The sequence below is a fragment of the Zootoca vivipara genome, chromosome 7 (genome assembly GCF_965207765.1).
Source record: "Zootoca vivipara chromosome 7, rZooViv2.hap1.1, whole genome shotgun sequence".
In the NCBI taxonomy this organism is placed as follows: Eukaryota; Metazoa; Chordata; class Lepidosauria; order Squamata; family Lacertidae; genus Zootoca; species Zootoca vivipara.
The window spans coordinates 72,899,827-73,015,897 of NC_142590.1; the positions used below are offsets into that span (position 1 = coordinate 72,899,827).

The 116,071-nt window shown below is 44.9% G+C and overlaps 1 protein-coding gene and 1 non-coding gene across 4 annotated transcripts; one reads left to right on the top strand and one right to left on the bottom strand.

Annotated features, from left to right (window-relative positions):
- Window positions 1-21,094: 21,094 nt before the first annotated feature.
- Window positions 21,095-111,522, top strand: PLCG1 (phospholipase C gamma 1). 3 transcript variants are annotated; one of them, XM_035122998.3, is made up of 32 exons: window positions 21,095-22,080; window positions 58,437-58,589; window positions 59,614-59,707; window positions 61,232-61,279; window positions 73,567-73,651; window positions 74,185-74,268; window positions 75,086-75,108; window positions 75,862-75,934; window positions 79,827-79,928; window positions 81,480-81,598; window positions 82,639-82,724; window positions 83,842-83,962; window positions 86,129-86,297; window positions 87,029-87,151; window positions 88,507-88,608; window positions 90,179-90,366; window positions 91,470-91,670; window positions 93,342-93,461; window positions 93,654-93,834; window positions 94,875-94,952; window positions 95,546-95,649; window positions 96,700-96,796; window positions 98,306-98,372; window positions 100,132-100,289; window positions 100,908-101,004; window positions 101,586-101,810; window positions 103,048-103,196; window positions 104,913-105,027; window positions 107,473-107,634; window positions 108,220-108,308; window positions 108,442-108,629; window positions 109,961-111,522. In XM_035122998.3, the coding sequence occupies exons 1-32, from the start codon at window positions 21,879-21,881 to the stop codon at window positions 110,001-110,003; spliced, it is 3,846 nt and encodes a 1,281-aa protein (XP_034978889.2). In that variant the 5' UTR covers window positions 21,095-21,878; the 3' UTR covers window positions 110,004-111,522. The 3 variants fall into 3 exon arrangements, with proteins under 3 accessions (XP_034978889.2, XP_034978886.2, XP_034978887.2); XM_035122995.3 differs by having other exon boundaries at window positions 21,131-22,080; window positions 98,300-98,372; XM_035122996.3 differs by having other exon boundaries at window positions 21,738-22,080; window positions 75,865-75,934; window positions 98,300-98,372.
- On the bottom strand, window positions 29,189-29,295 carry LOC148685132 (U6 spliceosomal RNA). The gene has a single exon (XR_015951234.1). It is a non-coding gene; the product is annotated as a U6 spliceosomal RNA (small nuclear RNA).
- Window positions 111,523-116,071: the final 4,549 nt, after the last annotated feature.

Sequence of the window (116,071 nt, forward strand, 5' to 3'; positions counted from 1 at the left end):
GTCTCTGAAGTTGTAACAATGTTGCCTATTATAAACACGCTTTCTATTTTTACATGTTCTCCCCCACTGACTCCAACCGCATCCCATCTTAATCAGATGTGTTAGATTATTCTGTGCCTGAAGTTATTGACAGGAAGCTCAGAACAAGCCTGTAATCCCAGGGGAGAGTGTTTCCCACCAGGGGTTCCCTCCTCCTTTTGTCTGCATTTAAGGCAAGTAGGAAATCCATCTGTTTCAAGGCCTCTCGATACAGTGGCGCATTGGCCCTTGGTGGAAACAATGCTGCCAAATGAGAGATAGCAACAGTCTTGGAGAATCTATTCCATAAATAGTTAAGACCCAGCAGCTTCTCTAGCTTCGGATCCAATTAAGCCGTGAAGTTGTTCCCCCATCATTTTGCAGTGTAGAAATGCATCTCTTGTCATCCAGTCATTTAAATAAGGTCAAGAGTGATCAACAGTCTTTTAGATATGTTTGTTGTATTTTGGCATTGCTTGCGATGCTTTCTGAGCCCACTCGGGTGGTGAACAAAAGGTTCCACTCTTCCCCATCCCTACCTGGACTAGCTGGCTACTGAACGTGGGACTTTCTGTAGGCAAATCATGTGCTCTACCATTGAACTACAGTTCTTGCCCAACTTAACCTTAGAATTGGAGTATGGGAGAGAGCATGGAGAAAGCGTATGCAGGCCTGGCAGCCTTGAAAAATACAAGTATAGATGCTAGCAATTTAGCTGCTGTTCAGGCAGTCTTTCAGAAGCTCACCCTGCCCTTGAGCAATAAATTGGAGCCAAGATCAGATCAGCAGTTACCCGCAGCTATCCAGATGCCCTGATGGTGGTAGGTACAGAAGAGTAGAACTTCCAGTGCCCTTGCTGCACCCTTGCGTTCCTGTGATATGTACAGCAACAGGGCCTTCACTGCCATTCATTTGAATACCAGGAATATCCCTGAAAACACTGTAGCTCAGCCTTCATCAATGTCGTGTCCTCCAGGTTTCTTTTGGACCACAGCTCCCAACCAGTGTCTGGTCAGCCTGCTGAGAATCCATGTTTGCAAAGGCTGCTGCTTCAGCTGTACACAATAAGATTGGGTGGGGGGATACAGGTGGCTCCCCCATCAACAGTGTTTTTATACATGCTTCGCTTCCCTGTGTTTCTTCACCTTTGAAAAGCTCTCCCTATATGCCTGAGAACATTGGCTGGATATAAAATGGCTGTTCAAGACCTAGAGAAGATAAATGCCTGAACTTGTACAGTGAATATTCCAAATTAGCAAAACAAATGTGCTATGTACCAGTGCTGGGTTCACACTGCCAAGAAGATCACTTGCTCACAAAGTTCCATCTGATGTAACCAACAATGGGAGCCCCAGACATTCATGACGGTGTGAATCATGTATCTGCACCTTCATAATTTTTGTGTGCAGATACAGTTGATTATTCATAAAACAATTTGATGGAGTCTAATAGCTAATATGGCCTCAGGGTGTGGTCTTTAGGTGGCGTGATGCTACCACCTTGTTTGAGCTGAGCAGGTCAGGTTGGTCAATGCCTGGCTGGGAGGCAGACTTCCTGGACTGCATGTATTGGGTTTCACAATAGAAGAAAGGTGTTCTATAAATGTAAGAAAATGCTTAAATATTTGACCTCCGATATGCTGACCAGAATACGCCAGAAGCACTTCATTGGACAATGCCAGAGCTATGTGGGAGGACAAAACGTTCTATTTATAATGCTCTGTAAATAATACAAAAGAAGAAAAGGCATTGTAGGTCATTGCTATCTGACTCCCTGTGTGTCTCCAGGAAAGGGTGTGAGGATGTGAAAAGAGTGCAGGAGCGGCTTTGAGTCTTTCAGAGGAGGACCTAAAGATATGCTTGTGATTAGAATCCATCTAGTCAATAGCTGTGTCCTACAGTTTCTGTCACTGGAGATAGTGAGTGGAAATGGAAGTTATTTCATAAAAACCTTTAGAGCAGTAGAGCAATGTGCCAAAAGCCATGTAGATGTGGCAACCATTTTTATTCTCCCCATCATCCAATACCGATGGAAGTGTCACCTCTAGCACAATGTTCATGTTCCAAGCCGATTGATGTAGCTAATACATTTTACTTTTGCCCTTCGAGGAGTGCATTGTGTATGCATAGTCCTCACTCCCCATTTTATCCTCACAATAACCCTGTGAGGGAGGTTAAGTTGAGATGATGACTGGCCCAAGGTCCTCTAGTGAGTTCCATGGCCAGTCCTAGTTTGGCACTCTAGCCCAGAGATGAGGAACTTCTTTCCCTCCAGCCGTTGGACTCCCAACTCCCATCAGCCCCAGCCTGAAAGGCCAATGGTCACAGGTGATGGGAATCAAAATCTGGGATGCTACCCTCTTTTAACTACTGCATCAAGTTGGTTCTCTAGACCAGGGGTGGCCAACTCCCAAGAGACTCTGATCTACTCACAGAGTTAAAAACTGGGAGTGATCTACCCCCTTTTGGGGGGTTCAGGTCAAAGCTGTTGAGTTTTTTTAAGGAAGGGAAGCCCTGTTTTTTTTGGGGGGGGGTTAGGTCAAACTTGTTGAGCTTCTTTTAGGAGGGAGGGAGGCCCATTTTTGTTTAGGGCTTTAGGCCATAGTTCAGCTTTTTTTAGGGAGGAGGAAAGTTTTGGGTGAGCTTTTTTTAGGGGTGCCAGTGATCTAGCAATGATCTACCACAGACACCCAGTGATCTACTGGTACATCACAATCTACCTGTTGGACGTGCCTGCTCTAGACTATCTTAACATCTTACTTCCTGGTTGCACATGACTCGTTTTGAAAACCCTAAGGAGCAAGCTTACACAAACCCCTGACCACTTGATAAGTGGGAGAAATACCAGCTCTAGCCTTCCTCTGAACAACTTGGGTCGAGTGACAGCAGATAATTGGGGAAGCAAGGAGTGCATCCTGCGACTGCAGCGTTGAGTGATGAACTGCAGGCGCTTCAGCTGTGATTGACTGCAGGATATGCTCATTTGTGAACCAACCCAGAGAGGGCAAGCAGGGAGATTGTGAAAATAAATATCTTTTGATTCTTGTATTTTATAAAAGGGAACAAAAGCAAAGCTAACACTTACAACTGGTGTAGTGTCAAAGGTGGTATGCCTCTGAATACCACTTGCTCGGGAACAAGAGTGGGAGAGGGCAGCCATGCTCCCATCCTTCTTTGGGGCTCCCTACGGGGCACGTCAAAGTGCAAGTAGATAAATAGGTACTGCTACAGTGGGAAGGTAAACAGTGTTTCTGTGTGCTGCTCTGGTTCACCAGAAGTGGCTTTGTCATGCTGGCCACATGACCTGGAAGCTGTACGCCGGCTCCCTTGGCCAATAATGCGAGATGAGCGCCGCAACCCCAGAGTCGGTCATGACTGGACCTAATGGTCAGGGGTCCCATTACTGGACTGGACTGACCCAGCAGAGCTTTTGTGTTCTTCACACTGTGGCAGCACTGCAATAGGGAAGGAGGAGGAGGAGGAGGAGTTTGGATTTGATATCCCGCTTTATCACTACCCGAAGGAGTCTCAAAGTGGCTAACATTCTCCTTTCCCTTCCTCTCCCACAACAAACACTCTGTGAGGTGAGTGGGGCTGAGAGACTTCCAAGAAGTGTGACTAGCCCAAGGTCACCTACATGATTCATCAATGCCAGAGAGGATCCATTATGTGGAAACTATTTGGGCTGGTCTGTGCATAGCAATGGTTACTTGCACATGGACCCATGAAGCCTGTGTTTCAGACTTCTTGCAGGACTTTTCAAAGGGCCACGGTCTTTGCTAAGCAATCTTCTAGGGACCGCATGCCAGTGCTGGGCAGAGCTAGAAGCAAAGTGGGTGGAACAACAAATGTGAAATTTTACCTTCGTAGAGTCAGCTAGTTTCTGCACAGATCCTAGTTGGTGGTGGTTGGTTAAATTTTTAAAAAAAGTGAATTAATCATTTTAGGTGTATTTTTCCCAGATAGCTTTAGGTGTAACCGGAAACCTACATAGTACTCGATCTAGTCAAATCTGCTATCTCGTACAAGCAAATGAGGCCTGTGACTAAATGGAAATTTTTGTGGCTTCAATGTCAGGCTATTTCCCCAGTCCCTTTGATGCTTTTGAATTATGGTGCTGGAGGAGACTATTGAGAGTCCCATGGACTGCAAGAAGATCAAACCTATCCATTCTGAAGGAAATCAGCCCTGAGTGCTCACTGGAAGGACAGATCCTGAAGCTGAGGCTCCAATACTTTGGCCACCTCATGAGAAGAGAAGACTCCCTGGAAAAGACCCTGATGTTGGGCAAGATTGAGGGCACTAGGAGAAAGGGACAACAGAGGACGAGATGGTTGGACAGTGTTCTCGAAGCTATGAACATGAGTTTCACCAAACTGTGGGAGGCAGTGCAAGACAGGAGTGCCTGGCGTGCTATAGTCCATGGGGTCACGAAGAGTTGGACACGACTAAATGACTAAACAACAACAACAACATATGTGTGAACATTTCCTCCACGAATTACTTAAAGTGTTGAGACTTAAGAAAACTTGGGAATATTAAGTGTCAATATGTTTTTGTGATTAGAGTGGTGAACAAGGAGGAACCAGGTTCAAATTCTCACTCAGCTAGGAAGTTCATTGTGGGTGATCTTGGGCTGGTCATTACCTCTCAGCCTAACCTACTTCAAGGGATGTTGTGGGGATAAGAACCATCCCCACCTTTAGTTCTTTGGATGAAAGATCACTAAAGGTGATCAGTACATGTCACACATTGCCTATTTCAGGGGCACGCATAACCCCAAAATAATGCCTGCCTGCCACAACAAATATGAGTGTCACTCTGGTGAGCCGGGATTGGTTATAACTCCCTGTTGTAGCATAGCAGCAAACCTAGGTTTACTGATGTGTGATTAGTCCTTCAAATAACACCATTGGTTTGCTTTGAGAAATGCCCCCTCATGTTGTTAGGCTGAGTGTTCAGTTGCTACCTAAAACCATAAAACGACTTTAGTTAAATGTCATTGCTCACATGTGATGATTCACAGAACAGAGGAAACAAAGAATCATCACACCAGCAAAAGCTCTTGGACTGATTGGTTCGTCTTTTGTTCATTCATTCCTTCATTTATAAACCAAAAAAGGCTCCCATAGCAGTTTACAAAAACCAGTTGCGAGATTTTCCTCTGACTTCAAGATTCCAGTCTGGAAAGTGGGAGATGGGGAGGAAGGAAAAGGAAGCTCGGGCACCAATTCTTAAAAGTTATAGTGACGAGCTGGGATGGGAACAGTTCAGGTAATGTAAAGGAAGGGTTGCTGCTAGGTGAGAGCTGAGCAAGGGCGCGAGGCACTGGTCTCTTGGGAGAGGGGGTGGAATTGCCCTGCTTCTCCCCACCCACCCACTGTAGATTGTGTTTATTTCAAAACTGCAGAGACTGAAAGATGATCAGCCTTTAGTGAAAACCAGATATGGATATACATTTCCACAAGGGTGAAAAGCAGCTGGCGCCTCGGTTGCAATGTAAAAGTTGGCAAATGTTGGACCAAAGGGTCCAAAATGCATAATTTCCTCCATTGCTTAACACACACACACTCTCTCTCTCTCTCTTCACAGTACAGTATACGCAACGCAGGGGTGGGGGAGGCACCTTTTTATGCCCAGGGCCACACTTTCTACAGGGCAACTTACTGGGGGCTGCATGCCACTGGGCAAAAGAGGGCGAAGTGATGGGTAGGATTCTTACCTTTAAACCACAGGCTACATAGAGCCTTCTTGAAATTCTGTAGGGCACAGCACCTTGTAAGTCTATGCAAGGAAAGGCCATCTTTCAGGTAGGTGATCTTTCAGGCAATCTATGCAGGCAATCTATCCTTGGAGTCCATTTCAGTACTGGTGCCATATCACCAGATCAGTGTAGCCCACAACAGCATGTTGTGTAACAACAACAATAACTTTATTGTCATTGTACAACCTGTGTACAATGAAATTAAATGAGCCTCCCCTCCCCCCACCCAAACACTCTGTTTATCCCTGGTCAGGAGGAGGAGATCTGGCTTCAGTACCAAATCCTCTGTATTCATCTGTGGCAGGGTTGACTGGCAACTTCCTATGCTCCCAGATTGATGTGATATATTCTGCTAATGGAGTTGGCTTTTCCTGTTGCAAGCGACAGAGCCTTTTATGCACAATTCATGGGGCCCTGCTGTCGAGTACGATTTCTCCGGAGATATCCTCCGACTTGAGTGTTTTTTAAAAGCGCTGTTTCCTGTGCTGCTAGATCGTATCTTGCCAGCTATCCTCCCTCAAATGTGCCTGCCTGCTGCAGGTGAGCAACTTCGTCGGATGTGTTGATGGAGCGAGTGCTTCCTCAGACAGCTCTAGCAAATTTGGCACTGTGGTGCAGGATTCAGTCATAGGAACAGGACACCAAGGGGCACGAGGCTTCTAATTGATCAGCACATAGGAAACTGACTTGCACTGAGTCAGAGCACTGGCCTATCAAGCTCAGTATTGTCTACAATACATCAATGGTGGGGGTGGGGGTGGCACTGTGGTCTAAACCACTGAGACTTTTGGGCTTGCCGATCATAAGGTTGGCTGTTCTAATCCATGTGATGGGGTGAGCTCCAATTGCTTTGTCCCAACTTCTGCCAACCTAGCAGTTCAAAAGCATATCAGTATGAGTAGATAAATAGGTACCACTGTGGTGGGAAGGTAAACGGTGTTTCAATGCGCTATGACCCAGAAAACTCTCTGCAGACAGGGTCCCTCAGCCTGAAAGTGGAGATGAGCACCATGCCCCATAGCTGAATTCGATTGGATTTAACCATCCAGGGGTCCTTTACCTTTACCTACATCAGTGGTTCCCAAATCTTTTGGGGCCACCTCCCCCTGGTTCCATAAACCCATTCTAAGTTTGCAGATGACACCAAATTGGGAGGGGTGGCTAATACCCCAGAGGAAGGATCACACTTCAAAATGACCTTAACAGATTAGACAACTGGGCCAAAGCAAACAAGATGAATTTTAACAAGGAGAAATGTAAAGTACTACACTTGGGCAAAAAAAGTGAAAGGCACAAATACAGGATGGGTGACACCTGGCTTGAGAGCAGTACATGTGAAAAGGATCTAGGAGTTTTGGTAGACCACAAACTTGACATGAGTCAACAGTGTGATGCAGCAGCTAAAAAAGCCAATGCAATTCTGGGCTGCACCAATAGGAGTATAGCATCTAGATCAAGGGAAGTAATAGTACCACTGTATCCTGCTCTGGTCAGACCTCACCTAGAGTACTGTGTCCAGTTCTGGGCACCACAGTTCAAGAAGGATACTGACAAGCTGGAACGTGTCCAGAAGAGGGCAACCAAAATGGTCAAAGGCCTGGAAACGATGCCTTATGAGGAACGGCTTAGGGAGCTGGGTATGTTTAGCCTGGAGAAGAGAAGGTTAAGGGGTAATATGATAGCCATGTTCAAATATATAAAAGGATGTCATATAGAGGAGGGAGAAAGATTGTTTTCTGCTGCTTCGGAGAAGCGGACACGGAGCAATGGATTCAAACTACAAGAAAGAAGATTCCACCTAAACATTAGGAAGAACTTCCTGACAGTAAGAGCTGTTTGACAGTGGAATTTGCTGCCAAGGAGTGTGGTGGAGTCTCCTTCTTTGGAGGTCTTTAAGCAGAGGCTTGACAGGCATATGCCAAGAATGCTTTGATGGTGTTTCCTGCTTGGCAGGGGGTTGGACTGGATGGCCCTCGTGGTCTCTTCCAACTCTATGATTCTATGATCCCTGATATAAAGCATTATTCAGAATGGTGGTTTGCATGACCCACTAAGCAGGGGTGAGCAAGGTTTTGCTCTGTGATCCGGATTGCGTCTGTGCAGACGTGATTTCCAGCACCATGGAAGTGATTCCCCGCTTCGTGCTGGCTTAGCGCAGCGCATGGGGACTCTCTGAGCAGGCGGCTCGGTTCGGTGGGCAGCTTGGGTCATTTAAACAACCCCCATGGGCCACTTGTAGCCCATGGGCTGCAGGTTGCCAACTGCTGCACTAAGGAATTATAGCAACACAATAAAATTCAGAACAGTGACAATTAATTGCACATTTATTCAAAATCCAATTAAAATACACCCACCACTGATGGTAAGGCAGAAGCTTCTACAGGCTTCGAGAGATTTATTTATTGCTTTACTTATTTCAAGGGCTGCTTCTTAAACTTTTCATTCCGTTTAGTCTCTTCTTTGTCCTTGGTAAATATGCCTGGTGAACTTTTATTAATTAATAAAATAACAAAGCTGCTGCAAAGTCAGGGTGGCTGAACCCAGTGATGGAACCATGTGCCCCCCCCCCCCGGCATTTTGTTTTGATTATTTCTATTTATCCAGATTCCTTTGCCTGGGTTCTGAGGCTGGGGAGGCAAAGGGAAATAGGGGATTTGGAAAGAATGAGAGCCACGAACTCCCCCTGAAATACTTTCCATATCAGCCCTTCATTCCCATAAACTTCCCTTTGTTCTGTTTCCAATGCAGCTTTGCAATTGGCCTGGTGCTTTCAAAAGCGATGGTAAACCTGGTGTTAATAGGAAAAGAAATGTATCCTCTGTCTGAGATGCAAGTTGGTTTTTATATGGCACAGGGAGGATGCACTTTCTGAGTTATTTTTACACGGGGTCACTAAGACTTCTTTTCAGGCTGGAGAAGGATGAACTTCTGGCTCAGATTCATTTCCTCTCTCTGCCACAGCTTTCGCTTCTGAACCTGGGTAAGTCCATGCGAAGGGCAAGATGTAGTCTGACACGCCTGTAACTCTCAACGTGCAAATGCAACTCTTGGTACTTTGTGGCACTCTTTTATTGCTTGGAAATCATTCATAAAAGGGATCAACAATATAACACGTGAAGCTCAGCCCTGTGCATCTTCATTTGGAAGCAGGTCCAGCCTTATTAGTTGAAATAAAAGATTGCAAACAAAACTGCCACAACAGCCAGCTCTTGTTATTCACGACTAAGGGACTGCAGTAAATCAGCATAGCACAGAAGGAAACGAAAAGCAGTGCCCTGGATTCTGCAGAAAAGTGAGAGACATCGGAGGTTGAAAGGGGGAGTGTGGGGTGCCCCTCGAATGGAAACTGCTTCCCCCTCCTACTGCCCATCAGCTGATGCGTGATTGTGAACGTGCCCTGTTTCCAGCAAAGGAGCAATTGTAAGCCCTCCGTGAAATGTCAGAATCAGCTTTCTGGAAGAATTCTTCCTGCAGTTTTGGCCTGGTGCTAAAGCAGACAATTCTTGCACTTCCAATTCTTTGCACTGCAAAAGAAAACACACCCAGGAGTACTCCTGGACCAACTGCTCAAGTGACTAAGCCACTCCAAAGCTCAGCCACAAATTAAAATTCCCCGTTACTTCTTTCTGCTTGAATGGCATGATTATCTTCTCCTGGAACATTATGGCCCTGGTGCTGCCAGGTGAAAATCCTTTATCACTGTTCCACTCTGGCTATGAATCAGACCCTTGTTCCATTGCAAGGGATTATTTCTGATGGCATCACTTCCATTCAGGAGCATGGAAGGACACAGGTCAGCGTGGGACCATGGGAGTTCTTTAATGTGCTAGAAGAGGTATTTGATGGTGCTTTTATGAAAGGATTTTCCCGAGCCAACATCAAGGATATTTCGACGTCCACAAACATGTCTTGAGCAGGAACACCGAGTGTGAATCATCCTTACCGTTTAACTGCTGCCTTTTTTTTGTCCCAGTTCCAGCTCTTGCTAGTGATCTTTTTGTGTGAGATTATTTCATTAAGAAGTGGAGTTTTTCAAGAATGGAACCAGAGGAGCTGGCATTGTCTGAAAGCCAATCCATGAGGCCATGAAGGCTAGATTAAGCAGGAAGCAAACTATCGTAGCCTAAGGGCAATGAAAACATAAGGCAATGGGCATGAAGGCGGGATAATTGCAATCGTAAGAACAAGGCAGAACAGCACAGACTAACACTTATTTTGAGACTGCCTCCCTTTACCTGGCTGTTTCTTTGGACGGCTCATTACAGCCTTCCCCAACCTGGTGCTCTCCAGATGTTTTGGATTACAATTCCCATCACCCCTACCATTTGATTTTGCTGGCTGGAACTTAATGGGAGTTGTAGTACGAGACCTGTGGAGGGCACCAGGTTGGGGAAGGCTGGCTTGCTATCCTTGACCACATTTCCTCTGCCATTGGCTCAGGTGGGGTTGTAGCACAGGCCTCCACAACTTGTGACCCACCAAACTACTAACACCCCCCCTCGAAGCCACATTCTGCCAGACATTTGTCAACTCCTTTTTTTTGGCAGTTCCTTACCACACATTTTAAACACCAGCGAGCACAACGTACAAAAAGATATGATTATAGGGGGAATTGTTTTGCAAATGTGAGTATATTTGACCAAACTGCATACCAAAAGTGGTATATTATCATTAAAATGCTGGTGAATTTTCAGGATGATTCCCCCCCCCCATTTAAATAGATAAACCACAAACTGATGGGGAAATGGGGAGAACTGAACATAAGGTTAGAGAAATGAGAAACTGAGAGAAACAAAAATTGACAGATTCACCCATGCCTTACCAGAAGCACCTGATTTTGTTACAGCTGCCATCCATTTGCTAGGCAGATGTCCAGCTAATAGCTCTGAGTAGCTGGCTGATGGGAGTTAATGATTAAGAGACAGTTGGGAATGAGATGCCCATCTGAGTTTGAGGAGAGACACGCACATATACACACACAGCGCTAAGGAGAAGGGTATGTGTATGTGACCAAAAAGAGAGAGGCAGTTTTGAACAGGCAGAAAGAGTACTTGCTGTGCACCGGATAAAGCAATATGAAATATTCACTGAAAATACCAATAAAATCAAACATTAAAAACAACAGGACATACAATTCATCAACATATAAATAAATAAAACCAACAGCTTTAAAACAAATATACACAATTAAAGTGTGTTTCCTAGGGTTGCCATATTTAAAAAACTAAAGTTCCTTATACCCGCAAAGTTGTTGAGCAGTTTTTAGGAAGGCCCCACCCAAATTGTTGGGCTATTGGGGGGAAACCTCCCCCCCCCAATAATGATTTAGAGCAGGCATCCCCAGACTTCGGCCCTCCAGATGTTTTGGACTACAATTCCCATCTTCCCCGACCACTGGTCCTGTTAGCTAGGGATCATGGGAGTTGTAGGCCAAAACATCTGGAGGGCCGCAGTTTGGGGATGCCCGATTTAGAGCTTTTTGAGCTGTTTCTGCTGCTTTTTCCATTGCATTGCATTGCATTGCCATACATCCAGGTTTTCTCTGACATTTTGCCATTTCGGCAAAATTCCCCCCCCTCCCCCATGCCATTTTTACACCCCAAAACCAGGACATGTCAGGACTTTTCCTGATGTATGGCAAGCTTAATGTTTCCACAGAAACTGTTTACCGAGCGCTCCTTCATCCTGATTGCTTTGCAGGGAGGTTAGATGATGTTGCATCAGAGCACGTGTTACCCCACACTTTTTTGTGTGCAGTTTCTCATCATTTTCCTTATCTCAAAAAGCCCGATCTTTGGGGGAAGTGGTCTTGTTGCACAAGACCACCCAACCAACTAGAATTGTGCAATGCTGAATTTACCGGTATGTGACTGAATCCCATCCCAAACAGCCGGGAAGCATACAAAAACTGCACATTTAACATTTCATGCCTGGTGAAATATACTCGGAGTCAAGAGTGAATTTCATGCTCTTTATTCAGCTCATAGTCATCAAGGAGGAGAAGAGAAGACGAATGGCTCTTTTCCCAAAACCATCTGCTTATATACATTATTTACACAATGGGCCTTGCGTGATTGGCTACTTCAGGGCTACACCTGTGGGCCAATTATATTGTGGATTGACTTTTGCCTGCAGCCTGATTGGCTGCTCCTACAGGCCAATCAGGTAGCAGATTCACTTCTGCCAGCCGCCTGATTGGCTGCTCCAGCAGGCCAATCAGGTTGCGGATTCACTTCCACCTGGAGTTGGATTGGGTAGCTCCCGCTGAATCTGAATCCTATTGTTCTAGGATTCAGCTCAGTACATAACACCCCTCCCCTCTAAGTTCCAGTCCTGCCCGGGAAGTTGCATTCGTAGTCCCCAAGGTCTGCTGGCCGCCTCCGTGTGCGTTGTGGCCTGGGGTGTTCCTTGGTCAGGGGTTCTGGTTCTGGCTCGTGTTCCGAGGCTGCTGGCTGTGCCGGGGCTGTCTGGTCTGGCGCCACTGAACCACTAGGTTGTGACTCTGGTTCCGGTGTCCTTCCAGCCTCAGGGCGCCCCTCTGTGCCTACTGCTTCTGCTTCCTCTGCCCACCCCTCTCGCTCTACAGGCCTCACTGCCCTGCTGTCCCCTTGGGACCCCTCTGTCCCGCTCTCCTCCCGGGTTCCTCCTGGGAATCGTCGCCGTATCTGGTCGCAGTGGCGGCGCCAACATTGCCCCCCTTCCGTTAGTACCTCGTACGACACGGGACCGGTCACCTTGGTGACTGTGGCGGGTACCCATGCTGGGCCTGCCCCAAAATTCTTTGCATACACTGGGTCCTGGGCCACAAATGTCCGGGGGTTCCTGCCTTTCCCCACCACTACCTCATCCTGAGCTCTGTCGGGGTGAAGTCGGTCCAGTCTAGTTGCAAGGCGCCGGCCCATTAGTAATTCAGCTGGGCTCCGGCCCGTCGTTGTGCTTGGGGTGCTGTGCTGTGCTAGAAGAAATGCGGCAAGGCGGTATTCCCAGTCCCCTTGTGTCATGCGGCGGAGGCTGTCCTTGGTGGTCCGCACCATGCGCTCCGCTTGGCCATTGGTGGCAGGGTGGAATGGTGCTGAGCGGATGTGGCGGATGGCGTTCTGCGCTGTGAAGGTCTGGAACTCCTCTGACGTGAATGCGGTTCCATTGTCCGAGACGAGGGTGTCAGGGAGCCCGTGGGTCGCAAACAGCTTACGTAGTACCCGGATGGCTGCCGCCGTAGAAGTGGATGGTACCAGTGCGACCTCCAGCCATTTGGTGTAGGAATCCACCACTATGAAGAATGTTTTTCCCTGGAAGGGGCCAGCGAAGTCCACGTGCAAGCGTGACCATGGATGTCGGGCGGACTCCCAGGGCTGGACTGGGGCCCTTGGGGGATCCGGGCGGGATTCTTGGCAGGTCTGGCAGTGTTGGACCCAGGCCTCTATCTCTCTGTCAATCCCCGGCCACCACACATAACTCCTGGCAAGGGCCTTCATCCTCACTACCCCTGGGTGTGTCTCGTGTAGGGCTGTGAGGACCCTTTTGCGGAGGGGCTGGGGAACAACAACCCTGCTTCCCCATAACAGGCACCCCTTGTGGGCCGACAGTTCATGTTTGCGGTTTGTGTAGCCAGCGAATTCTGGCCCGGGGCTGCTGCTGGGCCATCCTCGCCACACCCAGTCCAGGACCCGGGAGATGACCCTATCTTTTGTGGAATGGTGCGCAACTTCTTGTGCCTGAATGGGTCGGTCGGGAAGCAGCTCCAGGGTCATAACCTCTTGCGCAGGCGCTGGGTCGGGGCCTGTTTCTGGTAGTGGTAGCCTGCTGAGGGCGTCTGCGTGGCCCATCGCCTTCCCAGGGCGGTGGATTAGTGCATACTGGTAGCCGGCAAGGAAAATTGACCACCTGAGGACACGTGGAGACAACACTTGGGGGGTCTGCTTCTCAGGGGCAAACAGGCCAAGCAACGGCTTGTGGTCAGTCACTATGGTAAAGGGCCGCCCGTACAAGAAATCATGGAATTTTTTTACGCCCTTCACGATTGCCAGACCTTCCTTGTCAATCTGTGAGTAGTTTCGTTCGGCTGCAGCAAGCGTCTGGGAGAAGTATGCCACCGGCACCTCTCTTCCATCCGGGAGTTGGTGTCCCAGGACAGCGCCGATGCCATAGGGAGAGGCGTCGCATGCCAGCACCACTGGCAGCCTCTCGTCGAAGTGTGCCAAGACCGAGTTTGAGACGAGCAAGTCCTTGACTGCCTGGAATGCGGCCCTTTGTCGCTGGCCCCACACCCAAGGGGCCCTTTTATCTAGGAGTCTGTGTAGGGGCTCCGCTACCGCTGCCTTATGGGGAAGGAAGGCATGGTAAAAGTTCAATAGTCCCAAGAATGACTGAAGTTCGGGCTTGCTCTTGGGCGCTGGGGCCTCACAAATGGCCCGTACCTTGTCACCGGTTGGATGGACCCCTTCTGCATCCACCTTAAATCCCAGAAAGTCCACCTGCGGCACTCCCAGTAAACACTTTTCCCGCTTCACCTTGAGGCCCGCCGTCTGGAAACGGTGCAGGACGGAGCGGAGGCGGTCCTCAAATTCCTCTGGTGTGGGCCCGGCGATCAGTACATCATCGAAGAAGGGGGTGACACCAGGAATCCCTTTAAGGAGAGAGTCCATTAGATTCTGGAATATGCCTGGTGCCACGCTAACGCCAAATTGCAGCCGCTTTACTCTGAATGCCCCTCTGTGCGTCACAATCGTCTGAGCCTCTGCTGTGGCTTCGTCCACAGGCAACTGTTGATACGCTTGGGCCAAGTCCAGTTTGCCAAAGATTTTTGACCCAGCCAGGGTGGCGAGGACATGGCTGACCACTGGCACTGGGTATGCATGGGCCGTGAGAGCCTTGTTTATGGTGCATTTGTAGTCTGCACAGATGCGGACCGAACCGTTAGGCTTGACGGGTGTGACAATTGGAGTTTCCCAGGGGGCGTTGGGCACCGGCTCCAGCACTCCTTGCTCCACGAGCCGGTCCAATTCCTCGTCTATGCGGGGTTTCAGGGCAAACGGGACCCGGCGGGCCTTGTGCCTGATGGGTCGTACAGCGGGGTCTAGCTGTAGGGCAATGGGGGGTCCTGTATATCGTCCCAATGCCCCATCGAAAACCCCTGGAAACTCTTTGCATATGGCGTCCACGTCCACTTGTAAGCTAGTGCGGTTCACCCCGGTAACGGCTAGCCCCAGAGGTCCAAACAATGCCAGTCCCAGTAAGCTAACGTAGGGGCCCTTAACTACCAGCAAGTCCAATTGTTGCTTTCGCCCTCGATATTGCACCCTGAAGGTCCCCACCCCCATAGTAGGGACCTTACGTTTCTGGAAGTCCCGGAGGGTGAATGGGGCCGGCCTTAGTTTGGGACCCCCATTAGGGCACAGTTCCCTTAATGTTCGGGCCGAGATTATGGATAGAGTTGAACCCGTGTCCAGCTCCATGCGGCATGGGGCTCCCTCTATCTGTACCTCTATATAAATTTTCTCTGTGCTGGGATGGGGCAACTGGAATACCTGGTAGTCCGTGATCTCCGTCGAGTTGCCTTGGTGCATGGTGCCGTGTGACCTGGGGCTCCTGGGTCGGTCATCTGATGCTTGTCGATGGGTGAGTCGAGCCCGACACACCCGGGCGATGTGTCCCAATTTTCTGCACTGCCTGCACTCTGCGTTGCGGAAATGACAGGTCCTCCTCTCGTGGTTCTCCCCGCAGCTTGCACAGTTCCCTCCTTCTCGTCGAGGCTGCTGTGGTGTGTGTGCTGCTTGAGTGCGCCGCTGTACTCGGTGTACTTCCTCCCTGTCAGATTCGGATTCGTCGGTGAGGTCTTCGTGGTAGACCCTCGGTTGGGATGGCGGGGCCGGTCGTGCCTCTTGCGTTGACCTCTCGGCGGCTTCGGTTGCCAGGGCTTCCTCCAGAGCAATCTGGAACGTGAGGTCTTTTTTGGTGTAGAGGCGTCGTTGCAACATCTCGTCCCTCAGGCCACCGACGAGGCGGTCACGAAGCATGTTCTCCAATTCTGAGAAGTTGCATAACCGGGCGGCTTGGCGGAGGGAGGTCACAAACCCAGTTATGGTTTCCCCCGGGGCTTGCCGCTTTGCGTAGAAGGCATTTCGGCAAGCTACCACCGAGGGCTGTGGTGAGAAGTGCTCCTTCAGCCATTCCATTATTGTTTTGTAAGAGACGGTAGCGACATCTCTAGGTGCAAGGAGAGCCCGGGCGATTTCAAACGTCTCCTCTCCACAGACGCTGAAGAATGTCGCCCTCTTCATGGCATCGTTGGTGACTTCTTTCGCTTGCAGGAGGAAGTTGAAACGGGCGGCGTACCCTTCCCAGTCTCCTGATGCTGGTTTGAATGGCGAGAAGCTGCTGTCGGTTGCCATTCTGGGTTCCTTGGGTCCTGGAGCTGAAGCCTGGATGCACGGTGCGGTGCAGCGGTGCAGCAGGTGGCGGTGCAGCGGTGCAGTGCGTGGTGGCGGTCAGCTCAGCAGGATCCCACCTTCGTCGCCAGTGAAATATACTCGGAGTCAAGAGTGAATTTCATGCTCTTTATTCAGCTCATAGTCATCAAGGAGGAGAAGAGAAGACGAATGGCTCTTTTCCCAAAACCATCTGCTTATATACATTATTTACACAATGGGCCTTGCGTGATTGGCTACTTCAGGGCTACACCTGTGGGCCAATTATATTGTGGATTGACTTTTGCCTGCAGCCTGATTGGCTGCTCCTACAGGCCAATCAGGTAGCAGATTCACTTCTGCCAGCCGCCTGATTGGCTGCTCCAGCAGGCCAATCAGGTTGCGGATTCACTTCCACCTGGAGTTGGATTGGGTAGCTCCCGCTGAATCTGAATCCTATTGTTCTAGGATTCAGCTCAGTACATAACACCTGGGTATGAGAACATGGAGTTGAGCCATAGGCTGAGATCACACCTGAGGTTGTTGAGACAGGGCAGCTTCCCCTCGGCTGACCCCTTTTTAACCCCCATGCAGATGATCAAGGGAGCCACATGGGTTGAGCTTGGTGTTACCTCTGCAGCCCCAGGGTTGGGGAAAGCTTAAATGTGGCATCTGATCTCACCCCCACCCAAGCCACATGCTAATAAACATTCATATCATAAAAATACATTTTAAAAACTAGTCAAAAGACCTTCCACCCACAGTTCCACTTTACACAGATGCACCAGGATTCAGTCCTGAAGTACTTTTAGACCCAGGAGGGAAAATATGTGGCTGGTTGCAATGGGAAGCAAAATATTGGGGCCAATAGAGCTGGACCTTGTTCTGATCAAATGGGCCATTCTTATGAGATAATAATACATCTGGGGAAGGTCTTGTTTTGTTTTGTTGTTTTTGCTTTGCTAGAGAAAGCATCATTTGCTTCTGCTTTCCGTATACAGTTTCAATCAAAATTATTCGAACCCCCATTGCAAATTGGGTTTATTATCAAAAATTACAGACTTTCAGCTGTTTGCAATGAGCAAATCAGACAAAAGCAATTGAAATAGCTCAGCATAATGGATGCTTCACGTGGCTCCCCCAAATTTAGCTGAAATGGCAACTTATACTGGCTTCTCCAGTCTCACTATTATTCAACCCCCTAAACAGAATCCCTCACAACAGCACAAATACAACTTATCTCAAGCACACCTGATGCAACTCATCAAGGGCTTTATTAGTTGCACCAGGCATGCTTGAGTTGGCACACCTTTTGATTTGCTCATTGCAAACAGCTGAAAAGTCTGTCAATTTTGATAATAAACCCTAATTGCAATGGGTGTGTGTGTGTATGTGTGAATAATTTCAATTGCAACTGTAGCTCTTAAAGGCAGAGAAGACCAGCTAGAAAGAGAAAAACTTTAGCTAGTAACCACAACCAGTCCCCAGCAGGATGTTCAGGTGGTGCAACAAGTCAGCGCATCTGGCTGTTAACCAGAAGGCTGGTGGTTTAAGTCAACCTAGGAAAAGCTTTGGGCAGGATTCCTGCATTGCTGGGGGTTGGACTAGATGATCCTCAGGGTCCTTTCCAACTCTGTAATTCTATGACACTGTTTTTTTTTAAAAAAAAGGACCAGAGAAGTGGGTAAAAGAGGACATGAATCTGCATAAATTGTGCACATATTCATTTATATGCACATTTCAAAATCATTACTGTACTATGATTTGAACAGAAATGCCTCTCACCACAGTGAGGGTGACGACTTGTGTCCCAGCTCTGTATAGTATACACACTATACTTTTGAAGCATTTTGCTTGCTCCTGCCCACCAAAGAATCTTGGGAATTGTAGTTTGTCAAGGGCGTTGGGAATTGCAACTCTGTTAGGTGTACACTGCAGTTTCCAGGAGGGGTGTGTGTGTGCTTTAAATGTACAGTGTGTGCGCAGCTGTGTGGTGGACGGGCAACGTCAAGGCATCTGCTCTCCATTCTTAGGGTTAAACCAGGGTTGGACTGGACAGCCCTTCAAACAGAAGACTTGTCTTCTGCCAGCCATTCAGCTAGAGAAGTGGCCTATGCAAAGTAGGACACACAGCCCCCCAAATCTCAACCCGTTATTAGAGGGAAAGGTTTCTAGGATAGAGGACATGGCTTCTAAGCATGTTTGGATCCTCATTTCTTTCATTACAGAAACCAAACATTGCTCTTTACATTCTTCTTTCCCTCTCTGCTTCAAAGCCCTCTCTTACGCAACTTTTATAATAATTATAACTGTAACTCTTCCTCTCCCTGAACAGTATCCTTTCCACTAGCAGCTCAATCCTAGGTGTTTCTACTCAGAATGGAAATACAGTAGGGCTTTCTCTCAACTGAGTGCACCTATAGAGTTATAAACCTGACTGAGAGTCAACAACTCTGCTTCCGACAGTGGCCAGCTGGACGCCTCTGGAAAGGTCACAAGGAAGGCCTAACGGCGATAACTGTCATCTGGGGTTGTCCCCCAACAAGTGACCTTCAGGAGTATACAGCCCCTGAAGCTGGAAGTTCTATTTATTAACCATTGAAGGAACAATGTGGAGGGTTCTCTCCCTCCGTGTTTTCTCTTTACAACGACTCTGTGGTTGGTTTTTGTAGTATTTGTGTGTTTTTTCTTTGGAGACCAGAGACTGCCAAGGCAGGGCACAGAAGGGCTCCTCTTGTGGGGCCGTTTCCCTAGGTCCCCCATCCCACAACAGCAGTTAGCAGGCACATCCCAGGAGGCTCCTCCGCCAGGGCTTTACTTGGTCTTAAACCGTACTACTTGTGTTGTAATCCACCTCGGGACCTTAGGGTGAAGGGGAGGTATCTATTATTGATACTACTTCACCATAACATCTTAGGGCAGGCTGCTCTATAAAAATACAATACAGTCATACCTGGGATCCCGAATGCCTTGGTACTCGGACGTTTTGGTTCCCGAACACCGCAAACCTGGAAGTGAGTGTTCCGGTTTGCAAACGTTCTTTGGAACCTGAATGTCCGATGGGGCTTCTGATTGGCTGCAGGAGCTTCCTGCAGCCAATCAGAAGTTGCGCTTTGGTTTCTGAACGTTTTGGAAGTTGAACAGACTTCCGGAACGGATTCCATTCAACTCCAAGGTACGACTGTATTAAAATCTGTTAAGATGATTTGCAATCAGAAGAATTGATATTAACCACATGTCGCTTTTGACATCTTTCTGCCCAAGCTTTCTCTGACTCACAAGAATGGAGCCTGTGGCACATGTTTGAATTTCTGTTTCATTTGCTTTTCTGCTTTTGTATGGCTGTGTTACTGGTTTTAGGTTTTTGTCTCAATGCCCTGTTTGTTTTCTGAACCAGTTTTCTGAACCCCAATTGGTGGCCTGTGGACCCCAGGGGGTCAATGTAACCCAGATTTTTTGGGGGGAATCTGTGGCGCCATTCACATAACAAAACCTACCATAGAAATATCTAAATTTTCCAAAGTAGGGGGTTTGCAGTAGCCTACTTGGTTTATTGGGAACCAATACTTCTAGACCATACTCCACTCAACAGCTTTTATTTTGAAAATTAAGTAAAGAGTATTGAAAGCAGCAACAGCTGAGACAGGATGCCTGACCTAACCCCCACCCTCTGAATATACATAAGGGTCTGGTGGATTCTGTTTCAGTGTATCTGAGGAAGTGTGCATGCACACAAAAGCTCATACCAAAATAAAAACTTAGTTGGTCTTTAAGGTGCTACTGAAGAATTTTTTTTATTATTTTGTTTCGACTCAGACCAACACGGCTACCTACCTGTAACTAACCTAACACCGTCTGGGAAACGTCAGTGCTAAGCGGGCATTTGAACCCTGGTCTCCCCAGTGCAACATTGGAGCCACCACAACACAGTACCAGCCATTGATCCGAATTCCACAGCGGAGTGGCGCGCATGCGTTTGTGCCTCTGTTGCATTTTCTTCTGCCTGTCCCAACCGCATCGTCCCACCACGCAAACGGCGACAATCCCGACGCCCGACACCAACGCGTCCTTTTCCTGCTTCTTCTCTTAGGCGCCGTCACGTGTTCGGGAAGAAGGCAAAAAAATAACAACTCAGACAACCCGCCACCTGGACGCGGGTCGAGCCGAGACCCGTGACTTGCAGGCCGCAAAAAGGGCCCTGCATTGCGGAGCCCGGCGCCTCCTGATGGGGCGAGAATATTCCCCTTCCTTCCAGCGCGACCACTCCTCTCCCGGGCTCCCTTTTGATTTGGGGTGGGGGAGCGGGAAAACAAGACCCAACAGAAACGCGCCACTGCCTTGCCCTGCCTCACTTGTGCTGGGATGAAAAACCCACCCGCCGCCCCCAAACGTCTCCTGATCTCTCTGCCTCCCACCCCATTCATGCAAAGGCAAGGAGGGGAAACTGGATGAAGGAAATCTTCGCTTGTTGCTGGGCCCTGCGGACTAGTCCTGCCTGCGCACTTTGGGGAGAGGATCTGGAGACGAGGGCGTCCGAATCCAACCCTGAGCCTCCTCCTCCCTTGTTATAATGTGGAAAGAAAGGAAGACTGGGGGAGAGGGGGTAGGACGGGGGGTATGCGACAAAGAAAATCCTGCTTCGTTTTTCTACAGCACCCCCCCCCCCCTCACCCCGACCTTGCATACGTTGCTGCCTGCAAAGCATGACACAAAAAGAGTCATTTAAGAATGTGCAATGGATTCCGATTACTGGAGATTTTCCTCCTCCCGCTACTTCCAGCCATTACTTGCTGAGCTCTAGGGAGATCTTTATCAGCCTGTCTCTGATCGATTCCGAGAGAGAGAGATCTGCCTGCAGAGTCGAGGCAGCGCCAAAGGGGGCTGACGGAGGAGGAGGAGGAGGAGGAGGAGAGGGAACGGGGGCGGGGATAAGAGGGGCAGTCGCAGGGGGGAGGGAGCAAGGCTGCGGGGGTTGCCAGAGCCCTCCTCTCCGCCCCCGATCGCAGCCAGCCCTTTCTAGCCCCCGGCCAGCCTTGCTTGTGCTTGGGGAAGACCGACTTGGAGTTATATTTTTATGCATATTTGGTTTTTTTTTCTTACCTCCCGCGCCGCCGCCGCACCATCCGGCCCGATTCCCTTTCTGCTCGCTTTCGTTTTAAAAGACTCGAGAAGACGCGGAGAGGTGGGTGGGTGGGTAAAACCCCAAAAAGGAACGAAGAAAGGAAAGAAAGCAAGCAGAGGAAAAATGGTGCATGATCGCGAAGGGGAGAGGGGCGATTTTCTCTCGTTTTCGGGGATCGAAGAGCTGCTGGTTCCCAAGAGGGCGCCCACCGACCGGGGCTAAGGAGTTCGCCTCTTCCCTCCCGTTCGCATTATAAACACTGGTCGGTGGTGGCATCCTGGCTCCTTCCCTGGAGGGACGGCTTCCCAAGATTTGAAATTCGTTGCTTCTCGACTGGAAAAGGCTCGGAGGATGTTGGTGTGGAGTTGAAAAAATAAATAAATCCACAACCCGGTCCCCCCCTTCCCCCCTTTTCCTTCCAGCTTTGGTGTGTAGAAGAAGCGTTTGAACTCTTTCTTTTGTTTGGGAAGTTTTCTACCCCCTTTCCCCACCTTCATTCGCCCAGCGTTTGCTGAACCCGAGGGGGGGGGCGAGAGAAAGAGAGAAGAAAAAGGACTTGGGAAGCCACCATGGCGTCTGTTTTTACCAATGGACCCTGCAACCCAAGCGAAGCCGAAGTGGTTCACCTCTCCAGGAGCTTGGAAGTGGGCACCGTGATGACTTTGTTTTACTCCAAGAAGTCCCAAAGGCCAGAAAGGAAAACGTTCCAGGTGAAGCTGGAGACCAGGCAGATCATTTGGACCAGGGGATCGGACAAAATCGAAGGCGCAAGTAAGTTGCCTGGCTTATAAAAACACACACACACACACATTTTAGGGAGCAGCGCTTGAGTGGAATGTGATGAGCGTTTTCATACATTTTTTTTTACGCTTTATAGTTCTTCGGGGGTTGAGGCTGCAGTCCTGGAAGCGGGGGGGGGGGGGAAACTCTAGGGAAGAAACTCCATTTGCCACAACTGGACTTACTTGCAAGTCAATTAATGAACTCTCCCTCTAATGTAGGGGGTGCAGCTGATGGTCTTAATAAATTAACAGATGCATGCATATTAATTCACCCCTGCCCTCATGTAATGCTTTCTTGGTTTTGCAAATCCACAAATGTTTAGCATACAAATGGGCTTAAAAAATGGGTAAGGGGAAAATCCCAGACTGGTCACCTGGGGAAGTCCTTACTCACTATGGCGATGACTGGCTAGTGGTGATTTACAAGCCTACTTTTTGTAAGAGTCATTTGTTCTAGGGCAGCAATGGTGAGCCTGCAACCTTGTTGTCGGACTCCAACTCCCATCAGCCCCAGCCAGCATAGACAATAGTCGGGGATGATGGGAGTTGCAGTCCAACAACGTCTGGGGCCCCAACAGCTGGAGGGTCACAGCTTCCCCATCCTAGTCCTAGGAGCATAACATAGGCTTGGGTTATTTTATGAGTTGTTTTGTGCAAGAACTGTCCCAGAGCAACTTGCTCCATGGTGGCTTATACAAAGAAAAATCCAACATCATTTACAGTGGTAATATATATTACAAGTGACCAACAATTATAGTGCCTTAAAAAGAAAAGAAAAAAATCCTTCCCATTCACCAAAAGGATAACCACCTCCAAACCCAAGCGATTGCCCATGAAAATAGCAGCAAGAACCTCGAAATTGTCCTAGTAGGACAAACATTGACTGTTGATGTAAATGTCACTGAGTTTTCCTGAGGTGACCATTCCACAAAGGGGAGTCTGCCACTGAAAAGGCCCTGTCTCTTTTCTCCCAGAGAATGGCCTCAGATAACTATTTTGGGGCTCATTATTGCAGGAACAGCCGCCAGTGAGCTTTTGGGGTTCTAATGATGATGATGATACAGTAATAATAATGTATGCCCTGCCCATCTGGCTGGGTTTCCCCAGCCACTCTGGGCAGCTTCCAACAAAATATTAAAATACAATAGTCCTTCAGATATTAAAAGCTTCCCTAAACAGGGCTGCCTTCAGATGTCTTCTAAAAGTCCCAAGCCATGAAAAAGTTTATGTCATAACCAGCACTTTAAATTGGATTTGGGAGCAATTCAGCAACCAGTGCAGCCACACCATAATGGGTGTGATGTATTCAGAATGCCTAGTGCATATTCATAATAGGGCTGCTGAATTCTGCTGTGTTCTTCCTCTGGTGCAAAGGTTACTGGCCGATCTTGGGCCAGTAAGTATATCTCAGCCCAGTTTATCCTATGGGATTATTCTGAGGATATGAAAATACTTCTCTTCCTACAACACATAATTTATGGCATTCCCTACTCCACAATGCGGAGATGTTTGTGGGCTTAACTTTGTAGGAGACTAGGAGTCTCATGCCCAGTGGAATTATAAAACGGGGGGGGGGGGAGAGAGAGAGAATCAGTTTAGAAATCAGTGGTAAATCCAGGGGAGATTTGAATGGTTCTGTCTGCCATCTTGATTTGTAAAAGCATCCAATTGTATCCCAAACATGGACAATATCCTGCTTCTCGATCTCAGGAACCATCGTGCAAAATTTCTTAAGAGGTGTCCAAATGCACAGAGAACAGTCTTTCTAAAATATACTGCAGAGTAGATAAACTCATGGTTTATCAGTGGTGGTTATCTATAATGGGTAAATAGAACCTTTGGGTTCAGGGGCAGTGAACGCTGAATACCACATTTTTGGGGGGGGGGGTTTCTGCTCAGGATCACATAACCTAAGATCCATATTTCATACCGCCAAGCCTTATTCAAGATTCTGACATACAAAGCCCTGAATGGTTAGGACGAGTTATCTGAAGTGCCTCCCTGTCTGTATTGTCCTGGCTGTGATTTTAAGAGCTACTGCTTGTCATAGCATTGCCATGTGAAATCTATGGGACAGAGCCTTCTCGGTGATGGCACCCTGGTGATGGAACAGCCTTCTTGATGTATAGCTGCCACCAACTTTAGTTATTTTTCATCACTATTCGAAAACTTTTCTGTCAAGTCTTTGGGGACGTAATCCTCTAAAAAGGTTCTGGTGTGTACTGAGGAAAGGAGGTGAATGTCTGAACTGTGCAATGTTGCTTCTGTTTTAATGCGTTGGTTGATTTTATGAAGTTCTGTATTTTTTATGGTTGCCACCCACCCAGAGATCACTTGGTGATAAAGGGCAGGATATAAATTTTACAAATAAATTAAATACATAAATGGTGATGGGTGGTTATTATCTTCATACCTTGCTAGTTGACTTTTGAGAAAGATCTGGTTTCTGAGAAACACTGAGGAACAGGAAGATGGGTGAGACCTTTATTCCGATCCAGCAGGGTACTTGTATGTTAGAAAAAATGTAGGGGTGTGTATGTCTGTGTAAGGGGGGGGGAATCAATTATGCTTTCCTGATGATTAATAAATAGATAGATAAGGCCCATGTCATACATTTGTAAGGTGCCATTATTAAACTGGGCCAGCCATTGCTGTTGAAAAAGGTATTGCAGGTGTTCACGTTTTACCGAAAGCAAGCTTACTCGGCCTGATGGTGGATTCTGTATCACCCTCAAAGGGTAGTGCTGTGGTACCTCGGGTTACAGACGCTTCAGGTTACAGACGCTCCAGGTTACAGACTCCGCTAACCCAGAAATAGTACCTCGGGTTAAGAACTTTGCTTCAGGATGAGAACAGAAATCGTGTGGTGACGGCGCGGCAGCAGCAGGAGACCCCATTAGCTAAAGTGGTACCTCAGGTTAAGAACAGACCTCCAGAACGAATTAAGTTTTTAACCAGAGGTACCACTGTACAAATGTTTGGCATGCATATAATTCCAATATCCCCTTAGCTCAAACTATGGTGCACAGATTTGTATAGACACTTGCCAATGCAAGAAAAACTTTTTTTTTAAATGCATTGTGTTGTAAACATTCCCCTCCTTCCTGATGACATAGGTAGTCATGATCACCTAACCATCCCACAATTTTCCCACTTGCCCTGTTGATACATCAGAGCTGCAAGAGGAAAAGATATTTCCTGTTTTTCTCAAGTGATTGAGAAACCATGGCAACTGGTTTCTGTCTTGCACATTCTCAAGTTTGAATATTCCCTTGAAATGTTTTTATAATTATTTTTTGGGGGGAGATTCTAAAATTTAAATTGTAACACCTTTTTTTAAAAGCAAAGGGGAAAGTAAAGCTTTTAAAAGCTTTCAGTGCAAGTTCGAAGTGTGTAATTCCTGCAGCAGGAAACAGTTAATTGTCTGGTTCTCTGAGGTGAGTAATATTTGTATCCAGGTGACAAGACAAGGAAGATTATGTGAAATGGAAGGTATTTTTTTCTGCAGTGACTGCACGATTAATGAGTAAGGTAGATTGGCTAGATAAAGATTGGCTAGATAAAGTTCACTGCACCAGTAACTTTTTTTGGATTTATTTTCAAGGCTAAGTTCCTCTGTCAGATACACTGTCTGTATATTTTCCAACTTAATTCATAGATCTTCCTCAATAAACTTTCATTCATTGTTAGGTCGTAAAGACTGCAGTATCCCATGTAATACAAATGTATTACCTGCCTTTTTTTTTTAACCAGTACCTTCTGCTGCCATGTGCTCTGGAATGTAGAGAGGGAGTTGACAACTCTTCAGTCTAATTTATTCCCCTTTTGCCTCTGCAGGGAGGTCCTTCATCCATGAAATGTGGAGGTCTGGGGTGCTTGAATCTCATGCCATATAAAATCTAGGTAGTGAGCAATTGAGATAGCAACACACTCTTTTCCCTCTTTCCTTGAGCTAGATTTCACTCAGCAAAAGGTCTTGTGGCACCTTCAAGACAGATTGATACATTGTGGCATAACATTTATTTGTATGTGTGTGTGTGTGTGTGTGTGTGTGTAAATAGAAACAGAAAGAACACTGAAATGTAAGAATACAGTTTATGAGATTTCATGCTTTTGGACCTCACTGTTTACACCCCCCTTTTGTACATGTTTGTGAGTGAGAGAGATTAAATATATATATACACATAATCTTCACCAATTAAAGACAACAGTTCATGCATCTGAGTCAGTGGGCTCTGCCACAATAAATTTGCTTATTTTTAAAGTGCTTTTTCCTCTTGCTCTTTTTTTTTGTTTCTGAAGTAGACTATCACAGCTACCCCTCCTGGAAATGACAAAATAAGAAATGCTAATCTCTAGAGATTAACTATTAGTCACCAATTTATCAGCCTTGCAAGCAAATGTTTTTCCCCCTCTGCAGGATGGTGGATTGATTAGCTGTAATCCTTTTGTAAACCCTGCGAGTTGGGCCTTTAATCATACTAATTTAATATCTCTATCCAAGCTTCATGTGCATTAATTTGGGGTGGGGGGTGGGGGTAGGGAGCAGGCAACAGGGCAGATTTCCAGAGAAAGAGATTGAAACGGGGATGCATCCTTCGCATCTCTTCATTATTGTCATTGAGGTTTATTTGTAGGCATCAGTGTGGGGTGTAATTTTCCTTCTTTGCAGCATTGAGCTGTGATTGATTTGGCCCTATTTCTCTTTCTCATAGTTGTTTTGCTTTCAATTCCATGAGTGGAGGAGTAGAGATGACCATGAAATAGTTAGTTTAGCATTATTTCCGAATCTAGGATCATGGTTTGTTTTGCTCAAACCACTGTGATCACTAGCTGTTTTGAAGCCACGGCTTGCTGTTGGTTTAGTGACCATAATTTTTTGGGTGGAACAAACCCTGTGTTCAGACAAAACTAGTGGCTTCTGATTCCCACCTCCCACTTGTTAAAGCGAGGAAGGGAGTATGTGGTCTGTATGCACCAGGATGCAGACTGTGCAAAGTATGGTTTAATGGATAATAATAATAATAATAATAAATCTTTATTTATACCCCGCCCTCCCGAGCCAAGACCAGGCTCAGGGCAGCTAACACTGAATATAAATACAGTAAAAACATTATAAACAAAACAAAAACAGTTGATTAAAATATAAGTTAGAATACAGTTTAAAATGCAGCCTCGTTTTAGTGGTAGCCTATAGATCAAACCCATAAGGGGGGAAAACATCATATATTCACCGGGGTCTACATGGGCCAGAAAAAAGAGCTGAGGGAAAATTTATATTCAGATCCCGTATAAGGGGTTCCATCAAATGAATGAATGAATGGGGTGGGTGGTTAGACTTAGTCTAGCCCAAAGGCCAGGCGGAACAGCTCCATCTTGCAGGCCCTGCGGAAAGATGTCAAATCCCGCAGGGCCCTGATCTCCTGTGGTAGGGCATTCTACCAGGCTGGGGCCAGAGCTGAAAAGGCCGTGGCCCTGACCAATGTTTTCTGACTTAGTGTTATGTGTGAATGTGGCCAAAAATGCTTGAATAAAGGCCATGAAGCATTGTATGTCAGTGCTGTAGAGCAGTACAAATGCTATCCACCTATCCAATGGCTATGCTTAGCACTTTGATCACAGGGAACTTTTCAAGATGTGTGTCAGATTAATGATTTCCCTTGCAAAGAATTGCTTGCTTGCCGAGGTGAGGAATATCCATGAGGATGGCCCATAGGTCTGCAACTAGAATCTGGAGTAAGGGGAGGTCTTCTAAAGGAGGAAACTGTGAACTGTGGTTTCAAGGCTAGTTTACACGTGCATGTATTAACTGATTCCAGTGGAAATAGTAGTCCAAGGGCCAGTGCAGCTGTATCTGTTTTGTTTTTTTTTAAAAAAATATATTTTATTAATTTTCCAATTAAAACCAATTAATCACATTCATTATTTCAAATTATACACATATATATATCAATCAAACCGAATGTTATGCCAAATCGTCTCAAGAATTTTTTATTTGGGTTCCCATGCTTCAAGAAATTGGGGATTCCTCGCAACCGTCCACTGCCGTCTTTTTTCTAAAGTTCAAATCGTCCTCCAAGTTCATAATAATCCAGATCTTCCCCTTACAGTCACATAGATGTTTTCCACTTTCAACCGATTGTTTCCCAGCTGCTGAGATAAATATCAAACGAGGTTTCACAAATGTTCTTTCTCCTGTGTGGGTTAATCAGTCCAGCCTCCCCATAAATCTTCTTAGTCTGGAGCTCCCTGTTGCGTCGAAGCAGCGCCATCTTAAAAAGCTCAAATCACTTTCGTTTTCTCTCATAGCCATGAAGATTAACGATCTTTATAAAATTTACAGCTTTTCCAGGCAGAAGACCCAAACATCAAACCATAAACTCTTGGTAAATTAATGGATCTCCTTGCCCTATAGCTGAACTTAGCTTCAGGTCGCTGCTCCAATTCAAAGTGCGTCACAGCTCATAAATCCTCCGAACGCGTCCAGGACTCCTTCCGTCCGACTAGGGGGGGGGGCTTTTCTCATCGGCAACTCCACATCTTTAAAAAATATGCTCAGTAACAACAGTTTATAAAGTTCAACTCACACAGTCTTTTACTTCTCTTTCACTCCAAACAAGCCAGGACATCGCGTCTGGGAAGGTACGAAGTAACTCATATGGAGAAAAATAAAACTCCATTCCCTTATCGCTCCGTCCCCATCAATCTTTCTTCCAGATGATATACAGCCTTTAACTCCTCTCCCTCAGCAGCATAGATTTCTCAGCAGTAAACAGCGCTTCTTCCCCTCCTTCTGAAGTATGTCCATAGATTTAAGCCTAATTATCTTCTTTAACCATGGAAATCCCCGCCATGCAGATTAGCGTCCGGGAGTCCTGGCCCTCGTAAGTGCTTTTCAGCCCAAGCTCCCCCCACTCCATAAACAGTCGGAGTGGGTCTGGGGGCATCGCGGGCCAGCGGCCCCTCTCCGTAACCCCCGGAGAGGGTAGGGGGTTGCCATTTACTCCCCTAGCAACCGCCAAATTCCTTACGAAGGTCAGAGGGATGGAAAACAGGTCCGCCATTCCTGCCGGCGGAAACCGGAACCTTTTTTTTTTTTTTAAATGGAACGCTTCACGAATTTGCGTGTCATCCTTGCGCAGGGGCCATGCTAATCTTCTCTGTATCGTTCCAATTTTAGTATATGTGCTGCCGAAGCGAGCACACAGCTGTATCTGTTTTGGTGCCCCACAAGGTATTGTCCTCCTTCCCCTTATAGTTGAGGGAAGAGGCCTGCAGAGTATTCATGATGCTTCATTAAATCATTAAAAGCAGTGCTGTGGCCTGTTTGGCTGCAGGACAGCCCCACATTAATGATGAACATCCATACACAGGTCTACATGTGCTGTGCTTACTCTTAAGAGAACCTTTTGTAAGGCTACTCCATGCAAGATGCCCAGCCAAGCACTTAGCCGAGACAAGGATGCACAGGAGCAGAAAGCAAGCAAGAGGGTCTTCTCTTCAATAAATCAATTGCCACTTTACTGTGCAACTGGCTGCAGAATCCATATCTCTCGTAACAGTGCATCTCACTTGCTTGATTGCCGGATCATTTTGAGCCATTCTCTGCTCTGCTGGGCCCTTCATCACTATAGCAACAGACTGGAAGTAGCACCACTTATTTTAAAATAGGAGTACTGTATTATTTTTCCACACTCTTCGTGTGCATTGCTGGGCCAGTTTGTCACTGCATTTGCGCTTTGTTGCTGGGTGTGTTGATTGCATTGGAAGATTGTGGAGACCTTTGGTCCTGTCCTTTACAGAATATGCTAGGCTTCCATTTTCAGTAGTTCATCTTAACAGGGGTGGCTAGCCTGTGTTCATCCAGACGCTGCTGAACTACAATTCCCATGATCCTCCACAATTGGGTATGCTGGCTGGAGTTCAGCTGCATCAGGAGGGCTACAGGCTTCCTATCGCTGAGCTAAAGTTATCTTCCATTTGTATCTTCTGTGATGTAAAAGAGCATGGCTGAATTGAGATGATGGATTGGGTATGAGTGGCAAGTGTGTACGCTCCCTCCTCCCCTCCTGCTGTATGTCAAGGGAGGAGATTAAGCAATTCTGCTTCTAATTTGCAACAAGATACTTTTTTGTCTGTATATGGTAAACCATGGTTTGCATCAGCCATAGTTTGTCCTCAAAGCAAGATACAACTGTGGAGAAGGGAAGGAGGCAGCATGTTATCCTGAAGCTCACTGTTGTTTGTTCTTGGGCCTCCAAACTATGACCATTCCCTTTCTTTACTCCCAGAGCAAAAAACGTCTTGCTGTCAAGAATCCTATTTGCTGCTTGCGAGAATTGAGTGGGTGATGGAAGACGTCTCAGAGTGCTTGTATTGTGGGAAACCGGGTGAATTATGCAAGCCTCCAGCTGAGTCTGTACAAAAGAAAGCCAGCACAAAAGTTAAAATGAAGCAGTTATGAATCCTGCACTGACCAAATAATATTAGCCATAAAACGCTGCTGTAGGCAGCTGTGGGTCCTGACTGCCAGATGAGTGGTCTCAAGTTGCTGTTCTCCAAACACTGTGGAAACCTCTTAAGCAAGCAGAAACTTTCTTCTTTGTGAGACTGGCTGAAACCTCTTAGCAGATGTTCTGTAATCAGTTACAGGTCAAATAAAATATGCATTAGGAAACTTCCTTTTAAGTGTCCTTGCATATTTTAAAAACAGAGGTGTTTTTGGTTTGTTTTGTTTTTCAACATCTGAGTCTAAGGCAGAGTTTAAAATGCTGCTTAGTATTGAGTGTCATCTGAGTCCTCCTCCCTTTTCTGGATGCTGCTAATATAGTTCTTGTAAGAATATCTACTTTTTAATGCAGGGTAGAGAACTTTTTCAGGAAGTCTTCCAGGGGTTTGCAAGCTCAAGGTGGGTGGGACCAGAGGCAAAGTGACTCTTAGCTTTATCCTACAGATGTTTCTATGCCCACTCTCCATTCTCCATCTGAGCAAGCAAGAAGAATAGTTCAAGAATATACTAAAGTACTTTAATCAATTTTCTTGGGTTTTCTGTTGACCATATTTCCTTCGGTTAATGCATCTGAAGAAAGACTATAGCTGAAGAGAGCAGAAATAGCAAACTAACTCTAAAAACAATAAGGTGCTTTCCTCCCAAATGACCCAGTCGCAATACCTTTGTTAGATTCTTGTTTGTCTTTCTTTAGCCACATCGAGTAATTTCCCCACCCATTGTCCCATTTCTGAACTCCTTCAACCTGGAGGTTGCTTTCAGTGGTCTGAAGGACCATAGTTTGTGTATTTCACTGAAGAAGAAGATAGCAAAGCTTGTTCCCAATAGGGTTGCATTTGCAATGTGTCAGGATTTGGTACCTTCTAACAACCCAACCCACACTACTGAATAATGGTTGCAATTTGATTGAAAAAGTCCAATTCCTGGCCTTTCAAGATGTTGTGGTATGTGTGTTAAGATTTCTTGGACATGTTCATAACATGCCTGTTCTTGTGGCTTAAATTATTATTGAATCTTACTCTAGTCTTTAAGCCACATTGAGCTTTGGGAAAGCAGCGTAAAATGCACTGAACAGTTCCCTTTACCTGTAAGTTTTGGAAAGTCAATTGTTTTCCACACATTTTGGCACCTCTTAAGATACCTTACGCAAAGTTTGCATGGTGGTTTCTGACATCAAAGAGCAGGTTTTCATCTGCACTTGTATTCAGTTGGTTGCCATTTTGAATCAAGATATTGAACTGAATCTTTCAAAACTTTTAACTACAGATTTCGAACCTGCACTAATCTTTTTGAATTCTGGAACAATGCCAGGTAAATGACTTCTAGTCTTTTTTTAATATGCAAAGTGGGTTGCAGCATAGTTCTCCCTTAGAAGAAGACTCTTGTTCTCTGTGGGATGCTGAGGTTGTGAAATAGTGACTAACAGAATAACCCTTTCAAATCTGACTCTGTGCCAATGGACAATATTGCTTCTTTATTAACCATACAGCCCAATCTTTTGCTGACTCAGAAGTCAGCCCTGCTGATCCGCACAAGGCTTCCTCTCAAATTAAAATCCTGTGAAGAAGATTGCAAGATTTGTGACTTTGTGTCCCATAATTTCTTCCCAGTTCTCCCTGTTCCTAATATGTAGGAAGAAGTATGGAAATGTGTATATGTTCCTCATAAGGCCAACTAAGAGTCATGTGTTCTCTCTGGCAAATGGCCATGTGTGTTGGTTACATAAATGTAGGCGTAAATAGTATCTCTGTCTAATATGGAAAGTGGTGCAGATACTGGAGAGGAAGAGAGGAGGTGGGTTCTATCTCAGTTGGAAGATACAGGCTGAAGGCAGCTGCTGGGATGGATTCCCCCCCCCCTGTTTTCATACTGGGAGAGGTGCCAGATGGCGATGGAAAGCCAAAAAACCACTTTACCATTGCCTCTCTGTGTGTGCGCGCACGCATACACATTTGTATGTGATTTGTTTGGAGAGCACGTGCCTAACAGAAAGAGAGCTCAGGATTTTTGGAATCTCAAAAACTGCAGTGCTTCTGTATATATTTTTTTTTGAAGTGTACTTTTTGTCTTCCCCCACCCTACCCCCCTGCCCAGCCAACCACGGATACGATGCTTAACAGAGCAGCTTTCCTTTTGATAAATTGCTCTTCACCTGTTGATCCAGAGCAAGCCACTTTGCTGTCCCTCTGTGGGATTCCTGCGTGCACTTTCTGCTGCCAACGGACTTCTGGGGATTGGTAATTACGGTGCTCAAATCCCACAACCACCTCTTTCAATTGTGGCATGCGCACACACTCTTTTAAACACACACACACACACACACTATGATGATGGAGGAAATTATCTTACAGACATAATGACTGGAAGTGTTAGAATTAATGTTGCTTCATCTGCAACTGAAAATTGCTCTCTCTGTCCTCTCGTGGAGGGGCGAGGCAGTGGCGGCGAGAGACAAGAGAGATTAACAACAGTGAAAACTATGCAGCAGCGCATAGGATCTGATGACATGTTGGTAGGGGAAGCAGACAGCTCATTGGACCTGGACCATTCTTGTCCCTTTGGACCATTGGCATTGACATACCAATGGTTCGACCCATTCTGTGCTCTGCTGTGGCAATCCTTTGCAGTGGCACAATGCTCTGGGGCAGGGGTTCCCAACAAAATTTTCTCGAGGACCCCTCATCGAGCTGCTATTGTGACAAGGACCCCCATTAATTCCTAATCCTAAAATTAAAAAGTGAGAGCCAAATAAAGAGTCTTTTTATAAGAGTCCAGGGAGGAGGGAGGGGAATGGAGAAGATAGGGTACCTGCGCAGTAGCGCACAAATGAAGCCGACACGCGCAAAGCATCTTGGGGAGGTGAGCATTAGTAGAATGCGCGCGCTGCCTCTTTGCAAAACAGTAGTGTTTGTAAAGCGCCACCTAACGGCATACAGCAGAACTACTGCCTCATCTAATTCTAGTTTTGCGCTAGACTCTGCTCATGCAGGTAGCGGCCAAAACAAAAAATCTGTTATCATACGAAATATATTTAATATATTTTTTATTCTAATAGCATCTTGCAGACCCCTCTGGCATAGCTCACGGACCCCTGGGGGTCCGCGGACCACCTGTTGGGAACCACTGCTCTGGGGTTTCCCTTTTCTAAAGGGAGTGGAAAATGAAGAGATTTTTCATTGCAACAGGGGCAGATCTTCCCACTTATCAGTGTATAGGACATTGTTGTTTCTGAATATCTGCATCCCGCTTTTTGAATCAAAGCCTCTGTGAAGCTGCAAATAGCATTAAAGCCAAAGACGTAAGAATAAAACATAGACAATACACAGGCAACAAATTAAGCAGCTGGGACAGTGAACAAAACCAGCAGTTACAGTGGTACCTCGGTTTATGAACACAATTGGTTCCGGAAGTCTGTTCATAAACTGAAGCGTTCATAAACTGAAGCAAACTTTCCCATTGAAAGTAATGGAAAGTGGATTAATCCGTTCCAGACGGTCCGCGGGGTACTTAAACTGAAGCGTTCATAAACTGAAGCAAACTTTCCCATTGAAAATAATGGAAAGTGGATTAATCCGTTCCAGATGGGTCCGCGGAATACTTAAACTGAAGCGTTCATAAACTGAAGCATGGGTGTAATTGGTTCCGGAAGTCTGTTCATAAACTGAAGTGTTCATAAACTGAAGCGAACTTTCCCCTTGAAAGTAATGGAAAATGAATTAATCCGTTCCAGATGGGTCCGCGGTGTTCATAAACCGAAAATTCATAAACCGAGGTGTTCATAAACCGAGGTTCCACTGTACAAAGAACTCAGTAACACAGCCAGGGAAGCCTTCTACGAACCAGAGCACCTCAATGGCTTCTGAAAAACAACACTCCCTTCTCCTGGCATTGGAAGGCTAGCAGGAAAAAAGGAGAATGAAATTGTCTTTCCCCATAGTATTTTCAAGAAACCAAAGAAGGTAGTTGAGGAAGGTCTTCAGCAGGTTGCTTCTTATGGCAGGGGTTGGTCTTTTAGCAGAGATAGTGCCATAGAATCAAGAGGCTGTGTACTAGCAACATAAGCTTTTGAGAAGCCATAAAACGAGGGTAGCCAGTGTAGTGCCTTACAGATGTTAGACTGCAACTCCCATCAGCCTCAGCTAGCATAGCCAGTGGCCAGGGATCATAGGAGATGCAGTCCAACAACATCTAGAACAGGCATCCCCAAATTTCGGCCCTCCAGATGTTTTGAACTACAATTCCCATCTTCCCCAAACACTGGTCCTGTTAGCTAGGGATCATGGGAGTGGTAGGCCAAAACATCTGGAGGGCCGCAGTTTGGGGATGCCTGATCTAGAAGGCACCCCATTGGCTACCCTCTGCCATAATACACCCATATAACTGTATTTTACTGAAAAAGAAATTTCCACAAAATAAAATCCAATTCAGTATATATTTACCCCTGCCCTACCTTTTCTAAGCTTCACTAGTGCATGGATTTTATGATATTCAACGTATTCCAGGCTCAGTTCAGCCAGTCTTTTATATGTAGGTCTTGCCCACCTCAATTCAAGCTGTAATGATTAAATTGCTAAGTAATTCCTGAGGTCTCATGGGATTGTGGCATTGGTATATTACAGAATACTTTTTACTGGCACCCAATGGTAAGCCACCAGAGGTGATTCTTCAAAGGATGCCAGAATCTCTATTTCTGCATTAAGCTTGGATCTTTGCACATCCATCCATGTGAAAGTCATCTGCCCCAGGGAGGCACATCGGTAACATACCATATACCTGCTGTTGTCCCTTTTGGCTTGGTGTCACATACGGTAGTTGCTAAGGAAGAAGGAGATAAAGCGGTTGGTTTGCAACTCAAGTCTACTGTGAATCCACACGGTGGAATAAACTGGTGATGAAAAGCAGGGTGGATTTGATTTAAATCAAATTGATTTAAATCACAATTAAAATCACTAGTCAGTAAGACTTGATTTAAATCTCTCTCTCTCTCTCTCTCTCTCTCTCTCTCTCTCTCTCTCTCTCTCTCTCTCTCTCTTTATTTACAGAAAATACTCATTCTTGCTGGTATAATCTTAATATTTACAACCAGAGGAAGGTTTCGTTTTAGGAATAATAAAATTTCAGAGTAGTTTTTTTACAGTTATATCAAAAATTCCTGCTTTCTTTCAGCCTCAGCCCTGCTCCATGGAACCTGGGAATGATAACCATTGGCCTACCTTACAAGTTGGTTTGTAGCTCCAGTGTTCCTCAGGCAAAAGTATGTCATCTGTTTTAACAAATTGTGCCAGAGGGGTCGTGATGACACACTTGCCTGATAAAACCATGAAACTGAATTTAGATCAGCCTGTAGTTTTCCAAGGGCTGGGGAAGGGGGCAGAGAGATCTGAGGCCAGGAAGGTGATCCTAAGGCAAAAGAAGACATGGAATGGGGAGGGAAGTGCAGGACCACCCAGGAAGCCTCAAACAATGCTTTGAATTATTTTCTGCTGACATTGAGATATTGTGGCCATTTTCACCTCTGTCCTGTTTGGACGCAGACCACACTAACAGCCCGCCCGAGTACTGTGAACATGCGTTTAATTATGACTTGACAGATTGGTGCTTTTGTGCTAAGTACTTGCGGCTCCGGGATGTTGTTTTTTGTTTGTTTGTTTCGGGAACAGTAAAGATCTAAAAGTTTTGTAATAAAAAATGGACTTGGCCGTGCTGGAGAGATACCAGTTAAACTCTAGGATTTTCTCTGTTTTCTTCTTGCCAGAGCATCCCTTCAGATCTAAAGCTTTCATTGTGAGTGTACTGTACTTAGTTTGAACCTTTCATCTGCCATTTGGTAGACAGTCCAGCAGAGAGCTGGAACCTATTACAGGAAGAAGCAGAAAGGCGTAGCTGGAGTATTTTAAACTTGGATTTTTAGAGCTCTGTTTATTTGTTTCTGCATTTTAAATGAAAGAGCACGAAGTTCAAGTTCAGTGTAAACAGCACTATTATCATGAAACCTTTTAACCTGATTCTGAAAAAAAAAAACAAAATCAAAGTGGAGAGAGAGAGAAAAAAGAGCAGTAAAGCTTCTTCTATTCCCTTTATCTTTATTTCTGTGCTGTTTGGACAAGTTGCTTACAATTTTTCTGGTTGTAAGTGTTCAGTCGTCTGCATGGACTGATACAGGGTTTCCATAAGAGTTTACCATGTGCTGTGCACCAGATTGTAGATTTTATCACCATTTCTTCTCTTTAGAATTAGATACCGTCTCCTTTCCTATGTATTTCCTGCATATTGATTTCATATAGTACTTAAGTGGAAACTATGAGAACATAATGAGTCTTCCTGAATCAGACCGATGGTCTGTCTAGTCTTATCATCCTGTGTCCCAGATTGATCAACCAATGATATGATATGATACCACATTGTTAAAATAGTTTGTAATATATTTATGTGACTTTATCTTCGTCTTTTAAAACTTTGTTATACTGTATATCACTTCGGGACACCGGGAGGGGGGAGAAGCAGTACAGTGGTACCTCGACTTACGAATGACTCGACAACTGAAATTTTCAACTTACGAATGAGGCAAATGGCTGCACACTTATGATTTTTTCAACATCCGAATGGAAACCGCGGTGGTTTTAGATAGGGCTTTTTCGACTTACGAATTTTTAGATGAGGTTGCTTCGACTTACGAATTTTTCCGTTTCCAATGCATTCCTATGGGAAATCGCGTTTCCAATGGCGCTTTTCGACCTACGAAGGTGCCTTCGGAACAGATTAAATTCGTAAGTCGAGACACCACTGTATATAAATTTAATAAACCTAAACCTAACTACAGTGGACCCTCTGGATACAAATTTAATTCGTTCCTGGGTTCCGTGCACACCCCAAAAAATCCGTAACTAGAGGTACCACTTCTGCACATGTGCACGGCATGCAGAGCGCTTCTGCATATGCGCAAGTGGCAAAACCTGGAAACATACTTCTGGGTTTGCCACTTTTGCAACCCGAAGTTTACATTACTCGAGAGTAATGTAACCCGAGGGTCTACTGTAGATTCTTCTGGGAAACCTATAGGCAGCGTGTTAAGGCAAAATTTGACTCTCACTGTTGCCTCCTAGCAAGTGGTATTCAATGGTACTTTGGCCTCTGAACACAGAAGTTCCATTTGGCCACATCATGACTAGTAGTTATTGGTAGATCAATCCTTCATGAATTTATCTTAAACCCCCATTTTAAAATACATAAAGCCAGCAGCTGTCATCACATCTTGTGGCTGTAGACTCTCTAAATTAATTGTGTATTGTATGAAAGCTTCCATTTGTCTATGCTGAGTCTCCTGTTAATCAAACAAATAGAGGGAGATTGCTGAAAACTGAAGGGAAATCTCTTTCTGGTAGGGGCAGGAACAGTAGTAAGGCTCGTCTAGGGTTGATCTTGTAAGGATAAACCACCATTTATTGTTAGTTCTTTTAAACTGACCGCAGTATCACAGCAGCTAAAAGGAGTCAAGTGAAATAAACACGCAAAGAGAGAATGATGTATATATATAGGCAAAAATTAAGCACGGATTTTAAAAATCCACTGTTTTTAAAGGGGTGAGATTCAAGTCTGAACTTTCCCGTTTAAATCAGGGGGACTCAATAGTTCTTAATGCTGACTGGACCTTTGCTTTTGTATGTGCAGATACTCCGAATAATGCATTAATGCAATCTTTGTCAAACGTATCAAATTTTCCCAATAGCTTTTTAAAAACTTTTATAGAAGGACCAAACGAATTGTTGGGCAGTGCGTTGCATTGCAGCTTGGGAGGGAAAACGTACTGTACTTGGTAGTAAAGGTACTGTATTTCTCTCCTCCTAAAGGAGCTCCTTGTAAACTGAAAGCTGGTCCAGGAAAAAGCAATGATCTTGGCTTCATAGCATGCAGCTCTCTGCTGTTTATGCGCACAATGAATGTGATTATTTGTTAAATGCTTAACTTTATTTCCTTTTTAGAAAACACCAGCAGCTGCTTCTTATATCACAAATTTACTCATTCAAAGTAGATATAACAATCGGACATATTTTAAAATTTAGGCACTAGGATCTAAGGCAGAAGATGTAGGGGGGAAAGCTCTGTGTTTATGGGATGGGGGGGCGGTCCTTTGGGCCTTTTCTAGCAATCTGAATGTAGATGTCTGGCATTTCCATCTTTGCATTACTAATTTAGATGCAGTTATCTATCCACCTTACCAGTATATTGTGCCACATAATTTCCTTGCTGGTGTGAGAGTGCACAGTTTATTCCTGTAATATATTGATATATCCAGACTTTAGTTTGGGCCAAAAGGCTGTTTGTGGTTCAAACAGCAGCCCCACTTTTTAAAGAACGACTTTTGATCCTGCATTTTCTCATCTCCCATTGCTGCCCACCCCCCAACTGCAGCTCTTAAACGTCTTGGGTGCCGAGGGGGAAGAACTGTGTCAGTTTCTCATTATCAATTGATCTTTGTCCTCTGAGACACCTTTCTCATATCTGGTTAGTGTTACATCCTGCGCAGAGAATTATACAGGTTACGCTGTTAAGAAGATTTGCTGGTGTGAGAGAGTTTGTGGGGGCAGGTCCATCTCCTCTCCACCCTTTCCTCCTCTGAATTTTTCTTCTAGCATTTGGGGTTGAGGAAGAGGAGAATGGCTCAAGGTGTGATCATTGCATAAATAGGAAAGTCAGATTTGGGTTGCAATTTTTTTTAAAAAAAAAATTTAGCCTGAGTCCTGTTCTGACTGATTGTGGTTATTTTTTATTGTTATTTTGTTTCATTTTGTTATTTTGTTGTGGTAGTAGGTGGCAAGTGGCAAAAATGTCTTGGCACAATAGGCCACAACAGAGACAACTGGAGAGGAACTTATTTTTTCCCCTCCCCTGAATTTATCCAGCTCTGTCTTGGACCTGGTGAAGTTGTTTGCTACCATAAGCATTCCATTGGTGGTATGTTGCTGCATGCATCTCTTGGAAGTATAGTATTGTGTGTAGTCTGCTCCTCTGATGTTAAATGCACAATTAAACAACTGGTTGCATGGGGTGCACCAATCCACGTACAGTTGTAGGTTAATTTCTCAATAATGCATCCTTTTGCAAAAATCTAAATACAGAACAAAACCGATCACACTAAGTGAGATGGCTCACTTTGACTGCAGATAGATTTCTTGGTCAGACAGAAAATAAACAAGATGCATCTTTTCAAATCAATTAGATTTTCTCAGCTGGTCTACATGGTTCCAGTTTGAAGCTGATATTTAAAATAAGAAGAAGACTAGATTACGGCATAATTAGCAGACAGCAATTCAAGTTTATTGATGTGGCTCTGAAATTGATGGGAGAAGCAGGGAGCATTATGAGCCCATATATCTTGCTTAGCTGCTCTTTGGATAAAATAATCTGGCTCCCAAAGCAGCAGTTCAGATAGGATGACATGCTAGGGTGATCACATGAGACTTCCTTTCAGCAAATTATTCTGCCGGCATGGCAAGCTTTCAACGGAAAAGATTTTTCAGAGACAACGAAGGGTATGTTCAGCTTATTAGCCACCTTCCCCCCCCCTTCAATGCCCCACAATGTATTTTCTGTGATTCCTGGTGGTGCAAAATACAGTTACAGTGGTACCTCGGTTTATGAACACAATTGGTTCCGGAAGTCTGTTCATAAACTTAAGCGTTCATAAACTGAAGTGAACTTTCCCATTGAAAATAATGAAAGTGAATTAATCCGTTCCAGATGGGTCTGCGGCGTTCGTAAACCGAAAATTTGTAAACCGAGGTGTTCATAAACCGAGGTTCCACTGTATATTTTTAAGGGCCTGCCAGATTACTGTGCACTCAAATCCTAAATTATGTCACTAGAAAAACAATAAACTGATGTGTGACCATCATAAACAGATAAAACAAAATTTTTGGTGTTTTTTAAAATGTTATTGGATTGTGGAAATGAAATTCCATTCTTTGTTGGCATCAGAATCAATGCAAGTACAGTCATACCTCGTGTTGCGTTAGGTTCATGTTGTGTCTTTTCAGCTTGCGAATGCGGCAAACCCAGAAGTGTATTCTTCCGGGATACACTTCCGGGTTTCGCCGCAAGCGCAGAGGCGTTCTGTGCGCTTCGCACATGTGCAGAAGCGCTCTATCGCACTCCCGCTTGTGCAGAAGCGCTGCTCTAGTTGCAGACTTTTCGGGGTGCGAACGGCACCCCAGAATGGGTCATTTCCGCAACCAGAGGTACCACTGTACAAGGAGAAAGCACCATCAATGTTATAACCAGCAGGTGTGGTTTGGGGGGTCAGACTCACTTTGTCGCCACTTCTGGACACAATAGATATTTACCACCTTACACCAGATGCCCCTGACTGCTGTACATGCTTCTCACTTCCAACCAGAATATACTACAAGGTCTGTTATATATAGCCAAGCCCTGTGATGCAGTTTCATTTGTTGTCATCTACAGCTCCCAGCTAAAAATATTCCACTGTATCATGAATGATTTGGGCAATTCCTTTTTCAGGAATTCCTTGTTGCTTATGACAGGCCCCTTATAAAATAGTTATTCTCCAGAAGCAGCAGGCTACATGAGAGAGATCCAAAAACAGGGACCAAAGCTTGCAACAAACCCACACGACCAGCTCTGTCCCTGTATCTGCTCAAGCAACACTCTTTCAAGGACCTAAAATCGGCAGGGTTTATCTACCTGCTCGTCTTACAACATGATATAGGCGACAGCTCCCCATCAGTTCCTGCATTCTTGACATAATCGGCCAGAACAGGCCATTCTCTATGCAGAAATAACGAACGTCGCTTCAAAAAAAGGCAGCGTTCAGAAACCTGTGGGGAAGGGGTCAGATCACCCAAGAGACTCTGCTGTTGACTTGAAAGTGGTCATTTTTCAGCAAGGAAACTTCCAAGGGGAATTCCAGTTTATCAAGAAGCGTAATTCTGTCACTTTGGGCCTGTATAAAGACCATGGCTTCCTATCACCAAAACACATGTTAATTAACATAGCAAATCAAGAGATTGCTGTCTGTTCATGACCACACCTAGTGGGGATGCTGGAAACTCAAGGAGACCCTTGTTCACGGAGACTTCTGACAACCAAACAGAAACTCATATGGCAATTACTGTTTGGACTTTCTGCTGTGACTGATGGCACTTGAAGTCCAGGGGGTGAAGGGGAAGAATCGGGGATCAAGGCAGGGCTTGGGATATTATCAGAGGAGTTATTGGGGTAGGTTGAAGGAGGGAAGAAATCAATAAGAGGGGGCATTTCAGGCTGCACTGGAGCTATGGTTGGTCCCCCCAGATCCTTAGTCATAATAGGGATCCAAAGCAGGTTCCCTGGGGAATGAGGAATGGTTATTTACGACTATTTCCAATGGAATTGGTTCAGTTCTGCTTTTTGCTTTTTTTTCCATTTGGCACCAGTGTTTACAACATTTCCCCCCTTTTGCTCTACATATACAGTGGTACTTCGGTTTACGAACTTAATCCGTTCCGGAAGTCCGTTCTTAAACTGAAACTGTTCTTAAACTGAGGCACGCTTTCCCTAATGAGGCCTCCCGCCGCCAGTGCCCTTCCACATTCTGTCCTGGTTATTGCTCCACTTTTGGGTTTGAGTGTGTGTGTGTGTGTGTGTGTGTATAAGTACATCATTGCAGAAGATGAAGAATTGCAACTGAAGGGTTTTGGTACCCAGATGGTCTAATCCAGGCGGTCTTTTAATTCATGCTGAGGAAGAAATTGGCTGCTTTCTGCTGACTGGAATCACAAAACCATTTACAGAGCATCCTTTATCAGCTTGTGGCTCACTCCACTGGCCTGGAGAGTATTGGGCTGATGGCTGGGTGGGGTTTGTGGTTCTGTGGCAATTTTCATGACTGAGGCCAGATTAGTCACTAGCAGATGATAAAGAACTTCAATACATCCCTACAGGAATGGGGAGTGTTACTGGTATTGTTGTTGTTGTTGTTGTTATTATTATTATTATTATTATTAAAGTCAGTTAAAGCTAGGACAATTCTATTCCTACTGAATCTTCAAATAGTATTCTATCAACTCTCACCCAAGGTTTCCTGTGTAAAAAGTATTTGAAACAAGGAAGCAAAAGAGAACTGTTTGTAAGCATCACAACTGAAGGGCAAGGGAGTGGGGGCCTTTGCAGAGTCTGTCATGACTGGGCTTAGATGCTACCCCAAATTGCTAAGCAAAAACAGCAGGGAAAAAATCTTGCCATTTTAAGACTAGCAAATTAATTGGTGCATTAGCTTTTGTGGGTCTGAGCTCAGTTCCTCAGTTGCATGAGATGGTAAACCTCAGTAGGCAAAATACTAGGGGATTTTAAAAATTTTTTACAGAATGAGATAGAAAATGCAAGCCACAGAGCACAAATGAAGATGAGATGTTATACCGTAAAAGGAGTAAAAGATAAAAGGAGTCAGTGTGACTACTCTCAACTGAATTGGCAAAGAAAACTGAATAGTGTACATAAACCTCTAAAAAGAAAGACATGTTCTGTTGTGGGCTAGCCACCCCCAGTTTCTATTGGGTCCATAGTTGATTGTGTCAAACTTAAATGAAATCCAGCAATTCATCTTAATTGCTGGAGTTTCCCTTTGAAATATTTCTGTTGAAAATATGGACGTTTTCAGGACTTTACCGAATGGCCAGGGAAATGCTTCCCCATTGATTATAAGATTATAGTTTTTAATATTGGGAGACTTTGTCAAGATCATCATCTTGACTGAAACAAAAACGAAACACCAGCCATAGTTAAGTTAGGAGTAATTGAAGAAAACATCCTTAAAAAAGCCAACTCTAATCATTTGTAGAAACAAGGCTTGTTCAGTGCCACATTACTGAATGTAGCTGTGATATTTTTTGGGGTAGTGCTGAGGAAATTATCCCTAGAGTTGGATGTTGGCTATGCACAACAGCCCCTGCTGCAATGAGCAACTGGGTGACTACTTGTTCTCTTAAAAGCAGGATTTGTCTAAATCTCATTGCCGCACTAATTGGCAATAACAAAAGGAATGTTTAAGGCAGAAATTGGGGGGGGGGGTGGATGGATGAGAGAAGTGGAAAGTTAAGACTTTGGCTAGGTAATTACCTACTGAAATTCCTATTACACCGTGATGCCCCTGAAGCCATGAATGTGGACTCCAAAGTGTAAATTGAGAGTAGGGGTAGGGAGAAATTTGACACACACTACATTTAAAGGCGAGCTTACTAAATTCTCATTTTTGAAACAATATGCAAGCTGAAACACATCTATCCCAGTGATCTGCATTTTGTAGTGCAGTTCTCCTGCCAAGTCATATGCTAAAAAATAATAATCATATGCTATAGTAAAGCATGCATATATTAGTGAAAATAACATACAAAAATGCATTCTATTAGGGTAAATGTGGATATTAGGCAGACCATAAAAATATACATAGTAAGAAATACACACACAGTGTTGCCAATTTTCATGAGGTTTGTTTATTTTATATTTTACAGGCAACTCCCGATTTGCGTGGGGGTTACGTCAAGGTAGGGATGCGGGTGGCGCTGTGGGTTAAACCACAGGGCCTAGGGCTTGCTGATCAGAAGGTCGGAAGTTTGAATCCCCGCGACGGGGTGAGCTCCCGTTGTTCAGTCCCAGCAGTTCGAAAGCATGTCAAAGTGCAAGTAGATAAATAGGTACCGCTAGAGCGGGAAGGTAAACGGCATTTCTGTGTGCTGCTCTGGTTTGCCAGAAGCAGCTTTGTTATGCTGGCCACATGACATGGAAGCTGTACGCCGGCTCCCTCGGCCAATAAAGCGAGATGAGCGCTGCAACCCCAGAGTCAGTCATGACTGGACCTAATGGTCAGGGGTCTCTTTACCTTTTACGTTAAGGTTACCAGATTTTTAAAAAAGAATCTGGATACAGTACATTTTTTTCTTTTTTGCTGCCGTCTCACTTCTAATGGTTACATTCCAAGGCACTGTGCATTTAAGTGAAATCACATATATTTGAAACACAATTTAAAAAGCCTGCAAATACCCTGTTCTGCCCTGTCCCGTTTTTGTTTTTTTCATTTTTGGGTTGCTTCTGGGTTCAGCGTGCATGCGTGGTCACACACATACCAGGTGCACCTAAAAGTCACTGCCTACAGTTGAGAGAGCTGATGTAGAAATATGGATAATTTAAGATGGAAAACAGAGACAAGCCAAAAATGAATATTCACCCATCCCTACTTGAGAGAATAATACGGATGTATAACATTGCAACGTGCTCCGTGGCCTTCACTGTACGCCCATCTCTTGGTTCTACGTATCTAGACCTATGCACTGTTCTCATATTATGGCATCCATCTGTTGCCTGTCGAGGCCGATGTATGTCCCGTTTTGTCTCTGGACCACAGGAACAAATTACCACCCCCGGGCTACTGCGTTCTCCTTCGTGCCAGCCATCTTGTTCCAGCTGTTCAAGTCTCATTCCACCCAACTATGATTGCATTGACAAGGGAGAATGAATGTTTATGTAACCAAACCCCAGTGCGTGGGATTGGTAACCTCTGGCCCTGGCTAAAGTAATCATTGTTTGCTGGAACAAGAGGAGCGCTGTACTCCAGACAAGTGGGTGTGCTGTAAAGCCTGGAGACTGAAGAGGAGTTCCACTCTGCAAGGGCTTCCTGTTTACCTTCAGGAGGGTGGCTGGTGTTGGCCGAGGCGTTCGGTGTTTATTTGTGACTTGCATGACGCTACGCAGGTTGGGAATAGTTGGGAAGGCTTGTGTTTGTTTTGTCGCAATCTTAGATTTGTGGATCCAGTGTGCTAGACATGGACAGAAGGGAAAGGTTGTAGCATAAGGCCCAGGATGGGGAGTAGTAAACAGAACCCACCACAGAAACTCATGTAACAATTTGGGAGGGGAAATGAGGAGAAGCTTTAAGCGAAATTCGGGTAGAGTTCTTAAAAAAGAATAGTACAGTGGTACCTTGCAAGATGAATGCCTCGCGCAACGAAAAACCTGCTAGACGAAAGCATCTTGCAATGTTTTTGGTGACTCACAAGACGAAGTTTTCAATGGCCGTGCTTCGCAAGACGAAGTTTTTCGGCGGTTTTTGTTTTGCAGCGACAACCCGTGCTTCACAAGACGAAATTATTGCTAGACGAAGCGATTCACGGCACGAATTAATTTCGTCTTGCGAGGCACCACTGTACTTAATTATTCAGAAATCACTTCCTTCAGTATTTCGTAAACACATGCTCTCTTCATGTATGGGGCTAACCTTCTCAGTTCTCCCCCACTTCCTCAGCAAATCCTGAATTTCTACCTCGTGTGCTTTCTAGAGTGGTTGGGAGGTGAGTTGAAATGGTGCCAAGCCTTTGCCAGCCGTGGAGTCCTGGTGGCATTTTATTTTCCCATTCCAACAAACTATAGGGCAAGAGCAATAAACATTGCCCTTACTCTTAATTGGCTTCATAGCATAGCATTGTTATGAAGGGCAAGGGTAATACTTTCCTGCTGGGAAGAAAGCCACCAGGACTCCCAGGAGCAGCACCAGGAACAAGGAGGAGGTGGTAGTGATGGTGGGAACAAAAAGGTGAACTGGGGGTATAGTTTTGGTAAATATTTCACTTCACCCCAGATGTCCTCAGTTTCTCACTCAGATTGATTTGAGCGAGGAATTTTGTCTCGTTCCCTAAGGCACCCCAGAAAGGGGGTCAATAGTAACTGCTCTGTTCTGATAAAGTCCAGGTAGTTACTGACAATATGAGCTTTATTTTCTTTCCCATCCTTTAAAAGTACCATTTTCCTGCTTTGGGGGTTGGTGTGTGGTGAATGTGTGGGCTGCTTTACCTTCTATTAGAGAAAATATTCCTCCCAACTGAGCACAGATTTCCGCCCCCCCCCCCCCGTGACGCCTCTCTTCCCCACCGCTGCCCGGCACAATTCATCCTCCTACAGGTTACTCTCTGCACAGCCCAGGAACTGAACAAAGAATTTCCTGACAGCTTTGTAAAAGCAAAAGCAAAACGCAAGGCAAGCACCGAATCCTTCAAGCAAGCAGATTAAAACAATCTGCATAAATCCTACAAACAATAATTTGTGTGTCTTGGCTGCAGGGTCGGGCAGTTGTTATTTAATTGGATTACAACCCTTATGGGTACCTGTGCCACTGTCATATGCACTAGGAATACATGTCCCGATACCCTAGGCTAGTAAAACTGATAATTTTATATGTTGCTGTTCTCTAGCACTTATGTTGTCATTCTATGGATACATCACGAAGCTGAGGTGTTTCTTCCCTCTTGGGGCTGCTTGAACCGTAGAAGGCATAAATGTGGGTATTCTGCTGAGAAAGGCAGTTGCATCTCATTTTGGGTGTTATTTGAGGTTTTGCTTTTAATGCAGGAAATTTGACTGTTTAGAATAATAGAATCATAGAATTGTAGAGTTGGAAGGGACCCCAAGAGTCATCCATGAATGTCAGCTAAAGCATCCATGACAGGTGGCCCTCATGACCGTTTACAACCTGGAGATGTTTGTTTCTGAGTGAGGAATAAACTACCGGTAGGTGTGATTCCGCACCTGGTTCTTTCCACTGCCTTTCTCGCCTTCCTAATAGAATCATAGAGGAGAATCATAGAGTTGGAAGGGAACACAAGGGAAACTGTTGCCCAACATGGGGCTTGAACCCATGACCCTCAAATTAAGTGCCTCATGCTCTTCCGATTGAGCTATCCCAGGGGGCTACCGTACCTACAGAAGGGAGCAGCCTTCCATTCCACCTGTGCAATGAGGAGTAATGGTGGAAGAAAGAACAAGATCAGGCTTCCTCAAACTCGGCCCTCCAGATGTTTTGAGACTACAATTCCCATCATCCCTGACCACTGGTCCTGCTAGCTAGGGATCATGGGAGTTGTAGGCCAAAAACATCTGGAGGGCCAAGATTGAGGAAGCCTGAACAAGACGATATGGTTGGGAGAAGCTGGGGTTGGCTGCTATCTTAGGAACCTAGGCACCTGTCTTATATTGAGTCAGACCACTGGCCCATCATGTAGCCTAGTATTTTATCCACCAACTGTAGCACTTCTCCACAGTTTGAGGTGGAATTTTCTCGCAACCCTACCTGGTGCAAAGGTAGAGCACCTGCTCTACCACTGAGCTAGGACCCTTTCCCTAAAGGGGTCTTTTGCTTGACCTTTGTTATTTTGAAAGTGACAGATTATTCTCTTGGTTGCAAGCTGGCAACCTGAGGAACCTGGTTGTTCTTGGCTGAGAAAATTAATGGTCCTGAGAGCTTTTTTTTCTTTGAGGATGAGCAAGCGTGGAGTTGAGTGGTAAAACCACATGGTGTACCAGTGGGGGAGTAGCTGATCTGATTCTGTAGTGGCTTCCGCAGAGCCATTCTTCGCTTGTTTGACACGCAGAAGTGCCTTTCCTGCTAGTAAATGAAAGGGGTGGGAAGGAAGCTCGAACCACAAGGGTGGCAGCGAAGGGGAGCACTCTGCACTTACTGAGGCAAGGTGCAAGGGAAGTGGCTTCTATTTCTGCTGAACATTTGTGCTCAATCTTCTGCCATTCAAATACCCAAAGGCGAATCTAAGAACTGGGTGGGACAGGTGACAAGAGAAGGGGATACCCTGTGTCATTGTGTCAATAATGTTGTGCTGTTTGTTAGGGGTAGAGGACCTATTTCTGCTGAGGGCCTCATGTAGTCACATGCATTAATTTAAATGGGTCTATTCTAAGCGCGGGTGGCGCTGTGGTCTAAATCACGGAGCCTAGGGCTTGCCGATCAAAAGATTGCCGGTTCGAATCCCCGCGACGGGGAGAGCTCCCATTGCTCGGCCTCTGCTCCTGCCCACCTAGCAGTTCGAAAGCATGTTAAAGTGCAAGTAGATAAATAGGTACCGCTCTGGCAGGGAGGTAAACGGCGTTTGCGTGTGCTGCTCTGGTTCGCTAGAAGCGGCTTAATCATGCTGGCCACATGACCCGGAAGCTGTCTGCGGACAAACGCCAGCTCCCTTGGCCTATGGAGCAAGATGAGCACTGCAACTCCAGAGTCGTCTGCGACTGGACCTAATGGCCAGGGGTACCTTTACCTTTATTCTAAGTAAAACTTAGTTGGTTTTTTTCTTATGCCACCTTTTTCTTTGAGACAGTCTGCCTGCCCTCAGTCTCATTTTTATCTATCTTTCTAACTTCTCTATCTGAGCTAGTTTATCACCGAAACACATAATTGTCTACACAGATGTGGAAGACTGGGAAGAAAATAGCAACTCTGATGACTGTGTGTGTGTGTGTGTGTGTTTGTGTATACGTCCTTTTTCAATGTCCTGATGTTCCAAAACTGAAAAGGACATACAATTGCATCCTTTGTCCCTGTATAAGCTTTAAAATTTAATGCAAAGACGCACAGTAATGCTTAAAATAATATAGTTGTCCATGCCTCTCAGGCAATTCCCCGTCTCGCAGACTTTGGGAATTGGAAGTTGCAGTTCTCAGACTCTGATTCTAATTAAATGGGAATTTCAAAAATGCATTAGTAATCATGGAGTAGTGAGGGTTCCTAGAATGGCTTGTTTTATGTATTGACGCTTAGTGTTGAGTTTTATGTGTTCCGTGAGACTGTGTGCAAGTAACCTGCTGAAAAAGTATTATATATTGCAGGGGAATGAGGAGTGGGTGGTGTGGAACAAAGAGGAGGGAGGGGGCTGAATGCAGACCCCACCACCTGCTTTTGAACAGCCAGTTGGCAGGATTTCAGCTTTGTTTAAATGTTGGATCAGAAAGGGGAGTCATATGCTGGAAGTTTTCTGGCACTACTTCTATCACCCAGCCATCTCCAATTCCTTAGAGATCAGTGCAGCCACTTCATCAATCCCTTATGGTGTGCCTGGCATTCCACCAAAGCTCTCGGAGGGAACTGGGCAGCTTTGGTTTGCTTGAATTGGGACACGAGAGCTTGAGTTCAGCCGAGTGTCTGGATATCATTGGCCTCTGTAACCTTACTGCAGCCTGCCCAGCTCCCTTTCAGAGTTTTCAGAAGTAAAACACATTGGTTTTACCCAAAGGGCTTGAGGAAATAGTTGTTCAGTGTGCCCGTTTTCCCAGCAGCTTCCTAAATCCCTTTTTCATCTAAAGGTGTAGCTGGGGACATGAGGGGCAGGTAGACTGACTCCTGCAATTTGCCATGGCAGTTTTCGACTCACTCCAGGGATCAGTGGGTGTGCGGATTTATGGGGAGGGGGCTTCATTTTGCTTTTCTCAGTATTTGAATGAAAAAAGTCATGGTAAGGTTATGTCTATCAGACACCCAACCATCATGTTAAAGGCTCCATGCACCTGCTGAAAGCCATAAGGACATGTGGGCTCAGAGCTGGCAGTAACCCTTGTGTGGCTAGCATAGGAGTGTCAGCCCAATGGGAAATTTCAGATTTTATCCAGCTGAAATGTATATTAATATGTACACCTTGTTTTATTCAATTTTTTTTAAAGTTCCACTTCCCTCCACATTCTGATATTTATAGTTCTAAATCTCGTTGGCTATAATTTTGTGTGCATTGGGTAGCAAAACATTCCTTTTGGTGCTGGGCCCTAACAGGTTGGACTCAATGTACTGTTGAAAAGGAAGGTACAGAATAAACTAGGACTTGTGTTAAATTCATCACAATGGCAAGCTATTTAAAGATATGTCAACACCCTGGATAAATTATTATATCAAAATTGACATATTTATTTTCTTACATTTATATCCTGCCTTCCTTCCATTATGGAATCCAAGGAAGTGATTATTATTATTATCCTTTATGAATCACTTCTCGTGACTTGTCCTGAAGCCACAATATAAATATGGCTCCCAGGAAGTCTACTATCCAGACCTGGACCTGCTTAGCTTCAGAAAGATGGTAGCCTCATCTCCCTGCTTCCCTTCTCCATCTCTCCTTGAGGCTTGACTGTAGAGTTAGCTCATGGGTAAACATACCTGCCTGCTGTCTTGGGCAGAGGCATCTTTGCCAAAGCTGTTTCTACTTCTAAAGGCACATTTAAAAGTGAAACAAACATGAGCAAACAATGCCTGACTGGTTGAAATATGCTTATATGATAGGTTGTGGATGAAAAAAACACACACAGTTTTGTATTTTTACAGTAGGGGTTCCATTATACCTGGGTGTCTGCAAAAGGGTTTTTACTCTGCGCTGCTTGGAAATGTCTTGTGCTTGGAAAACTGTGAGTCACATATGTCATTAATTGATTCCACTGAGGGTTTTCAGTCATTTTCCAGGAAGGATATTGACCTGACTCTCTGTGTGTTTGTTTTGTTAAACAAGATCCCGTGAACCTCCATTAGAAGTGAGACGGCAGCATAAATGGTCTCTCCTCTACTCGATCTTTTTTTTAAACCCATGTGAGCTTCAGTAATCTTGTTGTCACCAGATGCTGTTGTCCTGATCAGTCTTTGAATTCTGCTGTTCCCTTCCATTATTCCCCCCCCACCCCAATTATTTTTCTTTTTCCTCCCCTCAAGTCATTTGTGGGCCTGAGAAGCAAAAGTGCATGCTTATTATACCTAATACCAGATTTTAGAATACATAGCCTTGGAAACACAGCTGGATAAATGCAAAACAGTAAATGTTTCCTACATGGTTACACCCCTCCGTGTGCATGCGTCTAGGGGAATGTATCCCTTTGAGCCTGTAAGAAACAGGTGGATTTCTCTTTTGTGGGACTTTATGAAGCAGAACCAGGACCAGCTTATGGCCTCATTCCAGGTGGTGGAGAGGCTGGGGATCTCTGGAAGTTTGGAAAGACTGAGGGGGAAATGGAATTGCTCTGTGAGAAGGGAAAGATGGTGAGCTTGTTCTACAGCAAAGCAGGACACTGTGTTTCATAAGCTTCCTGTCCCTGTCTCCTTCCTGCCTCTGCCTCTTCTTCTGCATTACCGTTAAACCTTCCCTATGCCTTTCCCCCCTGTCTGGTCTGAGTAAACATAGCACAGTCAGCTTGGGGTGGGTGCACATTACATTTTACCACACATGTGGCAAGCGAGTGAGGTAAAATGTGAGCATGTGACATAGGCTGTGCACACACAGCAGTTTAAAGTGGATTCAGTACACATCCTATATGTGCATATTCTTTCTTTGTTCTCATGATGTCCTCACCCAAGTGGCAGCCTGCTCTCCTCCCCCTCCCTAATTTAATTTGGATTTTCTGCAAACAATGCCGTATGGGTGTGTGTGGAGATCCAGAATGAAATTACATGTTACCCAATGGTAGGCATCCCGAAGCGCATTTTGTATGGGGGCTGTTGTTGATGTTTTACACATACAGTGGTGCCTCGACTTACAAATTTAATCCGTTCCGAAGGCACCTTCGTAAGTTGAAAAATTCATAAGTCAAAAAACGCCATTGGAAACGCAATTTCCCATAGGAATGCATTGGAAACGGATAAATTTGTAAGTCGAAGCAACCCTATCTAAAAATTCGTAAGTCGAAGCAACCCTATCTAAAAATTCGTAAGTTGAAAAATCCTTATCTAAAACCGCCACGTTTTTTTTTCCGGATGTCGAGACATTCGTAAGCGTGCGGCCATTACCCCCATTTGTAAGTTGAAAAATTCGGTTGTCGAGTCGTTCGTAAGTCGAGGTACCACTGTATGTGGTGACATTTTGCAGGATGCCATCTATCACCACACCCCCTGCCTCCATTGGTGAGGTGTTGCTCAGGCTGCTGGTGAGACTTCATGAAACAGAAACAGGACTAGGATGTAACACATAGGAATTTAAAAGGGGCGGTGGGAAATAACTCACTATTTTGTGCAAGTCTGCTCTATCTGAAAACTTGTATCTCAAAAATAAAAACTGGCTGCATGCCCAACTAAACAAAAATCTGCACACACGTCCAAAACATGAAACCTCAAGTTTCTGAAACTCTAGATGGGTGGTCTACTGGTGGTCGCAGGCATGACACACACTTTTTTTCAACCCACTGTTTTGTGCAGGTGTATATAAGATAGCCACACGCACAGGTAAAGAAATACCTGCATGCAAGCCCATGACGGACCTCAGATTTCTGGAGATGAGGGAGGATGGGGAATGCAGATTATGTGGAGGGAACAAGAACGCACAATGTGGATACAGCCCATGGGTGAGGATGGGAAACTAATGGAAAGTGCGCATGTAGGGAGAAACATTTCCAAAAGCGCACATGGAAAAATTGGATCTCCACCAAAGTATTCGCCAATGGAGGCAGGGTTGCATATGCAGTATAGTTCAAACAAATTGAGGTCTAGCACAGAGAATCAGTCTAGGTCCCAAACATGATGCAGAAGAAAGGAAACAAGGCAAGGCCAGACAACACAGCAAGGCAGGGAGACTAGAATCAGGGACTAAGTGCCAAAGAACGAGGAGCCAGAGACCTGTGTTGTTGCCAGCAACAGAAAGGTGTTTAATGGCCTAGCCCTAGCACAACAACTGAGAAGCTCAAGGGGAAGGTCTTAAATACTCTGGCCTCCTAAACTGCAGCCTAACCACAGCTTCTGGCAGTGAAGGAACATCAGGGCTTACTCATGAATAGATTTCTTACTCATGAGTAGGGGTGGGTGATAGAGCAATACTTCATATTTTTTCACCCTGGCCTTGCAAACCCAGCAGGCAGGAAGCAACACTTTATTGTTGTTGTTTAGTTGTGTCTGACTCTTCGTGACCCCATGGACCAGAGCACGCCAGGCACTCCTTTCTTGCACTGCCTCCCGCAGTTTGGTCAAACTCATGTTCGTAGCTTCAAGAACACTGTCCAACCATCTCGTCCTCTGTCGTCCCTTTCTCCTTGTGCCCTCAATCTTTCCCAGCATCAGGGTCTTTTCCAGGGAGTCTTCTCTTCTCTTCTCTTCTCTTCTCTTCTCTTCTCTTCTCTTCTCTTCTCTTCTCTTCTCTTCTCGAGGTGGCCAAAGTATTGGAGCCTCAGCTTCAGGATCTGTCCTTCCAGTGAGCACTCTGCAGTAAAGCCTTTACTGCATAGTAAGTACCGGTAGCTGTTTCCTGCCTGCCATCTGCAAGGCATAAGATCCTGCCTGCCCGGTAGGTTGCAGAGTAAAAGGGCAGTAAAAGTGTCAGGAAGAGTCAGACAGACTTAAAGGACTAAACAACAACAACAAAAAGCTGCTTTCTGCCCACACAATCCCAAGTTGCAAGCCTGTGCCCCTTGCTAGAGACAGAGTCTGCATAACAATAAGCTCCTCTGCCAAAGCAGGGAGATTCAGATCAGCAAAAGATAAGATCCACATGACTTTTCTCTTGCTTTTGTTATGCAGGTTTAAGGCACACACCTCACCTCATGCTAGGCAAAGTAGAGACCCAGCACAATATCAGGTTGATATCAGGCTAAGGTAAGCATGATATCCCTACAATTTAAGAAGGATATTAACAAGCTGGAACATGTGCAGAGGAGGGCAACCAAGATGATCAAGGGTCTGGAAACCCAGCCTTATGAGGAATGGTTGAAGGAGCTGGGTGTGTTGAGCGTGGAAAAGAGGAAATTGAGAGGAGATGGGGTAGCCACCTTCAAATATCTGATGGGGTGTCACATGGAAGATGGAGGTAGCATGTTTTCTCCTGCTCTGGAGGGGGAAGGACCTAAATGAATGGCTCCAAGTGCCAAGAAAGGAGATTCTGAGTAAACAACAGGAAGAACTTTCTGACAGTAAGAGTTGTTTGATAGTGGAAAGGACTCCCTTGGTAGGTGGTACACTCTCATTCCTTGGAAGTTTTTAATCAGAGGTTGGATGACCACCTGTAACCTAGTTTTCAGGTGGCAAGTGGCACCTAGATTGTCTACCTGACTTTTTAACACTGATCTACACTAGTTCCCAATTTGTTACAGGGCCAAGTTCAAGGTGTTACTATGGGTATATAAAGCCCTTACCAGAACAGTAATATATTCTCCAGAAATATTTACAGCGGAACCTCTACTCACGACCACAATCCATTCCGGACGCCCGTCCTTATGGCGAAATGGGTCGCTGGGAGAGGCGCCGTTGTGCGCAGGTGCAGGCGTCGATTGCCTGCTTCTGCGCAGGCGTGAACGGCTATCGACGCTCCTGCTCGTGCGCAAACAGCGGCAAACCCGCCGGTTACTTCCGGGTTTGCCGCGGTTGCAACTTGGAACGTCCGCGAGTGGCGGCGGTTGTAAGTAGAGGTTCTACTCTAATGGTTTAGTTAAGCATGCTGTCACTGAGTAATTTTTCATTTAATTATACACTCCAAATTTAGATTTTTTTATTTTTTTCAATATTTTCCCCAGATTATTACTGTATAAGCTCCAGCCTTATTTCAGACATTGTGATATATCAAGATATCACAATGTTTAGCTGGCAATATATCATGATATTGAAAACCAGATATTGCCCAGCCCTACTCATGAGAAGACTGGTGACTCGGGTCCTTTAAACACATGGCCTTTGGGTTAGACTCAGCCTGACCCCTGTGTTTTTCTCCCTCATGGCTTGGATTTATGGCCTACTTGAAATGAGGCTGCACTTTAAATTTTAATACTGTATTTTAATCTGTATTTTAATTAATTGTTTTTATGTTTTATTGTGGTTCTGTTGGTGTCAGCCACCCTGAGCCCGGTTTTTGACTGGGGAGGGCGGGGTATAAATAAAAATTTATTATTATTATTATTATTATTATACTGTGCTGTTGCTCTTTGGCCTGGACCGAAGCTCTGAAGGACCCCTCCAGCTGTTCCTCCAAGAATTCCAGGACTTTCTCATCAAGCACCAACCTGCAAATCCTTTCAAGGGAATCCTTGGACTCAGGGGGCCCTGCCTGCTCCTCAACGTCCTCGAGTCGGGATTCAGGGCTAGGGATGACAAGATGGGTATGTGGAAAGTCACAACAGCAGGAGACAATTGCTAGGGAGGAGAAGGCACTAAGCAAAAGGATGGTTGGGAAAGGAGAAAGGGGTGTGGGAAAAGCTGCTTGAATAAGGAAGGTTTCTCTCTCTCTGAAGTGGGCGTCCAACCAGCTCTATGGCCAGTAGATGGGTTTTGAAACCTGCCTGATGATCATCATGGGACAGAGCAGCTGTGAGGGACAGGAGAGAGTGGGAGGCCTGTTATATGGAAGTCTCCAGGGCAGTTTGTGGTTTCAGTTTTCTGTCATCCAGCTCTATCTGAGACACTCTGTGTGCGAAAATCCCTGGAAGCAAGGACCAAAAAGATGGCGGAGAAAGTGTTCCTATGAGAAAGAAAGAAGGAGGGATGGAAATTCACAGTTGTTGGATTTTTAACAACCGATAAAAGCTGCTTAATTTATCCTGGTGTTTGACTGGATCATGTGTGTGTGTGTGTGTCTTTGCATACAGCATTAAACAAAGCAAAGTGAAATAAAATATTAGAAAGAAATGTGTGGGTGAGTGCAACTGTTTTGCCCAGTATGTACAAGATCCCCACCTCAGATCCACATTTAGGCAAGGCTGTTCTCATCAGTTATAAATGTATACCTTTCAACAGCAGTAAATGGAACCCTTTAGCAAGGGCTGGAACAAAACATGGAGAGTGGTGTTATGTGCATTAACTTCAGTTACTTACATTACATGTTGGCATCTGTCTGTCTCAGGAGACAATGGAAGAGTGAGTGTGCCTTTGGGGTTTTACCTACAACTGGTTAGGGGGTGGCACCATTTGCCAGCTTATTGCTCTGTTCTCTCAAATGTGTATTGTGGGTGGGAATGTAGAAACATCTGACTTCTGGGTGGCTTTTGCAGCCTACTGTACAAAGGTAAGAGCCACATCCATCGCCCCAGCCACTTCTGCATATGACTTCACCCGCCACTGGCACGCAGCTCGCTTTTGCAGTCCAAAGAAAAACATCCATTCACATTTGCTCCTAAGGAGCCTCTAAGAAGTGTCTACTTGACTGCATTTCCCCTTTGTGCGAAGACATTATTTGCTACCAGGTTGTGGTGCGTCACAGTGGCCTCTAGTGGTCCCAGGTGGACCCACAGAGCAATCTAGAATTGCTTAGAATGCAGGCAGGGCTTGAAGTGACCAGTGTGGAACTGGCAAGATGTTCTGCTTTTTTTTTTAAAAAAAGCAATAGAATAATAATAAAAAAAGCTACGACTTTAAGCCGGAGAAGGCTTTTTGAAGATATACAAGCAGATGTTAGCCTGTGCCTGCACCTTGAGTGACCAGGTGCAAAAGGAGCAGGATGATTGCACCTTTAATAAGTGGATTTTGGCAGGTATGCTTTTGTCATGCAAGCTACAACTGCTGAAATTCTCTCTTCTACACCCTGTCCTCCTTTGCAACTAGCCAGCCTATCTGCACCACAGGTTATCTTGGTTTGCTACTGTTTTGGCTACAGTGCCTCCTTTCTCTTTTCTCTTATTGACTATGACTTTATTATTGCAGATGGAGAAACAGGTGGTGCCAGGAACTCACTGTGGTGTGGGCATAGTGGCCGGATCCTCATCGGGTTGGCTCTGCCATTCTGCCCCCACCATGCTGAGTGCCTCGCCCTAACAGCAAGTGGCAGTGGCGCTCATTGTTGAGAAGCCGAGTGTGCCACCCTGCCGTCACTTGCCCCACCAACCACTGCCACACATAATGTAGTGATGGCCCAAAACTTGGATAGTTTAAAAAAAGAAAGATCTCAATGGCTATTAGACATAGTGGATTTGTTTTTCTTCTACTGTTAGAGGCAGTATGCCTCTGAGCACCAGTTGCTGGGAATCAAAACTGGGGAGAGTGCTGCTTGTGAGCTTCCTGTAGACACCTGTAGGCATTATCAGAACAGGATGCTGGACTAGGTACACCAGAGGTTTTCAACCTTGGGAGTCCTCTGGGCAGCAGTTGTTGCCATCAGGACCGTCTTACCCATAGGCGCTAGGGGTGTGGGGCACCCGGGCTCCGGGCTCTCAGGGGCACCAGGCCGAGTGTCCAGGGCCGAGATTTGGAGTCTAGGGATTGAAGAGAGCCAGGCCAGCCGACAGCCACTGACGAGTGGAGCAGAGCCCGTCGGAGCGCTGCAGGCTTTTCTGGAGCGGGTGCTGAGGCAGCCAGCCGGTTCCGGCCTCCCACACGCCTGGGATTGGTGGGTTGTCAAGAGGCCCACCCGGTGCATGTACGCTGCTTACACAAGGCGCCCGGCTTCACTCAGTTGCCACTGTCTCCTCAGGCTCGACTGTTATAGGTTCTGCTTGCTCGCTGACTGCCCCTCCCCCAGCTCCTGGCCCCGGCCTTGCTCTGCTGGCACCTTGGGCTTCTCTGTTGCCACTGAGGCAGCCAGCCAGCTCTGCCGTGTGCGCCTCGATGGCCCACCCAGAGCGCGCCTTGGGCTGGTTTGTTGCACTGGGCTCCTCTGCTAAAAAAAAGGTCGTCAATTCTGGGTAACCGGGGGTGGGCACCGGGCGGATCTGTGCACCCTGGTGCCGCATATGCTTAAGACAGCCCTGGTTGCCGTCCCTGGTCCCTCCGCACCCGAAAGAGGTGTGGAATTTATAGCCAGGGGTGCTGCAAGCCTTTGGGAGGCAGAGATGTGAGAGGGCATCAGAGAAAGGAAGAAGGAAGGAAAGAGGGACCATTCAAGGCACCCCAGGGTGCCACGGCACACTGGTTGACGACCACTGAGGTACTCTGTTGGCGTGATACAGCTGGGCTGTTCTTATGTTCTTAATGACAAGAGGTCTAGACTAGCATTGCAATCCAGGATCAAGCCATATTGAGAGATTGCGTATTAGCTAACACAGTACATGATACTGGAACCTATATCACAGGCACCTTCTTAACACACCCTAACCTTGCCTCATTATAATTCATCCCTTTCCCTTCTTTTATTCTCTTACAGTTGATATTCGTGAAATCCAAGAGATTCGTCTGGGAAGAAACTCTCGAGACTTTGACCGGTATCAGGAGGATCCCTCTTTCCGGCCAGATCCGTCTCACTGTTTTGTCATCCTTTATGGCATGGAATTCAGACTGAAAACACTCAGCCTGCAAGGTGGGGCCTCTTTTCCACTTTCCTATTTTTATTGGGTAAATATAGGTTCAGATGATACACGACGATTGTCCTGTTCCTGCCACAGCCTTCTAAGCACCAGTGCCACTCCCACAACCCGCTCTTCCTTCAGGAGAGCCTGGCTTCTAGCAGAAGAGCGGGAGCAAGGGGTGGCACTGATACTGGGAGGATGGAAGGTTCTCGGCTGCTGGTAGCAGCTGCCATAATAGATAGCTATTATAGGGAGCATGAGGCTTCTGAGCAAATGGATGCTTGTTCACATCTTATCTTGTGAATTTACTCTGTGGCCAGCCCTGTTGTTGCTGTGTGTCCATTAACTGTCATACTCATGTGAGGCTCATGCTGTTTAATGCATAGCGTTTGGTTTAATACTCATTTTGGGGAGCCTATGCAAGATTGAGCATTGATTTGTGAGATGTTTTGTTTTTGTTTAATGTTATTTCACCATCATATCATCATCTGTTACTTCTAAAATGTTTAAAAGATGTACTGGGGCTTTGAGAAAATTCAAACGCCTTAATCATCTGGTTTTTTAATATATTTAAATCGGGGATAGGGAATCTCTAGCCTATCTCATGTTATCCCATCAGCTGCCGCCAGTATGTCCCCTCTGTACTATAGGGATATAATTTAAGAGTGTATGATATGAAGGATGTCTCCACAACAAACTTTCTCCCAATTTAGAAAAACCCCTTCACCTCACTGCCCAAACCTTACAGGGCACTGGTGACCAGAGAACTAGCTATTTATAGGCCTGCCATTGAGTATTAAAAATAAATTCTTGATTTGTTTAGAAAGGGTAGCTGCTTTCAGTCATAAACACTTGAAACACAGGGAATATTTTTGAGGTTTATGAATGAAAGCAGAGAGCCATTAAACCTCTAGCTCGGTGGGATTAGCTTCCTCCTGCTGGAGACCAGCTGCTCGGGGACTTCCTTCTTGGAAACAGGGGTCAGTGCCTGTATCTCATATCTTTACAAGGCCAGCTTGTTCTTTATTTTCACAGCCACATCCGAAGAAGAAGTCAGCATGTGGATCAAAGGGTTGAACTGGCTTGTGGCGGATACCCTAAAGGCTGCTACCCCGCTGCAGATTGAAAGGTAAATCAAAAAATTGGGAGCAGGAAGACACAGGCAGGTGGCTCTCACTTAATTCCTCTCGTCTCCAATGTATTTGAGACTGTGCATGCCAGAAAGAAAACCCACATTGCCTTTTCATAATAAATTTATGTACAGTTCCATAATTTACAGCTTCCGGGAGCGAAAGATCCTGAGATTGTATTGATTGATTGATTCTGAAACCACCATACAGCTGAGAGAATTAAAAATGTGTCTTCATGTCTTCCTTGATCTGTGCCCCATGACAGCTTATCAATCAACCAGTCAATCAATCAACAAATGCACTTTTGAATCTTTCACTCCCGGAAACACAATAATGCTGCAAATTATGTAAATGTAGCTCAGAGGCTCAGCCAGCTCTCTGTCGTTGCACTTAGCTAAGCTGGACACCCCCATCAGCAGGATGCCTGGGTTCTTTCACTCTTCTTTCTTCCCCTCTTCCTGCCACCCACACCTGGTGTCTCTCTATATCTGTGGAAGCATCCATTCCAATGGGGACAGGACTTGGGAGGGGAGATAATTCCTGCCTCTTCTGCAGAATCTCCCTCAGCAGCTACCAGGGAACAGCCAGCCAGCCTCTTGTGGGTAATACGGTAGGTTGGCGGAAAATAGCACACAGGCTTTGGCACAACAGCTGGGCAGGGCCAGCAGAGCATAGAACAATTGCCAGTTGTGTCACACATCCATATAGCAAAGGGCTGAGCCACCAGAGCAACTTTGTAATAATAATAATAATAATAATAATAATAATAATAATAATAATAATAATAATATTTATACCCCACCCATCTGGCTGGGTTTCCCCAGCCACTCTGGGCGGCTTCCAGCACAATATTACAATACAGTAATTCATCAAATATTAAAAGCTTCCCTAACCAGGGCTGCCTTCAGATGTCTTCTAAAAGTCAGATAGATGTTTATTTCTTTGACATCTGGTGGGAGGGTGTTCCACAGGGCGGGCGCCACTATCGAGAAGGCCCTCTGTCTGGTTCCCTGTAATTTTGCTTCTCACAGTGAGGGAATCATCAGAAAGCCCTCGGAGCTGGACCTCAGTGTCTGGGCAGAACAATGGGGGTGGAGATGCTCCTTCAGGTGTACTGGGCCGAGACCATTTTGGGCTTTAAAGGTCAGCACAAGGTCAGATGTAGGTTCTCCACCCCAGTTTTATAGGATTCAATTTTGATACCTCTCCCCTGTGCATGTCTAGTTAGAAGTGGCAGGGATTTATCAGACCATTTTGTTGCATAGCCTTTCTAACTTTGCTTTTCAGAGACATGGGGTAGGGAAGCATTGGAGGTCAACGTAGGTTATTTGCAATTCAGCCCTTCCACAATACTGTAGAAAATAATCATGACTAGCTCTTTTTCTTCTTCTTATCCAACCATGTTTAGTGAGTATACGTCCACTGTACCTGTTTATTATTTGGTGAACTGTGGGTAACCTGTGCTTTGAAAGGTCAGCACAGCACTGGGAAGACTTAAGATTTCAAAACCTATTTTGTTTCAGGTGGCTCCGGAAGCAGTTCTACTCAGTTGATCGCAACAGAGAAGATAGGTAAATAGAGCAAAAGTTTCTCTTGTTTACAGTGTGGTCTCATTTATTGGGGGCATCCTGAAATCTATGTAAACAGCAATTCTGTTTAATGGCTGTTCCATTGCATTGGAAGAGTGGAAGTCTTTTTGCACATTATTCAGTCCTAAGACAAAGAAGACTAGACATACATTTGAATTTTAAACAAGTACAGTCAAATGCCTCTGTTTTGGAACATTTCAGCTTCTGAAGGTCAAAAACCCAGAAGTAAATGTTTTCGAACGTTTTTTGGAAGCCAAACATCCGATGCGGCTTCCGCTTGAGTGCAGGAAGCTACTGCAACCAATCGGAAGTCTTGGTTGTTGAACATTTCAGAAGCCTAATGTGCTTTTGGAACGGATTATGTTCAACAACCAAGGGTTGACTGTATTGGGAATTACATTTTAGAGCAACTAGGGCTGCAGCATTTAATAAATTAATTAGATTAAACAATGACAACCTTTAATTATTTAAAAATATGTCCCAATTAATTGTGCAACTTTTTCTTGGATATGTAAACCATCTGAATCCATGGTTGTGATCAAGAAGCCTCTGTGGAGCTGTAAAGGGGAGGTACTATTTGCAGACATAGCACAGAGCACCCTTCCCCAACCTGGCGTCCTCCAGATGTTTTGGTCTACAACTTTCATCTGTCCCGGCCAGTATTGCTGATGGTCAGGGATGATGGAGTTGTAGTCCAACAACACCTGGTTGGAGACAGCTGGCACAGAGAAAGGAAACAAAAGAGAGCTGGGAAGCTGATGATAAGTGGAGCAGGATCATATAGGTCTGGGGAGGTGGGAGAAAAAGAGTTGAAGCCAGGAAGGGATCAAATGAATGTGCAAGTCTCTGCCTGGAGATGGGACATTGATGTAGATTTCCTTGCCAACCAAAGGCCATCCTGAGTGTCGGCCACAAAATGAGAAATCATTGAAGTAACTTAAAGGCTGGGTTTTTTTCTACCGCTTTCCAAGCACCCTGAGGTCATTGAATGGGAAGAACACTTGGTTTGATGGATTTGAAATCTGGTTGCAGTAGTGCCAGCATGATAAGTTTGCATTTCCAAGACAACTATCTTCTTCTTCTTCTTCTTCTTCTTCTTCTTCTTCTTCTTCTTCTTCTTCTTCTTCTTCTTCTTCTTCTTCTTCTTCTTCTTCTTCTTCTTCTTCTTTGTATACTGCCTTTCATCCAAAGATCATTGGGCGGTTCACAATGTAAACATTAAAAAACAAACCAGTAACTCCCCCTCCCACAAACACATTTAAAAGCCCATAGAATGATTCTACTTTGCAAGCTGCTCTTTATTAACCACTTATTATAGGATCTGTGAATACATAGGATATCTTTGGCATGTTTGCTTATATTGAATCCATGGAGAAGAAAAACTGTGATGTGCATTTTCTGTCAAGTTTAGAAGAGAGCAAAATGGTGTCAGTGCCAATGTGCCTTGCCATCTGTCCTTCTATCTTAAATGTCCTCTTCTATTGCCTCTAGGTCCCCCCGCTCCGCCACTCAACACAGATTTCCTTTAATGATGTTAAGAGAGTAGTACATTAACCTTTCAGTATTGATTTTTTAAAAAGAACTTTTTCCCTCGAGAGATGAAATGTTTTAACCATTACCACTGAGTGCAAAAATAGGAGTCAGAGCACAGGCCCTGCCAATAGGAACGTGGGAAGCTGCTTTGCACTAGGTCATACGGTTAGTTCATCTCACCCATTATTGTCTCTTTGGACTGGCGCTGGCTCTCCATTGTCTCAGGTGAAGGTCTTTCCCATCACCTTGATACCTGATCTCTTGAACTAGAAATGGTGCCGGCAGCAAAAACCACCTGCCTGCAAAATATAAATGCTGCAAGAAAACTTTCCGAAGGTTCCACCTTACTAGGGTATGTGCCACCAGGAAAAATGCCATTGTTGCCATGGTGACTGAGCATCTGATAGATTTGGTAGTCTGCAAGATCATCTGTTTTGCCCGTTTCATTTTTTAAAAAGTCTTCCTGCGAGACAGACTGAGCACCTATGTTTATTTAAAAACATTTCTGAGTTGTTTAATATTTAAAGATCTCTTAAGGGAGTAGGGTTTCCTTAGACTAAGGGAATAGTGCACAATTAATTCACTGTGTTAGGACGTGGCATGTCTCCTTTGCAAACAGGGAAAGGGTTCCACGTTGCTGGTAATATCTCTGCTCACGCTTACATTACAGCTTTCAGCCCTTCCATTCCTGAAATGTAGCCATTTCCCATCAGTATTGATCTTGTTCTGCAGCCGCAATGGGGATGGTTGGATGTGTTCTAAGGTGCACTCTCACAGGGGAACAGTTAGGTCCAGCAGTGTCTACACCCTAGATTGCCCTCCAGAATCCTTTGCAGTGCAGATGGCAAGTAAATCGGTGTGGAGAGTCTTCCTTGGGATAAGTTTGAAAGCCACTGCTGTGAAGGAGAAATCCTAGAGAGTTCATCATCTCCCACTACTGCAATGGTGTGTTGGGAGACACCTCACGAAAGTTACTCTGCCGAACCACTAAAGGCACCGGAGCCCTGTCAAATGTAGTACAGTCATACCTCTGCTTACGTATCCCTCTTGATACGTAAACTTCGGGATGTGAATGCGGCAAATCCGGAAGTATTTTTCCGGGTTTCGCCCCATGCAGAAGTGCTAAACCTTGAAATAAACAGTAAATTGCAAGAACTCAGGCCAGGAGGAAGATGAATTTCAAGGTTTTGTTTATGTAATGATAGGATGAAGAATTCAAATAGGAATCAATTCCAGTATGATAGTGAGGCAAATAAAAATTAATTCCAGTGAAAAAAATCCCAGGACAAGGCCTCGTTTTGCTAATTCATCATCAGCAATGTTTTAATGGTCTGAGCTAGCAAGGCAAGCATACTTGGTACACTCTGACCATTAAAACATTGCTGTTGAAGAATTAGCGAAACAGGGCCTTGTCCTGGGATTTTTTCACTGGAATTAATTTTTATTTGCCTCACTATCATACTGGAATTGATCACTATTTGAATTCATCCTATCATTTGTTGTTTTGTTTAGTCGTTTAGTCGTGTCCGACTCTTCGTGACCCCATGGACCATAGCATGCCAGGCACTCCTGTCTTGCACTGCCTCCCGCAGTTTGGTCAAACTCATGTTCGTAGCTTCAAGAACATAAGTATCATTACATAAGTAAAACCTTTTGAAGACTTACTTGAAATTCATCTTCCTCCTGGCCCAAGTTCTTGCAATTTACTGTTTATTTCTGGACTTCACCAAGAACTCAAATTTCTACAGAAATGCTAAACCTTGCTGCGCGCATGCGCAGAAGCGGTCCTCCAGTTGCGAATTCCTCGGGATGCGGCCGGACCTCTGGAACGGATCCCGTTCGCAACCGGAGGTACCACTGTACTTGCTTGATACCACAACTTGAAACCCTTTGCATCTCTTTCCCCAGCAAATAAATACAAGTTGCATTTCCCTTGTGTCTCCAGTGCCAAAGGCTGCCCAGCGCCTCTGCTGCTTGCTTGTGTCCCTTCTCCCTTGTGCAGTCGGTCTTCCTATTTCCTGTTCTGGCAGGAGGCCTTGGCTTGGTCGTTATTTAACCAGGAGCTGGGACAGAGGCAGCCCCACAGCTCCCAACGCACCATGGAGGCAAATAATGAGCAACATCTGTCAGCGAGGGCGGGGTACATTTTTGTATGATTTGCATATTGACTAGTTTGTGTTGTGTCTTCAGGAGATTATTGCCACCTGCTTTCTGAATACTCTGCTCCGTGGACATGAGGGGATGGTTCAGCGTGCAAAGCAGAAAAAATGCTAAGTGCTCTCAGTGGATATAACAAGCCAGCCTGGTGTTCTAAATGAACCTTTGTTTGTATGTGTCTTCTGAGCTTCCTTGTTTCCACAGCCCCTTGTCTGAGAGGGCGAAGGAACAAAGATGCAACTGGCTGGTGTGCTTTGAGCAAGAGCCGTTGTTGTCAGAGGAATAAATAAGCTGCTCTTTTGTACAAGAGACCTAGATGGTAAAAGCAAGGTCTCTCAAAATCTGAATGGCAGTTATCTTCTTTGTGTGTATTCGACCATAGCTGCCAAGTTATCCCTTTTTTTAAGGGATTTTCCCTTATGCTGAATAGGCTTCCTCGCGAGAAAAGGGAAAAGTTGGCAGCTATGTATTCAACTGGCGTGTGTGTGTGTGTGTGTACATTTGACCAGCTCTTCATCAAGGGAATCTTTACAACCTGAATAACAAATAAAGTTTGCCATGCTGGCAAGCAATATGAGATTGAAGTTGGGGGCCCCCAGGGCAGTAATAATTAAGGGTGCCCCTCAGGAAAGAACTGAAACTCTGCTTTTTGCTTAAGTGCAATGCATTCTGCTACAGCCGCTGTTATTGGCAGCAGAGGTGTAGCTAGGGAGGGCCGGGGCGCCAGTGGGGGGTGCACTGGGCGCCACTTGCCCTGGGCGCCCAGCTACGCCGCTGCTTGGCAGCGTTCAGTAAAAAAAGATACCTACATTAAAATTATAATGCAAAAGCAGCCAGTAGACCAAAGTAGACATAAAATAAATAAAGACAACCAACAGGTACTAAGGGCCAGCAAAAAAAGCTTGGGAAAATAAAATGAGGTTTTAGCAAGTGCTGAAATGTCCTCTATGTTGACGCTAAACTGGTTGCATAGAAGGCACCACTCACACATGCTGCTGGCAGCGGATTGCTCACATGTTTTTGCTTGCTTGTCGGCCTGCTATTTGAAACCTGCTTGTGTACTTAGATTCTTTGAGTAAACGCTGGAGCCAACACATTTGCAGTTAGGTGTGCTGCAAATATATTTTTTAATAAAGAACGATCAGAGTTTGCAAGCTGTTCTTCAGGCTGAGGACAGCTAGGGAAATCTGGTGTGCTCGAGGTAGTGGTCCTCCTTGGCAACTGAGCTGTCGATATGGTTTCCTCCCATACACACCCGATCCACACAGTAAACTCATGTGTTGGGGCCAAAGCGGCATGGGTTGCATGCACACCTGGCCAGAAGCTGGAATTAGACCTCACATACTTCAGGCAATGCTTTTTACTGCATAAGTTCTTCCTACTTGCAAAGATCACCAAAGGAGGCTCTGCATTAGGTGCTAACCCTTGCCTGGCATAGATCAGGCATGGGCAAACTCCGGACCTCCAGATGTTTGGGGCTACAATTCCCATCATCCCTGACCACTGGTCCTGTTAGCTAGGGATGATGGGAATTGTAGTCCCAAACATCTGGAGGGCCGGAGTTTGCCTATGCCTGCCATAGATGGTCCTCGGTGGTATCATCTGGTACTCTCTGTCTAGTGAAGCTCCTTGGTTTATATCCTGATATACACCTCACTTTAAGGCACTTAAGTGGGTCTGTGTAAACTATCCATTTGTTCATATTCCAAAAGTGGATGAACACCTTCCAAATAGCAAGGCTTTCCCTATTTAAAGGTGGGACTCAGGAAATTCAAGGACATTTTCCCAGTTCCAGCTTGCTTTGAACTTCTTTCTTTTTTGCTCTTTGTTCTTAGAGAACATGTGCTATAGAGTATAATGGAGACTAGTGGTGGGTGTTCAATGGCTTTGATATGGTTTTGGAATCTGTACATTTAATTTCTAGACTCCTGCAATTATGCAAGTAAGAGACATGCCCTTTTTACCATCTTGGGGGGGGGCAGAGGAAAGCCTGCTTCTTAGACAGATTGTAAATTACCTTTTCTTGTTTGCGCCATGTGTTTTTGGTTACTTTCAGAATAAAGCCATTCAGTAATACAGTTCCTGGAATTAGCTGGGTTAAGCCTATCCACATCGGCTGCTTTGCTGTGCACACTCTGCTGATAAACAGATATTTTGGGTTTTGTAAGAGAGAGAGATATCCCTAGTTGCCTTGAAAATTTCAGTGGTGGCAAGTGAAACTAACCTGTTTTGTGAGGTTTGGGAGTGTTTGTTTTTAAGTTTTATTCTATGTGCAAATAGTAGGTGGGATTGCTTGTCTGGCAAGCTCTCAGGGCCCCTTTCATTGCACAATCATGATGATTTGCGCTCATGATACTGTTGGGGCAGTCACACATGATGCCACTTTCAATACTATTTGCACCTGCAGAAGTTTTGGAGTGACCACACCACACCATTTCCAATCCAATCTCCTGCTGAAATCCCATAACTTTGTATATCACAAATGTTCTGCTTTATTTTTGTCCCTCTTTTGTAGCCATTCTGCAAAGCAGTAATGTGGTAGCACTGGGGAAGCATTGCAGAACAAACTAAAGCAGAATAAATCCAGCACTAATGATTCAAGAATATGCTGCAGAGAATTATTGCTGGTGCCCATCTTTCTTGAGCGACAATGGAGTGTGCCTCTGGGGGTGAAGTCAAACTGTTATGTTAGCAGCCCTGAAGTGATGATCTCAGGGCGCAAGCCTAGGCAGTGTGTATGGAGTTCCTGGGGTGCTCAGATGACAAAACTCCCCTCTCGGCCTCACAGTTGGGCCAAATGAAAGCAAAGCAATGTGTTTGGCACCAGCTTGGGTGCAGGAGCTGCTGGAAGGAGGTGCGCAAGGTGCCATCTTAAGAACTCCACTCCAGATTTGTGTAGATACCCCACAAGGCAGCTAAGGTTTACAAGCCCCATCTGCCCCTCACCTCGCTCTACAGAATATGCCTTCAGTAAAACAGCCTGGATGGGTTCTGAGCTGGAATGTTCATATAACCTTTCCCACTGCACATGTGCAGCAACATGGAGTGTTTTGTACTATAATCTGAATATGAGAGTTGCACAAAGTCATTGAATTTGCAGCTGTTATAGTTACAGAAATCCCTGCATACTGGTGTGTGTGTGTGTGTGTGTGTGTGAGAGAGAGAGAGAGAGAGAGAGAGAGAGAGAGAGAGGTGAGGTGGGGAGATGAACTCATGATTACAGTGTGGAAAACTGATTAGTAGCCATTGGTCCTTTGTTCAGTTTCTCAGTTCCCCTTCCTCCTCTTGGAATGCAGACACTGTTTTCTCACCCACTGAGATCTGGAAGTAATAAATGGGTAGTTACTGGGTTCCATTTCCTGACCTAATGACTGGAGCTAATCCTCCAACTGCAAGGTTGTCTTGTCTGCAACATGCGTCTCTCAGGAGTTCAGCTGGGAAGGATTTTTTAACTGGATTAAGTCCAGTGCTTTCCTGTGCTGCTGTGAAGGGAGTTCTGCAGTCTCTCTTCCTGGGGAGAGGGGACCATAGTGTCTGGGTTGCCAGGAGCACATGATTTCTTTGCCAGCAAATCCTCATCTGAAACTGATTTGCTTGGATTTCATCAGTCATCCTTTGGCTGACAAACTATACTGAATAGGTTTCTCCTCTCAACATCAATTTGCTCTGTCGAACAGAGAGAATCCCTGGACAAACGTAAACCTCGTTAATTAGCAAAAGGGTCGAGATCGGAATGTTGAGAAGGCCCCTTTGATTTGATTACACACTGCAGAAAAGGTAAAATATGTTGATTACATAGAATGACTGGCAGTAGTGCTCCTAAACTGAACTTGCACAATCTAAGAAGGACAAACGCATTTAATGACAGATAACTTAAAGGTAAAGGGACCCCTGACTATTAGGTCCAGTCGTGGATGACTTTGGGATTGCAGCGCTCATCTCGCTTTACTGCGTACAGCTTCCAGGTCATGTGGCCAGCATGACTAAGCCGCTTCTGGCGAACCAGAGCAGCACACGGAAACACCGTTTACCTTCCCGCCTTCCTTGCACTAGCGTGCTTTCGAACTGCTAGGTTGGCAGGAGCAGGTACTGAGCAACAGGAGCTCACCCCGTCGCGGGGAATCGAACCGCTGACCTTCTGATCAGCAAGCCCTAGGCCAGGCATCCCCAAACTTCGGCCCTCCATATGTTTTGGACTACAATTCCCATCATCCCTGACCACTGGTCCTGTTAGCTAGGGATCATGGGAATTGTAGGCCAAAACATCTGGAGGGCCGCATTTTGGGGATGCCTGCCCTAGGCTCTGTGGTTTAATCCACAGTGCCGCCTGCGTCCCTTGACAGATAACTATTCTATTGGAAAAAGGCTGTAACTCAATTGGTAGGGCTAAGAGAGACCCTTGTCTGAAACCCTGGAGAGCTAGTGATGGTCAATGTAGACATTACTGACCTAGATGGACTCATGACCTGACTTATTATAAGGCAGCTTTCTACTTTCCTATTTTGGTAATTGGACCAGTCCATTATCCCATGTTATTGAAATTCATTTAAGTTAACAGCCCAGTATGCATGGCACTCAGTGAAGAAATGCTGTTCCCTGGCACCACACTTTGGAGTCTCCTTGCCAGGTAGGAGCAGAGTCTCTCTCTCGAGATAATAGCAGTATTACTCTACTGGGTCATCAGCAGTTTATAATGAAATGCTGCTGAATGATCTGATCAGGCCAGCAAGGGAGAATTCCCTGCAACCAGCAGACAAAAATGGTTGACTAATCACTGTTCCTATTTTGAAACCTTACTGGATAGCATATTGGCACGGGTTCAGATACCCAGTCGCATCCAAATGATCCTGGCATTGCTGAGCAATGACCCACGAGCAATATAGTTTATCGAAAATGGGAGGCTTTAAAATAGCTTTAACATAATATGTGGAGAGGCCTTCAGTAAAAGGATGGAGTGTCATCCAGAGTTCATAACCTATTCTGAATCTGTGGCAACTAATTGCACTTTAATGATCATCATATGTATGCTTATGGGAGTGGGTACGATATGACACGATACGATAATCTTTATTGTCATTGTCCCATGCAGAACAACAAAATTGAACATCTACATCAAACTTAAACAACCATCAGCATAATTACCCCCTAAAAAACACTAATACCCCTCCTGATTTACCCCCTAAAACTCTGATGCCCCATGACTGAATACAGACCCTCCCTCACAGACTGCCTTTCACTGCATTCAAAATCGAAATCGCTCTTGGATAGAAGCTATTTTCTCAGACGGCTAGTCCTGGTCTTTATGACCCTGTACCTTCTTCCAGAAGGCAGAAGCTGAAAGAGATCATTTCCGGGGTGCTCACTGTCCTGCACAATATCTGCAGCTTTCTTATAGCACCTGGAGGCATAGATTTGATCCACAGTGGGAAGAATGCATCCAAGTAATGGAAAGTGGATTAATCTGTTCCAGACAGGTCCGCGGAGTACTTAAACTGAAAATACTCAAACCGAGGCGTACTTAAACCGAGGTATGACTGTAGCTAACTGGGGGTGCAGACCACCAGGGTGAATTGCTTGCTTTGTGCAAAAGTTGTGAATGTTGCCCATTGTATAGCCCAGTATATAGTTCTGGGGCAGAACTTGGCACCAGTGACATGGAGAAATGTAGTCATGAGGTCCTGGAAGCAAAATGTAGATTGCTGGGAAGAAGGTAGTCCCTGAAGTCACAACCTTTGGCTCGTGGGCCTAACTGGGCTCCCCTGGCCATTTCCTCCAAACCCAAACCCACATGCACCTGCCCTGCACTGGATGTCATGTGTCGTGCCAAGTGTGGGGTAGGCAGAGGCACAGGTGCAGAAGGCAGGATTGAATTTCCCACATATTAGCTGGTGTGTTGGGAGTTCAGTCCTGCTTGGTCCACATGTACCAGTGAGTTCCTGTAGGGAAATGGCTTGCATGTCCAAAGCTTGCAGAAAGCAGAATTTGAATCAGCTGATGTGCAGAGAATTTGATGCTGCTGCGGTGGTATATCCCACACCTGTCAATCACTTGACATTGATATGTGCAGGAGGAAAAATAAAGATCTGGCTTGTTAGGACAAAAGATCTAGCTTTACCCCTCTGACATTTAAACGATCGTAACGTTTTTCATCTTCATCTGTGGGGGAAAGTTATATGCCACACCAAATCTTCCTCAGCTGCTGTCTACTCTCTTCCCCCCCCCCCCGCCCCCAATCAGTTTAAAAGCAGCTTTGCTTTGCTGCTTTTTTATTTTTTATTTTATTTAAGTTCATGCTTAAATGAACTAGATGGGCTTTTCTCTTCATTTAGCAAGCTCTTCTAATGTTATTGTGTATGTAAACTAGAATAAGGCATGAAAAGCGTTAGGAGGGGTGAACTTCTGTGTGATTATGGATGGTATTCAATGAATTACACTTGTGCAAGGGGACTTCCCCTCCATCACCCCCAAATCTGCTCCAGAGGGAAAACCTCAAACCAGAAGATTTAGGGGGGCTGCTGGGGGCGTGGATGAAATGTTCTGTTATGCAGAACACCAGAAGAAATTGCCAAAATATATAAAACCAATTCGAAAAAATGTTGGAAATGTCAAGATAAAATAGGCAATTATTTCCATGGCTGGTGGCAATGTGTTAAAATATATGAATTTTGGAATAAAGTACAGTATATGAAAAATTAAAAAGGATGTTAAAAATCACATTTGAAAAGAAGCCAGAAATATTCTTATTAAGTATGGTGCCAAAAATATTCAAGAAGATAGGAAAAATATATTATTATATGCCTGTGCAGCAGCTCAGCTTCTCATCACAAAAAATTGGGAGAAAAAATACCGACAATCTTTGAATGGCAGGAAAAATTAGTATGAATTTAGCCAAAATGACGGCAGCTATTAGGAATTTATCTAAGCAAAAATACAAGGCAGATTGGAAATATGTTGATGATTATTTAATTAAAGAAAATATTAATACGGATTTGGTGATTTGCATGAATTGAAATACACACAGGGAATCTTTTTTTAAAAAAATTAAGTTGATAATTATGTTAGATAAAGACAATTATGTTACCGTAGATAATTATGTCAGGAAAAGTAAGATAAGATAAAGCAAGATCAGATGAAATTAAAAGAGGAAAGCGATGTACAAACAATAGGGAGTCAATTCCCCCCCCCCCGTTTTTAATTTTGTATTATATTTTGTACTCTATAATTTTGCAATTTATAATTTGTGAATATTGATGGAAATTTGCTCTTTTTTTCCTTTCTTTTTTCTTGTTGGTGTTATTTCTTTTTCTTTCTTTTTCCTTGTCCTTTCGTTTTCAAATGTTGGACTTTTTCAGAACTCTGTTAATGTTATTGGTGGCAGAACCACTGCACATCTGCCGCAAAACCCCAGTGCAATATCATATTTTTGTGCTTGCCGGGCATGGACTTCCTGCTGCCCTGTATGAATAGTTGGCACAACCTAGAATGTGTTCCCCTGTGGCCCCATGTGGCAGAACAGTCCTTGAGGATATTAGGCAGCCTTATTTTCTCCTCTGGGAACCCCTGCTAGGCTTCCAGTGAACCTGAAACACAATTTGGAAACCCGTTTTCTTAAACAGACCCCTGAAGCCCACAATGTCTTTTCTCCAACAGCAAACAAGTAGATTTCCCCCCAAAAAATAACTTTCCCCATTCCTCTGAAAAAAGTTCCTCACATTTTACATCTCGGTGCTCTGCCTCCTTTTCCTTTATTTTCTCTTCTTCTTCCTGATGCAGATTGAAGAGAAACCATTTCCCAAACCATTTCTGAAAACTGTCCAAGTGATGGCTGGGAAAGCAAACAGACCTGTTTTTCTCAAGCTGTGGGGGTTTTTTTTTTTTATTAAAGCTCTTTTGAAATCATTTCAATCTGCCGTTTGGGAAAGGCCCAGAGGAATTATGGCCTTGTTCCTTCCCAAGTAGTATCCTGCAGAAGTGGCAGCTTTAATAGGCTTTCTGAGGTGTATAATTTTGGAGATATTTAGAGGTAACCATCACTTCTGCAGGGGACTGTAGGTGGTTTTGGCCTATCACCCTCCTTTCATTGAGTTGCCTTCGGTTTTATTGTATTAGCCTGTTATTCTGGATTTAAAGCGACAGCTCAGATTTTAGGAACCTGACAGCAACCAGGTTGTCTGTGGCAACTGCAACATCTGAGGACTGGGGTTATAAACACATTTGCTCCCCCAGTGACTCTGGGGCCAGCCACCGGAGCTGGAAGTTGTGAGAGGCATCAGCAGCCCTTTGAGTGAGGAAGCCGTGCCCTCCGAGGGATGAACACCTGGCTGCTTTGGCAGCCATTTCTGGGCCAGGGTCATTTCCTGTGAGGCCAGCTGTGACCCACCAGGGTGGCAGTTAGAACATCTCAGGAACTGCAGTGGAGGGACCTATATGTGCTTTTGCCCCTCCTTAATGGCTCTTGGCTTTTAAATTGTATTTTAAATGTATTTTAGGTAGTCTCTGGAACTTAGGGGTTAGTGAGAGGTATAAATGCTCCACGTGAACATGCCCAATAATTTATTTTCTTATTATTTACCATTTAGGATTTCTGCAAAGGATCTGAAAAGCATGTTGTCTCAAGTGAACTACCGTGTCCCTAACATGAAGTTTCTGCGCGAGAGGCTAACAGTAAGTACTTGATATTCTTTGCCCCTTTAAACATGCATTCTCTTCGCAGTCATTGCTATCAGCTGCACCAGAGCATCAATTGGGGAAGGGCCATAGCACAGCATTGTCTACTCTGGCCTAGCACCAGCTCTGTGGGGTTTCAGAGAAAGAAATGTTTCTTCTGTTCACCTGATCCTTTTAACTGGAGATGCCAGAGACATAGCTGCCAAGTTTTCCCTTTTCTCGCGAGGAAGCCTATTCAGCAGAAGGGAATTTCCCTTTAAAAAAAGGGAGAACTTGGCAGCTATGGCCAGAGATTGAACCTAGAGCCTTCTGAATGAACATATGCTAGAGAGCATATGCTCTACCATTCAGCAAACTATTAAGAGACTCTGGGCATGCACTCCCACTTTGTATATTTAAAAACACATCAGGGGATTAGTGTTAAAATACTGCAGTCATCTCAGCACACAGGAGAACTTAGGTGTTATACATGACTGAGGACGAGTGTTATTTATTAAGAGGATTTCCTCCTCCCTAATCTCTCATTTTAGGATGTGGAGCAGAGAAATGGTGATATCACATATGGACAGTTTGCCCAGTTGTACCAGAGTCTGATGTTCAATGCACAAAAAGGGGTGAGATGCTTCTAATTGGAATATTTGATACTTTGTAAAATCTATGCCTCCTCTTTTGTTTTGGTGCTGTTCCATTTCCTATTACTTTCCCTTTTGTTTTATCTAGCATGTGAATTGAATACATTTCAAATAGCAAATTGTTTCCCTCACCTGCACCTGTCACCCTAACTAGGAAAAATAAAATCTGTGCCTACAAATGGAAGGTGAAAAATGGGAAGCTCCTTTTTGCAGTTTAGTTTCTAGTGCAGTGTACAGATAAGCCTGATCAGAAAAGTGAAGATCACCAACTTTCTCACATCAGTTCTGGACACAGACCAGGACCTGCTGTTGCTATGTGTGCTGCTGACCTGCTATTGTGAGAGAAAGGGACTCAAAGACAGACAGTAGAGTTCTGAAAAGGAAGAGGTCTCAAGTTTACTTGCCATTCTGTCTTTGTTTTTACAGAAAAAAAGGGTTATGCGAGCTCTCACCATTTGTCCATCTCCAAGCCCCAAGCATCTCTCTAGCTTATTTTATGTAAGAATTACATGACACTCTTCAGTAAGAATATTTTAGGGCAGCTTGCAAATAAAACAACAGAACAATAATAATAGTAAAACAATGATGAGAATGAGTGGCGTCATTGAGTTGTCCCCCCCAGCCCACATCTTTTATTTCATTCATTTCATGTGTGAATATACTGAAATAATGATGGCAGGCACAGCCTAAAATAATAGGCTGTGATTAAGCCGTTGCATATATTTACTGAAGTGTAAAGCGTGACACTGAATATACCAAGCAGAATCAGCTGATGTACGCCTTTTTTCTCCTTATGCAGATGGCTATTCCATTCTTGGAAAGGTAAACTGCTCCCTTTCCTATATACAGTTGGGAGGGTTGAGTGGGTTGGAAATTAGACTTGTTTATGAATGTATGTTGACATTTGACTGCAGACTGCTCGTTTCCTCAATAGGACCCTGTTCTCAATATGTCTTCAATGAAGGGCCTTGTTTTAAAAATGCTGGGCTGAGCTGTTTGGTGGTGGAATTTCTAAATCAGGGGTGTTCAAAACAGACTCTGAGGCTAGGTTTCTCTCATCCCATTCTTAGTTCACCATTGGCATAGCAATAAATCTATTTCGTAGCAAACTGCAAAATTCAAACAAGTTGGAGTGATTTTTATCCCCGTTGCTGTGACCACAGAACTTGGAATTTTGCAGATAGATTGAACTAGCTGGTGCAAAACCCAGCCAACTTTTCATTTTAGATCTTTTACTATCTTTTGATTATTTGGATTAATGCCTGTCAGTGCCCTGGCCCAGTGGCAAAGTGGGTTATCTGGAAATGATCCATTTCTATGTAGAGATCCTCTAGCACCGCTATTTCTTCCTTTGATTTCTTTCACTCATTATTGCCCTGTGGGAGAGGGAGGAGCAGAGACAAGGAGCAAGGCTGTCATGTATGAGGATGGTTGAGGCTCCCTAGTTGCTTTCAGTGATCCATCTCAGCTCTGACACTGCCTTCCTTGTTTAGCCGATTTCTCAGTGCAGCAGCTGCTTGTTCTGCAGGGCGATGCTTTCTAACCAACGTGTCTTGTCTGTGCTTCCTCCTCCAGCAGTGCAGAGAGATCTGAGCACTGCAGGGTATCACTGAAGGAGTTCCAGATGTTTTTGCTAGAATACCAAAAGGTGAGTTCGTGCAATAGAAAGGGAAATGGAGAAAGAAAGCAGCACAATGTGATAATCAATGGCTTTTTTTGGACACCACTCAACACAGTGTGACCTCTCGTAGGCAACTGAGAATTCTGAGTTCTTTAAATAAAGTTCGGTTCCTTGCACTGGTGCTGAGAAATAATTGGGATCTTTCAGTAACAATTAGAAAATTTGAAACAGCAGTGCCTTATTTCACAGGTTGTGCTGACACATAAGAAAACAATATCTAAATCCCATGTGACTATTATTAAATAATAACCAAACAAGTGCTCTTACACGGAGACCTGGCTCCTCATCAGGTGTACTGTGTTAGCAGTCACCTAAATAACGCATATGGAGTCCAGAGAGAAAATACCGTAAATCCTAATAACACTTCACTGGGCAAAAGTGAACAAAAACAGTGTCTATAATTTGAGGGGAAAGTAACAGAGAGGCATTTCACCAGGCCTTGTCCATTGCAGGGAAACACTGAACCCAACATGCAGAGGAAAAGGTCCCTTAGGAGTACACAGCCAATCAGAGCATATGTTGCCTCAGTGTTGATCCTGCCACTATATCTGGTTGCTAAGCAGGCCTCCTGTCCCCCTCTTGGCTAGTAGACTTTAACACTAACAAAAATAACTCTTAAGTTACAAACTGAATGAGCCCTCCTGTTGCACATCTACCATGCTGCTAACCTTCATTATTGTGGTCCTGAGGAAAGGGGGATGAGGGATTAAGGCAGGATTCAGGATGTGGTTGGGGAGCTGGGCAGACCAGATGAGACCAGGCGCCAATGAGAGTAGATGCTTTAGGCTGCCTTAGAACCATAGTGGATTTTCCATGACATCCAATTTCTCTTCCTCTGAGGAGGCCCCCCTCCCATAGTCCTAATCCTGACGGCTGGTTAGTAGGAATGCAGCATGAATCTGCTGAGTTGGGTTTTAAAAAAACAACAACTCTGTGCTGCTGTGTCTCATTTTTATGTTTTACAGCTAGATGGGAAGCATTTTAGTGGTCTGCATTTCTAATTGTTTTATAGACATTTTTCTTTGTCATAAGCCACTTCAGACAGAAGGGAAGTGGCATGCAAATATTTCAAATCACTGTACAGCTGGAGAACAGTCTGACGTCACATGATGAAGAACACTTTGGATATAAAGGAGGCCTGCTAGGATGGCAGAGAGGCTGCCTGAGTAATAATAATAATAATAATAATAATAATAATAATAATTTTATTTATACCCCGACCTCCCTGGCCAAAACCGGGCTCAGAGCGGCTAACATCAAATATATAACGTATTACCATAAAATCAAGCAATCAATTAAAATACATCCTAAAATCAAATCAGAATCAATGTGAAATCCAATCTGCAAATTAGGGATGGGGACCTCAAATGCTCACCAGGCCGAACTGTTTATACTGATCTTATATGAGCCCGTGAGAAAAGTTGGGGGGCCACTTTCATGCAAGTTCTTATAAGGAGAGAGGGAGTCAAACTGGACCCAGGCCAAAAGGCCTGGCGGAACAGCTCCGTCTTGCAGGCCCTGTGGAAAGATGTCAGATCCTGCAGACCCATGGTCTCTTGTGACAGAGCATTCCACCAGGCCGGGGCCACAGCCAAAAAGGCCTTGGCCCTGGTCGAGGCCAGTCTAATCTCCTTGAGACCTGGGACCTCCAAGATGTTATTATTTGCGGACGGTAAGGTCCGCCGTGGAGCATACCAGGAGAGGCGGTCCTGTAGGTACAAGGGTCCTAGGATGTATAGGGCTTTAAAGGTTTAAACCAGCACCTTAAACCTGATCCTGTACTCCACCAGGAGCCAGTGCAGCTGGTATAGCACTGGACGAATGTGATCCCGTGGCGAGGACCCCATGAGGAGTCTCGCCATGGCATTCTTGTCCAGGCCACTCTGAGCTCTCAGAAGAAATTGGGAGAATGTGTGGGTGGCGTGGAAATGCAATACGGCTATCACCATTATTATTTGTTGCAATAACAGTGGTTCACAATGGTACCATGCAATTTGGCAAACAACATTATTGGGAAAAACTGACACAAAAATTAAAAGTAGCAAGAGGCCAAAAGAAACGCAACAATTTTTATTCTGCCTGGTGTGACTTTATTGATTGCACAAATAATGAGGCATGTGGTAGAACACTACCCATAGTCTGCAGCACAGTATGGCATGCATGAAGTAAATGCCGGTGTTTCATTTCCCCTCTTTCCCCTCCCTCCCCTTCCTACAAATTCGAACTGTTATTGACCAAAATATATTCAGAAATGTCTTTCTGAGTGTTTATTGTTGTTTTAATTTTATGTAATTGTTGCATGCCATTTGCTCTAACGTAAACAAATATCAATGCAACCATGTTAAACAGTTCAAAGAAAATGAAAATGAATAAAAACTATATTTAAAAAACACTGGTTCAAATTTAAATAGACCAGGTAAACTGGAAAAACACTCTGTGCTTGTCTGAGCTGTTTCATGTTGCATATGGCTGCCAGCTTGCAGTGGTCCCAGGAGTGCATTAAGATATTCACTAACTAGCACAATTTCTGTTTCATCCTGCTGATATTGTAGAATGAGGACAATATGCTACTGGAGAAGTAAACAAAAAAAAAAACCAGCCTGTTTTCTGAACACATGATGAAGGAGAGGGAGCCATAAAGTCAAAGAGCAAAATAAACCATGTCTCTCCTTGCTCTTACCTTCATTCCTCTGATGGGAGTTGAGGATGTTATCTGGCATAGGGCATAATCCAAGTTCTGGGCTTGGGGACAGTGGCAGAACCACTGCTATGTCTGAAGCCTGGGCAGGAGGTGGGGAGCAGTAATTACACTGTGTCTTGCTAGCACAGTAGAGAACAGGCCTATCACTTAGGATCTAGTGGGTCACTGGCTGGCCCAGCTCTACTCTCTCTTTGGCCCCAAACACCCTATTTCACCGGCTTACATTGGTCTACCTGACTTGTGAAAAGTAATTTAGGGCCTCTTGAATATGTGATTTGTTGTCTATGTGAAGCTAATTTCTGTGCATCACTGATTCCCAGAGAGGTTGTTTATTTTCCTGCAAGTACACTTAGTGGGCAGCTGATGTGTGCCGGGGCCTCAAACTCTTACACTCAGGGTGAACTAGACTTTCCTGCCCCCCTTTGTACCTGGTAGTGTGCACAGATTGTTTTTTGGATGCACACAAGGAGAACCAAATGGCCGTAATGATGATACGGAAAGGGCACTGTTCTCTAACAATGAATCTCTGCTATGTTGTTTGGGTTTGATTTGCATTTTCTCTTGTCATTTCTCTTTCTTTATAATTTTGTTTTTCCTTGCATGGAGATCATTTTCATCTAGTAAAAATGACGTGCTTAAAGTTGTGGTCGTCCAGAAAGCCACACTGGCTTGGATGTTGGCATGTTTCAGTGATGCTTTGAGCAGAGAGGGGTGAAATCTTGTGCTGCATAATGGTTAAGAGCTCTGAGCCCTGAGGTCCCCGGTTGAAATTTTGGCTTGGCTACAAACCCACCATTCCACATATTCCCCAAGAAGATCAGGGCAACTTCCTCTGTGGTTTGCCATTTTCTCTTTGTCGCTACCTTGCTAGATGTAGACTAAGCTGAGAAATAGCTCCTTCTCCAGGCTTCATGCTTGTGCAGGGATTTGTGGCTAGGCAATTCCAATTCAAGCCCAGCAGAATCACCCATCTTTAGCTCTTCATCTGCAATCCAGGGGTAATAATACTGACCCACCTTACAGAGCTATTTTAAGGATTTCTGAAGCAATAGATGTGACACACACCGAGCACTTTAGGATTGAACTGAATGCTTGGATATGCTGGAAGTATCTGGCTTGTGAAAGTTTCCTCGTCTTCCTCCTTCCTTGTGTTTACAGGAACTTTGGGCTACTAACCTCCTCTTTGTCCAGGACTTCATGTTCAGCTTTCTGAAGGACCCACTGAGGGAAATTGAAGAGCCTTATTTTTCCCTGGATGAGGTAAGACTCCCAAGAATCTACTGGTGTGGGTGTCTGCAGCGGGGCTTGGGGGTGTGTGAAGTGAGAAGGTACATTGCACAAGCCTCTTTTACAGTTCCCCTAGGATGCTTTACAATTCTGCGCTCTCTGATAGGCAGCCTGCTGGCCACGTTGGAACCAATGAACACTTGGCCTCCCTTCCTCCTCTTGCCCTTGCCATTTCCCTGCTGCTCCTGGGGGGGGGGTCCACTGGTACCTCAGTCCTGGCTGCCGTGTCTCCCTGTGTTACTGTACATGTGGACAGGTAATAGTCTTCAGGAAGAAGCAGGCCAGGAGGTAGCTATCCTGACTGCTGCCCACTGTAGCGAGTTAACACTACAATGTGGCATAGTTCAACACTTTCTCGCCTCCACCCCCCTTCATTCTGTCTCTCTTTCTCCCCTTATCTATCTTCTGATATACATCCTTCTCTCCTTACCCACCACCCTCAGTCCCACATTTAGGCTTAAGAGGGATGAATGGGAGGCCCACCCCATTTTGACAACCCAAATTTCTCTGCAAGGAGCAAGGCCAAGTGAAGGAATGCTGTGGGCCAAGTTCAAAAACCTTTTCGGCCATATCTGGCCCCCAGTTAAGAGCTTCCATATCCCTGCCTTATATGATCGATTTCCCGAGAGGTCCGGAGGGTGACAACACAAGAACGGGCCTCCTCTGCAGTGGCTCCCCGTCTGTGGAATGCTCTCCCCTGAGAAGTTCACCTGGTGCCTTCATTATATAACTTTAGGCGCCAGGCAAAAATGTTCATTTTTAACAAGGCCTTTCGTTGACCTGATCAACATCCCATACCCTTTTGAAATGTGGCTCTTATTATTGGATTATTGTTTTTATTTTTATTTTATATACAGTGGTACCTCGGGTTACAGATGCTTCACGTTACAGACTCCGCTAACCCAGAAATAGTACCTCGGGTTAAGAACTTTGCTTCAGGATGAGAACAGAAATCGTGCAGTGGTGGGAGGCCCCATTAGCTAAAGTGGTACCTCAGGTTAAGAACAGTTTCAGGTTAAGAACAGACCTCCAGAACGCATTAAGTTCTTAACCCGAGGTACCACTGTACTGTGATCTTTTTATGTGAACTGCCCTGAGACCTTCAGGTATAGGGCGGTATATAAATTCTAATAATAATAATAATAATAATAATAATAATAATAATAATAATAATACCTCAGTTTTAGAACGCGCCTCAAAAGTCGAACAGGAAACACGGCTTCTGCTGAGTGCAAGACTCTGAAGCCTAGCTGTCAGCTATTGAGTTTCAGTTTTTGAACATTTCGGAAGTCAAATGGTCTTCCGGAATGGATTATATTGAAAAACCAAGGTACCACTGTAGTTTTGTTATGGTTTTAATTCTTGTTTTGTGCTGCTGCCCTTTGGATCCTATGGGATGAAGTGGTGGCATATAAATGCTGTAAAGGAATAAACGCAATTTTAAAAGCTTATTTAAAAACTGCCCTTCTTGTTTTAGTGTTTTATGTGGGTTTTCCCCTCCTTTGTTTTTTCCCCTCTGGGCAGTTCCTTACCTTCCTGTTTTCCAAAGAGAACAGTATATGGAACTCGGAGCTTGACGTTGTACGTCCTGAAGACATGAACAATCCCCTCTCCCACTACTGGATTTCTTCCTCGCATAACACGTAAGAAGATAAAGGAAGTTCCCTGTTTTGTTCTACCTTTGAGAACCTGATTTGCATGATGAGTTTGGCCTGGTCCCCCCCCCCATTCATACCTGTCTCCCATTTGTACTGTTAGCCAACAGCAGTTAAGGGATCTCAGGATGACACTAAACCTGAAATGAATCTATCTGCTTAAGTGATTTCCATATTTTTGCTAAAAGAAGTCATTAGAGTGGGACATTTTTGGATTGATACTGTGGCACTGGGGATGAGTGAGATGTCTAATTCCCTTATCCTATAGCCCCAGTCCAATTGCCTCTGCAACTAGAAATTTCCAGTAGTTGCTCAGGTTAGAGTAGGTTTATACCTTGTGCAGCTAATGGCAGCTTCATGTATGTGATCTGGATTGGGGCCATACCCTCCAGCACTATGACTTCTGCACCGATTCCTTCCCTGCCCCTCAACAGCAGCTACTTCCCGCAGCTACATCACATGTATTTTGTAATCTTCTCAGAGCTTCTTGAATCTGTGTTGGAAATGCCTGAGCTATTGGCATTTGCACTGCTTGTTTCTGGAAAACTGGAGGGAGGAGGAACAAAGTGTGAAGCTGGCTCTGAAACGCTCTAGTTTGGATCTTTTGCATAGACCTCTGTAGTTTCACCAGCATTTTGCAAAGTCCGTTGAATTCTTTTTGCTAAAATAATTTTAGGAATACTTTGCATTGGTGCTGTGGCACTGAAGCAGGTGAGGTGGAGTTATACCCAGTCCTTTTCTCTAATTTCATTTTGTGCATTGCTGGGAGAAGGAAAATGTCAGCACATCAACCCTTCTTGCCTGGGACACCATGAACCCAACGCCTATCCTGACGCAAACTGAGTTGTACAGTGTACAACCTCCCCCCCCCCCAAAAAAAACCCTGCTCTTAAATTATCTGTTGCATTTGAGTGTGTATGTGTTGTTGTTTTTAACATCGCTGTGTCCTGACACAGCTTGCTGTGATGTTCATAGGACCTTCACTGTTGGTCATGTAAATGGTTTTCCTGCCTTCTTCTCATGGATAGGTACCTGACAGGAGACCAGTTCTCAAGTGAGTCTTCGCTGGAAGCTTATGCTCGATGCCTGCGCATGGGATGCCGCTGTATTGAGCGTGAGTGCTGGCCTCTTCCCTATTGCTCCCTCCAAGGCTGTTTTCTTCATCCAACTAGAAGTGATTTTGCCTTGGAGCAGGGCTTCAGCTCAGTGGTAGAGCACATGCTTTTGCACACTGAAGTTTGCAGCTTCTGTCTCTTGTTGAGGAGATCTGGCAGCAGGTGATGTGAAAGACCCCTGTTTGGAGTCCTGGAGTGCTTCTACCAGTCAGAGTAGCCAGCACTGGGCTAGATGAACAAATAGTCTGACCTGCTATCAGGGCCGTCTTTAGCATATGCGCCACTGGGGCGCAAAGATCCGCCCAGCGCTCCCCGAATTAACTTTTATTATGCTTATGTCAGACAAATGCCGACAATTAGCGAAAATAAACAATTTTTTTAAACGATTTCTCTAAATGAATTTGAACTGTAAGTGATGAAATTAAAATGTGCCGTTGTGAATGATGCCGGCGCGTCGCGTCTTTGGTAAGTGAGCGCACAAAGTTGAAAGCCCTTTAGTGAAACAGTAGGTATACATTTCAGTAATACATAGGTATATATGTATTTTGTTTTTCTAGCTTGCTCAAAATTATTTATTATTTCATAACAGGTAGCTAGTTAAGAGCTTAGGCGGCTTCGGTGGCAGGTGCCTGGCACCCCCCAGAATTCGGCGCCCAGGTGCCCCGCACCCCTGGATAAAGACAGCCCTGTCTGCTATAAGGCAGCTTCCTGTGTTCCACATGTTGCTACACAGGCCCAGCCCAAAGTTCTCTGCATCATAAACCTTTCAAGGAAGCCAGGACACTTAATTACAAGAGTTTCCTGTAGCTTGTGCTCTGGTGCCAATAGCATCATCAGTGTGCTGTATGCTACGTATATTCACAAAACTGCTTTGACCTGCCTTCCCTTCCACACATCACTTCCATGTATGTTGACATCAAGAAGGAAAAGGAAATGATATTGTTCGCTAGAATGGGTGTTCTGCCAGGTTGCTGGCTGCCAGGGCGCTCATGATGCATGCCTCTAGATTCCCTGCTCTAACTAGAGATTTCCTGCAGAGCTATGCCTTATAATGATAACGCTCTTTGCTTTTATTTCTTGAGTTAGATGCCTTTTCTTAATTATTCCCCCTTTTAGTTGACTGCTGGGATGGTCCTGATGGAATGCCAGTGATTTATCATGGGCACACGTTAACTACCAAAATCAAGTTTTCTGATGTCCTAGCCACCATCAAAGAACATGCTTTCGTGACCTCTGAGTAAGTAAAGTGGGGATTGTGGCATTCTGTCCTCCAGGAATTTGCAGCTCACGTAATTGAATTAGAGGGGCCTCTGACATGCAAACCCTAAATTGCTTGCGGCAGCTTGTCTGGGTGCAGGACTAGAATTTATATATGTGAACCGCTCTCACAATATTTCTGTCTGCAACGAAGCATTGGCATTGTAGTTGGTAAAAACACCCCCACCCTAAATATTGTCTTCCTTCTGTAACAAATCTTAAAACTGGGCTATAAATAACTCTCTATTCATTTGGCTCATACTTTTATTTATTTCATAAAATGTATTTACTGCTTGATTGTGGTTTGTGAAAGAATAAAACAGTAGAATCAAGAAAAATCTACAACCCTATCTAAAAGCGTGCAGATGTTTAAAATACTGAAACCGTTTAAAATTACCTCAACTTTCTAAGCATCTGGAAAGGCTTGTTTAAGCAAGAATGTTTTTAGCTGATGTTGAATAAGCAGGGAGTTCCAAAGTCCAGGTGTTGCTGCACTAAATGATCAAGTTCTTACAGATGTGCACCAGGTATTACATGCACCTGTAAGAGTGTCAGTTCCCCCAATGGAAGCTGTGACGAACCCAGGACGTTGTCACCAATTATTATGACACAAAAACTTTCGATGATCCCACCTAATATGTGCGGATCCCACCCAAAAGCAATGTGCCTCCCTTTGTATAACTCTATCAGAGTGTTGAAGGAAATAGGTTATTCCCTAAACAACCCACCTATCCTTCTTACGCCCCAAATAAACTGCCTGTTTAAGTTTGGGGTCTGCTAGTAATCGAATTGCCGTAATGCGGCTCAGTATCCTTTCTAACTCCCGACAAGTGTAGCAGGAACCACCTTGTGCTCACTGTAAGGATTCCCTTTTTAACCTAAGGTTCACCTCCACAGCCTGTTGCTAGTTTATGGCACCTTCCTCCTGGCACTTGTCTTCCCTGGGCTTGACCTTGAGGTTTTAAACTATTTTCCTGCTCCTCAGGTTAAGTCTAACCACCTCCCTACAGTCACCACCCCTTGGAGTTAGGATACATAGCTGGAATAACTGGGCACATCCACTTTTAATATAACATTTAAGAAAGCTTTATTTAAACAAGAGGACTTTTAAATGTGTAATGGTTTCATGTGTACAGGCTCTTAGATAATATTCTTAGTTTCATTTAACAATGGCTAGATAATATAATTCTATTAAACTCCTCAGAACACTCTAAGATCTCCTACTCCTACCCACACGCTCCCTCGCAACTCCCACAACCCTCTCCTAATCAACCGAATTAACTGCCTCCCACCCCTTTTAAACTCGTGGCAGTCCCGCCCCTCAGGAATGGAATGCGTCATTTATCTAGGAGGTTGGGGTTTAACTGTTTACACCCTGGAGTTCTATTGCAAACCAAACCAATCCGTCACAGAAGCGTTTGAGTGGGCATATGGGGCAAGGTGATCTCATAAGTAAACTGTTCTCAAGTTGTTAAGGGATTTGTATACTAATAGCAGCTTGAATGTTGTCGGGTGGGTTATCGACAACCAGTGCTGGTCTCTGAGCACAGGTGTTGTATATCAACAGGGCATCACTCTGGGGCGAAAATGTTTTGGTTTGTTTTTTTAATGGAACTAAGTAAAACTGGATTTTGGCATACATGCTGATCAAAGCTGTATAATTAATTTCATTTTGCATAAATCATCATGCATATATATATATATATATATATATATATATATATATATATAGTTACATAATGTGTCCCTTTTCTAATCTTGGGTAGCTGTAGAACCCATGCAAGGCAGTGAAACTTCATCTCCAGCTACTGGAAGTTTTAATCTGCAATTCACTTGACATGAAATGTGGATCCAGACATTTCAGCAGGCTCTGCTAGTGCCCTTTCAAGCATTTTTTTTTTAAAAAAAACTTGGAACTTTTAAAAACCTTAAGCTGAGATTTTCAAGAAGTTGAATTCTCTGCCTGTTACATTCTGTGCTTTCTCTATGCTCCCACAGAGTCACTTGTATATACACAGCCTTGATCATACTGAGAGATGGGTTCCTCCTGAATTATCATAGAATAATAGACTCTAGCAGCTAGACTCTCCAGTCCACATTATTCTGGCCTAATGGCCATCACTTGCTGTTTTTGTTTGGCTTTCAGCTTCCCTGTTATTCTGTCCATCGAGGATCACTGCAGCATCGCCCAGCAGAGGAATATGGCTCAGAACTTTAAGAAGATCTTTGGAGACATGCTGCTAACCAAACCGGTAGATATCTCTGCTGATGGGCTTCCGTCTCCAAACCAGCTGAAGAAGAAGATTCTCATAAAGGCAAGTCTTTTTCGTGGCCTTTACTGCTGAGATAACAACTAGAACTCAAAATGGGGATTGGGGGACATGGTTTATTGGCATTACAGCTTCAAACCCTCTACTTTACTGCAAGTTGCCTAAGGCTAGTTGGCCTGTAAGATCTAACAACAATTGATCTGTGTTTTGTGACCCACTGAATTCCTATATATATGCCAACCAATATAGCATCCTTGCTGTTTAAGTTATTGCACTTTAACTGGATATGTAATGTGCATCATTCTCTTTTCTGGTAGTGGGGATTTATACAAATAATATGGAATCACAATTATTGCATTGTGAACTGAAGGCAAATAAATGGCCTAATAAATGAGATGAAGATTAGATTTCTTTACTGAGCTAGGAAACATCTAATATTTATCTAGTGCCTTAGGGTGTTTATGGGAGCTTAGGGGAAAGCTCTCATTAGATACTGAATGTGCCCTATAGGTCCACAGTTGTAGATCCACCGAATTCTCTCCCTTACTGCCAACGCTGGGAAGTTTGCTACTCTTATGACTCCACCTTAGCAATATTCTCAAAGTTGAACTTCAGGCAGGATTTAGCTAGGAAATCTTCAGGGTCATTACCTTAAGTGTGCAAATTCTGTTGTGCCCCATAATTCGTTGTGGGTGCCCTAGAGATATCCAAAAGGCAGGTCTTGTTCTCTTGGGTTCATTTTTTAGAGAAGCTGAGGTGTATACCTCTCGTTGCAGCACAAGAAACTGGCTGAGGGCAGTGCTTACGAAGAAGTGCCGTCCACAGCTGTGTATTCAGAGAATGATATTAGCAACTCAATAAAGAATGGAATCCTCTACCTCGAAGACCCCATCAATCATGTGAGCTTCTTGTTACTGCTGCTTCTGACTCTTCTGCTTCGCTACGAAATTGCCTAGACTTGGTTGGTCTGTATGATTAAGCTGACTGAGTAGGGATGCTGTAACCCAGGCATCCCCAAACTTCGGCCCTCCAGATGTTTTAGCCTACAACTCCCATGATCCCTAGCTAACAGGACCAGTGGTCAGGGATCATGGGAATTGTAGTCCAAAACATCTGGAGGGCCGAAGTTTGGGGATGTCTGTGCTCTTTTGACCACAGATGTATCGTGATCCATTTAATGCACACAAAAACTTTGTCTTCACTTCTACTGACACTCTGGTTACACCTAGACCTTTCAGTTGCTACAGCCAGTGATTGCTGGCATCCTAGACCTGATCATAATGACACCTTAGATTAAAACCATGGTAAAGGACGATGAACGAAAGCTCTGCATGTAAATGCATTTGGGTACTGCCACATGCTATGTCTCCACCGTATTACAAATAAACATGCCAACTGGGGCAGGGCTGCCAGTGGCCTTTGTGTGTGTGGGGGAAAGCATGTGGCTGAAAGTAGTGTCATGGGTCTGGCCAACATGAACATTTTTTTTAAATGATCCCATGGGCCTTCGCAGGGCAGTGACTGTAAGAAAAGTGTGTTGTAATACAAAGCAAAGCCAAATCCCTCTGTATAATATCTTCATAGGACTCCATTTTACAAATGGAAGCATCTGACACTTATAAAAAAAGAAGAGTTTAGGCAGGTGCTGCTTATCTATTTATTTATTTTTACTTTGTATGGCACTTACAAAGCAGACAGGTCCTTGTCCAAAGGCTGTCTCAACAAGTTGCTTGATGTTAGTCTCAGGATAAGCCCCCCCTCACTTCTGGTCTTCCCACAATCTCTTCCTAAACCCGATAGACTTGATGTGTTTAGGTCTTGAGGGTAATATTCTAGGACAGGGGTGGCCAACTTCCAAGAGACTGCGATCTACTCACAGAGTTAAAAACTGGCAGTTTGGGGGGTTCAGGTCAAAGTTCTTGAGCTTTTTTAGGAAGGAAAGCCCTGTTTTGGGGGGGTTCACGTAAAAGTTGTAAGTTGTTGAACTTCTTTAGGGAAGAGAAAAGTGACGTTGAACTTTTTAAAAAAGGAATTAAAGCCCTGTTTTGGGTGGTTCAGGTCATTTTAGGGGTGCAGGGCAAAGATGTTGAGCTTTTTTTTAGGGAAGCCAAAGTTTTTTTTAGCTTCTTTGGGGGGAGCCACTGATCTACCGGTGACCTACCACAGACATCCAGTGATCTACCGGTAGATCATGATCTACCTGTTGGACATGCCTGTTCTAGGATAAACATCTTTTTTACATGTGTGTTTGCAGGATTGGAACCCCCATTACTTTGTCCTGACCAGTAGCAAAATCTATTACTCTGGAGAGAGAAGCAGTGATTTGGGAAATGAGGATGAGGAGGAGCAAAAGGAGGTATGTGAAACAACTTGCCACAATTTTTCTTCTCAGCTGCTGAAGATCTTCAGGCTTCTCAGCCATTCAGGTCTGGAAGGAGTGACTCTTCCTACATCAGAAGGTGCTTGTATAGGTGCTACCTATGGAGCAGTGGCAGCTGGAGGTGGGCACCACTGTGCATTTAGCACCCCACCAGCCATATTACTGTGCTTACCCTGGAGAGTTGAGGTGGTGGGAAGGTCAGTGAGGTGCCGGTATAGGAGCATGCATTGCACTGATCTACCTGCTGCCGCACCACCCTGCTTTCCAGTAGCCAGCTGTCTCGGCGGTATATACTACCACTGTACCTTGAGCAGCATAGATAAATATTCATTAAATACAGTCATGCATTTTTTTTTAAAAAAAACACCTATGAACATTATGGGCATTTGCAGTATTTTCTGTATTGTGATAAATGACGCAATACGCCCTATTGATGTGAAACTTAAGAACAAACCAAATAAGACTGAATTCCTAATTGGGTTTCCCTTATTATATCACCTTGATTCAAACGCCCTCGATCCAGTGATTGATGATAGTGTGCTATGGTGATTCACTTTTGGAAGGGCTAAAAGCAAGCCAGACCAATCATGTCTTCTTTCCCCTCTGTTAATTAGTAGTGGCCCACTTTAACACTGAACTCCTCATTATATTAGAAAAGGTAAAGGTAAAGGGACCCCTGACCATTAGGTTCAGTCGTGACCGACTCTGGAGTTGCACGCTCATCTCGCATTATTGGCCAAGGGAGCCGGCGTATAGCTTCCAGGTCATGTGGCCAGCATGACAAAGCTGCTTCTGGCAAACCAGAGCAGCAGATGGAAACGCCGTTTACCTTCCCGCTGTAGCGGTTCCTATTTATCTACTTGCATTTTGACGTGCTTTCGAACTGCTAGGTTGGCAGGAGCTGGGACCAAGCAACGGGAGCTCACCCCGTCACAGGGATTCGAACCGCCGACCTTCTGATCAGCAAGCCCTAGGCTCAGTGGTTTAACCACAGCGCCACCTGGGTCCATTATATTAGAAAAGCCCATCTTAATGCAGTAAAAAACAACAACATGTGAACAGGAAGGCCACTATAAAAAAGAAAGAAAAACAGCAAATTAAATACCAAAATAAACATGTATTGACTTCCCACCAAAAATAAATATAAACAAAGGGCCCCATTGAACATCCCTTGTGGATGAAGCTGTGATTATATGGCACTCTGCAGCTGCCTGCACATTGACATGAGTGCAGTGTTTTCTCAAATATTGGTTATAGCCTGTTGTTAGATGCAGAGGTTGCATGCCCCAACCCCTTGGTCTCTCTCGAGTTTGCTTGCCCATTTATGCTGTATGCCCTTTATGCCAAAATAGCACATTGAGGAGTATTTCTGAAGCTCCTGAGAACACTGGTCTCCTCCTGTGCTGAATCTAGATTCCTGAAATCTGGAAGGAGATTTACTGGGAAGTTGAATTCCAAGACAATGTAGTATGGCTCTGCCTTCATGGAGAGCTGTTCCTGTCCACAGGAAACTAAGCTGGTAAGCCTTCTTTGGTTTCCATACTAGGTGAGCAACAGCACTGAACTCCACTCCACTGAAAAGTGGTTCCATGGCAAGCTGGGAGCCGGGCGTGATGGGCGCCACATAGCAGAAAGGCTGTTGACCGAGTACTGCATAGAGACGGGAGCTCCTGACGGTTCTTTCTTGGTGCGAGAGAGTGAGACTTTTGTTGGTGATTACACCCTTTCTTTCTGGTAAGAAACTCTTGGGCATGGTATCCACCCCTCAGGTACCTCTGTAACTAGATGTGTAAGACACAATTACACAATCTCTCTCTCTCCCTCCAGCCAGAAGATTAATTGAATTTGCCTGTTAGGCAAATACTTGGATGATATGTAATTCATTCGATTTATGTAGGAATTGGGAAAAGGTGGCTAATGGCAGATTGAGAAGCAGGGTGTGTGTGTGTGTACTAATTTTGACTTACCTTTGCTGTTGCATTCTATGCAGTGTTTACACACATCTGTGAGAACAATGGTAACTTGCCCCGGGACACACATTGAGATGCATTGCTGTGAGAAGGGATGTGAAGCTGTCTTTCCCATCCAAAGCCAGCATGCTGAGTCCATTGCATTTTTGAAGTTAGTTGCTAGATTGAACAGGAAGATTTGCTGTGCGAAGGAACCCTGCTGTTGGATCACTGGAATATTTGCATATCACATTTTGGATTTCTAAGGCTTTAGCAGCAGTTGCAAAGGTGTTTTGAGGTTTTAATGTTGAGGGGTAGAAACTTGTTCCTCTTAATACCCATGCATTAATGCTAACATTTTAACAGCACAGTTCTAACCATATATATTCAGTGGGGCTTACTCCAAGATAAGTAGTATTAGGACTGAAGCTTAGGTCAGGCTTTTTGAAGTCCACACTCTACAGGATACCAGGTCTCAGCCTTTCGTGTAATTTGAAATTTCCACAAGCAGCCTTTGCTTCATCCTTTTTGTCAACTGAGTGCTGCTGTTTCTCCCCTTTCTTGCTTCCTACCTGTTGCTTTAAGGCACAACCATGCAAAGAGCTGGTTGGATACTCTCAAGGTCTACCAACCGATCCCAATCTATTCCACCCTACTGAATAAACAGATTTCACTCTTCACATGACACTCATGTTTTCAGGCAGGGTTAACCACTGTTGTTTGGAGGGAAATGTAACTAAAATAACATTTCTTTATTTTAAAAAGCAATTTTAGGCTGTAATTCTAAATGCACTTACTAAGGACTAAGCTACACTGAGTACACTGGGGCTTATTTTGTGTAAACACACATGGGATTTCACTGCTGATCTTTGTTTTTCTCGCATGCAGGCGCAATGGGAAAGTGCAACACTGCCGGATCCATTCCCGGCAGGATGCTGGCAGCCCCAAATTCTTCCTCACCGATAACCTGGTGTTCAACAGTCTTTATGACCTCATCACTCATTATCAGCAGGTGCCGCTCAGATGCAATGAATTTGAGATGAGGCTGACTGAACCTGTGCCACAGACCAACGCTCATGAGAGCAAGGAGTAAGCCAACGTGTTTTTGGCCTTTTGTTTATGTCAGAATTCCAGTAGAATTGTTGCCTATGAAGCATTAGGGCTGAGATTATTCAAGAATATTGTAGCCTGAATTTATTTAGCACCTTGAGTGATGATTTTGGATATAGCTCACACTTAAATTGAGTGGTTTTATTCTGGTTAGTTCTATTGCCCTACTGCAGGATTGGGGATCTGTGGCCCTATGGATGTCCCTTGACATCAGTTCCCATAATCTCTGACCATTGGCATGATGGCTGGGGCTGGTGGGAGTTATAGTCCCCAAATACAGTCATACCTCAGTTTAAGTACGCTTCAGTTTGAGTATTTTCAGTTTAAGTACTTTGCAGACCTGTCTGGAACGGATTAACCCACTTTCCATTACTTTCAATGGGAAAGTTCGCTTCAGGTTAAGTACACTTCAGGTTAAGTACGGACTTCCGGAACCAATTACAGTCATACTTCAGGTTAAGTACGCTTCAGGTTGAGTACTCTGCGAACCCGTCTGGAATGGATTAATCCACTTTCCATTACTTTCAATGGGAAAGTTCGCTTCAGGTTAAGTACGCTTCAGGTTATGTACAGACTTCCGGAACCAATTGTGTAATTAAACCAAGGTACCACTGTATCTGAAAAGCCACCTTGCCCTCCATCCTTGCCCTACCTAACCTACTTTGCTTCAGAAGAGGAACTACATGTCATAGTTTTATGCTATTTAACTTGCTATCTCTTCTTTTTAGCTGTTATTCCTTATTATGTGATTGTCTTCCATTGAATTTTCATCCTGTTATGTGGGCCCTTGGAACATTTCATTGGAAAGGCAGGATACACACACAAATCTGGTGCTTTCAGGCCATTCTCCACAACTTGCTTAACATAAAAGACAAACAAAAGACTCTCCAAAGAGTTTAATCTGAATAGTATTCTAGAATGCTCAAACCGCTCTCTTACATTTAACTCATCTGCACTGTTTACGTAAAGCTGCAAAGATTGCTTCCCTGCTGACACACATTTAATTTTAATTAAAAAAATCTACCTCTGAACTATTATGGACCCCCAGTTTAGAGATGCAGAGAGATGAAACAGAGCTGAACAGAGCTCAGGAGGAAGCCAAAGGACCACATTTTCCTTTCCTTCCAGTTTGCTTAAGAGCTGGGAGAATTAACATTCTTGAGATTTGTGCCTGCAATATCCCATTGTGCCACAAAATCCCTAAGCATAAAACCTGCCTACATCCGTTTAGAGGTTAACCATGGTTATCCTAACTGGTGTGTGCAGATCAGCTTGGAGCCTTAGTTAGCATTCACCAAGGGTTGGGATGTGTGCAAAGGTCACCTTTAAGCATGGCTTCGACACAGGGAAGGATTGGATTTGTATGTAAGAGAAGGACCCACAGACCATATGTGGTCTGTTTCTGACCTCTTTAACAGTGGAAACATTGCTTCTGCACTGGCCCCTAGTGAAAACGAAGACTTGGCTTGTAATGGTGTCCTGCTTCTGCAACGAAACCACAATGGCTCTAAATCTCCAAAGGAAACAATACAGCCAAGTACTTTTGATCTTTTTGTTATTCTTCTGTGAAGCAGAGTTAATCCTGGGGTCCAGACATTTGTCAGGTACTGCTGTGCTACATTCACTTACATTGCAATATTTTCACCCCAGATGGTATCACGCTAACCTCACCCGGCCTCTGGCAGAGCGCATGCTGATGCGGGTGCCACGGGATGGGGCCTTTCTGGTGCGCAAGAGGAGCGAGCCAAACTCCTACGCAATCTCCTTTCGGTGAGTAGTTTGTCTCCCAGGTACCATGGACTGCCTTATATATGTGTCGTTGTGGCTGTGAAATGTAGGGAAGGAAAGTAAATTCCTGCCCCCCCCCCAAATCATCATGGAACAAACACCCTCTTCAGCTGTTGTTAAGTGGTTGTTTGGGAAATGACTGATCACTTGTTCTGCTGCTGTTTTGTTCCCCAGGGCAGAAGGGAAGATAAAGCACTGCCGCGTCCAGCAGGATGGCCAGACCGTCATTTTGGGTAACTCGGAATTCGAGAGCCTGGTGGATTTAATCAGCTACTACGAGAAGCACCCGCTGTATCGCAAGATGAAGCTGAGGTATCCGATTAATGAGGAAATGTTGGAGAAGATCGGGACGGCGGTGAGTGTGGTGTTATGAATGGAATCCAGTGCGTTCTTCCTGGGACTGTGGTTGCAACTGCTCTTGTTTTTCTAGAATATAGCTCTATGGTAGTGATGGGGAATCTCCAACATCCCAGTCTTTGCTTGCCAGGGGATCTAATTTAGCCTGCAAAGTCATTCTTCAAAATCGCTCTCACTTGTCCATCACCTGATATCACTGGGTGATGTCAGCTGAGGGGCAGGGTTTTACTTTCAATCCTACTGGGTGTTGCTTTTACAGTATTTTCCCAGCCCCACCCATCTGTCAAAGTTGGCTTCCAGTGTGGCGGTGAGTCCTGACCTGACCAAAAAGGTTCCCTACCCCTTCTCTATGGAAATGGAATAGTTGGATCTCTGGTCCTGCCTAGCTAGAAGAAAGACCTGCATTTGTCAACCAGCCTACTGGTATCCACAATATCCTCTCTTCAGTGAGATGTCCACTTCTTCTATAGAGCAAGGATGGAGAACCTCTGCCCCGTGGGTCAGACTTGGCCCTCTAGTGGTCTGAATTTGATTTGATGTGGGACTGCTTGCAAAAGGGCTTTTTAACAGCCGTGAACTTTTTTTTGAAATTCTGAAAACTGGAGTTTCACAGTGCAGTGCTAGGCTGTTAAAAAGCCTTTTGTAAACAACCCCACGCTGATCTTAAACCTCTAGTTTTGGAGGTTCAAGGAGCAGCACAGTGCTGTTTGAAAGCCCTTTTGCAAACAGCTCTGTGCTGCACTTTGAAATCCCAACAACTGGGGCTTCAAAGTGCAGCTTTGCCTGATGTTATAGTAACATCTGGTGATTGACAGATAAACAACCCCACCTGCCTGCCAAATTTGTCCCACCAAGGGTTGGGGAGATACGAATATAGCATGTTGGCTAGAAAAGGTTGCTCACCCTATTCTATAGCGTGGGGGGAGACTCAGCCTGTTTCCAAGCCGTAGAATCGCCTTATAAGTCCTCTTCTAACTCCTGTGATCTTTGCCTGAACAAGCATACAGATAGACTCACCCTCTTTCCTTTGCTCACCAGGAACCAGATTACGGTTCACTCTACGAAGGTCAGAATCCAGGATTTTATGTGGAGGCCAATCCTATGCCAACCTTCAAGGTATTTTCCTTGTATCTCGAGATGTGAGTGGGATGAGATCAGCTGATAAATTGCTTGTGTGGCCAATATGTTTTCACTACCAGGGCAATAGTGCAGAGGGGAAGGGTTAATATTGCCCTCTAGCACCGAGGTGGTCCCTGTGGATCAGTCCTTGCTTTGGCTGCATTTGCATATCTCCATCATAATCTTTAGTCTTGAGAATGCTCTTAACAAACCATTAGCACATTGGGGCCTTGATGTAAATGCCTACCCTCCCTACAAACATTAGTACACTAAAATTTAAACCCCAGGCACTAGCGTATTCATGAAGTTATTTGCATATGGAAACTTCTGACTTTCACACACAATTGGAGAGAGAACTGAACCCTAGTAATGGGAGTCTGAAAGGTGGGCAAATTCCTGGCCAATCATTAGTTTTTCCTATTGATTGCACTGTATCCCCCCCCCCCCCGCATGCCATAAAGACTTAGAGGCAGGTATTGATACCTAATTGTAAGTGGATTCCTGCAGAATTCCTTGGTAATGAGTGGCATGTGACTTCATCTCTGCTTCTGTTGTGATCACCTAGCCTCCTTATTTCATATGTGTTTCAGTGTGCTGTCAAAGCCTTGTTTGACTATAAGGCTCAACGGGAGGATGAGCTCACCTTCACCAAAAATGCCGTCATCCAGAATGTGGAAAAGCAAGAAGGAGGCTGGTGAGTTTCCTTTAATTGCCAGGTGATCACCTCTTTTTAAAGATCTCCCAGAGATCACGTCTCCAAGCAGCAACAGGGCATTTGCTGATACTGCCTTTCGAAAAGAACTTTCCCCTATTATATGTTTCAAACAAAAAAAGCAAAATGCGAAGCTGAGCACCCGCCTCACTTTTACAGCCAAACGCTTTGGTTCCCAGACTCTGAGAAACTAGGTTGCTCCTGAGCAACTGAAAAGCAGCTAGAGTTGGTAGAGGGGATTTGAAAGGGATACTTAACCCTTCCCCCATCCACCAATTTTCCCTTACAACTCCTTCCGACAACTTCTCCACCCCTCTCCTCTCCATCTTGTATTATAAACTTGCCATGCTGCTTTGCAGCTGTTTGGGAATGACTAGGACAGAGATGGTTGGACAGTGTTCTTGAAGCTACGAACATGAGTTTGACCAAGCTGCGGGAGGCAGTGGAAGACAGGAGTGCCTGGCGTGCTCTGGTCCATGGGGTCACGAAGAGTCGGACACGACTAAACGACTAAACAACAACAACAACAGGGCAGGCACCCCCAAACTCAGCCCTCCAGCTGTTTTGGGACTACAATTCCCATCATCCCTGACCACGGGTCCTGTTAGCTAGGGATGATGGGAGTTGTAGTCCCAAAACAGCTGGCGGGCCGAGTTTGGGGATGCCTGGACTATGGTTTCCAGATACAGGGTCTGCTACTGAATTTCAGCTTCAGTCCTTAGTCAAGAACACTTTACACTTTGGCACAGGGAAGTGTTTCTGCTAGTGGTATGATAGGGCATGAATTTGGTAACTTATTTCCATTCCTTGGAATTAAGGCAAAATTAACAAGAGATTATCCTAGTTTGCCCTCCTGCCTACCCCATTACTGGCAGGTTGCAGCTTAGAGCACAGCTAGCTAGCTCTGTTGGTCTGCTTAATGCCACACATTTACATGCTAATCAATGCATTTTGATCACCTTAGTACAAAATAACACTAGTTTTGTGTAGAATGTGTATGGCTTTGCACATGCATCTTTTCATTTCTTCCAGGTGGAGAGGAGACTGTGGTGGTAAGAAGCAGCTGTGGTTTCCATCTAACTACGTAGAAGAAATAGCTAGTCCAACAGGCTTGGAGCCTGAGAGGGAGGTGAGCATTCAGTTTGGAGAAAGATGGAAAGAGAGCTGCAGAGTCTTTTCAGCTTCAGATTCCGGGGAAAGCTCAGCTTGAGTTTTGGTCTCAAAATAAGGCCTTCTAAATACCCAAAGGCCCACCTTCTTCCATGTGAGTCTGCCTGCTTAAGAAGATCTTCCAGATGGGCATTGCACAAACACCTAGTTTACATTAAGCTGGGATGTGGGAGAGGACCTTTGCTGTTGTTGTGGCAAGTTCTTTGGGTCTCTCTGGCCAGTGAGACTTAGACTCATAGAATCACAGCATTGGAAGGGATGCCCAAGGGTCATCTAGTCCAATCTCCCACAATGCAGGAATCTCAACTAAAGATGGCCATCCAACCTCTGCTTACAAAACTCCATGGAAGGAGAGTCCATTGCCAACAGCCTTCTGTTGCTGCCTTCTGTTGCGGTAGAGAGAGCCAGTGTGGTGTAGTGGTTAAGAGCGGTAGACTCCTAATCTGGGGAGCCGGGTTCGCATCTCCGCTCCTCCACATGCAGCTGCTGGGTGACCTTGTGCCAGTCACACTTCTTTGAAGTCTCTCAGTCCCACTCACCTCACAGAGTGTTTGTTGTGGGGGAGGAAGGGAAAGTAGAATGTTAGCCGCTTTGAGACTCCTTCGGGTAGTGATAAAGCGGGATATCAAATCCAAACTCTTCTTAATACATTTGCTTTTTGGCAGGCATTTTGTAGGCATTAAATCTCCCTGGTATATTAGTTTCAATTTGGCCTTCTGCAGTCTGATTCTTCTTCATGTGTTTTAGACTACAACTCCCATAAGTCCCAGCCAGTGTGACCAATGGTCAGGTGATGCTGAGAGTTGTAGTCCAAAATTAAATTCATTCATTTCAAAGTGATTTATTTGAGGGTTTTTTGTTTGTTTCCTTGTTTTTACAAACAATCGGTATATAAATGTTATGAAATAAAATAAATAAGTGTTGTTATCTGCCACGACGATGGAAACAGTAACTAATAAGACATGGTTGGAAGCTTCTGCAGTTCAAAGATGTGTGTGGATAAGAGAAAGATTGTGTTAGTTATTCTGCTCACAGTTAACACCTGTATGCCAGGACTGTATGATGAAATCACACAGGCAGGTATCTCAGAAGAAAGCTCCGCTGTAATAAAATTCTTTCCCTTCAAATGTGGCAAATCTAAATATTACCCGGAATTAATTTTATTACTCTTTAGCGTTTATTCAGTGTCAGATAGTCCTTTCCCAGAGGACTGAGTAGCTCTAATTTGCTATCCACAAATCACATTGGACAGTGGAGGCTGCCAAGCAGGGGGTAGTCAGCTGGCAATGGAACGGGAGACCAAGGGAAGGATAGGCATTTAAAATATTTTTAGGCTACTTTGCTATTTTAAAACAGAATGCATTTATGTGGGTGAGTGCTAGTGCCTCCCCTGAGGTTCTCACGATAGAGTAGACTCTAAAATGTGAGGAAATGTAGTAATATGCTATGAACTTGCTTCCAGCAACAGATAGATGAGAACAGTCCTTTGGGAGACCTACTTGGAGGAGTTCTGGATGTACCAGCCTGTCAGATTGGTAAGTGGATGCTTTGTGTGGTGGGCGGGAGAGGCAAGAAGCGATAACCAATGCTGATTTTCGGCTGCAACTATTTTCTTCGAACCCACCTTTCCTTGCTAATCTGCAGGTTTTCTGTTCCCAAGGCTTTGCTCCAGGACAAAGGCCTTGCGTGGCTAAGTGCTCAGCCATGCAAGGCCAGTTCTCTGGGTTGCTATTTAGCAAGGGCTGTGCATGCAAGAATGTTTTGCCCTCATTTCAAGCCCCCTTCCAATGCATGTGTCTTGCCTCCCTGCGGGAAGATGGTCATGCAAAAATGGAATTCTGGAGTTCGTGGATCTGACTATTGGGCAAGATCTGTGCACCAGTGATTCACACAAAAGATTCTTATAGAAGAGTGGATAGACTGCTCATCTACAGTGCTTGCTTCTGGAGATTGAACCTGGAACAGGATTGTCTGGTGCAAAGTGACACACCTCATTGTCCATTCTGCTGAGTTGCCTCTTTGCTGCTGAACACCAATTCTCAAACATACTGATTGTTGATTTGGTGTTTAAACATGCATTTTTAGCTGACTTGGCCTGTTGGGGAAAGGCAAGATATAATAAATAAGAATTGGGTAGTGGTTTTGCAGAAAAGCTTTACCTGAGACTTTGGGATGACACTGCCTGTCAGAGTGGACAGTACTGGGCTAGACCAGTAGTCTGGTCTGGTAAAATGCTGCTTTCTACGTTCCTCCATAACCATCTTGCATTGATGGACAAAGCAAGAGGGGAAGAGGAAAGAGAGGTGTGTGTGTGTGTGTGTGTGTGAGAGAGAGAGAGAGAGAGAGAGAGAGAGAGAGAGAGAGAGATTTTAAATATGGGTCTGGGGCAGGGCCGGCCCTAAGGCAAGGCTGGGTGGCGCCGGGCTGCCAGGGGGCTGTGCTGTGCCCGTGGCAGCCGCGCTGCTACACCCGCCACAGCCCAGCCGCCCTCCCGCTTGCCCTGCTCCTTGCCTCCCTCCCTCCTGCCCGCCGCGGGTTCGAGTCCCGGCCTCAGCCTGGCGGGTTGGGTCGGGGGCATGAGGAGGACAAGAGGCCAGGCGCTGTGCAGGAGGAGGCGGCGCCGACGCCCCGGAGGACAACCAGGCAGCCCGGCCCACCCGCTGCAGCGCCCCTGAGCCCGGCCCGCCCTCAGCGCCCGGCCCGCCCATGCCATGTCCCTCCTCTCTGTCTGCGGTGAGTTAGGGGGCGGCGGTGGAGGGACCTTTGTGCCACGGCGCTCGATGTGGTGGATTAAATGTAGGCCCTTGGCCTGGGAAGGTTGATGTCCATTGAAGCTTCCTCTTAAAAAAATACCATTGCTGCTTCCTTTCTTTCAAAGAGACTTTATTTATTGCATTTATATACTGCCTTTCTGACAAGGCACCCAAAGTAGTTTACAGTTTTAAAATACCAAAACCAATGATAAAACGCCATGTAAAATTGACCCAGGGTTACAGGGGACAAGCCAACTTGAGAAGGCCCTGATGTTAGCCTGCCTTCTTCCTTCTCACAGGGCAGATGATATCTGTTGGGACTGTTGTCTGTCTGCAGCTGGCCTTGTGGGGTGCAGAAACAGTCCAACTGGGATGTTGTCCCTGCCTCCCTCCTTCAATCTTTTCTTCTTTCTCATTTTATCAGTTATCAATACTACTTACATACTATGGAGAAATTTCTAACTATAACTCTGTTATAGATCATGTCTGTGAGGCCGGCTGTGGCCTAATCCTTGTTTTTCTGCTCATTCCTCATCCACAGCCATCCGCCCAGAGGGAAAGAACAACCGCATGTTTGTCTTCTCTATCAGCATGGCTTCCATCACACGATGGTCCCTGGATGTAGCAGCTGACACACACGAAGACCTGTTGGACTGGGTGAAGAAGATCCGTGAAGCCGCCCAAACTGCTGATGCCAGGGTAAGATACGCGGTCTCTTAAAATTTTGTAAGCCATAGATGCAAAAGTTGAGGAACTTTTTATGAAGGCTCTTGTGGTCACTGCATGCAATGTGAAAATACTGTAAAATAAAATATCTGGGTTCCTGGGTTATATAGGAATGCCTGAACAGTAACAGGCCAGAATGGAGATACTCCACTCATCACATTTCGTATCCTTGCAAGTGGTTGGTTCCCTGCTGTCTATGCCACCTATACGCATTTAAGTGACCGAGTGCAGTGGGGAGAGGTTTGCTGACTGTCTTGAAGATGTGCCTTTGTAGAAAAGCACACACCTTTCACAATATTCCACACACTTTTCAAACCACAGTGAAATCCACTTGTCCTGCTGTTCCTGTTTTCTGCTCATTGAATGCTGATTCTTCTTCAGGTGTATCTGAAGAAGTGTGCATGCACACGAAAGCTCATACCAAAATATAAACTTAGTTGGTCTTTAAGGTGCTACTGAAGGAATTTTTTTATTTTGCTTCGACTCAGACCAACACGGCTACCTACCTGTAACTAATGTTGATTCTGTTAGCGTGTACCTGAGCCAGTGCTTCCGCCCATACAATTAATGAACCCTGTTGTCTTTTGTCAGCTTTCAGAAGGCAAGATGATGGAAAGAAGGAAGAAGATAGCGCTGGAGCTTTCTGAGCTGGTCATCTACTGTCGTCCTGTCCCCTTTGATGAAGAAAGTATGTGCAGATTCCATTAGGCAAATACTGCAAATGCTGTGCAATGACCCATTGCTTGGCTAGAGCTGATTACTGGCATTAGTTCAGCCTTGTGATGTTTTAGTTGAAGCTTTTAAATCATTGCACCAATCTGGCAGGGTAGATTGGTAAAGCTCTCCCTTGTAGGTATTTGAAAGGTTTTGCCAACCATGACAAAAACACGCCAGTAGTTGCAATATAGTATTTCTTTTCTATATTGGTTCAAAATCTAATTTGTAATCCTTGCAAATTCATTTTCCTTGGATATGCTATTCAGTCACGACTCTGGTTTATCTAATTCACAACTTGAATAATCCCACTGAAGAAAAGGTGGACATTGATTCTTATGGCTTAATTTTTTATAGATGTGAAAATAGGCTCTAGATTTCTGAAGCTGATTGATTTGGGTTTTTTAAAGAAATGACTAGAAATACGCATATCTATTTGTGGAACTGCAAAGTTCTTTCTCTCCCCACTGCTCTTTCTTCTCCTGTTAAATATTGTGGTGGGATCTTTCTGACGTAGGCTGCCCCGTATCATTGTCTGCCCTGTTTCCTGTACAGAGATTGGCACAGACAGGGCTTGCTACCGAGACATGTCCTCCTTCCCTGAAACCAAGGCAGAGAAGTATGTCAACAAGATCAAAGGCAAGAAGTTCCTGCAATATAACCGGCTACAGCTTTCCCGCATCTATCCAAAGGGACAGCGCCTGGACTCCTCCAACTATGATCCTCTGCCCATGTGGATCTGTGGCAGCCAGTTGGTGGCACTCAACTTCCAGACACCAGGTGAGACCCTTTTCACTGGGCTGTTGCGGTGTTATGATGGTTACTCTCTGTGGTGACCATTGCTTAGGGCGAGAGTATACAACATGGTACCCGCCATATGTTGTTGGACTGCAAGTCTCATCATGGGCCGTGATGGCTGGGAGTTATGGTCCACAACAGCTTGACGGCACAAGGTTGGCTATCTCAACTTAGGGCATGTCCTAAGTTTGCAGGGGAAAGGTATTGCTTCTGCATGGCCTGGTGTCCAAGCTGCTTGCATTGTTATACTACAACGGGCAAAAGCATTTTGTGCTTGCTTATGATTGGGAGTTGGGCCATATTTTCTTCTTCATTTGAATGTTTACCTATAAAGCCTTAAATGGCTCAGGACCAAAATACCTCAAGGACTGCCTCTCTGTATGAACCTACCCAGACCCTGAGATCATCATCTGAGGCCCTTCTTCATGTGCCTCCCCACGTGAGGTCCAGAGGGTGGCAACACGAGAATGGGCCTTTTCTGCAGTGGCTCCCTGTTTCTGGAATGCTCTCCCCAGTGAGGCTCGCCTGATGCCTTCATTGCATATCTAAAGGCAACAGTCAAAAACGTTTCAACCAAGTGCTTGTCTGATACTCTGGCCTTTGAAATATGTCTGGGAGAGGAGGGTTGTTGGTTTGTTTTGCTTCTGCTTTTGTTTTTATTATATATTTAATAATGTTAACTTTTTAAAAAAAATTGGATTGTGCTGGGATGGTACATATGTCAGAGTAGCTAGGATGCTGTCTCAGAACAAATTTATATAACCTTAAAACCGGGGGTAGCCAACATGGCAACCTCCAGATGTTGTTGGACTACGACTCCCATCATGCTGACCCAGATGGGAATTGTAGTCCAGTGAAGCCTGGAGGAAACCGTGTTGGCTACCCCTGCTGTAAAATCTGGGAATGGGCATGCATGTGTTGAAGTCTGAAAGTACCACAGTATTGCCTCATCCTATCCAGGTGTCAATTGTAAACGAGCCTTTTCAGTAGCGGCAGATACTTTACTGTACCCTTCTAGCAGCATTATCAGTATGGTTAATTATCTTTGCCTTCTAAAAGAAACTGCACCTGAGGTGTTCAGGGTTTTGTGAGCTGGCCAGTTAGCACTGGCTTTCCTTAGGGGCCTCATTCGAACACGGGTGTTATGCCCTGAATTGTCCTTAATTGTACTCCGTAGTACTGGAGCTGTTCCTCATCAAAGCCACCTGTGCTTTTGCAGATAAGCCAATGCAGATGAATCAGGCCCTGTTTATGTCTGGAGGCCGATGCGGCTTCATACTGCAACCGGGCAACATGCGGGATGACATCTTTGATCCCTTTGACAAGAGCACTCTGCGGGGGGTGGAGCCGCTTTCCATTTCCGTTGAGGTTGGTGTGTTATGCTCTTCTCTGCATGCCTGCTGTAACAAAACCTTATTTTGACTTTGGTTTTGGTGGATGTGTCCCTTCTCCCACAGCCCCAGGCTTCAGAATACTGCTACAGACATTCTCTCTCTCTCTCTCTCTCTCTCTCTCTCTCTCTCTCTCTCTCTCTCTCTCTCTGTGTGTGTGTGTGTGTGTGGTACATTTATTTCTCCACCTACTTGAACCTCTGTCCCTGCCCACCACTAGCATGGAGCCATGAGAAAGTTGCCCACAAGGGAATGCAACTCTTGGGCTGAAATATTTCCTCCACTTTTCATTTTTCATACAAATATCATGCACTGAAGTGTCTCTACTAGAAGTCTGGAGGGTGGCAACACGAGAACGGGCCTTTTCTGCAGTGGCTCCCCACCTGTGGAATGCTCTCCCCAGGGATGTTCACCTGGTTCCTTCATTATACACCTTTAAGTGCCATGCAAAAACCTCCTTCTTCAACCAGGCCTTGGGTTGATTAATATTCTGTGGCCCTTTAAATGTGTTTGTTTTGGTGGGGGTAATTGTTTTGATTTGTTTTTGTTTTAATTATTTATTTGTGGTTTTGTCCTGCATTTTTTATCTTATGAACCGCCCTGAGATCTTCGGATGAAGGGCGGTATAGAAATTTAATAAATTATAACAGTAATTTTGTAAGCTAAGGCTCTTCTCTCCTAACAAACAAATTACCAAATGTTGAGGCTGAGGTGCTTTTGTCTCAGCCGGAATAACAATGGACCTTCTTAGATCAAGTGTGCTGAGCGGCCTTCTAGAGATGGAACCGAATAGTCGATGCCACCCAGCCAAAAATTCAGCAGTGCAGATTGACTTGAAATAGATGACAAAAGGGAGCAGAGGCACACCAGGACTGCACAGTGTGGGGGCGGAGGGGAATTCTAGGGGGGCAGAAAAATGGCAACATGCAACCTTTTGCCACCCATAGGTGGCACCCTCCACTTGGAAACCTCCTGCGTTCTGGGGCTCAATGTAAAAGCATGGTTGTGACTCTGGCTTCATAACTTAAGTCAAGTGCAAAGCAGGGGAGCAAAGAGCAGGGTGATTGTTTGTTGCTCCTGTCCTGGCACATACCGCCAATTCTGTCATTCTGATGTCATTCTACTTTTATATAGAATGAAAAGGGCATATGAGAGGCAGGACAAAAGATTTCTAAATCCTATCTATCCTATGTGTACATAGGATCAAGGCCAATGACTTTCGGCTCTTTCACAAGAGACCAGATACAGATGAGCAAAGTTTTTCCTCCATTTCTGCATTTTTAATGCCATCAAGTAAGACCCTGTGTAGACTTCAGCTCTGTACCCACCATGTGAGGAGAGTAAACCTCTCGTTTGTGCAACCTTAGCCTGCTGGGGATGGGATGAAACACTCATGCCCAGAGCTTCAACTTGCCTGTGCAGCACGTTTGCACCACATGCACCTGTCAAATAGGTGTTGTTGGCTCTCAACAGACTTGCTATGTCTTGTTGGAGAATGCTGTCCAGAGGCCACAACAAAATGTATTTAGTTTCAACGGATGAAACATTTTGTTTGTTTGTTTTGAAAATGTTGTCTGTGCTGGAGTTACCTCAATAGATCGAGGAATCGGCCTGCTGCTGCAGTGTGCATAGCCATTCCTCAAACTGTGCAAAGCAATGGCCTAATTTTGTCTTCCCTACCTGCCCTGCGTAGGTCCTCGGGGCACGACACCTTCCGAAAAATGGAAGAGGGATTGTTTGCCCCTTCGTGGAGGTTGAGGTGTCTGGAGCTGATTATGATAACGCAAAGCAGAAGACTGAGATGGTGGGTGAGTATCTGAACTACTCAAAATTCAGACGGGTTGCAAGGCATGACAGTGTTGTTTCTAAGTCCAAGCCAGGGCTGGATTTAGGTTTGATGAGGCTCTAAGCTACTGAAGGTAATGGGGCCCTTTATATGTCCAGCCTGTCCTTTGTCAACAACAAATTGTCACTGTTTTTTTGTGTTGAATATATGTTATATGGTAATTTATGGACCTAATAGGTATCTAAAGTCATTTGCACATGCAGAATGTAGGCACCCTATACAGTGGTACCTCAGGTTACAGACGCTTGCGGTTACAGACTCTGCTAACCCAGAAATAGTACCTCGGGTTAAGAACTTTGCTTCAGGATGAGAACAGAAATTATGCAGCGGTGGCAGCAGGAGGCCCCATTAACTAAAGTGGTACCTCAGGTTAAGAAGAGTTTCTAGGGAGCAGGCTAGCAGGCGGGGCCCGTTACTTACCTCATAGGAGCCTCCACAACACAAAACACTGTTGCTGTATGTGGGTTTTATTTTCTTTGTTTTTTAATCTTCTATTTTGAAAATCCAGTTGTTGTTTTCTTTTAATTTTGGGGGGGCCCCCAAGAGAGTGGGGCCCTAAGCTATAGCTTGTTTAACTTATACATAAATATGGCACTGGTCCAAGCTAAGAAGAGGGCCTCGAAACATTCATCGCTCCTGTCACTCCTGTAAACCAATTTCCTTCTCATCCCCAGACGTATATATGTACTTTACATTAGGGGTCCCCTTCCTTTTGCACCCTTACTCTGGCCTCATGCCTTCAGTGCAGTGTGTGAAGACAAGATTTTCAAAGATTTGCTGTAACACTAGCCAGTCCCAAGTGCATTGCGGCCTCTTTGAGGTGGCAAGAAGTGTTTCCTGTTCACTGAACCAGCTTCCTTCTTATCGCCAGAAGTATATGTGTACTCGGTGGCCTGACATTTGGGGTTTCTTCCTGTTGCGCTCCTTACCCTGGCCGCTGTGCTGCTTTTTCTCATGTCTCAAAATCATTGTGTGAAGGCGAGGTTTTCTGCGCTTTGTTCTAGCACTGGCCAGTTCCAAACACTCTGTGATGTGGCAAGGACTTGTTTCCTGCTCACTTGACATGCAAGAAATGCTAGGCAAAAGAGGGGTTGGAAACTACACTGGTGTGAAGAATGGAAGCTACAGTCTGCTGCAGAAATGAGATCGTATAGTAGCAGATTGCTTGATATGCATTAGATTACTGAGGTGGCTGGAGACGTGGAGTTGATTGTACGAATTGGCCTAGTCATCAGTAAGGAACCGGTTTGTGCAGCTCTGGCAAGTTCTTGGGAGCATTTTGTCCTCTGTTAATGAAGAAACACTTAAGTAGTCTCAGAGAAGCTGTGTCTCAGTAAGACAGGAAAGTGTCCAAGATCATCTTCTTAGGAGGAAAGTGGGGAAAACGGCAGGTGAACTGTGACAGTAACTGCAGCAATAAATGTGCCGTACATGCATGTTTGTAGTAGTTTGAGAGCATGTTGGATATGGAGTTAGTTGAATGTCTCGATTTCAGGTCCTCGCTCTGCCCTGGACCCAGTTGTATGGACTTGGGCAGGTCTGAGTTTGCCATACCATAGGCAGGGCAAAGCCTCCTTGTGGAAGGCAGTTAAAGTGGTGACAAATTTTGGACAGCTCTCTGATAAAAATTGCACCCTTTTCCACGTACCTGTCTATGATGCGCACCAGCTGCTCTTCCATGATGATGGGTAACAACAGATCCCATTAAGTTGGTGCCACAAACACATGTGAACACTCTTCTTAGAGGCAGCACCCCCATTCCAGGCAAACAGGTTGGTGCTTGGTGCTGTGAGATTCTGGAAGATGGTTAACTAAGGATAAGGGATGCAGGGAGGTGAGCATTCCCATCAGGTACTTGCAAAGGTCACAGGGCTTTTCATGGTTTCTTGAATGAAGGCATGCAAGAAAACAGTCACTCCCCTCTCCCGAATCCAACCCTTCAAGCCACATCCTTTACAAAACCATGGAGAATACAGCTCTCCCCCCCCCCCAACTTCATTTTAAAATAGCCCCTTATGTAAAGCAATGGGCTGGTCTTCTACATGCTGTGAAAGGTGGCAGAGTGGAAGCAGCGTCAAAGTGAGGTGGGCATTGTTAGAGGTGAGTTGTAGCTGTTTTTAATTCTTACCTGATTCGTACTAAGGGCACAGGGTTCACCAACTTTAAACTGGGAAGGTTAATAAATGGATGCGAAGAACTGTGGCCCATTTAAAAGTGCTGCTGTGGAAGTTAATTTCCAGAGAGTAGTTCTGTAATCCGTTGTTGACAAAGGAGTTCTGCGACACCAGAGATTTAGCAGCTTACTGTGGATTAAGCTAAACTACTGTTAAAAGTATTGAACTACTTTCTTTTTAAAATACCGGAAATGATACGACATTGTGTATGTATGTTTGTTTATTTAATATAGTGGACAATGGCCTGAATCCTGCCTGGGCTCACAAGTCGTTTCACTTCCATGTCAGTAACCCTGAGTTTGCCTTCTTACGGTTTGTTGTGTATGAAGAGGATATGTTCAGCGACCAGAACTTCTTAGCTCAGGCCACATTCCTGGTTAAAGGCCTGAAGACAGGTATGTGGTTGAAAGGCGTTTCCAATATCTTTGGAAGCGCATTTCTGCTGATAAGATTCATGGGAGCATAGATGTTGTTGGGCAATCAGTGAAAAGTTGCTTTGTAATAAATTGCAAACGTCTGTTGTTAATTGGGTGAAAAAAGCAAGGCTGCAATCCTAACTACACTTAACCTTAACTTGGGAGCAAATTGGGGAGTCACTCCCTGCAAAGCATAATCTGTAGCCAACATGTGTTTTTGGTTTATTGATTGCAGTTTGACATAAAATAAGCCAGGGGTGGTAGTTTGCTTACTTTGTGCCTAAGGCAGTGATGGCCAAACTTGGCCCTCCAGCTGTTTTGGGACTACAATTCCCACCATCCCTGACTACTGGTCCTGTTAGCTAGGGATGATGGGAGTTGTAGTCCCAAAACAGCTGGAGGGCCAAGTTTGGCCATCACTGGCCTAAGGAGTGAAAAGGCCCTTTTAGACACAATCATAGTAATACAGTAACTTTGGTTTGCCATGATGTGCGAATGGGGCCAGTGTAACTAGGTAACTGCAGTTAGTTGGCTCCCGTTGTAGCTCTTTTTGTTGTCTTTTAGGGTACCGAGCCGTGCCTTTGAAGAACAACTACAGTGAGGATCTGGAACTGGCTGCCTTGCTGGTGGAAATCGATATCACCCCTGGCAAGGTAAGTCTTGCGCTCTTTAACTGTTGATGGAGCTCTGCAGCACCCTGCAAAAGACTCCCAAAGCTGAGGTTGAAAAAGTTGAATATGTGACAAATGTCTTGTCACAGCTTCATTTCTCTTTTTGATTCTGAAGCAGGAGAATGGGGAGATTAGCCCCTTTGGAGCTTCGGCCTTCCGAGACAGGTCATCAGATTCTCCAAGCCAGCAGACGGGAGGCAGAGCCAGAGAAGGCTCCTTTGAAGCCCGATATCAACAACCATTTGAAGACTTCCGGATGTCACAGGAGCAGCTAGCAGACCACTTTGACAATCGAGACAGAAGGTGAGTTCCGTAGGGATTAGATGCTCTGGATATCCTAGTCAGTCATTTGGGAATTGACCATTTATGGTGGTGAGCTTCAGTCCCTTCTACAGGGCCAAGGTGTCTTTACATATTGCGGAGTTTGAAATGTTGCATAGCACAAGCAGCCTTTGTCTTAACGTATTATTTCCCATGGGAAGCTTAGACTTTCAACTGAGCCATGCATGCAGGAGGAAAAATGTTGTGCTTTTATAAGGCTGCCCTTGCAAATGCATGCACCCAGATAGGAGAATTATCATTTTTCTTTGTTTTGGGATGAGGGTTGATTCTGCTGGAATGCCAGCCTTCCCTGATAGAGAAAGCAAGCCCCCCTCACTCCCTGCAATGTTGTCAGCATCCCAAATGATTGTGGCAGGGGGCTGCTGAGTTCTGCAGGGATATGTTGGGCAGGAGGAAATGTCATGCTTTCGACCACCTCCCCCACAAAAGCCATGAGCTGGCTAGTCCCATGGGAACAGGGAACATGGAGGTCTGTTCCCATTGCATGCCTCTTGGAGATGGCACTACACATACTGAGTCGAACTGCTGAATGGAGCCCCTCATATTCTCTGAATAGCCCTGATGCAGTGTTCCCATGTGTGGCAGTGGGGAGGTGGGAACAATGGCCTAGGAGTCTCGTTCTGCATGCAAGAGATGTATCATTGAATGGGGAAGTTTTCAGTGGTTTCCCCTCGAGTGGAGTGGAAAAAAAATCTGATTGCCAGGCAAAATATTCCCTGTGCAAAATTGCCATGGCAACAGCTCCTCGTGAGAAACCATAGCATCAAAAAGTAAGAATCGAGCCTCAGAGACGGCAGGTGCTAGCTGCTAACAGCCAGTTCACATATCAATCATTTCCCAGTCATAGAAGATGGTGTAAATTTATCTGATTATTATAGAGTAAATGCATAACTAAACTTTGGTACCCACCCACCAACGTCCCATAAGGTTAGTAGGTGCCAGTGTGTTGTAGTGGACAATGTGTTGGGTTTGGATGAGACCTGGGATTAAATCCTGGTGCACAAGATGGCCCCGACTGGTCAGATCCCTGCCTCTAGGGCTCACTTTCCTAACAAATGGTTGTAAAGATAAAAAGGAGGAAACCTTGAAGTTTCTTGGCGAAAGGGCAGGATGCAAAGGTGGAGTAAAAAAAAAAAATGCCATTACATTTTCCTGTCAAGAAAATCAGCAGTGTGTCACTAGATAAGTGGCTCTTGAAGAAATCCCTCAATGCACTTCCAAATGCAACTTGCATTTTTATAGACTGCTGGAGAGGTGTATTGTTTTTCAACTCCCTTTCCCCTTCCCTGCAGGGTCCTGCGAAAGACACGAGTGAATGGGGACAACCGCCTCTAACACAACCTTTGCCTGCTGTAAAGCACCCTCCAGTGCTTGTGATTCTCACGGATTGCTGTGAACTGGTTTCTATGGAAACGTCACTGCTTTGGCCTACTTTCAGGCAGCTTTTCGAGTTTCTCTTCCGAAGGGTGTTCAAGTGGAGAATTTTTTTTTTAAAAAAAGAATCTACGAATCAATGGTTTCATTGTCTTGAGCACGACCTGTAACAAAAAAACTCAACAGCGAAAAAAGACCCTCTGCATCAAGCCGTAAACTTAGGTGTGCTGAACGTGTATGTCTTTCTCAGTACCTAAGGCTGGATGCAGCGGCCTCTCATCAACACCCTTCTTCCCCAAGACTGTAGTTTATAGAAAGGACAATACCCTCAGAGCTGCCCAGCAGAGCCCAGAGGACCTGGATCTCTCTATCGTATTATTATTATAGTTATTAAACTCCTTAATCACAGCCTGTGCACAGAATGTGAGGTGATTTCCATGACAGAAGGAAGTATGAGCGTTTCTCGTGGTAGTCAAGCACAATCCTGGTAGGACCTACCAGACCCGGCCTCCGTGGCCATCTCAAGCTATGCAAGGCCCCCCCCCCCCGAGTCTGTCTTTTCCGAAACAAAATGTTACTAGAAGTGGATCATGTATTGCATTAGCTACGGTTTTAGGCACACAAAGTGGCCACCTATGTAATCTTCCTTTGGGTGACCAGCTCATTGAAAAGTGTGAGGCAGAATCACAGGAAGACTTCATCCTACTGTTTTAAAGTGACTGAGATATAAAGGGTTGAGGAGGGGAGGGGAAACCTGAGCCAAAGGCAGCTCTGCAGGAGTTAGAGCCCTTGCCACTGAAACAAACTTTTTTTTATTTGTTTGCTTCCCTTTCTGTTGATTTTCAGCCAACACTAATGGGGCAAAACAATATTAGATGGGGCAGGTATGTGCAGCAGAAGATATTGGCTCTCGCGCCTGGGCTCCCTGAACAGAGGCGCTGTAGCTGTGGCCAAAGTTTCCAGGCCAGGGAAACTACAAAAGGCAATGTTCACTTGCTCTGTGACTTCACTGTGGTACCTCCTTAAGGGGAGGAGGGGGAAGACTTCTGCATATTGTCAAACCATCTCCCCCTTTCTGAGGAAGCCGCTGCCAGTGTCCATGGACTCAGGCCACAGGAATTAGGCCATCTTCTTCCTGCTGTGGTTGAGCAGGTGGGGGCAACTTTAGCCAGCCATTCCATGTTGCCGCAGCAGCAGTGATAGTTGTGCTGCTGTGCTTTACTAGAGAAGCGATACCACCCTTCCAACAGAACTGAATTGTTTTTATTTGGGCTTCCCAGACAGGAGCAGGAGGCAAGCATGCTCCAGTCTCCAAAGGCAAGTTCCATTTTCTGTGGCAGTATTTACTATATATTGTTTGACTCTCTTATGAGGAGCAGAGTCCTGCCTGACTCCTCCTGTCCTATGGATTCTGATCAGCTGGCTGTTGGCTGGGATGGATCAGACTGCACAATAAAAAAAAAATCCTCAAGTAACTTTATTTTAGTCTTTCCTTGTGTTTTTGCTTGGTGGAAGCCCCAAAGCCCTGCCTTTAGAATACTTCACCGAGATGAAGAGCTGTTTTCACATGTGACAAATTTCCAGGCTGGACAACCCTTCCCACTAATTGGGTGATGCTCAAGGTCCCAAGTGTTTCAAGGAAATTCAATTGCAAGGAAGCTTGCTTAAAAAACGGAACAGAAGAAGAGCCTGCTGGATCAGGGCAATGCCCCATCTAGGCCAGCATCCTGTGGGAAACCAGCAAGCAGGATTCGACTGCAAGAGCATTCTTGCCTCCGGTGGTTTCCAGCAACTGGAACTGCACACAGCACCACAATGTATGTGGCTTACTGTAGTTGCCTGCTTATAATGGACAGGAAAGTGGATGGCGCAATGGACTGCCACCACTGCAGGTGTGCAAATAAACCTCATTGTTCAAAAAGCATCAGCTTCTATTGCAATTTAGGACAGTTGGATAGTGAGTTATTTAAACGTCTGTCAAGACACCTGTTAGGGACAGCATCATTATCTCATAACCAGAGTTTGGAACTTTGCACTCGTGGCTCTTGGGTCACCAAATCACACTCCAAATCCAGCCACAACATAGTGACAACTTTATGGAAGGAGCCACTGTGGCTGTAGTCTTAACAGACTGTCAGACTAGGGCCAGGGAGACTCAGATTCAAGTACACACCCAACATATAATTCATGGGGTGACCTAGGGCCCTACCTCACAGGGTTGTGGGTGAGGGTAAATGGGGGGGGTGAGTCCCATGTACACTGGAACTCCTCAAAGGTGGTATATAATGAAATAGACAAATTCAGAGAAAATTAGCCCAGGCATTGCAACAGGCATTGCTTCTCTTTTATACCCCTTCCCCTCCCACCAAGATTGACAAGCTACAAATGTGCTTTCTTTCCCCTCGCCGTTTATTAGGAACAACCAAAAAGGTCTCATATCACCAAACTGTACAAGCAAGCTCTTCCCACCCTCATAGCCACATATACAAAATGAAGGGAAACTTGCAGTTCACTTCGCAGAAGTGGCGTCATTGCTGAAAAGGAGCGAGTGCCATCGTAGCAGGTGCCAGTTCCCTCTGGCCAAAGGAGAACTGGCATTCACCCGCACCAGCACCTTCAGCTTTTTCCTCTTCAAAAAGTTTTACCAAAAGTACAAAAAGAATCCATTTTTTCTTCACCTAGTTTGTAAGTTAGCCCAACCCCACCCTCTTTCCCCAATACAAAAGCAGACCACCACCCATCCGAAGCTTGGTGCTAAGGGCCCCTTTTCAGCTAAATTACAGCAACCTTGTGGATAAATCAAATTTCTATGGTGCATTAGAAGGTGCAATTTGCAACAGTTTTCCATCAGCTTTGAAAGTCAGTAAGTGTTGCGGTCTGCTTTATGAGATAATTTCACCGAAGTTGAAGAAGAACGGATGATAATAATTTATTACTTATACCCCACCCATCTGGCTGGGTACCCATAGCAAAAGCATCCTAAAGATAGAAACTATCCAGGAACATCTGCAAATGTTCTTACTCATTTTTTCCAGGCATTCAGGTTACCTGCTAGGATCCTCCCATAATAAGAAAAGCATGTTAGGGATAAAAACAACAGGTGGGGAAAGGAAGGAGCTCTAATTCAGTAAGAGCAACAGTTCTTGCTTTGGCACAGATTGCTGAGAGGTCTTTTTCACTTGAGAAAAACCCACTGTTTGCATGCCCTTATAGCAACTCTTTTCATTTTTTAAATAAAACATATCCTTCATCAACATGATCCAGACATCATCTGTCATTATCAGAAGACCTGGAAATGAGAAACGGGCGAAATGGCATCAAGTAAAAGTAGGAGCCCTTAAATTTGTATGGACTCTCCTCTACACACACACACACACACACACACACACACACGACCATCCAGTGGACCAGCTGCCATTTGTTTCCAATTGCCTTACAGATTCAGAGGCACCCAGCCAGTGTGGCCAATGGGCAGGGATGATGGGTGTTGCAGTCCAATAGCAGCTGGAGGGGCACAGGTTGAGAAAATTGAGAGCAAACTATGGAGAGGCTCTGCGGGGGGTGGGATGCATTCTCCATATTGTGCATGCCAGTTCAAACGTTAAGATTTCTGAGACAAGCGAAACGATGTTTATACACTAGGGCTGGGCGATATCTGGTTTTCAGCATCATGATATATCACCAGCTACACATCACGATATACCAATATATCATGATGTCTGAAGTAAGGATGCAGTTACAGCTATAGAGGCATAGGCTGGCTTCATGATTTTTCCTGCATTGTGATTTTTGCTGGTGCCTGCTCTTGTGATTTGCTGCCTTCTGCATGAGGCAGCGCTCTCTCTCTCTCTCTCTCTCTCTCTCTCTCTCTCTCTCTCTCTCACACACACACACACACACACACACACACACACAAAATTCACAATATATTGCCATGTCAAAAATTATGAAACTGATATCACAATATGGACTTCAAACTGGATTTGGATGATATATTGATCTACTGCCCAGCCCTTTTATACACACTGAATTATTAACACATTAATCCAGTTCCTGACAGGCTTGTGCATTTTCAAAGCTGGTTGGGGCTTCATTGGGTCTATGAGGGAGCCATTCATTTACTGCTAGTTAATAGAAGAGATGCACTGACACTATGTTTACATCATTCCTTGACCTAGAAGCTTTCTTGCCAGCCCCATAGAGAAAGAGAGTTGCACAAAGGAAGCTGCCTTATACCTAATCAGGTAGATTTCCTCATCTGGCTCAGTTTGGTCTATTATCATCGGTGGCAGCTCTCCAAGGTCTTTGACAGCACCTGCTGCATATCTGAGATAGCAGGGGTTGAATCTTGGACCATCTGAAGACAAAGCATGCACTCTACCAATGAGCTGTGGGTCTTCTCCCACATACAAATATCATTCAGTTCAATGGAGGGCGCACAGGAGAAATTCCTAGCAGCTCACAAGACTAAACAAGCCGCCTTCACAAGTAGAGCTCATTCTACTGGTGAGCCTCACACACACCAGCCCATTATTAAGAATTTTTACAGTGTGCTATTCCCATTCCAAAGGCTGGTTCAACTGGCTTTCAGTTTTAAAAACAACAACTAGCAGAAGTTTCAATATGAACCAGGAACAGATGAAATTAAGATTTCAAGTATGACTAATAAATACCACATGAAGAGACACTCTGTGCTTGCAGCTGAACACACTCCAATCCCTTCCCTTGATCTAAAAACATTTTGTATTCTGGTTCAGAATGCTTTGCATCTCCACATTTCATCTGCCATGTGCCTATTTTGTATAAATGGAGGGGGGGAGAGAGATTTTTTTTTTAAAAAAAGGTTTCAATTATGAACAATGGTTTCTAAGACCTTGTGTATGTATGATCTTGCCTAGCACCATTTCCAAATTCTGAAACCGTCAATGATGGCACTAGCCACAATGCTATGCCATCATCATGTTAATATTTATTTGATGAGATGGCCATATGGAGTGTCATTGTCAAGTCAAAGCATCTACTGAGCACCTCCTAATCTCACAGCTTGAGCAATGCCAAGAGAGCCAGTCAACAAGTCATTGTTTATGCAAAAGCTGCACCACCAGTATTAATCCTGATTTCATTAAGCCAATACAGACTCCCAAGTTTGTGTTAATATGGTGGTGTGGCTCTGTTCAACCCAAAGCTAGTGTGGGGTAGTGAACACCTCATTGAACTGGGGCTGGGGAGGCTTGGGTTCAAATTCCTGCCCAAGAGGCGACCTGGAGTGAGCAAACAATGCCATGCCTGAATGAGGAACTAGTGGCCATCTAGATGCTGTTGGACTTCAGCTCCCATCAGCCTTTGCCAATGGTAAAGTGTGATGGGAGTTGTAGTGCAGCAACATCTGGGGAGATATGCCTGCCTTACAGGGTTGTTGTGACAGGAGGGGGAGACACACACACACACATGGACTAACTCGACAGAGGAGGAAGAGTAAACGTAAGGTCATAATGCAAGTTCAAAATAAGCCAATGAGCCAAAATAAATGAATGTAATTATGTTCGCAAAGCTGACTGACAGGCTTGAGTACTTTGGTTCCTCCCCAAGTACTTTCCCTCCTGCGCTTGTGAAACGTGGGGGTAGGAGCAGAATGCAATGTGAAGAAGCAGACAAATGCTTTCAGAAAACGAAACACATAAATAAAACATCCTCAGTGCACCAAGAAACCCAGCTCCTAAGTGCCTTGCCTAACTGCCCAGCATGTAACAGTGTCTACAACTAGCTAAGCAGCCACAGTTCTAACCAAAGTGCTCCAATATCTTTAGGAGAGGTGTGGGGATAACTTTTTTCCACTGTAAATTCTGCAATGGTACTTAATTTTCTAGCTACAACTGAGATTGATTCATGTAGATAAATCGGTGTAAAAAAGACTTGTTTTACCACCAAACATCCAATCTCTGCCAAAATTAGCTTTTGTATTGTAGGGTGGGGTAGAGACCTACAACTCATTCTCCAAACAAAGACTCGCAAAAATGACAAGCCTCTTT

What these genes read in the sequence shown, in the direction of transcription:
- PLCG1 (XM_035122995.3), top strand. Translation starts at nt 21,879, where the DNA reads ATGGCGTCTGTTTTTACCAATGGACCCTGCAACCCAAGCGAAGCCGAA. An exon ending in ACCCCGCTGCAGATTGAAAG is followed by an intron (nt 59,708 to 61,231) that starts GTAAATCAAAAA and finishes ATTTTGTTTCAG; the next exon opens with GTGGCTCCGGAAGCAGTTCT. An exon ending in GAAAAGCAAGAAGGAGGCTG is followed by an intron (nt 95,650 to 96,699) that starts GTGAGTTTCCTT and finishes CATTTCTTCCAG; the next exon opens with GTGGAGAGGAGACTGTGGTG.